At 36.7% G+C, this 111032-nt stretch overlaps 5 protein-coding genes and 1 non-coding gene across 10 annotated transcripts; 3 read left to right on the top strand and 3 right to left on the bottom strand.

Annotated features, from left to right (window-relative positions):
- Positions 1-6664: 6664 nt before the first annotated feature.
- Positions 6665-11447, bottom strand: LOC139942190 (translocon-associated protein subunit beta-like). Its single transcript, XM_071938957.1, has 5 exons — positions 11311-11447; positions 10163-10323; positions 9552-9759; positions 8874-8951; positions 6665-7263 (listed from the first exon to the last, which is right to left on the bottom strand). The coding sequence occupies exons 1-5, from the start codon at positions 11311-11313 to the stop codon at positions 7141-7143; spliced, it is 573 nt and encodes a 190-aa protein (XP_071795058.1). The 5' UTR covers positions 11314-11447; the 3' UTR covers positions 6665-7140.
- Positions 11448-11705: 258 nt separating this feature from the next.
- LOC139941358 (uncharacterized) lies at positions 11706-25281 on the top strand. Of its 2 annotated transcripts, none has more exons than XM_071937816.1 (11): positions 11706-11841; positions 12930-13611; positions 14441-14677; positions 15059-15187; positions 15674-15921; positions 17369-17529; positions 18016-18264; positions 18687-18953; positions 19779-19846; positions 20581-20842; positions 21365-25281. In XM_071937816.1, exons 2-11 carry the CDS (start codon positions 12975-12977, stop codon positions 21492-21494), a joined length of 2388 nt encoding a protein of 795 aa, XP_071793917.1. In that variant the 5' UTR covers positions 11706-11841; positions 12930-12974; the 3' UTR covers positions 21495-25281. The 2 variants fall into 2 exon arrangements, with proteins under 2 accessions (XP_071793917.1, XP_071793918.1); XM_071937817.1 differs by lacking the exon at positions 11706-11841 and adding an exon at positions 11913-12045.
- Positions 25282-28419: 3138 nt separating this feature from the next.
- On the bottom strand, positions 28420-34715 carry LOC139941359 (guanine nucleotide-binding protein subunit beta-5-like). Its single transcript, XM_071937818.1, has 8 exons — positions 34590-34715; positions 33551-33729; positions 33039-33115; positions 32259-32385; positions 31175-31318; positions 30430-30570; positions 29944-30040; positions 28420-29091 (listed from the first exon to the last, which is right to left on the bottom strand). The coding sequence occupies exons 1-8, from the start codon at positions 34702-34704 to the stop codon at positions 28913-28915; spliced, it is 1059 nt and encodes a 352-aa protein (XP_071793919.1). The 5' UTR covers positions 34705-34715; the 3' UTR covers positions 28420-28912.
- Positions 34716-36535: 1820 nt separating this feature from the next.
- Positions 36536-87533, top strand: LOC139941466 (uncharacterized). Of its 3 annotated transcripts, XM_071937981.1 has the most exons (6): positions 36536-36625; positions 43788-43927; positions 49493-49649; positions 79918-80195; positions 80892-81057; positions 81505-87533. In XM_071937981.1, exons 4-6 carry the CDS (start codon positions 80147-80149, stop codon positions 82256-82258), a joined length of 969 nt encoding a protein of 322 aa, XP_071794082.1. In that variant the 5' UTR covers positions 36536-36625; positions 43788-43927; positions 49493-49649; positions 79918-80146; the 3' UTR covers positions 82259-87533. The 3 variants fall into 3 exon arrangements, with proteins under 3 accessions (XP_071794082.1, XP_071794083.1, XP_071794084.1); XM_071937982.1 differs by lacking the exon at positions 49493-49649; XM_071937983.1 differs by lacking the exons at positions 36536-36625; positions 43788-43927; positions 49493-49649 and adding an exon at positions 59196-59424.
- On the bottom strand, positions 79026-79098 carry Trnan-guu (transfer RNA asparagine (anticodon GUU)). The gene has a single exon. It is a non-coding gene; the product is annotated as a tRNA-Asn (tRNA).
- A 3153-nt stretch (positions 87534-90686) lies between the features above and the next one.
- On the top strand, positions 90687-110028 carry LOC139941505 (basigin-like). 2 transcript variants are annotated; one of them, XM_071938039.1, is made up of 8 exons: positions 90687-90955; positions 97667-97684; positions 99589-99864; positions 100456-100610; positions 101518-101626; positions 102541-102852; positions 104114-104255; positions 104710-110028. In XM_071938039.1, exons 1-8 carry the CDS (start codon positions 90877-90879, stop codon positions 104777-104779), a joined length of 1161 nt encoding a protein of 386 aa, XP_071794140.1. In that variant the 5' UTR covers positions 90687-90876; the 3' UTR covers positions 104780-110028. The 2 variants fall into 2 exon arrangements, with proteins under 2 accessions (XP_071794140.1, XP_071794141.1); XM_071938040.1 differs by lacking the exon at positions 97667-97684.
- The last annotated feature ends 1004 nt before the right edge of the window (positions 110029-111032 follow it).

Below are 111032 nucleotides of genomic sequence, written 5' to 3'. Positions count from 1 at the left end.
CTTTAAAGTTGATTTGTATGATTATGCTTATTTGTCATACTCGTTGATGGGCATTGTTCTAAACAGATTGTAGTCTTAAAGGAAGTTAACAGTAGTAAATACTCTTGAGGGAAAATGTTTGTTAAAAAATGTTTGTTTTCTTTTTTGACTATTGCTCTTAACCCTGCGCTGCACCATGCCAGTCAAAAGCATCTATCCCCCCATCGTACAGTCAGCTGCAGTACGGTGTGAAATTGCGTGTAAAACTAATTTGGCTGCTCACAAACTCTTCTAACATGGTACCATTAGACTCAAAAACGTTCACTGAATCCACAGAACAGAAAAAAAAATTGCAAACAAAATGTTCATGGGGGGTAAGCACACTCAGAAAAAAAACAACAACTAATTTTTGCAAAAATCCAACTTTTGTGCTCCATTACACTATTGCACTGTTTGCTGCAGTACCGTGTAAAATAAGTGTTCATTTCGGTTTACACTTGCATGTCTTAAGTCACACAAGTTTGGCAGGTAAACTAGCTGGAACAAAAGCGGTTGTATCTTTGTTGGCATTTATGAACAAAATAATTGTGGTTGATTTATTCCAACAGTTTTACTGAATTTATTGGATTGTGCACTGTAGACTTAATCACACAGTTAAAGAGGGTCTTTAATGTCAAATTCAATTTTGTGATATACTTATTTTCCAAAAAATGCCTCCTTGGATGGAAAAGACTCATTAGTTGTTGATAATCCAATGACGTCATGTTTCAAATTGAAGTCACGAATGAACCAAAACAACCCGTACAAAAATGAACCCATTTTTCTCTTGAATGATGTCATGTAGGATGTTTTGAACGTTGACAAATTTTGCACTGGAGGGTATCGAATAGAATGGCAATTACACCACTTTAACATGAGGTTAGAGACTTGTAATTTTTTCACCACTCACATGAGGACTATATCTATTGGAAAATGAGTACATCACATTAAAGCCGCTCTTTAAGTGCAGTTGAACTGCAGTTGTTTCCACTTGGCCAAAATGAAGAATAATACAAGTGCTTCAAAATAATTACCTTTGCATGAACTCAGGAGTAGCTGCAATATTAGGTGGGTATTGTAGATTGAAAACATAAAACAACACGAACCACATCTGAAGACCCTTGCGAAGATCACTGCAATGGAGTAGTGGATTCCTTTCGATGCAGACTGCACATTTTGCGCTCAGGAAGGGGTTGTCACCTGCAGCAGAAACAAGCATTTAAACAAACATCAATTTATTTGCAAATGCAAATAACAAAAGGACCAGTTTAGGTTATAAAATGAGGTATTTTTTTTTACCAAATCTTTATTTACATCTACCCACAGTTAATATTTTTAAGACACACAGGGTAACATTACATACCACTTCCAGGTGACTTTAAACATAAACAATTAGTTATGTATGGTATTGCTGTTTCGCATTTATTTCACAATACCATTGAAGACAAGATGCATGTGGAGTTTTGACCATTAATGATGGTAAGGATGACGGAGCTTCGCTTCTCAAGAAAACCATCTCTGTGTTCAAACAAAAATGCCGGGCAGGTAAGGAACTTCATTTTATTGTCTAACCAAACATGTCAATAACTTAAACCAACAAAACATTCTGCGGTGGGGTAATTCTTTTGTTCACAAAACATTTCAATAAACACAGGTAAGGAGCTTCTTTTATTGTTATTTTTGCAGTCATTGCTATAGTAAAGAGAAAGGGGCGACTAAACACTTTACAGAAATAAATAAACAAATCAACACAAACATATCACATTTTGTTGGTTTTATAATAGCTTTGTTTATCATGGAGCGCAAACAAATTGGAAAAATGCATACAGGTTGTCGAACATTGTTTAAAAATAAGGGACACGTTTGGTAATTGTCAAAGACCAGCTTTCTCACTTGGTGTATCTCAATAATAATGCATAATAACAAACCTGTAAAAATTTGAGCTCAATTGGTCATCGAAAACACCCTTGTCACACAAGGTACGTGCTTTCAGATGCTTGATTTCGGGACGTCAAAACCTAATTCTGAGGTCTCGAAATCAAATTCAAATATTTTCGTTGAAAATTCCTTTTTGCTCGGAAACTACGTTACTTCAGAGGGAGCCGTTTCTCACAATGATCAACAGCTCTCCATTGCTTGTTAACCAAGTAATGTTTTATGCTAAAAATTATTTTGAGTAATTACCAATAGTGTCCACTGCCTTTAAAGGCATAGTATAACTTTGGTGTTTGGAATCTTGCGAATGTTTCAATCATATAAATTTAGATAATACAATTAAAATATAGGTTTTCTCGGTCAAACTCGACAAATGAGCAGCCAATTTCATTTTCATGCGTCCGAATTAAAGCTGTTTTGCCTCTCCAGTTGTTACTGTATTTCAAATTCAGAATTCGGCAATTCAATTTCGTTTTGAGTCGAGTGAAATTCCTTTAGCACTCTGTTCAATTTAGCGTACCGTCATTCTTTTTCGTGACACACACGCCCCAAGAAGCCTCTGCGAATTTGAATGCTGCTTTGATGAATTGTTAATTTGAATCATTATCTTTGTTAAATCGAATGACGCAACATTACATTTGACTAATCATAAAACGAAATCGAATGACCCTTTTTTAATAGCATTCGATTTCGCGCGAAATAGAAGAGCTTGTTGGTTAAATTGGCTGCTCATTTGCCGAAATTGACCAAGAAAACCTATAAACCATGCAAATTTCATTGTCGCGTGTTTGAGATATAGACGAAAATCAGGAGCGAAATATCCACACAGGAAGATTAATAAACAGGAATACACCGTCTTAGAAGCACTCGCGCTAATGCTACTTTTTATGCTAATTGTTGGGGATAAAAAGAGTGATATATTTTTACAAATACCGCAGTACTTCGAAGTGAAATATTTCTCAAAATATAATACAGGCCTACTAGCATAGCTGCTGCTATGTACTCCTTATCAACACAGTTGACTTGTAACTTTCATTATACCAAACGTAAACAGACCCTTCAACCATTAAAAGGGTATAACAAACAAGGTTATATTGGTACGAGTAAATGACGTGTTGTTCATCAGTGGCCTCTAAGAGCTTTATTGGTAGAATGGTCAATCAGAAATACCATTAATTTTAGAAAAAAAAATCACACAAAAATGAAACGTTTACTCAAAATAATTATCAAAAAATTACTTATTTTAAAGCCGCACGAAAAATAAAATCAGGTTTTTTTTTACTACTTTTTTTATTTTTATGGGGATACCTCTCCTATCTTTTTTTTGGCTTTCAAAAATTAGACATTTACTCTTGAAACAATTATCAACTTTTTACAGGGTGTGTAGACTCGGCAAACAACACCCGCACTTTGTGTGAGACATGGGTGGAGGAGGAGAGTTGTGATGAGTGCATTTGTCCGACCGATGGTCCATCGTGTGCTGCTATCAAGTGCGAGATAGATGTTCCATCCAATTGTATGGCTGAGTACGGTGAATACAAGTGCTGTCCCATTGGCATCGGTCCCTGTCGGTACTACTAGTAAGTTAAGGTCACTATAGTCTATTTACCTTCCTATATTGCCAGTTCTTTAAAGGAATGATCACGTATCGACAGAATTTGGAATCTTATCAATTATAATTAAGCATTTACACTAAAACTAGAACCTGGAAGCGTTTCACCAATGCATTCATGTGCGTTACGCACCGATTGTCAGACTGCGCACCGACTGTCAGACTGTACCATACTTTTTGCCGGCGATGTTTGTATTGATTTATTTATCTATTTTTTTCTCTTTCTTTTATTATTGGTAGGGGTGTACTCCTGAAGTGATGTCGACGTTTTACACAAACCACAACAAACTAGGCCAAATACAGTTGCACCGAATGGAGTAATGTGTACCTGGACAGTTCGTTGTTTATTTGGACATGTATTTAACTAGTTATTTGTTTTTATTCTTTCGCATTTAGTTCCCATTTAAAGATAAGATGGTGTTAACATTTTATTCAGAAAGCAATGTATTCTACCTTGAAATTGTTGCCCTCGGCTGTCATGTTATTCTGCTTTAGTCTGATTTCCGATGTTGTTGCCCTTGGGAAAAATCTTGGTTAAACTGCATAAAAAGTCAAAACAACTAGTTTCTGAGGAAAAATCCGTTATTTAACCAAAATGAAACAACATGGAGTTACGCGAGAACAAGTCGGGGCCAGAAAGAGTTTGTGACGTAGGTTCGTCTCTTGAAAAAAAATGTTCTCAAGAATATAACTTTATTGTATTTAATTTTAATAGTATTATACATCAAACGTGGTGTGATCGAATTGCAATAGATCTTGACCACGCTGTCGCCATCTTGGTCATGTTCACTGTTTCCAAAATGAATGCTAACATTACTTGCACATGGCACCAGACTATTATTTCGTCCAGCCTCAGTTTGGTTACATTGAGTTGGAATGGAGTAAAACCAAGATGACCACATCTGCTTTTACAACATCTTTCCAACAATATGCATTATAAAAAACAATTACAAACGCTTGTTATAGACCAACTCGTCCGATCCAAGGCAACGTGTTAAACCAATACAATTTCGAGGCATACCTTTTTGAACATGTTTCCAACCATGTTCATTTTTAGAGCCCATGGCAAAGCGCTCATATTTGTTTTCTTCTTCTGTAAGGGGCCATTCGATCATAATAGTCAAAGTTTAAAAATTTCGATTTCTTTTCGAAATTGTGGATGGGTGGGTCGAAAGAAATATAAATATAAATTTTTTTACAGGATAAAAATAATATACCACGCTGGTCTAGATTGTCGTCTGGCGCATAGCAGGTCTGTTCGCCGTCACTGAACACCTTTTAATTGTCGATAAGCAAAACAATCAATCGTGTTTAAAATTGTGACAAAATTCAATATTTTCTGTAAAGAGTCATGAGCTGAAATATCTCTTATGATTAGTTGATTTGTTTCCAAATAATTCAACATACTTTTGAGTTTCTGTGTAATAATTCTACAAACTATGACATATCCTTTTGAGTTTTTGTGTAATAATTCTACAAACTATGGCTTATCTGTTTTTGATTTGTGGCTTTCCATAGTTTTCAAACTTCGGTTGGCAAAAACTTGGGCTGTTTACGTTTCAATATAAAGGTCAAAGCCATAAATTATAAAGGAAAAAGACTGTTGCTCACGTCAAAAACATAATTTTATGAATTTGGTTGGTCAAGGAACTTTAAATTACCCTCGAGACTCGCAGAATCTATTGAGCCTTTAATTAATGGATCACGCGCAAGTAGCTACATGTGCTAAAAAGAGTGTTGTGCATAATGGCAGCAGTGCTATAAGTATTCTCATTGCCTAAGTAGAATGTGCCAAAATAACGGTTAACCGCGGCGCAATTCAACTACGCGCTTGAATAGTCATGCAACGCTTAAGCACTTTGAATCAAGGTTATGAAATTAAACATTGATTGGCAATGCACAAGCGTTGCATGGGTAGAAAAAATAGGTGATAAAAATAATATACCACGCTGGTCTAGATTGTCGTCTGGCGCATAGCAGGTCTGTTCGCCGTCACTGAACACCTTTTAATTGTCGATAAGCAAAACAAACAATCAATCGTGTTTAAAATAATTGTGACAAAATTCAATATATTCTGTAAAGTCATGAGCTGAAATATCTCTTATGATTAGTTGATTTGTTTCCAAATAATTCAACTTACTTTTGAGTTTTTGTGTAATAACTCTACAAACTGACATATCCTTGTGAGTTTTTGTGTAATAATTCTACAAACTATGGCATATCTGTTTTTGATTTGTGCCTTTCCAGTTTTCAAACCTCGGTTGGCAAAAACTCGGGCTGTTACGTTTCAATATAAAGGTCATAGCCATAAATTATGAAGGAAACAGACTGTTGCGCACGTCAAAAACCTAATTTTATGAATTTTGGTTGGTCAAGGAACTTTAAATTACCCTCGAGACTCGCAGAGTCTATTGAGCCTTTAATTAATGGATCACGCGCAAGTAGCTACATGTGCTAAAAAGAGTGTTGTGCATAATGGTAGCAGTACTATAAATATTCTCATTGCTTTAGTAGAATGTGCCAAAATAACGGTTACCCGCGGCGCAATTCAATTACGCGCTCGAATAGTCATGCAACGCTTAAAGGGACACATTGCCTTGGATCGGTCGAGTTGGTCTTTGAAAAGCGTTTGTAATCGTTTTTTATAAAATGCATATGGGTAGAAAGATGTTGTAAAAGTAGAATACAATGATCCACACAAACATGCCTCGAAATTGCGTGCTTTTCCTTTTACCTCGTCGACTAACACGTCGGCCATTTATGGGGGTCAAAATTTTGACTCCCATAAATGGCTGACCGTGTTAGTTCGCACAGTAGAAGAAAAACCACGCAATTTCGAGGCAAACTTGTGTGGATCATTGTATTCTACTTTTAAAACATCTTTCCAACCATATGCATTATATAAAAAACGGTTACAAACGCTTTTGTTTTGACCAACTCGTCCGCTCCAAGGCAACGTGTTCCTTTAAGCACTTCGAATCAAGGTTATGAAATTAAACATCGATTCGCAATGAACAAGCGTTGCATGGGGTAGGAGCAAATGTAATGGTTTTATTTGGCTTAAATATTGATTAAAAAAATAAAACTCACAACACTGTATTATATTAAAATTCTAATCCTTTTAATATATCCTTCCAATTTGGACACCAAAACAAAAGAGAAATGTTAATCACAAAAAGAGAGCATCACATGGTTCATCAAAAGGAATTTAGTTTGAAATAAAAGAAATCTGACTCTGATGGGAGAACAAATCAAGTAAGCTTACAAAGTTGAAAAATTTAAGATTTTTTTTATTATATTGGATTACATTGTGATCTTACTTTGTCTCATAAATTAGAAATAAAATTTACCTGGAATGGGAATTTTTGAGAATTTTTTTTGCATGACGGCAAGTAATGAAAGAGTTAATTCGCAATGAGGGAGTTTGTCTATTATACAATTTGCTTCAACCACAAGGAAAAGGGTAAGATTCGGGTGAACAAAATAATAAAATAAAAAACAATTGAAGAAATTCCTCTTGATGAGTCACGATCTTACAGAGTACCTCTGCTGCCACAAGAGAGTTGCATAGATGGCTAATGTTTCTTGGCTTTTGACGCTGCCGCTGCATTCTCATACTTTGATTTGCTGCGATACCATAAGAGATAAGGGATACCAATAGAGGGCAGTATCATCACGGCGAAGGCTCCCCAGTCAACCTGAATAAAAGCAGAATAGTTTAAAAATTACAAAATGATTGGGGAGTCATGCAAAAGTCTGAAAGGGATAAGAAATACTATACTATTATTATTTAAAAAAAAACAAATATCACGTGTTTGGCAAGAAATGAGTGAAAGTTAGTTTATTTCATTTTAATGTTTAATTGTTACATTTAAGGCATTGAAATAAATTGGATTATATATTTTTTTTACAAGCTGAAATATGCGGCAAAATCTATTCTTGGAATGTTTAGTAATACAACAAAGCCCGGCAACTCAAGAGCACACAGTCAAAACACTGAGAACAAACCAATCAGTTCTTCTCATAGATTATGCTTCCTCCCAGAAGACATTATAAATGCAAGAACTCCACAAAATACAACAATAGCCAGTCATTAAAGTTCAGGCCTGAATGCTTCGTTTTTTAAGAGGCAAGGGCACCAAGGCATTTTCTCCTTGGTAAAGGGCACCCTATGAGGAAACTGTAAATTTCTACTGGAGCATTTCAAGGGCACCAAGGCAATGACCAGGGGCAACAGAGGCAATCGGCTTCATTGTCTCTGCGAAGTGTCAGGCCTGATTAAGTTTCCAAAGAAATAATAATAACTAATAATAGAACACATTTATAATACAGCACCAAATTCATTGTAAAAATGCTCCACTAGGCACTTTGCAATAAAAAAAAACATATCAAAAACAAACTCAATAAGTAAAATAAAGAAGGTCAAAAATAAGATCCAAAAATGTGATTATAAAAACAATGAAGGTACAAGTATACAGATATAAGCAATCAATCACAACAGTAAAAAACACATCAATTCAAAGATCCCGAAAAAACTACCCTAAGATCCACAACAGAAATGTATTTAAAACTAAACCCGTATAAAAAGATGAAAGGATACAATGTTGGTTAATTACCTACAAATAGTGTCCAGTGCCTTTATGTTTCAAATGAAATGTAGGTTCGATTTGATTTGAGCTTACTCAGATATTAGTTTTGGTTTTGCCCTTGCACTGATTCGTGTTAGCACTGTACATGTATATTCAGTACTCTTCCGAGTTCTGTGAACAAAATCACAGGCAATTACTTGAGTTGGATTCGAACCCATGACCCTTGCAAGTCTAGAGCAGTGTCTTACCAACTAGACTATCGAGATTGCCCGGTAGCTAAAGGCAGTTTGAATCCTTTGTTTTGGCAGCGGGAACCACAACATTTTAATGGATGTTAAATTTGCACCGAGGATGAAGAACAGAACTCGGGAAAGTGTTAACACACATCGACGTAAGGGTAAAATTAATATTTGTTATCTCTGATGCAAATTTATCATCTATTTACTCAGATAGATTACAGTGAGAAAACATGGCACAATACAAATACAATAGAAGATAATAAGAAATAACAAGAACCAAATGAACAACTTTTTTGCAAAGTTAATCCTATGGCTTAATTCCACTGTGGCCCTAATGTTGCATAGACACATTGAAGTTGATTACTCTGTAAATTTTCTCCCAGATTAGTGCAGTGTCTGAGATGGGGTTAACGTTAGATGCGTTAAAAACTACATATTCATGAAGTAACGGTTATAATTTCAAAGAAGAAAGTTACTTACATAATGGGGTGAGAATTTTCTGTCAAAATCCTTGAACGGTACAATTCCTTCTTCACCAGGTGAACTAGTGTAACCAACCTGATATCAAATAAAAAATCATGACAATAAGTAGTTTGATAAATAAACATCAGTAACATAACACAAACACAGGCCTGTGTGCTTCATTTTTGAAAGGTCAAGGGCACCAAGGTATTTTCTCCTCGGTAAAGGGCACCCTATGAGGAAACTGACATTGCTACTGGAGCATTTCAAGGGCACCAATGCAATGACCAGGGGGCATGGAGGAAATCCCTTGTGAAATATGAGGCCTGCCAACAACTTCTTTTCCCAGGCCTTGAACTTCGCTCATAAAGAAGCACCACAATTTTCCTCTGGCATGGGGCACTCTATTAGGAAATTTTGAATTTTCATACATGTATATGCATATTTTGTTGGTGCTGTGGGTTTATTTTGAGGTATGTTTCCCCGATGATGAATTATAACAGTTACACGAAAGCTTTTAAGCACTTTAAAGTGTTTTTCTTCATTTTGATTCTAGTCTTGTACAAATTATCTGGTCCAGTAAAATATCAAAAAATGTTGAGCCCTGCAGCATTATGTATATTTCCCCCTAAAATACAAGCCCTATTACACGTGTGTATTCTACTAAAAAGGCACTCCATCAAAATGCCATCTTACCATGGGTTCAGCATCTTCAGTTGGCAGGTATGCTACAGTGGCTGAGGAAAAGTTGAAGTATCCGGACTTGAGAGGTTGCAGTATAATGGTGTGCGTGACGTTGGTTGCGGGTGCAATCCTATCCCACTGGACTCTGACTTTTCCACTCACAACTCGGAAGTCGGAATCGTGGAAAGTCTCATCACTCAGGGCTACGTTGAGGGCAGCACTAGGATGAGAAAGAAAATGGCAACGTCAAAGCTTTGAAAAGAAAATCGACCAAAACATTATAAGATTTGTAATTTGGTTTTATGTATGACTATAAATAGACCGAACCAAATAGGGCAAGGGTATTGGAATTTGAATATTCAGTACCAACCACAAAATCCATCAATTTTTCCCGCAACAATTTCAAAAGTTACTGTAGTTGAAAGTTCCAACAGGTACCACTAGGCCTGCATGCTTCCTTTTTGAAAGGGCAAGGGCACAAAGGCATTTTCTCCATGGCAAAGGGCACTCTATGAGGAAATTGTGAATTTCTACTAGAGCATTTTAAGGGGCACCAAGGCAATCGCCATTGATGCCTTCGTGTAGTATCCGGCCTGAGGCACACAGAAAGACACAAACATTACCTGCTTCCAACGTTGTAGATGTTGTAGCGTATGGTGAGGTCACGACCCTCTACCAGCCATTCATTCAGGATGTTCTTAGATGCCAGGAGCTTGGCACCAGCATCTTGTGAGCTGCCGATCCCCACACAGAGCAACAAACCAAGGACCAAGATTATCCTCATCTGTAGAAAAGTTCAACAAAAAACAATTATATTATATTACACTCACTTGCGAGGTTTTAGCCAGGATTTGTTATTTATAAGCAGGTGGTTATTAATATTAGGCAATTTAGGGTGTCCAAATTTTCTTAAAAACCTGGGTGTTCAAACGGTTCACTAACATTAGAAGAAGAAAACAAAGGGGGAAAAAAAAAGATGTTTGGCTTTATTTACCTTTTTATATTAGATTACCTTCTATTCTACATTAAAAAGAACACCAACTTAATTTGTTGTTTTTGTTGGCCTTAAACAAAACAAAAACTAACCACAGCCCGGAGTGAAACGGTCACACATTTCCCAAGTTGAGATTTTGTTGCCTGGCTACACAAAAGCGCTGCACGCGGTGCTTTGCTTTGAGTATATGATATTTGGGCTACACAGCTTCATAATCTCAACTTGGGAAATGTTTGACCATTTCACTCCGGGCTCTCTGCTGTGAGTGCTGGTAATATAATATTTAATTTAATAACAAGTTTTTGGTAATATATTTTTTATAATAATTTAATAAGTTTTTGGGAAAAGTTTCCGTATGGCGCCACCACCATGACCACTTTTTCATTCGATATGAAATAATATAGTATCTAATTTACCTCAATGATATATCCCTTTTTGTAAAAAAGGGTGAAAAAGAGGTGGCGCCATACGGAAAGTTATCCGATCCGGCATTTTGGGGGGCCCATAATGATTTCAATTACCAATCAGTTCCTTTTTTGTGTAATGTCCGTAAACTGGGCATTATTTTGTCATTGGGATTCACTCGGTTTCAGCAGGGAGAACAGCAATTTAAACTCGTTTAATTAAACAAAACAAAACATATGAAGATATTTCTAAATAGCCAGATTCCAGAACTATATTGACTTAAATCAACCTATTCATTAGATAAACGATTAAAGGTCTGCATTTCATAAAAAATAAAGAAATAATGTCCCGTAAGGTTGGACAGATATTTACCATGTTGTGTTTTCAGACGAAAAAGAATTGCCTGGATGTCGGATTGTGATTGGTCAGTTTCTTGATTATGTCAAAGGTCACATCGTTGCATACACGCATTCACTCATCCCATTAGCGCAGTGTAAATTTCGAGAGGCTGTACACAGACGTATTGCGCGATACCAGTCTAAGGTTTCCCATTAATTTGTGCACGGCCAATCAATTAAAACTACTCTCTATGAAACAACAGTTAAAAGCAAACAAATATATTAATCCATTTAAATAAATATATTTTGATAATCTGTGTATTATTTTATTCATTTATTTGAAGTAATTATTATTTTTTATTTTGAAGACAAACACTCAAATTTAATGATTTCGAACAAGACTGTTACTGGGCAAAATGTTTACCATATCATTCAATCCACTTTGTGGCTATGGAATAACAGGTGCATGTAAATTGACTTTACGTTGTTGATCATTAACTTAAGAAATCCATTAAAAATTGAACCATGATTGATTATGCTGCAGAGATAAAACGTCATATAATTGGTAAGAATAATAATTATGTGCTGCTCTACGGTCTAGTGATTTTCCACTGTAGTGTGAGTAATGAAAAAGAAACCACAAAACAAATTGTTGATATGTTTATTATTGTGATGAATTGAAATAAGTTAGTAACTCAACTAGTCTTCTAAGTTCTAGTGTCATGCATGGTTCGGCTGTCATACTTGGATTTCTGTGTCACTGCATCGGGTAATAAGCATGCATCGTCACTCAGTTACCACTGAGTGATTTATCATGTTCTGTTTGCTCTTTCAATACGGAACTTGAGTAATCGTTGGTTGGGTATGTTTTTGGGGAATGGTTTAATAACATTTTTGTGTGTACGTGTGACATTTGTTGGTACATATGGGCAGTGGGAGAGAGGTGCTACATTCATAATCACCGAGTGATAATAATAACTGATATGTTGTGGATTAATTGAAGATTAACTTAAGATCAGACTCTGAGATAGACTTAATCAACAAAGGTTCTGTGAACAACATGCATATTTTTATAATAACACTGGACGTGCTGGGAGTCGGGACTTAGCCACATAATTAAAAGTTTGACAAATTTATGGGGCTAGCTCAGCTGAGACTGATCTTGAGTGTTGTACCACTGGACGAACTCAATCTAAAAAAGACTGGCATGGATAAATTATGAAAACTAGGCTGATTTGTTTTCCTTGCACTTTAAAGAAAGTTAATCACCTGGAAAAGCAAGAATGCTGCGCTTAATTGACTAATCTTTCCTTAAAAATAAACACTGTTTGCTCACATTGTCAAATGGTTAATGGTTCCACAACTACATTTGTATCATCTTCTGCAGTGCGTTTTTAAAGTTTTTCCTTTGATGTGAAATAGCGGTGTTTAAATCAAAGGATATTTTTGTATAATACTCTCTTTGTCACCTGCAGAGAAACTTGTGTTAGGATTATTGTAGACTTATTGTAGACTTAAGTTGTGAAATGTTTGTTGATTCTCACGTCATGGACAAATTTTTTTTGGCCCAATTAATTTTGTATTTGTATCAAATAACCAACATCCTAGATGTTTACATGCAAACATTTAATTTTCTGTTTCTTTTGTAAACAGCAATCAAATTTGCCTCGTGACAGTTGCTTCTCGGAGAAACCAACCATGCTGTCTTCACAGGAAATTGACGACGTCGAGGCCCTAATCAAAGAGGGTAGCAGCCAGATCTCCAAACAAAACATCAAAAAGGCAATCAAGAAGTATCAAGAAGCGTACGACATTGCTGAAAAGTCAGGAAAACCTGATGTTCTTGTATCCTGTGCTTGTAATCTGGGTGCAGCGTTGATATCGCAGGGTGACTCCGACAAAGCTATCAAATGTTTAACAAGGGCTCTTAAGGATACGGTTTCGGATAAAAATCAAACTGACAATCTCTTTGGAGATGTGCATTTCAATCTCGGACTCGCTTATTCGATGAAGGATGACCACAGCAGTGCAGTTAGACACTTCAAAATTGCCGCAGATGTGTTTCATGGTTGTTCTGATTTTAAGGGACTGGCTGACTCGTGGCAACAACTCGGAGAGCAGCATGTGAAGCTCGCTCAACCTCTGAAGGCTTCAGAGTGCTATAAGAAAGCTTCCGACGGCTATCTTGATGCCCACTATGTTTTCTTGGCGGCTAAGATGAGGGTTCGTGAGGCCCTGAGTCTTTACAACGGAGGAAACATGGAGGGGAGTCTCAGTGTTCTTCTAAACTTTAGAAAGCTCTATTCACAGATTCCAGACAGGAATACTGAAACAGGTAGAATTAAAAAGAAATTCTCATTCCTCCCCACCAGAGAGGAATTAAAAACAATTTGACAAAGTCTAGAAACCTTATTAACTTTAGGGCTGTCAGGTTGGCATAATGGTATCTTTGCTTGCCTTCCACATCTTCCTACATTTGTAGGACCCCGGTTCAAATCCCCCCAGGGGCACTGTGTGGATTGGGTCCCTACTTGATTGCAGGTGGCACGGTTGGCTTGTGCTTAAAGCGCTCGCCTCTCACCAAGGTGACCCCGGTTCGATTCCCGGTCGGGGCCATATGTGAGTTGAGTTGTGCGTTGGTTCTCTGCTGTGCCACGAGGGTTTTCCAGACTATCCGGTTTTTCCTCCCTCAGGAAAAAATCAAACACTTTCGATCTTGGCTGTGCTCCGTGGTCATAATGGGTTGATGTGGCTGGCAGCTGAATGCGCCCTTGCATGCCTGCTTCTCGAACACGTTGTAGCCGCGTCCTTCGCAATTCAGCTCTAGCTGCGAGTAAGGACGATTAGCCCCCCAAATTATTTCAGTTATTTTTTTTATTTTTTATTATTGCAAGTTTTTCCTCTGGAATACTTCTCTGGAGTTTTCTTCCCAGAGTTAAAAAACTGAAACTTCCTTCCTTATCTTTTCTCGATGGGGTTCCTAGCTAGAACTGTTTAGTGATTAATTTTGTTTTTTTGAGAGTCCTTGGATACACAACCAGAATTAATAAATGAAATGAAATAAACATAAAGAAAGTACAAGACAAGTGAGTAAAAACATTTAGAATAAAATACAATATCACCACATTTTTATGACTTTACTTGCATAATTTCTTTTTCTTCAGGAAAATTAGTGAAACTACTTTATGATGTCGGGTCCCTACTGAACCAGCTTCGATCACCGGAGCATGCTGCCTCATGGTTAGAACAGGCCCTCGTCATCGTCAGGACGCTACGAAGCAGTGGCAGTGGAAATGACAAAGTAGAAGCCAGGATTCTACTCGCCTTAGGGGAAGTCTGCATTGCTCTGAGTGATTATACAAATGCTGTGACGATCAATAAAGAAGCCTCGGCCATTTTTGGTAACTATTTCTGACCGCTTTTGTCCCCTATAATGTTGAGCAACACCACATACTAATTAGAAGGAGGGTATAGGCCTACCTTTGGTAATTACTACAAAAATTAAACAACCGTAGAAACTTACTTGAGGAGAAGCACTGCAGCTGTTGTTAATGTGTAACATTTTGACGAAAAATTCCCTAAAAAGGACGGTTTCAAAATAATTTCAAACACAGAACTGTTTCTGCATGAAGTGTTTCTCAGATTTTGTTTATTACAATTACGAATTATTCTTCCTGCATGGACTTCACCAGAGAGCTAAAACCTATTCTTTATAGAGATTTGTTTGTACGATGTACTCAAAGAATCATACATCTCACGTATATTATTCTTCCCCTACGCAGGGAGACTGGACAATAAGAAAGCTAGAGGGCAGTGTTTCTACCAGCTTGCCGAGGCATACAGGCATCTTGGGGATCATCAAAATGCAGAGAAATACTATCACATTGCTTATCAGACATTGGAGGATGCAGGTATGTAGAGCGGGGTTGCTCTTGAAAAAGTTGGTTTTTAACAAACCAACCTCACTCACAGGGCTTTTTTTAAAGGCAGACCTCGATTTAGAACTTGAGGTCTCGAAATCAACCATCTAAGCGCACACAACTTTGTGTGACAAGGGTGTTTTTTCTTTCATTATTATCTCGCAACTTTGATGACCGATTGAGCTCAAATTTTCACAGGTTAGTTATTTTATGCATATATGTTGAGATACACCAACTGTGAAGGCTAGTCTTTGACAATTACCAATAGTGTCCACTGCCTTTAATTGGGAAGCTTCCTACCATCATTATCTTTTTACTGTGTAAGTTTAATGTACATTGTTAACCTGTGGACAATTCAGTTTTGTGATACAAAAAGTACCCAAACCCTTTATTGTGGTAAAAGTTTCCCATATTCAGTACATTTTAAGTGAATAAACAACTCTTAATTCAGTCAACTGTGAATCATTTTTCCTGAAGGTCTACAGAGTTCCCTGTGGCAGGTGTTTGAGGGATTAGCGGATCTGAATTACCAACGTCGTCAGCTGGATACGTCCATCTCGTACTACAAGGAGAGCTTGAGTCAGCTCAAACAGAGGGGTGCACACCACACTGTGCACAAACAAATTGTCTCCAAGCTTGCCACTGCACTTGAGATACAACGAGCCGGCGTGGTCAAGGCAGTGTCGTACAAGAACCGTGAGCCTGTGTTAATTCACCAAAACCAGGTAGGCCCCTCAGACTCAATGAAAGCTTCTATCCTATTAAACTTTCTTAAAGACACTGGACACTATTGGTAGTTGTCAAAGACCAGTCTTCTCACTTGGTGCAGACATGCCAACCTCTGGGATCACAAAACTGTATTCTGAAACCCCAAAACCTGTATTTTGCATCAAAAACCTGTATTTTTTTTAAACACGCGTAAACGTAGTTTTAAGCCCCGAGACAGGCAAAATAGAGAAGGTGTGAAGGCCATTAAGTTATCAAACAGCCTAATTAAACCAGTAAATTAAAACTTGAAAAAAAAAATAATAAAAAAAAAATAAAAAAAATAAAATAAATAAAAAAAATAAATACAAAAAAAAAAAAAAAAAAAAAAAAAAAATTGGGCAGAGGTTTCCCTACGGGTGGTTAACCCAATGGAACAGGTTTTGTATGAAAAAAAGATATTGATAAATCATAATCTTAAAGACATTGATTAATCATATCCTATTCATATAAAAACCCTTGTCAATTAATTAAATATCATTTTCTTTGTCAAAAGAAGACAAGTACAAAACAAAACTAATTTAATTTCAATGAAGAAGACAAAAAGAAATAACAAATCATCCCAAAAAGTTTCGTTTGTTGCATTTGGGGGCATAGTTCTTAAATTTATCTTATAAAAATCTCGCTTCAGGCGCTCTTTATCTTTTGCGTCTTTATTTTGGCAAAAAATTCTTTTGCAAACTCGATTCGTCCGTTCACAAAACGACCGATACCATATAAGGGCATTTGACAACAGCGCCCTCTGTTGTTCAATGAATTGTGTTAGACTGGTTCCCTGTGAAATCGGGACGTCAGATAAACTGGCGTGTAGTATGCAATGCAGGTTTGTGCTACTAGCGTGCGTGCAATGATGGATGCGAGGGAATCTCCGTTGCGCTCGGTGTGTGGTGAAAGTTGAATAAGGAATACCCCCATGGAATAGAGTTCACTGGATAATCATTATCGGCCGTAAGTAGTCGGCCGAAAACTTATTTGTGTCAATAAAAAAATATTGAACTTGAGTTAAAAAAGGGCACGACGGCCAACTGGGATAAAATTGTATTTTTGCGGTGGCGATGCTCAAAACCGTATTTTTTTTGCAAAACCCGTACACCCGTATTTTTTACAAAAACCCGTACGAAATACGGGAAAAACGTACTAGTTGGCATGTCTGTTGGTGTATCCCAACATATGCATAAAATAACAACCCTGTGAAAATTGGACACGTTTGGTAATTGTCAAATACCAGTATTCTTGGTACCCTAAACATATACATACAAAAACATACCTGTGAAAATTTGGTCATCAAATTTGCAAGAGAATAATGAAAGAGAGCACCATTGTTGCATTTGTTTGAACTGTTCTTACTTGCAAGTCTTTCTATCTATCAATTGTTAATGTGTTTTTCTTTTCTTTTTTTGCAATCAGGATGAGCAACAAGAACAATCTATGTCCTTCCAGAGTGGTCTACCTGACATCTCACTAGTCCACTCCCCAACCTACGCACCCCTGACCTCTACCAGACTGAGTCTGTACGCGGCAAACGTCGAGCAACAATTTAATCTAGATGTACCCGGAAAAAAGAAGAAGTGAGTGTGTATTGTAAAAAGTATTTTTATAAAAAGTCACAAAATATATTCAGTGATAGAATAGAAATTATACTGAAAGGTTTGCGGTAACACCATGTAGTGATAATCTGAGTTGGGGTGGTTCTGAAAAGAACCGTTGGGTTCAACTCGTCGCTTCAACCATTATGCTCTGATTGTCTTCTTAAGAAAAGGATAGACATTGACAGAATGGGGAGACTGCCACCAAAGGACTAGAGAGCTAATTTTTTTTTAATGTGTATGCAAGTTGCCCAACATACAAGGCCTGAAGGCCATTGCAAGATGTGGGCTACAAACCAACTATTTTTCCAGGGGTCGTTGCCATCTACTCCTTGGGCTGAAACAGGGTTACCCCCTTTACAGTACATGCGGATGTAGGCTTGGGTATCTTGCATCAGAAGCCTGGTTGGTTATTATCATTATTAGTCTGTTATTCATTTATGAACACTGACCATCCTGTAATCCTAGGAAACATCATGGTCGTCATGGTCGTAGGCGCAGTGGTTCATTTGACAAGCCCGTGTCTAAGGGAGTTGGTGAATACGACACAGAGACGGACATTTCCATCGTCAACGGCAAAAGGGCAAAGATGTCCAGAAGAGTGAAGACTCCAAGGCCAAAGTCCATTCAAAGAAGGAGTGGAACGGGTCGACAGAACTCCAAAGTACTCCAAGGTTTGGATGTGGAGGAGGAAGGAGCTGCTCCCTCGACATCAAGGTACAAGAGGGTTTTTCAGAAAGCTGGGGAAACTTTTCTTTTCAAAGGCACTGGACACCTTGGTAGTTATCAAAAACCAGTGTTCTCACGCGGTGTATCTCAATATGTGCATCAAATAACAAACCTGTGAGCATTGTTACTCAATTGGTCATCGAAGTTGCAAGAAAAAAATGAAAGAAAAAACACCCTTGTTCAGATCAGGCCTGTAGTTTTTTTTATACTTGAGTGAGAAATTACCTCTTTCTCAAAATCTTTGTTACTTCAGAGGGAACCGTTTCTTTCACCAAAGTTGACCTGTAGTATTGAAATACATCCACAGAAAGTTTTTCTAAGAATATTGATATCCTTGATATCCATACACTATTACTGTAAATTTATCATTTTTCATCTATTTGATCTCCGCTCGACTGTTCTCTCTACAGTGTTGATGATTCCACACAGATGGACCAGTCCTCACCAGGTTCCTACAAGGGACTCAATATGTCCACCTTTTCCGATGACGACCTCACCCCCCAAAGAGGGCGCTCTGCAAGTCAGACATGTGCGCCATCAGTGGTTTCATCCAGTGAAGAAAGTGACTCCCTAACTCAGATCTCCAGTGAAGACGATTTGTCGGGAAGTTCTGGTTCTGAGGATTATAGTATGGAAGATTCTCATCAGGAGTTAAGGTTCTTGGACCAAAATCCAGGGTAAACAATTTTCTTTTGGTCTTTCCTAATTATTTTGAACAAAATCTGTGAAGGAACAAAGACTGTTTTTTTAAGCGGTAAACCAGGGCTTAAGGGTTTTGGACCAAAATCCATGGTAAAAATAATTTTTTTTTTTTTATTTTTTTTTTATTTTGTGGTCTTTTCTTATATTTTGAACAAAGTCTGTGAAAACAAAAAGTTTGTTTTTGAAACAGTTAACAAGGAGTTAAGGTTCTATTTCTAGGGCTAAGGAAACTTTTCCCATCCCTGAAGCTCCTTAAAGGCAGTGGACACTATTGGTAATTACTCAAAATAATTATCAGCATAAAAGCTTACTTGGTAACGAGTAATGGGGACAGGTTGATAGTATAAAACATTGTGAGAAACTGCTCTCTCTGAATGGCATAGTTTTAAGAAAGAGGTTATTATCCAGCAATTTGATTTCAAGATCTCAAGTTAAGAATTTGAGGTCTTGAAATCAAGCATCTGACAGCACACAACTTCGTGTAACATTGGTGTTTTTCTCTTTCATTAGTATCTCGCAACTTGGACGACCAATTGAGCTCAAATTTTCACAGGTTTGTTATTTTATGCATATGTTGGGATACACCAAGTGAGGAGACTGGTCTTTGACAATTACCAATAGTGTCCACTGTCTTTAACATTTTTACAATTTCAGAAGTTCGTAAAATGCAGAAATGTCCTCAGTTTGATCAATGTTGATTTTCTTATTTTATTTCAGACCTTTTTGTCGTGAAAAGTTTCTCATGCCAGTAATTTTGATGTTTTTCAGATTTTTTTTCAAATATTTCTCTATCTTTGCAGCTCCAGGATGGGAAACACTTATGAGCACCCATCAGCAGATCAGCCCCTATATGCTTCAATCAAATCAAGTGAGTATCGTATTTTATCTTTCACTGTCATCATTGTTCACGTTTTCCTTTTGATTGCCTGGAGTAGGTCACTCACACAACAGCCGTCGATTTCACCAAACTCTTCCTAACTTAGGACTTACGACGAGTTCAGTTCCGCATCCCAAGACGTTAGGACGCATTGAACCCATCCTGAGTTAGGACGGGTTAGTCGACCTAGCTCAAGATAGGATTAAGTCTAGCCTTTTGTGAAACTTGCGCAGTAAAAGCACTAAATCAGCCATAAAGCGTTTTATGGATTCGGGCTCTGATTATGACTGCAGCACCTTCATGCTAGTGTTCCTTTGTCATGCTAGTCTTCTTGATTGTCCCTATAGATAGGGCAGAAAACCACAGAAGACATCAAACACAGAACTTGCACTCTACAAGGCTTTAAACGTAGAGCCTAGGTGTAACTGACATTTTACTCCAACAAGAAGCAGTTATGTGCCTTCAGTCTTGTTGTTGTTTATATAAAAACAAAAGGTTAGTGGCAACACGGATGCAAAGATTATTCTTGATGTTGTTTGTGTGAGAATGGTGGTAATCGGTGACCCATCAGTACCTCTGCCGATTCTTCCATAATGTTAAACAAACAATTTGGACAATTGTGTAAAATAGATAGGAAAAAACTGGCATACATAACAAGATTTTAAGTTGTTTTAACTTGGGAAAACTCATCCCTAGTACCATCCTCTCCACATTTTGTTTCTTAGAGCAATCATCAGTGGGTCAGAATGAAGAGAAACTTTATGAGACACTCAACAGTACTGCATCCACAGCAGTCCTTACCTCATCAATGCCTCACAGGACAGCACCCTTACCTCCTAGCCCACCAGAGCCCCCTAGGGCACCCAGACCCTCACAGAAAGTCACCCTTCCACCCGATGAGGAGGAGCCTCGTCCGGGCGTGTCCTCATGGACTGGCACCCACTACCCAGAGTCCACGGTCCTGAAAGGGATGAGTAGAGGTCAAAGGTAAGGCTCAAGGAATACGGAGAGCGTCAAAGTTGGCAGATACCAACATTATATTTATTTCAATTTTTATTAAAGGCAGGATACACTTTTGGTAATTGTTAGTCAAAGAAAAATATCCTCACTTGGTGTATCTCAATATATGCATAAGAAAAAACATTTGGAAAATATTGACTAGACTCGTCATCGCAGTTAATAATGAAAGAAAAAGTACCCTTGCTGCGAGAATGATGTGCTTTCAAATGCCTGATGAAGCCTTTCTGCAATTCAAAGATTCAGGTGGAAATAGCCTCTTTCTCTCAAACTTTAACTATTTCAAAGGGAGCATTTCTCGCAATGGTCCATACTACATGTATCAATAGCTCTTTAGTGGTCATTACCAAGTAAGTTTTTTGATTGTCATTAACGTGTTGAGTAATTAAACTAAAAGTATACACTACCTTCAATATTTGTGAGCTTTGGTTGATACTGCTATTTATTATTCCATTAGATGTCATTGTGTTTTTGTTTTAACAAATTTTCCAGAGAAATGGGCCTGTACCGAGTGGCTCAATTAGCGCAAGAGAGAGAAGTGAACCAGTCATGTAGAAGCAGTATGTCATCGGTTACCAGTGACGCCAAGGTCCCAAAATCCAAAGCCTGCATTGTCATGTAAACGCTTACCCTTCAAGCAGTTTATCAAGCTGCATCATGTACTGCTAACGTAACTTTATTTATGTTCCACTGTGATGTCTCACTGCAGTCAATCTAGTCTTGGTCCAAGACGTTCTTGTTTGAGTTGGTTAACCTCTATGGTAATACCATAGGCCACATACGCCCAATGCTACACATGTCGCAACTATTCCACCGATGGAAGGTGTTTCTGTAAGCTGCGATCATGCCAGCTTGTTTTGTTTGGACGTGGTTTTGGACGTGGTATGGTGGGGTGGTCTGGACGTTTTCCAACAGCGCCTGTTATCGCTCGATAGTAATGTGCACGGCGAGGAGAAATGGAGCAGGGGATTTCACGATAGTTGAGTGAATAACAACGTCTTGCACCAAGACTACAGTCAATCCTGTAAAGAGGAAGAAACAGTTATATATACAGCTGTGTGATATTCTATGTGTTCATGTAAATTATTAGTTAATATTACACAAGCATGAGTGGAATATAGAAAAATAAAGGGCTTCCACGTTCCATATCACCATATACCTTTTTCGCAAATACCCATTGCGCAAGTGCTAACTGTTGAAGGAGGTGCATGCTGGTCTAGCTAGCAATCAAACTTGATCGCTAGCTAGACCAGCATGCACCTCATTCCAGGTCTAATGTACACGTACCTTGGGATAAGGTCTATGTGATGATGCTGATGAGCGAGTGGGATATATCTGAAGTAGACGCACTGTTTTTCCCCTATAACATGGACATGCAAGTTTTTGCATGTGATTTTTCAACAAACTTGACACAAAGCTTAAGGTTTTTCAGTTATTTTCAGACTGTTGTTAGTAGTCAGGACACCCAAAAAATGGTTCTTGATCATTGTGGCTGTGCACATGTGTAAAAATTATGCAATAAAAAATGTTCTTTGGCAAAGGAATCGTTACGTATTGAGCTTAACTGCAACATTCCAGCAATCGAATAGGGATACATGTACATGTTCCGCAACCAGTCCCACCAGCTGTATTGTTCTTTTTACAACTGAAATTTCTTATTTTCTTTATGTGTTGAAATGTTTTTCTTACTGTGATCTATATGCAATGTTTGAGGCTTTAACTTTTATAAACAAATTGGCTGCCTGTAGCTTTTTATATGCTTGTTCTGTTGTTATATATTTGTAGTGTTGTTTTTTATTCAACCTATTTGCCTTCTAGAAATACTTTGCTAGGGTCTAATCATCAGGCCATATTAATACTAAGAACTTTGTTTTGTTTTATAATTCTTGAATAGATTTGAATACATCTTTCAAATATGCCGTTTTTCCAGCCATTAATGTACATGCATGTAATATAGCCATTTTAACATTGTGTCACATTCCAACATTTCTTCTACTTGAGTTGAAAACATGTGTAATATTGTTCATTGTTCCTGAAACTTTGTCTAAATAATTGTACAGCAAATGATATTTTCAAACGATTTGTGTTTTCTTTTCCTTTTCAAATAAAATAATAATTATACAATCCTTCTATATCCAATGGACCCTTCCCATGAAATATGCTAATCACATTCACGCATGCGTACAGACCCTGTTGGTTGGCAAACGCCATAGAGTTGTGCACTAAGCAGACGCGCAATCGCGTCTGCGTCACGCACCCATTAGCCATGTACAAAACAGCGCGATGTTCCCTAATTTTGCCAACCAAAACGTTAGTGCGCACGCGCTAGGTGCAATTTACATATTTCATGGGAAGGGTCTATTGCCAAAGTGAAGTATTCATTAGGACTTGGGTCAGTAGACCTAAATTTTAAGTGCTAATCACTATCAAGATTCTCCCTTAACAGTGGTCCGCTGGCCAAAAGTTAAAACACCCGATGACCAGTCAAAATTCACTCCAAGTGGTGCAACGGGCTAGTTTGAATCATGGGCAGTTTTAATTTCCCCAGTGTGGGATAATGAAGTTATTATCTTATCTTATCTTAGTTCAAGCACCTTTTTTTTTAATTTGAAATAATTATGAACTGGTGAAACAGAAAACAAACTTCTCAGTATGTAACAAACAAAAACATACCTTTGATTTTTTATAAAAAGTATTTGTAGCTGTGTTTTTAGCTGTTAATTTCCATGATTCCTTGTTAATATTTTGTACAGAAATCAAATTAATTTTATTACAGAGAACATTATGTACTTTGTAAAAAACGGGCTGTGCCGAAGTAGTTCATCATGTTTATGTAAAACCAGAGGATCTTCAGTGAATATGACTTGGCTTGCCAATTTCAGTCATTGTACTTAAAATAAAAGCTTTGTTTATTTCTTGTTTCAATAGTTAAATATTACTTTCAACATTTTTGACTCTGAAAATTTATAATGTTATATCGAAACTATTTACTTCGTTTCCATGTTTGTCTGCTTAGTGGTTAGTTTACCAGGTTAAGTGTGGAGCAAGCTGCGATCAATTTAGTATGCCTTTCTTTACTTGAATCCTGTTTGGTTAACAAAATGGTAAATTGACTAACTTCAACCAAGAACCAGCTTTTTAATATACCATTGCAAGGAATTGTTGGACTTACCACAGTGTGATGGATTTACCATGGTTTAACTAGAGTTAACTAAAGTTTAACTATTAGTGACAGGCATAAAGTGCCATGGTAGCTGAAATAATCCATAGGTTAACCAAAGCAGTTGAACTTGCTTGTAGCTTACACGAGTTGAAGAAAGAAATGTTTACCTGTAAACAATTGTATTCGTTAACTGTTTGTTAAAGCTTTGTCTAAATAATTATTTCATCAAATGATATCTTTAAATGGTTTGTGTTTCCTTTTCAAAAGAATTTATTAATAGTATTAAATTACAACAAGATAAATGGGTGAAGTATTAAGAATAAGTCACAAGACAATCAATGTAATTTTTGAACATATGAGAAGAAAAAAAGTTCTCTCTAAAATATCTGAACAAGTAATAACCCTCAAGGTAAACTGACTGGGTGAATTTTTTTATAATTTGGGTTAAAGGATTTGGATACTTTTTCAAAATGTCCACAGATTTACATTAAACTTACAGGGTTTGAAGATAATGATAGTGGAAAGCTTCCCTTCAAATATTACTAACTAAGGTTGTGTAGTTTTGAGAAATGAGTAAAACAAGTCACAAAATAGTTTTGGTCCCATGAGACCAAAACTATTTTAGCATGTAAAATCCCCTTAACCAGTTATGATATTTTAGCAAAACCATAGCATAACTGGTTAATACATTTTTACATGCTAAAACTGAGACGAAAATTATTACTTTTACTCATTTCTCAAAAACTACAGCACCTCAGTAAGTAAAATTTCAAGGGAAGCTTTCTACTATCATAATCTTCAAACTGTGTAAGTTTAATGTAAATCTGTTGACATTGTGTTTTTTGTTAGGAAACCATTAACCAGATTGAGATTTGAATCTGCATCCTCTAGATTAACATGCCGACGCCATACCAATAGACATACCTAGCATTAGTATTTGCAGTCTACCTATTTTGTCACTATCATCGTCTGAAGAGAGTCGGTTACTGCCATTAACATGTATTGCATAACCAGGGATCACACCCAAGTTTACAAAATACTACTTGGGACGTGGCAGGAGAGGGATCACCTTCCTAACATGGAAACAAAGATGGTCACTTTATTTAAGCTTCTCTGACCATCCCTTCAGAGACAACAATCATTTACAAGAATCAACAGTACAATTGGGATTGTTTTGTGTATTTTATTAGACTTTTCTTTATCTGGTGGCAATAAAATATCAATAAAATATCAATTTGGTGACATATTTAAGTGTATTCCTGGTCTAATTTGTAAATATCTATTGCACATGTGTAATTAAAAACATTAACTCCTATATATCCACTCACCATACTAGCATACTAGGATTCACCCTCTCATTATTCACAACTCTATTTAGTTCTAGTTGGTCAGAGGCATGTTACATTTTTACATGGATTTCTGAAGTGACACATAATAACACAATGATGTAATGGTAATACACTGTAAGTACATTGTTACTCATTTTGCATAGGAAGAGGGTCCAATTTCATGTCACTGCTTAGCAGTGTTGTAGGTCTTTAGCCGGTCTTGGTCTTGGACCTTTAGGTCTCGGACTATCGGATCTTGACTACTGCTGCTTAGCACTAAATTTGGCATTTACGGTGATCTGCGATGCGCATGATTCTATGGGCTGTAAGATCAGAGTTCGACAAAAGGCTGCACCATAAGTTTGGGCCCAGATCTTGGGAAAGCTGTGCGGTTTACCTACAAGTAGTTGTGTCAATGCGACTGTAGACTGGCTTGCACAAAGGGAACAAAATCACACCTAAACCTGGCCTTTTGTCAAGGCCTTCGCGGCTTAAACAGAGGAGCGACTGCAACAGGAGACCAAGCGAGCGAGTTGAATGGCGAGTGCATGGTCTCCCGTTACAGATGTTTGCGACCGCAGCTATCCAAGCCACGTAGGCCTTGACAAAAGTCTAACCTAAACTCAACATGGTTTACTAGGAGCCTACCCACTACCCAGATTCAGTTACAATTCAGAAGGTTTACAGAATCTGTGCATCACCCGAAAGACAAAACTACAGGTTCGGTCACAACGTGGACAATTTCTCTCTCACTTTGGTGATTGCTTTACTCCTTTCAAGAAAATGTTAATGCTCAAAGGAGATTTTGAGAAAAACCTGAAATCAGGAATTTTTTTGAGAAATCATGCTAAAAAATACATTTCTTTATATTACCCCCGATTAACATCAATTAAATCTACACGTAGTGTTATTTAAGGTTGACATTCAACCAATACCTACAGAGCTCAATATACCAACTTGTATCACCACACTGCTGTCTCTCAAACTAAATATATATACAGTATCTCAAATCCGACAAATCATCAGCTAACTGTAAAATGATTCTCCACTCTTTACGAACTGTATACTGTACATGATTTATCTTAAGAAGCGAATAAAAAGACAAAAAGTCTATAATTTGTTGTTACCCTTATACCGATGTGCTCGGTACTTTCCAGAGTTCTGTGAAAGAAAAAAAAATACACAGCGATTCGAACCCATGACCTTTGCACTCCTAGAGCAGATGTCCTACCAATCGACCACAGAGCTAGCCTGGTGGCTAGAGGCAGGTCAAATCCTATGTGTCGGGTAAAAACAATTTATATTCTTTATCCCGATGCAAATAGAACATATTTAAAAAGTGTTCAACAAAAGGGCCTGCCTAGTATGTACAAACTAAAGTAAAATAAATACTACTTACAATGTGGAATCTCAACTAAAATTTACAAATACATCAACAAAATTCATAAAAGTCCAAGATACATACTTAACTGGACTTGCCGGTGCGTTTGTTTACAGTATACTATACATCTGATGTATTTACTTAATTTAAAACATGTTGCTTTGTTGAAGTATCTACAATTGCCTTATTACGTAAATGAAAAATGCACCTCCAACTGTTTATTTTGTTCCACAGAAAATAATTTTTGCATCTGTATGCAACTCTTGCACATGTAAATGATCCATAGAAATTTATAACGACCATTCATGATACTCAAAGTTTTTAAATTTCATTCCCCAGCCCTTTCAAAAAAATTATTTGCCATCAAAAGAAAACAGTTGAAAAAAAAATATAAAAAGTTCACTTCAATTTTGTAGAGGGTGGGAAAACACAGCGAAACAAAATTCTGAAAAGTAATTTCTTTCGAAGTTAAATTTATAAACTATACTGAATCCAGTTAAAAAAAAAAAAAAACATTGTGAGTTTTAAGATCAAAAATGGCAAGAGTATCATGACAAATCACCCCCAAAACGAACTTAGTTATGCCTAGACGCTAATTAGTTATTTTTCTTTGGTGATTTACATACGCTGATACAACATAAGCCCACGCTTTGGTCGGAGGGTAAGAACCAATGTTATTTGTGACTGACAACAGACTGTGCAAGTCTTGCGCATATTTGAGCTTCCAAGACCAAGTCAGTCTCATCCTTATTGAGTTTTACATATGAGCAATTCTGTTTCTTAAAATACTTTAGTTTATGGCTATAAAAATTATTTCATATTGTTGGGAAAGTTAGATTTTAGCCATGAAATATATGAAGGTAAAATAGGCTAGGACGCTCCACAAGGAATATGTGGAGGTTCTTAACTACAGAGACAAAGGAAAGAAAATATTGACAAATCATGAGGAACTTTCCCACTTGGGGTTCTATGCATTGAATTGTAAAAAAAAAAGAAATTGAGTTGGCTGCTGTAATATGTTATTTCAAGGCAAGGCAAGATATAATCACTTAATGTTCTGTCAACTTCTAGAATTTGTTCATAATACTTTTTCTTATTAAAACTTCAATCCTTCATTGAGTTTTTTTAAACATCATAAGGGTTGTACGTTGATCAGCAACTGTGCAAATTACTCACTAAGCGAGTTCTCATAAATAACTCAATGTGAGCTCTCGAATTCTTATCGGATAATGTTGAAATCAAGTTTTTAGTTTTCCTCATACACCTTTCTGACAGAAATGTGTGTAGCCCGGGTGAATGCAACGCCATCTATCATGTCGCGTTGTTAACAACTGTTTTTTTCCAGAACCAACACTACTCAAAAGTGATTTACACATTGTGCTACCGCTAACTTACCATAATCCCACCATGCAAAGTTTCAAATCCTACTTGACATCATCTATCACCTTGAACAAAAACTTGTTATCATCGGCGAGCGACAACTTGCAACAATGTTTAATTGCTGCATTTCATTGCACCAGGATTGAAAACAGCTATCTCAAGTCGCACCTTTGTGTAACTACTTCATCTTTGAAGTCTGTGGTCCTTAAATATATTCTCAAAATATAGCTTTTTCAGGTCAATTTCGGCCTTGAAAATTATTTCAATTCAACTAAAACACACTAAATTTATGCATTTTCTCCTTTTTTTTTTTTTTTTGGTGTGCACTTGATATCATTCCCATTCAGGTTCGTTTCGATAGTCATTCTATTTCATTTATATGTACAGTCATTCAAGACTACAATTCCAGGAGTTTAGAGTTGAAATCTACTACATTTGATTAAACAAAATGGTTAACCAGTATTTGCTGTTGGTTTTTGTGAAATTGGATGCTCTTTTGCAACATAACAAATTGAAATTGTCTTCTTTGACCGGTGAAACATTAAGCTGTAGATATTGAACTACTAATTTTGACTGTTGAAAGCTGATGCAACCTACATTTTCAAACAAAATAGAATGAGCCGGATGTTAAACGGTATAAGTCTCTTTTGAAATTGGCCGAGAAAAACCTATAGACTACACCAACACAGTATCCATCACTTCCAAACCTCTAGTACCTGCATACTCCAATATACTTCACAGTACCCTTTACTTCCAAACCCTTCAGTACCTTCATACTTCAATACACTTCAAGCCCATATACGCAGTGTGTAGTCCCAACTCCCTGTACACAGTGCTGTACCATCCGGTGATGTACGCAGGCAGCTTATACGATTCTCATGTCCATACAGCATGGTCAGACGTACACCTTTCAGTGTGTCCCATATGTTGACAGAGTAATCGTTGTAGCCAACGAAGAGTAATCGCCCTGCAAGAGAGATTTAAATACGCCATCAATAAGCCATTTGTGAGTTAGATTTGAATGTTTGTTAATTTTTTTGTATGCATGTCGCCAGACCACTTCAAGGTGTGGGCTACAATTATTTTATTCCAGAGGCCGTTGCCACCTACTTCTAGGGCTGAAACAGGGTTACCCCCTTTACAGTCCATATGGATGTAGGCTTGGGTATCATCAGTCCGAAGCCTGGCTGGTAGAGCAGAAAGCACTACCTCCCCAATTTAACGTAGCAAGTGTCACGACCGGGACTCAAACCCACACTCTGCTGATCAAACACCAGAGATTGAATCCGGTGCTCTTAACTGGCCATGACACGCCACAAATGTCTGGTAGAATGACTTGCTTAGTCACAACGTACTGCTTACATTTGAATTCCTCAGAATATAGAGAGAGTTACTATGTCAAATGGTTCAGAGCAAGCTTTTGTAACGCAACCTCCAGATGAGCAAACCCTGGTACCATTGTGCCATACACATCCATTCAGAATTGTGGATGAGTGTTCTCTTAAGTAACTACGCATTTGATAAGAATCTAGAACAAACTCATTATGTCAAAGTCAACACTTTATTTCTATGTTTTCTGGTAGGTCTAAGTTTTACTCATTTTTTTGTATGTGAATAATAAGTATAACATTTTTTTTTTAAACTGCAGCAGGAAACCAGGAGTGCGTTTTGGAGGTCGTAACCCCAAACTGTTTCGGTCAATGGCCAGTGATTTACCGTTGGCAAACTCAAACGAAACAGTTATTGGTTACGACCGCCAAAACGCACCCCTAGTACAACATCAACTTGTGATTTACAGAACTTCAAAGACGGTACATACCACTGAGGGAGAAATCCAACGACGTTGCACCGAAAATGATACACTCCTTGGCATAGCAATTGATTTCTCGATCAGCCCGTAGGTCATACAGACGACACTGTTAACAAAATATTCAATACCAAACCAATATAACCACAAGGGAAACTGACTGGGTAAATTTTAAATAATTTGGGGTTGAACAAAGACAACTTTACTAGAGCGGGACTCAAACAAAGACATTGACCACATAAGGCTAGTAGATAGCTCAGTTGGTTGAGTGGTGGCACGTTTGTCCTTGGTTCGAGTCCCACTCTAATCAATATTTCTTTATTCAACCCCAAATCAAAGTAAAATCAAGTCAAAATACACAAAACTTCTAATCTTCTTAATTTATAAACATGACCGTGTCATATTGCATGCTAGCATAGTTTATCTATCCTTCAAAACCACAGTGGGTGAGAATGAATGACCAGGTCAACGTATCAACCCAAAGATGAGGGTACTCACCCCAGCGTCATCAGATGCGGATGCAAACGCATCCCCGCTAGGAAAGAATCTAACAGCATTGATGTCTGACTCATGACCATCAAATGACTGGACACACTGTCCGGTACGCATGTCCCACACGAGGGCCTGCTTGTCACATCCCTGTTCATAGTAACAAAAAAGAAACAATTTTATAATAAAAAAATCGTTTTAGTTATTAAAAATTTACACGGGGGCCTGCTTGTTCATCATCAAAACAAAAAGATTTAAAAAAAATTTTTTTTTTTTACATTTTAGTTATTAAAAATGTACCTAGTCAATTTCACTTGTGGTTTATCACTTGCAATTTAAAATAAAGAGTCGCATCAGAACCAAAACAAAACATGCAGTTGGATTTTGAAGGGTTGGGGGTTGGTTAGGGATAATGCAAAGACACTCAAGCACTGAATCTTCAATAGTAATTGAAGGAATATAATCTGTTTTTACCTTTATACACCAATGTGTGTTTCGAACTATATGAAGACGAGCAGAGTATACTGTTGGAAACGTTGAGACCAAACTGGCTCTTTTCAGAGCCCACACTCCCTCAAAAGAGAACTATTACATGGTTGTACCCGCAGGTTTACTATTATTTATAGTTTATTTTTAAGCACTCGTACTCACTCGGGGTGAATTTGAAAATCAACCTTTGCATTGCTAAAGCAGATGTCTTACCGCTAAACCACCTAGCTAGCCCGGTCACTAGAGGCACTTTGAAGGAACTTACCCCTGAAACAAAGGTATTACAAGCCTCCGAGGGCGACAGATCGAGTCCCATGACGTCAGCGTTGTGACCATGAAAACTTTGCAGTAACTGACCACTCTCAACGTCCCATAGGGCGCATGTACTGTCACCACTCCCAGTTAAAATCTAAACAAATAGTGGGGAGGGGATTGAAGGAAACAGTCATGACCAGTTTTCAAAATATCCTAAAACACATAAAGTTTCAAGATTCTCAAAAGCAAATTTAATTACATATCCATATTATATGTATTTAAATTCTAGTATTTCGTGTATAAAAGAAAAGCACATCAGAACAAGAACATATTATTTTGAGTAGGATTTGAAACTTTGCATGGTGGAGATAAGATATAGAAGAGTTTGCGGTAACACCATGTATTAACAATCTCTAAATGAGTTGGGGTGGTTCTGAAAAGAACCGTTGGGTTAACTCGACGTTTCGATCAGTATGCTCTGATCGTCTTCTGGAGAATGCTGGACTCTGATGCTGCATGCTGCTTAAGTACTAGGCGGTGGATCAGCGGTGATGCACGAAGGCGGGAAATGTAGGCGGGAAGTGAACTCGATGAAGCGTGGTGAAACCTGTTGTGGAGCCTTGGGGGTTGTGTGAGCACACACCCCCCACACAACCCCCAAGGCTCTACAACAGGTTTCACCACGCTTCATCGAGTTCACTTCCCGCCTACATTTCCCGCCTTCGTGCATCACCGCTGATCCACCGCCTAGTACTTAAGCAGCATGCAGCATCAGAGTCCAGCATTCTCCAGAAGACGATCAGAGCATACTGATCGAAACGTCGAGTTAACCCAACGGTTCTTTTCAGAACCACCCCAACTCATTTAGAGATTGTTAATACATGGTGTTACCGCAAACTCTTCTATATATTATTTTGATTTACCAATAGCGTCCAGTGCCTTGAACTTGTTTAGGATCAGTCTAGTCAGCCTTTTCACTAGTCCGTGTTTTAAATGAAATAGGGTCGCTTTTCCAAGACCACTTGGAGTGAATTGTGAGGTGTTTTAACTGGCATTTGGCCAGCGGGCCACCGCTAAAGAAGAATGCTGCTTACCTGCTGATCGGAGTTCATAAATGTACAGCAAGACACGTAGCTGGTATGCATGGCTACAGCTCTCTTCTTGCATGATAAGTCTTCCTCTTGGCTTAGCTGGTACACAGAACACTTATTATCTAGGCCACTGTGAATAAAAGTAACACAAACTTCCATCATCTATAATCCTCAAAATGTTCAACTGTCTGACAGTACGAAACAGGCATGAGATTTGATGTATGTGAAAATTCCCCTTTATTCTATACCCAGAACCTCTAATGTTGTTACAATTCAGGAGGTTTACAGACTTTTTGCAACACCATCAAGACAAACAACAGGTTTGGACACAATGTGGACTATCTCTTTCTCCCTTTGGTAATTCCTTTCCTTCTTTCAAGAAAATTTGAAAGCTAACAGAGGTTTTGAGAAAGTCCTAAAATAAAGAGAGAAAAGGAGTGACTTTTCGTCGAAAGATCAATGATTGCATTCGTTCGGAACAACGCTAGATCACCTTGGTTTCAGACATCGACCATGTCATGAGCCTAGCCAATGTAAATTTTATGTTAAGTTCGCCTGTCTGAAAACATAATTTATTCGAATCAACCTAGAGTCGCCCCTTATCTACTTGATAGGCGCGACTCTGGCTCTCCTGTCTGAACGGGTGTAAATCTAATACAGTTGATAAAAAACCTCCTTAAACACAACTGACAACAACATACATGCATCTCGAAATGTCACAGCTTGCCCAAGGCCCAGGTTTCCATCAAGTGTATTCATTTGTGTTTTATAAGCGGTACTTACCCGCAAGCCACTATGGTACCAGATGGGGCATATGAGCATGCCATGACCCAGGTCGTCGGCATAGTGATGCCATGTTCCTGTGGAATGGAAAAAAAAGAAGTCTTCTAATTGAATTTGTTTTCATCCTCTGATTGCCTCAGGAAATGTCGGCAGGTAAAGCTTTAACCCTAACTGTGACCCCTTGTGTCTTGGGCTAGAATCAGCACTAAAATCCCACAGAGGCAGTCTATGGTCATTTTAAAACCATGTAACTCAACACCTTAATGTATGGGCTCAGATTTCATCCAACTGGTACGACCTGTTGGCTGGGTCTAGGATGCTGTAAACCCAGGATGGCTCTCGCACAGTGTAAATAATGCACAACCTTTTTCTATTAATTTGCTCTTTGCACCTTTTCAACATCAACCAATGACGTCACCAACGCAACATCCCAGTTCAGCTTTCTACATTGAGCATATAGGGATTATTATATACTCAAGACTTATGGAGTAAAAAGAAGCTCCTGACTGTACCTTATTTGTAGTGAACGCATCCCACACAATGATCTTTCCATCTTGTGATGACGTGACCATATGCCGATGATCTCGTGCCCAATCCAAGCATAAAACCTTTCCTTGGTGACCTTTTAGAATCCTGCGAGGTTTTAAATTGAGTTGTGGCAGCGTGTCCAACTTCTCCGCGACTACCATCACTACCACAAATAAAACAATTTTATAACAGAGTAAATAAGATATTCCAGTTGCCATAAATTTATATTGTTGTTCAGCAGTAAAGCTGCTTTCTTTTGCTAGTTGCTACCCAACAAAGTGAAGAATTACAGGTTATAATTTGTGTTTACAAGACCAATGACCATTAATTGAGTAAGTAATCTAAACATTATGATACTACTAATACTATTACTAATTATCATTTCATTTTACCTAGACTTGAAAAGTATAGTGTGTTGTGGCGGCATCAAGTTTAATTAAAGTGGTCTGATTTGGAGCTGTCTTAATAATATTAAAATGCACAACAATCAAATGTTACAACCTTTTTTTCTAAATATTGATAACAATAAAACTAACAACGTGAATTTAATTTTTTTATATTTTTTTTTACTGATTTGCACATTGTGCAAAATATATATTTAATAGTTCAAATTACCAGGCTATTTTCTAACTACGCGTACGCCCCCCCCCCCCCAATTTAATTTTAATTTTAGTATGTTTTTATTCTCATTTCTTCGCTAATTATTTAATCTAACTAAAAAATAATCCTGCACAGTTAGTACAAAAAAAAGACAGGAAATGCCCTTCCTGAATTCAAGAGACCACGTTTGTTTTAATTGTCTTACTTCATTGACTAATCTGAATATTTATACACAAACACGACTCGAGTCGAGACATCTATGAAAAACACCCCAAAACACACAGCGCAAACAACACACGCACTATCTACATGAGTAATACAGAAAATAAAACGAATCTGGTGGAGAGATATGGCCGCCACTTTGCATGCCCAAAAACACATTTGAAGCACTGACAACAAAAATCCAAAGCACAGAATACTTACAGTCAACATCGTTGAGCTTTCTCCGCTCTTCTTCTAGCTTGATTTTAAGGGATTCGGCTTCCCGAGTCAATGCATTTATCTCCTCTTCTTTCACAGCGGGTCCGTCGACGGCCATCTTGGAATTTTCATTGGTATGAACCTTGACCTTGACACATACTCTGGGATTTGCATGTTTACCACTTATCATGTGGGCGCGCAGTGTGGGTGCCCGCAGCGCGAGTGCGTTCTCAAAGATAGGGACTCGCTCGGTAGGGCTACCACAGTCATTATTTAATTTTGTATGGAGTAAAAACTGAATGTTTTGAAAAGTTAACTGATGTGAAAACTCGCAATATTTCACAATTTTTTAGGTTGAGCCACGAGGACGAATTAATTTCTCCCTAGGTCACAGGCCTACCTATATTTTTTAAGGGAAGAAGTCTCTTATTAAAAAACACCGTCAAAACGGGCTAAAAGATTGGCTAGACTCATTCAGGTAAGATGTTCAAGGCGGAAAGTATGGCGAAAAAAATTAATACTCGGGCTAGCTGGGAAATAAATTCTGCCTTCGCAGTTCCCGTTTTTTCTTTTATGTGTTTTCGTTTTTTTTACGGTGTTCCGGTGTCGCATGCAATTATGTCCTCTATGCAATATTGTCCATTTGCATATGCAGTTGTGTCAGCCCCCGTGCAAAACCGTCCTTGCAGTAAATTAAACGCCCTTGGTCGACGGAACACGTTTGCCATTTTTTTACAAGCTAAAAAAAGTGATTGTCATGAATGACATGGGAAATGTTCGCTGCAATAATAAAATACGTGAATATTCATGCTGCCTGTTAATTATTATACGTAGGTTCAGTACATGCACGCTCGCTTACGCGCACACATGTACAGTTATGTACATGTCCATCGGACGGTTTTTGCATAGCACCAGACACGATTGCATATGCAAAAGTGTCCGGAGCGGACAGTATTGCATGGCGGACACAATTGCTTCTGACACCGGCAAAGCCTTTGTATGGAAGTATTGGGATGGATATTAGAAACTTTAAAACAGAAATTGTACAGGCATGGTGACGTTTTCTTTTTTAAATTAGTGTTTGAGTATAAACCATAGAGCTAGCTCTATGGTATAAACACAAAGGCTTATTTTATGTTTTGTAATAAAAGTTATAGTGCATGCAAGCATCAATAATTCTGGAGGAATATGTGCTGGTAAGAAACAAAATTACTCACAACACTTTCCGCCTACACAGACCAATGATACCCTAAGAGAAGATCGGGGACATGTACACGTGGTAAAATAAAACTTTCAAATTCAAACTTTCAAACTAATGCGGTTGGCTTCGCACGGGTAACGGGTTCGTGTGTGTGTGTCCCGGATGCATGCAATTTTGTTTTGTACATTAAAAATGCTGAAATGTCGTGATGTTTTTTCAATTGGGGGGGGGGGGGGGAGGGGGGGGGGAGGGAATCCTTAAAAAAAAAGATAAGATCATTATTATAAGATGGCAATTCTATAGGGCCTACAGAAAAAAGAGAGACGCGGTTAGCGTTGAAAAAATCCTAAGTTGGTCACGGTTTGTGGAATGTTAAATGTCCCTTGAGGGGCTCCGTACCGTAGAAAGGTGTACATAACTTTTTCAAGATTGTTATGCTCAGGGACGTTTGTGTTTTTGCTTTTGGCGGGAGAATAATTCGACGGGCCACACTAAATTGACCAGATGCTTAAATTAAAGAGTCAATGAATATTTTTCTCTTACTGTACAAAGCTGTGAGACTTTTAAGTATTTGTTGTGTATTTGTTTAACACAGTGTATTTAGCATTTTTGCACTTGTTGAGCCCTTCCTGGCATGACACGGCTGGGGGGGGGGGGGGGGGGGTGGGGGGGGGGTACATTGAACACATGAGGGCGCTCGACAATAACAAACTTCCACACACGTACTCCGAACAAGCACAAACTATATGCAGCGATTCAAAGGTGACGGCGAGTGTGGAGTTGTAGAAGACGTGTTGCAAAGACGAGCATTTCACGGGTTTTGATTGACAGGAATTGGGTAAGTGTGTTCATTTTATTTATTGGTACATCTGCCAAGTATCATTTGATGAATTTAGCTATCACTGAGTTGTGTTATTGTAATTCAAGTCAACAAACGTTGGCAACGAAATTGTGAATTGTGGAGGGTTAATCTATCTGAACGCATGTAATGATAGTTTTTCAGAGTAAAATTGCATAGTTAGAAGAGTTTGTAACATGATGAAATTGTGCAATAAATTTAATTCATGAATAAAGTCCAACTACTTAAAGGATTTGAAGAATTAAAAAAAACAGCTATGTTTTTCGCCTGTAATTCTTTAGCCACTGTAACAATACAACGCACCACCCGTATTTATAATAGTTTACATTTCATATCTGATTAATTTCAATAGAACAACCACATATTGCACATGAAGGCATCATCCTGAAAGCCTTGAGGGTTATGATGAATGTGCCTGTTACAACAATACAGTGTTCTTTAAAGGAACACGTTGCCTTGGATCGGTCGAGTTGGTCTTTGAAAAGCGTTTGTAACCGTTTTTTATAAAATGCATATGGGTAGAAAGATGTTGTAAAAGTAGAATACAATGATCCACACAAACATGCCTCGAAATTGCGTGGTTTTCCTTTTACCTTGTCGACTAACACGTCGGCCATTTATGGGGGTCAAAATTTTGACTCCCATAAATGGCCGACCATGTTAGTTCGCACAGTAGAAGGAAAACCACGCAATTTCGAGGCAAACTTGTGTGGATCATTGTATTCTACTTTTAAAACATCTTTCCAACCATATGCATTTTATAAAAAACGGTTACAAACGCTTTTGTTTTGACCAACTCGTCCGATCCAAGGCAACGTGTTCCTTTAAAAGCACTGGACACTATTGGTAATCACGGGTCGAAATTAAGTGTATTTTCATGGTAGTCAGCAGGGCTAGTAACCCAGAAATTTTAATAGCCCTGATGAGATTTTGGTAGCCCGAAAGACACACTAGATGTCTTGAGACATGGCACAATTTTTACAATACATCATAGCACAGTTCAGTATTGTTTGTGATGATGATTTTTGCATTTTTTTCCCACTAGCCCATCGGGCTATCAAACTGGAAAAATGAGTAGCCTGGCTGTAAATCTGGTAGTCCCGGGCTAGCGGGCTAGTGGCAATTTCGACCCCCTGGGGTAATTACTCAAAAAATAATTGCTAGCACAAAAACTTACTTGGTATTACAAACAATGAAGAGCTGTTGATAGTGTAAAACATTGTGAGAACTTGCTCCCTCTGTCTGAAGTATCGTAGTGTTTTGAGAAAGAACTAATTTTCCATTGAAATATTTGAATTTGATTTCGAGACCTCAACATTTTGAGGTCCCGAAATCACGCATCTGAAAGCACACAACTTCGTGCGACAAGGGCATTTTTTCTTCCATTATTATCTCGTTACCAATAGTGTTCAGTGTCTTTAAAATGGTACAAAACTGCATGGTAACCTATAGACAGTGTAAGAGAAGAAAAAACCCTAGAGCTGCTGTCAATAGTCCGTGGCAATTTACAATATTTATTCTGGTTCCCAAGTGTTTTTACAGCTTCCTCAATTCTCATGGTAACTTTCTAATCAAAAAAAAAAAAACAATCAGTAGATTTTCATTCCGTTCATTGCTATTATTGTTTTTTGCTTTAAAAACAGCCTGGAGTCACCTTGTTGAAGAGCTGTCATGAAAATTACGTTGCAATTATTCCCGGGTGTGATATTTGTACAGTGCATCGGGGAGACGTCACCTGGGTTAAAGTTACGTAGTCTCACACTTCGCTCTGCTTAACATTGTGGGCAGTTCTTCATGATTTTTTCAGCAAAATATTTACAGAATTGACTTAAAGGAAAGGTGTATGTTTGGTAGGCCCTCATATTACTCTTAAAATTAATGGCAATACAAAATTTTGGTAAGAAGCCTATAAACGGCAGCTTTCTATAGTATAAGGGTTTTTGAGAGAAATTTCAATTTGAAGTATTAAGGTTAGAATGTAAAAAGACATCAGTGGCACTGGACAAAATTATTGGTAATTACTCAACATAGTTAGGCATAACCAGTTGGGAGCAGGGGACTGATGAAGCTCCATTTTCACCCTACTTATTTTTTTAAGGAGGAATATTATAATCTCCAGTGACAGGTAATTGGAAAGTTGCATAAATTTTCTTAATGATTTGCACACATGAACATGAGCATGCCTAGCATAATAAACAGGGCATTCATGGATGGACAGACCAACAGTGAACGAAGGCCCAATTTCATAGAGCTGCTTAACATAATGGTTTACAAGCAAATTTTCGTTCTTACTGCAGCAGAAACATTTGCTAGCGTGTAATATTTCACAGGAAAACAAGAAAATTAGGCAGCCATGTTGTGCGCTCACAAGGGATTTGTATTTTTACATCATTAAATTTTAGCAAGTAAGCACTGGAAGGCTAGCATGCCTTTTTGTGTGCTAATCGGTAAGCAGCACTATGAAATGGAAATCACGTAGTAAGCACATAATCGGCTGTTTACTCAGCTGCATGAAATTTGGCCCAAAACTTGAACCAGTTGGTACGTTCTTACCTGTAGACTCCTTCCTCCCTGTGTCCTTTTAAAGCTATCGCCATGGTAACGCATCTTTGCACTGGCCTACCTGTGAATTGAAACACCTGCAGAGAAGATTGAATCTTGGTGAATTGCTCCGGAGAGGGAACTTTGTAAAAAGTTGATTGAAATGCATGAATGCCCCAAACCTTGATAGTCGTCAGAATGGACTTTTAAATTATTCAAGCACCGTCACATTTTGTCATCTATTTTTTATAGAGTGCATTCACCATCTCAGTCCTTGGGTTTTATTAGACTGTGTGGGTTTGGCCTCGGCTTGATGAGAGTCAAATCTGATGGGCCCAATTTTCATTGAGCCGCCTGAGCACAACATTTAGTTTAGCAATTTTCTGCTAAGCACAATTATGCTTGTTTTAAACGGTTACAAGTGGACTTAAAGAGTGCATTCACCATCATCAGTCATCTAGGGTATTAATACTGTAATGGTTTGGCCTTGGCGTGCTGAGAGGCGCATAAGGGCCCAATTTACATTGAGCATGCTGGAGCACAAAATATTGCTTAACAATGTTCTGCTAAGCAAAATTAAGCTTGTTAGCAGAACTTTACAAATGGAGTTGTAGAGTGCATTCAACATCAGTCCTCAAGGATGATTATTTTATAGACTGTATGGGCTTGTCTTCAGCTTACTGATAGTTGCATGCGTACACATTCAGTGAGCTGCTTACAGTACAATATTGTTTAAAACAATCGCTTTTAAAATATTAAGTACTGTAGACTGAAAACCATAACAGTTTATAAACTCTCATTTTAGACAATTTGCTCTTTGTTCAACACCAAATCACTTAAAATATGTACCCAGTCAGTTTCCCTTGCGGATTATTATTTTATATCAAACTCTTTTACATTTATCATTTGAAAACAAGGACATCATCTTTGAAGATGCCGTTTGTGGAGTCTGTCGTGATAAGAGTGGTTGAGGTAAAAGTACGCACACAATGACGCAATTATTATCTTGTTTTGACATCCTGACACAGCATGCAATGCACCTGTTTTGGTTGTTTAACATGTTTAATGACGTAGGACTGTCATCCGAGTATTGTTGTCAGTGATCCAGTCAGTTGCTCCTCCTGTGCTGTTTTCATAAAAATGAAAAATTGCCAATCAGCAGTTAATAGTCCACAGTCATTTATCATTCATACTGTCAGTGAAGCTTGGAACTATTGCCTATTTTGTCAACTTCAACTTTTCATCAAGACAAAAATTGGATTACAATAAGACTTTGAAGCGACAGACACATCATATTTCCTGTTCCTAGGGAAATGCTGTCATTTGATATTTATTTCACCAGCTTAAACATGGAATATTCAGCTCGCCCAGGGTATAGCAATCAATGACCCATGGTGTCTGGGCATATCTATGTCTGATAGTCTTTATTATTGGCCCAATCGAATTCACGCAGAATTGCACTATATCGAATACCAGAGACAGAATCTCTTAGACTTTGTGGCCATCAGGTTTTTTCCCAGCACATAAGGATGCATTGCAAGCAGTATTGCAACTTCCATTATTTTGTATCCTTTTTTGTCCTAGATGTTCTTTTGGAATCTAACCATAAACTTAAGCCCTGCAATAAATCAATGAACCAACCCTTGGAAAAACACAGAGTCAACTGTTGAAGGGTCACAACATTTTGTGTTTGTATCCATTCAAAATTCCGTAAAGGAACCCTTGTTAAAAATGGCAATTCAAATTTCAGATCTTGAATATCATACATAGATGTAATTGCCAGATCTCAAAAGATATCATGTGAAAGGCTATGAAAATTAATTGACTGTAACTGGACACTTTGATTTGACCCCAGCTGAGGTAGAGTCAGAATCTACAAGTACGGACATCTTCATGAAGCAGCTAATTGGAAATGTCTTATGGCTTGTTTTATAATTGATTCAATTTGGCTCACAGGCAACGGACACTTTTGGTTATTACTCAATATTATCATAAAAACTTACTTGGTAACGAGCAATGAAGAGATGTTGATAGTATAAAACATTGTGAGAAAGAGATAATTTTCACTCAAATATTAGAATATCACTCCAAATTTTAAGCCCAACAACAAATCTATGGAAAAAAAAACTTGCATTCAAAAACCTGGAACAATACCGAGTCAACTGTTGAATTTAATATCAGATGCATGAGGGAAAGCACACAAATTTGTGCAACAAGGGTGTTTTGTCTTTAATTCTTTTGCAACTCAATGACCAGTTGAGTCCAAATAATCACAAATTTGCTATTCTTGGGATACACCAAGATGCATCCAATGACAGGTGTTTTTTTCACATAGTAAAATCATAAAGTGGATTTAAATGTAATTTAATATGAATAACATTGTATCTTTAAAGTGTTGTCAAGATGCATCATGCATAGAATGTCTACCCTAAAAAATTCTTAAACATACCAGGCCATGCTGTTAAACCTAAGGTCATGCGAGCAATTAAAACGTAACTTCGGTATTGTATCTGCATGTTTTTACGCTATTAGTGCGCACATGTTTTACGCTAGTGGCATGACAAGTAGTTATTGATTTCAATCTCCGAGTCAATTTTCTGAAGCACCGTGTCGGGGTTCTCGCCAGGACATCTTCAAAACTGTGAAGGAATAATGGACTCAAATTTCTGAAGTTTCTGAAGCCTAAGCATGCTGCATTCAAATGAGGTGCCAGAATGTTTTAACACAGGCCCTGCATACTCAGAGTCACAAGAAAATTAGTGAAAACAAATCATGTGCATTTTTTTTCCACCTTTTCCCATAGGTTTACTCCCAAGATTTTTACTTTGTTTGTCCAAAACTGAAGCATTATCAAGCAAAAACATTTCAATGAAAGTTTTCCCACTATGACTACAAAATACTATGTGGAAATCATTTATAATTTATTAGTACCACATGTAGCACCCTTTAATGACAAAGAGAAATGCATTTTAAAATTAAATCAAAAATGGACTGTAAGGATTTTAATTTGATTAAAAAACGGAAGAAGGTATACTTTCCTCTAGAAAGGAAAACTTGAAGCTTTTGATTTCCAACCATTGAGGGGGCTTGCACAACATGAATGCGTCGTATCGATGACCCGTTAATTTTGATCAAAATGTCTGTACAAAAGTAGTAATAAAAAGTATTTTAATTTGATTAAAAACCCAGAGTAATTTCCTTCAAAAAAGCAAATTTTGAACCTTTTGATGTCTCCCCATTCAGCGCAGGCCTGTACAACATGAATGTCTCGTATCGATGAGCCTTTCAGTCAAAGAGAACAAACAAGTGCAGTAAAGAAAAGGGATTTTAATTTGATTGAAAACCGGATGGTCCTTTAAAAAAGCAACACAAACCTTTTTATTTTTCCCTATTCAGCAGGCCTGTACAGCATGAATGTGTCGTATCGATGACCCTTTTGATCAAAGAGTACGTCCGAGTGTAGTCGGTAAAACTGCATCATGATCCGCAAACAAACCCAAGAATGTCCATGATTAATTACTTCTATTTTGCGCATCGTAAAGTGAAAAAGTGTAAAGTGAATTTGGAAGCTTCACAGTGTACGCAAGTACATTGATCAAAGTCCTTTTGGATCTGAAGGGATCGGGAATGTTGTTTTCCTGCTTCAACAATGCAGTATTTTTGGTCATAGGTTTGATATTTTTGGCGGAGCAAATACATAATAGATTAAATTCCTGCTACATGAAGTATTGCATTATTGGATATTAGGAACACAGATTTAGAAATGGTAATTTTACATTGAATAACACACTTCCCTTTGATTTAAAAATACTTTTTTATTTGGTAACGTCAGCATCAAGAGTTGTTGTTTTCCATAAATGAGATCAACAATACTGATTTACTGGATACAAAAGAAATTATAAAAAAATTGAGACATCAAGACAAAACACATAGGGGATATTTTTCCGTATATATATTTCTCCCGAACTGGTGAAACTAGGCAAAATAATACAGACATTTTCCGACAGAAACATACAACTTCAAAATTTAAGTGTACCAAATTAAAATATTGAAAAACATTGTACACATATCAAAATACTAAATTTATATCCTTAAAATATAGTTTTTTTAATCTGACGTCTAGAATCTTTTCCGTCATTTTCTCAGCACTGCGTGTAGATGGCCCGCCAACCAGTACTATTTTGTCGTATTTCGTACGATTTTTCAATGAAAATACAAAAATTACGATTTTTCTCGATAAAGTACAGGTTTCTTAAAAGCTAATTAGCCAATTCTGATTTATGGTTATCATCATTTCTTTCCTTTGTCTCTCTTGCATGCGATCTCTCCTTATGCCTAATTCCATATAGTGTATGTGCGTTCCATGGAGATTAAGCCAGTAAAGAGTGGGGGATGTTCAGATGACATTTGCAGAAGTAATTCCTGCATTGAAAAGGGTCTTCACTATATCGTTCATGTCTTATGCAGTGACCATCAGAGCCCCCATCATGCAGGGAAGTCACGTACAAGACCGGACCATCTCACGGTTGGATGGTCAGTTGGCCACCGTCCAATCCCATGCATTAATCCGATAGTTTCTACTTGATATATTTTCTTATAGATGCCGCTGTAATTTCTCCCGTGTTCCGCTCCATTGGAGGCACACTGTCGACTGGGCAATAAACGATCGACTCGCAGCAATAAACGACATAATGTGATGTTAGTTGCAGCATGAGTCAAAACAGTCAGTCGATGATGTTGGTGAGTATAACTTCAAGGGTATTGCACAAAATTGTTTACTACATTAATTTTTTCAGCAAGGGTATTGCACAAAATTGTTTACTACATTAATTTTTTCAGTATGTATAGTTTAAGTTTTGTTTACATCATTGAACAAGAGACACAACTTCCATACTTTTAAAAAGCTGACTGATGATAAATGAATTTAGGGTCTTCACGGTATTTTCATAGTGTACAATATACATCATAGTCCATGAGTTCTTTCATCATGTACTTTTAAATGTTTTGCTCAAATCCGATGGTCCCATTTTCAAGAAAAAATTGCAAATTGGGTAAAAAATTCTTATATTTTCTGTACTTTCCTAAGTTTTGTTTGAAAAATTCACAGGCTAATGACTCAGGTGGGATTCGAACTCTTGCCTTTGGGGTTTATTTTCACACGGATATTGTGCTTATTTTGATGTTGAAAAAAAAAAAATAAATAAATAAAATGAGAGTTGCATCCCAATGATTCCCCCACATAAATTTTGGATCTAAATAATTAATTTGACTTTGGTTTCCCATGGGAGACAAATGGAGTGCTTACATGCAGGGTTGTTTTGTCTTGACAGTTGACACATAAGTGTGAATCCGTTAATTATTCCATTTGAATGGGAACATCAACTCTTTGAATGTGCCGTTTTATCGGCAACAAAGAGCCGCAACGGAATTGCATTCATGTGAAGATTGGAGTGTCATGATAAAGTGTGATAATAAACCCCAACAAGTGGAAGTGATGTTATCCGATGGAGCATTCAGAATCAGCCGTCAAAACTGAAGAGTAATTTAGGATTGCCTCAGCTGATAACAACTGTACCGTGTTTGCCTTAAAACTGCAAATAATGATGTGCATTAGTTTGGTTGTATGCATCAGTACGTAGGCAGGATATTCTTCAAACTTTAGTCTGATTTCCCCACTTTTTTTGTTTTGCCTGTGGAAAAATGTTAACAATTTTGATAAGCCTAAAAAGTTTGAGAGCCTAAGATGTAGGTCAGCTAGTCCTTGTAACCAATCAAATAGTCCTACTTTTTTTCTGAGGACCAACTACGTATCAAGCCTGACAGGAAGAGTTTGTACACAAAAAGACAATGCAGTGTTATTTTTCCGTAGTACTTTCATTATTAAATTTGCTTAATTTTAAACCTTAAGGAAATTTTTCTCTTTTTGTTGTGACAGGCGATCGAAATTAAACATGGTTTCTGGGCAAGAGGAGTTAACATTGAAACCACCTCCTCTTTTTCATATTAGTTTTCTTGTAAATAACATACATGTACCAATCCAAAGCCCATTACTTTGAAATGGTCCGATAGAAGTTGTTAAAAAAATGGCGCTATAAATCATCTATGGCATGGAGTAAACATTGAAAACACCTCCCTCTTTATGTTTCATATTAGTTTACTGATATATTTTATAAATAGTACCAATCCAAAGCCCATTTCTCTGAAATTGTCTCTTAGAAATGGTTGACAAAATGCCGCTATAAATCATCTACATGTACATGTGTTAAAAGTGCCGTGTTAAGTGTTTAGTTTCCACCGTTCAGTTTTAGTTTCCACGGATTTATACTCCGCTGATTCTTATCAGATGACTGCTTGTAATTAGTACCAATCCTCTGAAATAGTCTTTTAGAAGTGGTTGACAAAATGGCCCTATAAATCATGTATGTGTTAAAAGCCATTCAGCTTTAGTTTCTGCGGATTTAAGTGTATCCGACTCTTATCGGATGACTGCTTGTAAATAGTACCAATCCAAAGCCCATTATTCTGAAATAGTCTTGAGAAGTAAGTAGATGACAAAATGGCCCTATAAATCATCTATAAGTGCCGTTCAGTTTTAGTGTCCGTGGATTTAAGTGTATCATCGGACGATTGCAAAATAAAAGGTCCTTTTGCATTCCCAGAGCGGAAACTCTAGATGAGAGATCCGTATCCACCGTCCAGCCAGTGTATTGACCAATCATCAACCTACAAATGTCAGTGGTGATTTGACACCTCAAAAAGCGGTGTCCTCAATCCTATTCTGAGAGCTTTTTTTTTTCTCAGCTAAACTACAAAGTCCACACACAGCCGTCGCTGAATAATTTGTCAACATTGTGGCTCAATGATAAAACTCCGCTCCCACCGTCTTCTAAGACATCCTCTGTCTTCTGAGTAGAATAAGAAAGAGACCCTGATTGTCCTGCCCTTTTCTTTCTCACTCTCAGTCCTTTGCACACTGGACTGGCAAATTTACACAGGTGTACAGTTACACTTCAGCAGTTCTTTTTCTGCTATTGACTGATTGGTAGATTTGGTTGTTGGACATACGACTCCCATTTGGAACAGTGAACGTTTGGGTTCTGTGTTAAGGATGAGATCAGATAGTATCGCAATGCAAAGTCCTGTTACTTGTTCTAGTTAAATGCACTCATATTCAAAGACCAGTATTCTCACTTGCCGTAACCCAACATGCATCAAATAACAAACCTGTGAAATTTTTGGCTCAATTGGTCATCGTCGAAGTTGCAAGAGAATAATGAAAGAAAAAAAAACAACCTTTTTTGCCATGTGTGCTTTTAGATGCATATAAACAAAGACTGAAGCCTTTGATATTTGAGTAAGAAATTACAACAGGTCTCAAAAACTATGTTACTTCAGAGGGAGCTGCTTCTCACAATGTTATCAACAGCTCTCTATTGCTTGATAAGTTGTTATGCTGACAACAGTTATTTTGAGTAATCACCCATAGTGTCCAGTTCCTGTAAGGTCTATAACTACTAGCATATTTTGAGTGTCCATAGTGTCCAGTGCCTTTAAGATCTACTAGCATATTTTGAGAAAAAATGTTTGAATGGTTGGAGAGGCCAAGTGGAATTTCTCAGGAATGCACATTTACAACCTCAACAGTCTGTGGACTTAGCGTTGGATATCAGTGGCCTCTCCTCTAGTCATGAATCATGTAACTGTGCCAAAGAACTCCAGGGTTGTGAGCAGGAACCAGGACTATTGCACTATTACTGTATTTAAGTATGTCATTTGAGCCAAGCATTTGTAGTTTAGGCCTGTGATTGATGCAATGCATAGATGGATAGTACTTTTTTCACCTTTCGTTTTTTTCAGTTATATAAAGCTTCCCCCTGTGTTGAGTAAGAATCAAGTATCAAAAGGCAAGCTTTAAAAAACGTTTGATGCATTTATAAACAGTTTTTATAGAAATAGAAAGGGGAGGTGAAAAACTAAAGCAAAACTAAAGCCCTAATAAAGGGTGTGAGAAAAAAGGAGACTGCGTGCCTAGGCACTGTTCTGTCCAATTAGTCAGTGAGTGACAAAGAGGAAGATGTGACCCAGTAGCGCCTTTGACCATCATACCACAAGAAATTTGTCAACAAATAACCTGCTCCTCAAAAAAAAAAGAGTTGCATTTTTAAAAGGCAGACAGGACATCGCATTCAATATAAGGGGCAATCAATGGCAGTACGACACCCAGGCACATACATGTACATGTACATCATCAGCTGAGAAGCCAGACCAGAGGAAATTTTGTCTTTATAAACGTGAAACAGATGAGTCTTAAAAGTGAAGATAAAGAAACTTGAAAACCTGCTATCAGAGGAAGTTTGTGCCACTTTCACCACCTCTCTATTTGCCTAGACATTCACCAGCAATAACGACGGTGATGAGATGCTTATCTCTCCTAGGACCAACTCATTTATCTTCCCCTAATACCACACCAACTATTGCAATAAACAGCACCAAGTGATTTGACAAAGTGCCTCGCAGCACAAAACAAACAACATTTGCAACTCGCCTTCTCTATAGTACTGCAGCAATGCTTTGAGGAGAGACGCCCATCCAAGATCCATTATTTACCCACTTATTCACATTCCACATTTTCTCTCTATGTCATTTCCATAATCCATTACCAATTCGTATTCATCAAATAAAATGTCAAGATTTGTTTTCTTTAAAACATCTCAGAATTAAAAAGCATTTAAAAGGAAACAAGCTGGAACCTTGTATTGAATTTTTTTCGATATATACATGTATGTGGCTGCCTCTGAGTAAAAGCTTGCCCCAAATCACTGAGGCAGGGTCCAAGCCGACCAACAACTACACACAGAATAACAGTTTTGAGGATTCTTTTCTGCCTATAGTGCAATTAAGCTTTTAAAAATAGTACATGTAGATGGTCGAGATAACTTGGTTTACTTCTACATTTTGCACTTTTTACACGCTCGAAATCATTTATGTTTGTATATTTCTGTAAATTGTAATTGTTATTCTTGTTGGCTATTGTTGATATTCCTCTCTTGTATGTATTCTCCTTTACACGAGGAAGACAAATTTCATGTTTTTTATGACAATATCATGACAATAATAAGTTTTTGTAGTCTTTAATCTTTTGAAAATCTGATGTCTTTGAGCATTGTGTTGCAAAAGAAGTAGGCCCATTTTTATGTTGCTGCTTACCTTGGCATTATGCGCTTATAACGCCCCATCAAGCATGTAATTCTGTTGGCTTCAAAGCGGATTTCCATGTTATAAGCACAGCTCTGAAATTTCCTCTTTCAGTGGGCAAGTTCATTTTCATTTTCATTTTGGCATTGTGTTCAAAAGAAGTAGTACCATTTTTATGGCGCTGCTTTTTGCGCTATAACACCCTATCAAGCATGTAATTCTATATACCATAAAAGGGGTTTCCATGTTAAGCACAGCTCTGAAATTCCCTCTTGCAGCAGAGAGCAAGGTCATTTTCATGTTCATTTTGCAAAGGGCACTTCCGATTGAAAATCTATGGGAAGCTTTTTAAGGAGTTAAGACCAAAACCAGGGGCAAAATAGGCCACGCCCTTCGTCTAATCCAAGGCCTGCTAAAAGCACCAGCCGTTAAAGGCACTGAACCATTATTGGTAATTACTAAAATAATTCAAAGCATAAAAACTCACTTGGTAAAGAGTAATAGAGAGCTGTTTGATATACACAACTATGAGAAATGGCTCCCTCTGAAGTAATGTAGTTTATGAAAAAGAGGTAACTTCTCACTCAAATATTAAAAGACTTCAGGCCTGAAGCCTTTTATTAGGCATCTGAAAGCACACAAATTTGTGCAAAAAGGGTGTTTTTTCTTTCATTATTTTCTTGCAACTTCAATGACCAATTGAGTCCATTTTCATAGGTTTGTTTTGTTTTGTTTTATGCTTGGGATACACAAAGTGAGAATACTGGTCTTTGACAATTACCAAAGGTGTCCAAGGGTCAATTTCTCTAAGAACTTAGGACGAGTCCTACAATGTAGGAGATATTACAAACTTAAGGCTAGTCCGAGTTACTCGTCCTTAACTCCAGGTAAAAAATAGTCTTAACTCTTTGTGAAATCCACCAGTGCCTTTAAAACAGGCCCTGGGACGAGAGTCATCACTCAATATCCCAATTGTCTTGATATCTTGCCATACATCAAACACCAATGTGCATTAGCAAAATCAAAGCATCATTTATTACATTAAGGAGCATGCAGAGAGGCCAAGTTGCTTTTTCATCTAATTTTGTAACATGTTAACCATCTCCCCAGACAATATTGCTCGCCCCTGTGTCTGACTGTCTGTCTATGGTCTGACTGTCTGTCTATGACTGACACACCTACTCTTCCAAGTACGAAGTAAATTGGTCATCATGTGGTGTATTAATGGAGTTTAACAACAGAAAACACTCAAGCCAGGAACATGAAGGTCAGTCCTAATGCATCTTTTGTAATATCACATCCCACTTAGAGATATTGCTACGCTATAATGGCCTGTTGATATCTTCATTATTAACTCATAAACATCACGTTATAAAACTTGAAAATTGTTTTTCAGTATGCATCTTACGATTAAAAACACAAGATAAACTTGTAAAATAGAAAGGAAGAACAATAAGATGAACAGTACAAAATGCACAGTGATATTTACAACCATCCAAGAAATATTAGGGAGACGACCAAATAACTAAAAACCACCAAAAAGCTAAAAACCAGAAAAAGTAAAGGAAATTACTTGTAAAAAAAGCCATCATAAAATAAAATGTAGCCGTTCTGCTGAGAAGAAAAGGACCCTATGAATAATTTAGTGCATCATAATCATACCGATTCCTTTAAAAAAATTAATTTATGATTAAATCCCTGTTCAAACTGACGTCACAAATTCACAACAAACAATCTGCAACAGTGTTAAACTCCTATGAAACATTTGCTGCGAGAACAGCCATGGGACGTCAAACTTCGCATTTGAATTCGCAGGAAGTACGAATCAGGCTTTAGATTAGAGATCTGGGGATAGTATTTAATATTCAATTAAAAAAGTCTAATTAGGGACATAGAAATGCTCTGCTTATGTTTAAATCATTGAGATTAGCTTTTCGGCCTTCCTATACATAATCTGATTTAATACAGCCTGATTGCTCATCAAGTTAAAAGTAATTACTTCAGATGATCCATACCTGCATAAGCCTACAGGACTGCAGTGAGTGGTTTGACTAGTTTATGATAAAAGCAAATTAAAATGTGTCCTTGAAAGGTTATTTCCTGCTGTTTTTTTCTAAGAAAGCTTAAACAAATCCACTTTAAGTTCTAAAGACTACTTTTTTCACTGTCCCTTAGACAAGGTCAAGGAGATTGGAGGAGTGCAATACGCACCTGCCCTTCTTCAAAAATGATGGTCTGAGTATTCTGTATATATTATAGAGAGATTTCTACAGAACTGTTGTTATTTAAAACATTTTGTACCTATAAATAATAACATTTTGATCTTGTGGATTTCCCCCAAAATCAAGCCTTTAAGTGCATGGGATTGTAAGGAAATTGCTGTTAGTCTGTGTTTTCCTTTTCAATTGGATGGATGTCATGGTGATGGGATAGATTTGTGTACGCAGTTTGCGCGATTGTATACTTGTATTGTACTTGAAAAACTCGCATAGAGCGAGTTTGTCATTTTCACAACACGATGTAATTTGAATTACACCGGAGAGTAATTTTCGCTGGGGACAAATAAACGGACTATGGGGAATATAAAAGACCTGGCAACGGATGACTTGACGCATTCATAGGTGTTGTGTTTCCATGACAACAGCGGGGAGGTGTTGTATTTCGCTAGTCAACAAATTGCTTAGAATGCGTGAATATGTTTTCATGTATCCTGGATGGGGACCGGTACAAGGTAGCAGTGGTATTATACTGTCACTAAATGGACACCGGGGAAGAAGGAAGCTAAATGAAGAGGAGAAGATGGAGCGAGGAAGGAGGCTAAATGACGATTGAGTGAATCGAATAATTAATGGCAAAAAAAGAACAAGATGGATTGAGTATTACACAGTTCACTCAGACATTGTTAAAATAATTTTTTTAATAATTGAAATAAAATCAGCAATATTTACCCTGTCTGGGCATACGATGATGATTATTACAAAACAGTTGTTTTCAAAGGGATTAAAAGATGAATGATGTGGCCAAAATCTAATTAAATTGAATATTTTATTTTAAACAAGTAGCAAAATTGTTCTTTTAAGCGTCCTTTTGTTGTCATCTCCACAGATTAAGCACACATTAGCGCTAAATAAACTGATCATAAAACTGCATTTTTTTGTTCTTTCATTTAACGAGCAAATACAATGCCTAGGATTGGTTGCCATGGCTGTGGCCATTTAGTGTAAATGTCAGACGTCTTCCATGGGAATAAGAAAAGAAATGGCAAACGTCATTGTCTGCTTGAGTTGCCATTTTGTAGACTGGACAGTCAGATGGACCTGACTCTTTGGGGAGCCTTTTCCCATACCTATACATACTTTACATAATTGCAGTAAACCGGCTTAGGAATTTTGTTTCATCTCACAGACAATTCAACAAAGGCCTTTTTAAATGTCTGTGTGTGCAGTTATGTAAGAATTTTGCAGAAACAGGTCTGCAAAAAATGTATTGGTTGGTTTAAGTTGGTTGGTTTTCTTACTCATAGGTGAGATTATCGTTACATAATGATTGATGGAAGAACAGTTGCTGTCCTTTTCAATTTAATACTTTATTTGTTTATTAGTAATATTGAAAGTCATCTGAAAGTACACAAACTTGTGCTATGCAAGGGTGATTGTGTCTTTTTAATTAAACTTTTTCACAGATTTGTGGTTATGCATAATGCAGGAATACACAAAGTACTGCAAAGGTGTCCAGTGCCTTTATGGTTGTTATGAGCAACCTAACTCCAGCCACATCTACAATTCTCATACAGAGAGCATATAGGGGTGGATTCAAAGCTTAAGTTATAGCGCGACGGAACAATGCATTACAAGGTTTTTTTTACCCAAGAGGTTGTACTGTCATGACACTGCAGTAAGTCCTCGGGTTTTGCGTTTTACGCCATGTTAAGCTTCAGATCTTGAGATGCTTTGAAAAAGAAAATTACTTTACTTATTCGTGTATCAGTCAAAGGTCTGATACATAAGTGGTTTTTGGAGTGAGCAAAGTTTGTTGAAAACCCAAGAGATTTTTTAAGAACTGGAATTTTCATTGAAAAAAAATATTTTTAAAGAAAGATCTGAACAACTCTGGAGAACTTTTGTTATGTGTTCTACTGCCTCATTTGTTTGTAGTCATCACTAATCACACCATGTACCTTTACACTGTACTTGTGTAAAGTAAGTAATTCCAATACCTCGCTGGATTTTAAAGATGCTTTAGGTAATTGGGTTCATATTGGATTTGAAGCTGAGATCCCTTGTAGGGTTCTCAAGATATTCCTTGTGGGGTCTCAAAGTTCATGTCTGAAGATACTCATCAGTCTTTTGCTCATTTATGCCGGTGTCTTAGGAAAATCTGGCAACCAGGGATTCTGTCCCCCATATGGGAAATTAACATGGGCTGGAGGAGGACGATTCAAAAGAGGGCGCTATCAGAAGAAGTTTGTACACAGTTTGCCATATGGGGGAACAGAATCTTCGGGGGGACAGAATCTCCTGCTTCATCGGCTTAAGAAAGCTTAATCAGCACAGCCAGGGATGCTAGCCACACTAATCTGTTGCTACTAATGCCAGCTTGTTGCCGATAGGGCAGGGGTATTTTGTTTGGCTTAATCGTTGGCGCAGGTGCGTGCCTAGGATGATGTGCACTGAAGGGAGGTTGGGGGGGGGGGGGGTTGGGGGGATGAGCCTGTGTAAACCCTCCTGGGTGAGGAAAGAGGGAGGTGCTTAGTTTCCATGTTGTTTTAACTACTTATGTGATGGGTTTATTAGGTTTAAAGCAGCGAAGCAGTTTAGTAATCCCAAAATGCTGTAAACCATGTATAGGGCCTAGGAATACTCATGATTTAAAAAGAAATCCAGTCAGATTTGTTTTCTTTAAAACTTTTGTTGTAAAAACAACTAATTATAAGTGGATGCACTAATCTTCATGACTAATGGGTAGGGTGACGGGCTATCAATTATACCATTTTTAATGTGGTTATAAAAAACAAAAAATAATAGTCCTAGGAGTTATCAAAAACTTAGCGCTAGTCCGAGTTACGAGTCCTAGGAGTTATCAAAACTTTAACGCTAGTCCGAATTAGGGTGAGTAACTCATCCAAACTCGAGATAAGACTAGTCTTAACTCTTTGTGAAATCGATGGCAGTGCCTCTAAATCAGATGGTGAGTTTGACACAACCTACATAATATTCAAAAAGATTTTTATGTATATATGTGTATTGAATGATTCCCAGAGGTGCTGATGGGGAGGGGTAGCCATAAATGCATTTGGCTTTCTATGGGCTGACCAAAGATTAAGGGCCAGGCGAAGAAATACTGTTGAGCTTGCCTGATTAAGACATCGTCCGTTCCCGGAAGCCTACAACCCCAAGTGACTTTTAAGACACACAGAATTATCTTATCATCAATACGCAGTCCTTGGTGTCACTCACAATGAGCAGGCCGGCTACGTCATTGCTCAGGATGGATGTTCTTGTGAAAGAGATATCAGTGTGCGGTAGTGTGAACGTGTGTACAACAAACGGACTGCTCTGATTTATAATTGTCATCAAATAATAATTATTCGGTTGCTACTTATGTAGAGAAACTTGGTGTAGTTTTTTGTTGTGATGTGTGGATAGGAAACTGCATATCAACCTCTGGGGTTTTATGGTTTTGTTTTGTACGTAAGGGGAAAAAAATTGAATGGGGGATGACTGTCGTGATGAAGGACACGATGTTTTTCACAAAATGCACTCATAGAATTCACCTTGGGACAAGGTTTTCTATAGCACAGCCATGCAGAAAAGTAATCAAAATTCCATACTGTTATGAAAAATTTCTGATTTCCTCACTGAGGAGGGGGAAGTATGGATTCTGGTTACCTCTAGATTTACATTATTATTTTCTCTTGGGTAACATTATGCCCAATTTAATGTAATAAATGACCCAAATTCTCCTGATGCCTGAGGTCATCACCCATGATAAATCCTGAGCCACAATTTGCTTAGCAGAAATGAGCATAATTCTTTTAAGCAGAACTTTTTCAGCAGCTATTTGAAATTGGACACAGGGCTATAGCACAATAAATAAAAAAACACAGCAAAATTATGCCTACCAGAAAAAATAACTGGCAATTGCACTTACAATAATAATATTTAAAATTTATATACATACAGCATCTGTGACTGGTAGCCTGCTTATTTGTGCTTAGCAGAATTTGTTTGCAGCCAGATTCACTTTCTGCTAAGTTTGCATTTGAAGGCAACGTGTTCCTTTAAGTGGTGGTGATTTGTAGATGTAGATACGATCAATCATCTAATGGAATCACCAGTGTAATGATAACCCTAATATTGACACACACCAGGTATATTACGACCCTTGATCTTATCCAACGTCTCAATCATTCACATCTTATTGATCAGCCAAAGTCCAATCTTTTTGTCCAGTTTGTCGGGGGAATAAGAAAAAGAAAATGTACACGATGAGGAAATGAGGCGATTAATTACCTCTACCCACATGCATAACCCTGTGGCAACTGAAAAACAATATCATTAAAAAAACAATGATATTTCGATATGATTTGGTGTTGCATCATTTGGTTAATTTTCATTAGATATTAAATATTATTATTAATAATTCCTCTACCTTAACTTAACAGAGCTTTGGAATGTAGGAGCTGTGAGGAAGTGCCAGTTGAAATAACAAATGAACTTATGATATTATATCACCTGATTGTATATGTTGCAGCATTTTAGGCAAAATGTTAGACATAGATGTTTAAAGATTTTCACAAACAAAAACCATAGGAACTGCCCTACACAAATATTCTTAGCTGAAAGACTTCCTCTAAAAATAATGGTTATTAGTTGAGGCATGGAAGATGTGTTTAAAATATTGCTGTTGTTTGTTACAGTTCCTTTGTAGAAAACAAATCAAAGAAAGGTTTCAAAGTTTGTGTCCCAGAAAAAATTGTTATCTATCTGGCTGTTCAAGGTTTGTTTGTGTAATTTTCTCCTCGATTTTTTGTTCTTGTAAGTCTCAAATGGTTACATTTGTTTTTATTTTATTTTCCTCATCTTTAAAGCCATTGGAAACTATTGGTAATTGTCAAAGACCAGTCCTCTCACTTAGTGTATCTCAACATGTGCATAAAATAACAAACCTGTGAAAATTTGAGTGCGATCGGTCGTCGGAGTTGCGAGATAACTATGAAAGAAAAAACACCCTTGTCACACGAAGTTGTTTGCTTTCAGATGCTTGATTTCAAGACCTCAAGTTCTAAACTTGAGGTCTCGAAGTCAAATTCGAGGAAAATTACTTCTTTCTCGAAAACTATGTTACCAGAGGGAGCCGTTTCTCACAATGTTTTATACCATCAACCTCTCCCCATTACTTGTCACAAAGAAAGGTTTTATGCTGATTATTATTTTGAGTAATTACCAATAGTGTCCACTGCCTTTAATGAGGGTTAACTCTGATCAGCGCCCAGCACTGCATTCTATGGAGGACCTTAGTACAGTTTGCTCTCTTTAGGCTAATTAAACATGATCAATACATTGATGTTTATTTATACAGAATTGAGGGGAAAAAAAAGAATAACGTGATATGAAAGGTCATCCTGAATCATTGAAAACTGAAAGGAAAAACAAAATAAAGATAAAAACTGAAGAAAATAACAGCTGCACTCACTGTACTGTTCTACCTATTGATCCAAAGATATATCTTCCCCAAGGAAATGTTTTGTGTCATCTTCAAGGTATGGGGATGTCTTTAAGTGTAGTTGGAAGAGACCAACATCTTGTTGCAATTGTTGAGTCTTTGTAACAGGTGAATTGAGAAAGAAGGATCTGACAAAGTGATTCTCCTCTCAGAGCCCTCAAAACAGATCTTTAAAGGCACTGGACACATTTGTTAATTGTCAAAGACCAGCATTCTCACTTGGTTGTTATATCCAACAAATATGCACACAGTACAAAATCTGTGAAAATTTGGACTCAATTGGTCATCAAAGTTGCAACTGAATAATGAATAATTTCTCCTTATGTGTACACACTTAACCTCTACTGTATAATGTTTTGAACCAATAAGCTTTAAAATTTCATTAAACCATCAAACTTAAATCTAAATTAAGAACGAGTGATCATGGGTACCGGTACATAGGTGTAAACGAGAGCTTGTACTTTTCCATACCCAACATGTTCTAGAGTATTGAATACAAAATTGCCAAAACACTGAAGCTGCCAAGCTCCTTTACCTTTAACAGACCACATCAACCAGTGTGAACATCACTGGCTTAGAACTATAGCGACAACAACATTGAAGTGGATTTTTGTCCCCAGTAGAGTCAAGCCTTGAGTGGTTTGATGTATAAGGTAGCATGTATTGACGCTCTGTGGATTGTCTTAAGTACCTAAGCATCTTAAGTTCTTAAATGGCAATTTGCTGCAGAGCAATTGAAGATTTGACATAATGTAATTGAAGAGTTGTAACAAAGTAGATTCTTGCTGAGGTGTTTTTTGCTGCTTACAACTTAAAGCTGTGTTGCTCAGTCTTAATTTTGCCAAATGTTCACACCCAAAGGTTTTTCTCTATATAACATTCCAGAAGATGGGTGTGTTTAAATAGTGCAATATGAAGCCCTTTTCAAAAGAATTTGAACAACCAAATTGAACCTTTAAAGGGAAGGTACACTATTGGTAATTGTCAAAGACCAGTCTTCTTACTAGGTGTGTCCCAACACAAGCCTGTGAAAATTTGAGCTCAATTGTTCATCGAAGTTGCGAGAAAATGATGAGAGAAAAACACCCTTGTTGGACGGATTTGTGTGCTTTCAGATAGGAATAAAAGACTTCTAGATAGAAGTCTTTTATTATTTTAGTGATAAATTACCTCTTTCTCAAAAACTATGTTGTTTTTTTAGAGGGAGCCGTTTCTCACAATGTTTTATACTATCAATAGCTCTCCAATGCTCGTTACCAAGTCAGTTTTCAAGTTAATATTTGTTTTGAGTAATTACCAAACGTGTACCTTCCCTTTAACTTGGTTTTTGTTCACCCTAAAACACCTATGTATGTATTAAGCACCGTACACTCTGTACTTTCTCAAGTTCTGTGAAAATAATCCTAAGGCAAATCACTTTGGTTGGAATTGAACCCACAACCTTTGCATTGCTAGAGCAGATGAACTTATATGAAACATAGAGCAAGGAGCCTGCTCTATGGATGAACCTACTTACAAATAACTGTAGTAGGTAAGGGTTGCTAAGAACTAGAATGGTTCTAATAACCCTGTAAGCTTAATAACTTGCCATATATTATATTATCTGCTTTTCTCCTACCAGCGCGTTCAAACTCCTTATTCAGGTTTCAAGCAATTGCAAATTCTCCCTGGTGGTTTTTAATTAAAGGCGTCTTCAAAAGTTGCCTTAGGTGCATGTAATATTGATTATCACGGCTTCATCTGATTGCTTCTTGGAAACTTTAATATTTATAGAGCGTCCATCCAAACAAACACAGAATCAAGACCCAGGTGTTACTTCATGGTTAATTTCAAATGTTCCGAGTCGGTTTGGGAATGGAGAATGGTGCACAGTGTATGCTTGCTGCTGGGATTGATACACGAGTCGGTTGTGTGCCGTCAACAATAGTCTACAACATGTGATCATTTAAAGGGGGTACATTTGCTGATTGCATTGGTCTGATCAAAGATTGAAAGACCATGGCACGACTTTCAAAAAGCACTTGGATTCATCTTCAGATGAGTTGTCAATGTTGTACCTGAAGTAGAACTCTATACACCTTTATCACAGTGTGGCCATCTTGATTTTACTCCATTCCAACTCATTGTAACCAATATGAGGCTAGACGAAATAATAGTCTGCTGCCATGCGCAATGAATGTTAGCATTCATCACTGTTATTGGAAACGGGGGAAACCAAGATGGTGACAGCGTTATAATTATAATAGGTCTATTTGTCCATATTATCATTGGGGTTTGTATCGTGACATCACACATTTTTTTTACAGCCCACATCAACTTAAAAATGTATACTAATGAGTCAGTGTTACTAGCAATGTTCAACATAAGATTGTGAAAGCTGTTTTCAAATAACAGTTACACTAGAACATATAGTTTATAATAATATAAGGTAACATCCCATTTAAAGTTCATGTTTTTATCTAATATCAGATTTAATAGATGTTAAATTTGCGATGGGGATAAAGAATAATATTCATTTTGGTTTATCCCATATATACTGATGTATGTTACCACTGTATACTTTCCCGAGTTCTAGCTAATATGTCACTGCTCTAGAAGTGCAAAGGTCGAGAGGTTCGAATTCCACCCGAGTATTGTGCCTGTGATTTTGTTTCACCCAACTTTGGAAAGTGCTGAGAATACAGTGCTAACATACATCATTGTATATAGGTAAAACCAAAATGAACACTAATTTCAGTTTTTTTACCAAAAGTTTCTTTCCTGTTTAACAGTAAGTCTATCATTTTCTATCATCAGCTTTTGGATTTGTTTTTTCAGTTGACTAGAACGAGGTTTAAGTCTTTGTCTCCAGATTAACGTGCGGGAGCTCTACCAACTGAGCTTTCTAGCCATAATACTGACGGTCTCCCTCTTGAATATAAACTGTATCATGAAATTACTTGGGCAGTGAGGCTAACGTCCTGAAGTCAGTTGCTCCGTGTGTCATTACCGCATGGCCTTGCTGTAGGTATTGGTTTCGTTGAATCTCTGTGATGTCACTGTATTGTGTCGGTATAGCATCTCTCACTCGAAAGCAAGAGGTGTTTCTGGCAACAGTCCCCTATGCATTGTGTGAGTCATCTGCTTGGTATATCAACACTGCTATATTGAGCGTGTCCAGCTGTAATGCGTGCTAGCAGTATAACAGTGTGAGGAAACGAGAGATTGCATGAGGAGCAAGCTGGTTGTGTCTCCGGGCTGGAGTATCACTTGAACGGAGATGACATGCAGAGTTATATTGCTTCGATAAAGGGCTTTGCTTTCATTTCAAAGTAGCAGTAAGTACAAATCTGTGAGTGTTGTTTTTTTGTGTTTGGTATAGATTTGATCCCAAATTGATGGAATTACCTTTAGAAATATAATTGTTTTGCTTTATCATAACATTGGTTGTCGGATAGATACATCTGAATGCCAAGTTGAAGACAAAAATCATGAAAAGGCTGTATCATATGAAAAGTTGAAAAAAAGTACACAGGTTTAGGGGGAAAGTGAACAGTTTTATGGTTTTGCCACTGTCAGCAATATATTGAGTAGTTGATCAAATGCATTACATCGTCACAGAATCTAAACCTATTCAATGTATGAGAATAACTAAGTTAGATGAAGATGCATCAATATGGGTTTTTATCTGACAAAAGCAGCCACCATGCAACGTCTTTTGCTTATGACGTGTGTCGTTTTCTCTCAGTTTATCGAGGGTGTTAATGCGCTTACAATGTGTTTTTCCCTGAGTGAGTCATTGTGTCTGTGTGAATCTCTGCGAGGAACACTTCACACTTGTGGCCGGTGCTTGTGATACGATGAGGATGGTTTTACATAAAAGTGGTTGTCTATGTGTACAGAATTTCGTCAGCGTTTTCACGAAGTAGCACTCTACGTGCTTAAGGATTTTTTTACACATTTTTATTTTTTTACATTTCTGTTGATAATGCACGAAGACCTACAATTCCATAATGTTTCGAAGCTCAGACAGCTTTACTTTTTTAATTAAGCAAATTAGTGTTTTCAATTTTGGCATAAACGTGGCATTTTTTGTTTTCACAAAGTAGCACCCGAACATCTGTTTACCGTTGTATGCATGGCACGCACTCGAGTCAAAGTGTTGTAAAAACGTTTTCACGAAGTAACACGCAAGTTGTGTGAGCACGCGCGCGCTGACCTAGTTTCATAAAGTAACACAAAATGCTGTGTTGTAGCATAGGCGAGTGCTACTTCGCGAAAACGCAGTAAGACATAGTTCGCACTTTTTTGGTTTCATGAAGTAGCACGGATCTTCTGTTGTGTCTAGTTTCATAATTTATTATGCAAATGAGTCAAAATTAGATTAATTGTTAAGTTCAAGTCATCAAGTATCTACATTGAGAAATTTAAATGGAAATACTTTAAAGTTTTGAAGGGAGGCGGGTTTCTAAAAAGTGTTCAACTTCAGAGGCCGTTTTCTTTGATTGTTGTTTTTTGCTGGTATAGCAGTGAGTGCTACTTCGTGAAACCGCTGACGATTTATAGAGTATGTTACTTTTGAAAACTACTCTCATAACTGGTGTAGTATGAGCATCAAGAGAATTTAAAGGAACATTACAGAATTGGTAAGAATCACTAAGATCACAGATTTACAACAAACTTTAATACACGGTTTCGAAGATGACATGCACAACATTTAATCGTTTTTTCTTTATTTCTCCTGACTCTGATGGTTAAATGATCTCAAACTTCTACAGGTCATTGCTTACACTGTTTTGTTAGCAAAAAAACAATTCTGTAACGAGATATTTTAATTACATGAATGCTTCATCGGAGAGGTTTTCAATTTTCTGTGTTGATTGAAAGATAGTTTTGCAATATGCTTGCGTATCCCACATCACAGCCTTGACCTTTTGCCAGCTCAGTTTTATTGATGAAATTGAGAATATAAAATGACTTTCAGAGAAACGCAGATTTGCGTGCATTGTTATGCTCAAGGGTTTGAAGGCTGTATGGGTGCTTCATTGTATAGATCGAAGATGTAACCTTATTTACAAAAACATCGCTTATCCATTCCAGGGCATTTTCTGGCAGACAAGGTATTACACTGGTCATACATGTATTTATGACATAAGCGTTACATCTTCAGGGCTCGATTTTGGGAGCAAGACTGCAGTCAGCTAAGTAACTCAACATTTAATCTGGACCATAATTTATTATACAAGACCAGATTCAAATTGAACAAGCATTTAGAGAACACATTTAAAGGAACACGTTGCCTTGGATCGGTCGAGTTGGTCTTTGAAAAGCGTTTGTAACCGTTTTTTATAAAATGCATATGGGTAGAAAGATGTTGTAAAAGTAGAATACAATGATCCACACAAACATGCCTCGAAATTGCATGGTTTTCCTTTTACCTCGTCGACTAATACGTCGGCCATTTATGGGGGTCAAAATTTTGACTCCCATAAATGGCCGACCATGATAGTTCGCACAGTAGAAGGAAAACCATGCAATTTGGAGGCAAACTTGTGTGGATCATTGTATTCTACTTTTAAAACATCTTTCCAACCATATGCATTTTATCAAAAACGGTTACAAACGCTTTTGTTTTGACCAACTCGTCCGATCCAAGGCAACGTGTTCCTTTAATCTCACAGGACTCGGGGAAAGTACTGTGGATACAGTGCTAACACACATCGGTGTATGGGTAAAAACCAAAATTAATATTCTTTATCCCCGATGCAAATTTAACATCTATTACACTTAATCTCCGTTGCCATGCTACTTTGATTCTCAACAGAACTGAAAGACATTATCAGATTAGTTGCCGCCATTTTTCACAAAGATACTACACAATGAGGTCATACTGTCGATAGTTAATTGCAAAGTTCAAGACCCCTGGGCTTGTCTGGTCAAGATTTTACTGGCCCAACACTTACTGGCGTCGGGCCTGACGCGGTCCAGTGTTTATTTCGAGCCTGGATGTTATAACCATAACTGCCATAAAAAATCAAGCTATATGAAATTAGTGTATTATTAATGATAAATATGCGTGCAATTGCACAATCACAGATACCAACTCTCCCTGAATCTGCACAAAGTTTCCTGAAAATAAACCAATCTTTCCATGATCTGATGAACATTATAAAAATCTCCCTGATTATGGAAAAAATTGTAGATTTTTTCTCACAAAATTCAGGTCCCGGTAATCTATCTGGTGGGACAACCCAACCTTTTCAACTAGAACCCACATAGGAATATTTAATATTTGATAACCATTATCTAAGGACTGCATTGCATTTGAGGCCCTTTTTTAAGCTTCTATGATATTAAATTTAATTATGTTTTTTTAAAACCTCATTCAATCTATTTTTGAAGCTGGTCATTATGTTTTTTCCAGATGATAAGTTATATGAAATGATAGGATTTTCCCAGACAAAGAACATATTTTTTAATTTGCTGATGGATCTAGAATCCATTATTGCCTATTTATTCATGCATGATTGGCCCGGGAATAAGTCTTGTCCACATGCATCTAGTGTATAATTTAAAATGACCAACAACACAATTTCATTCCTTGCATTAGAAAATAAATGAATAACAAAATTAATCTTTTTCATTTAAATAAAGGTAAGGGTCTAGATTGGTACAAATTAATGACCATAACAAATTACTTTTTAGTAAGAGCCTCTGCAGCTGTTGATAGGATAAATTGAGAAAGGATTCCCTTTGAAGTAAGTTATTGTTTGGATATTTTTTTACCCCCAAATTTGCGAATGCTATGACCAAATGCAGTTGTTACTCGCTGTCATCTCACTATCACTAGAAGAAATTTGATGTTGTTGTGAAAATATCGTTCTTAGAATAGAGCTCTGTGCTGTTTGCTAAGCAGGTATACACTGTATTTCAGCTGAAAGTTTCTCCGGTAATTTTTATTGTACATTTCTTTATAACTTTGCCTTCAAATCAGTCGACAAAAAACTCCTTTTAAGTCATCATTAAAAACAATTGACATTTGAAACTGTGAGAGTCCTAAGTTGGCAATGCTTCAAAAAAGTTACTGTTCATACGTAGTACAGGTCTATAATTGGTTTTGAGGCTTTGGCTTATTTACATGTTTCATTTCAAAACAGGGTTGTTAATTTGGTACTGTTTTCCTAATGATCTTGGGTCGTCAGTTGGAGATGCTTGAAATATGTTAGTGTACATGTAGTGCAGATCTCTAGTAATTGGTTCAATGTAGCCTTAAGCTGTTTTGCACAGCCCATAGCGGAAGGGTGCTTAACTTTTTTGTTAAAGATTCATGTGGGTGTAAGTTGGCCATGCTTGAACCAATCATGTTGTAAATCTCGAGTCTCAATTACTTGGTTCTGTATAGGCTTTGGCTGATTTAACCATTTCTTAACGAAATGGTGCTTAACTTCTTTTAAAGATTCACGTGGGTGTAAGTTGGCTATGCTTGAACCAATCATGTTTTACATCACAGGGTCTCAATTAATTGGTTCTGTAGGCTTTGGATGATTTACACGTCTCTTAGCAAAAGGTTGCTTAATTAATTTTTTTGGAGATTTATGTGGGTGTAAGTTGGCCATGCTTGAAACAATCACGTTCAACAGGGGTCCCTTAGAATCAATAGAGCTGTACTGGGCCCAATTTTCATAGAGCTGCTAAGCACACACATTTGCTTAGCATGAAATTTCTTCACTGATAGAAACGGGATTACCAAGGACAACAAATGCAACAAATGGAAATTTGGTTGGTAATCCTGTTTTTATCAAGGAAGAAATTTCATGCTAAGCAAATATTTGTGCTGAGCAGCTCTATGAAATTGGGCCCTGGTCAGGGACTTGTCATTGGAAGGCAGCCTTAAAGTATAATCTTCAGGCATTAAGTCTCGACTTAATGAGGTTACCCTTTAATCAGGTCTGCATTTCCAACTCTGATGGCCTCTGGGTAGATATGGACATGTTTCGAGAAGTTTCAGGAGCTTCAATTAGGCAAAATATGCAAGTAAATAACGCTGCTTCGAGACTGTAACATTAATTACTTTACTGTTATTATTAACATACACATTTTTTGAGTTAAGGATAATAAAAGGTTGCTCTACCTCTGAGTCTTGTCAAGCTTTGATTTCAGTCAGCATAAAAAAGGCTTAGTGAAAAGGAAATGGTGATGAAGAATTTGAATTGTGTTCATATTCTTTGTGTAGCTGTCTTTTCGTTGCAGACAACTTTTTTGTTGGGTGGTGTGCAAACAGTTTCAACAATATTTATCTTGAGAAAAAAGTGTAAACATTTATAAATTTATGTCTGTGTTGAAGCGAACTAACAAATCCTAAAAAAGTGACTGACATTGCATCCCTAAAGAAAAAGTGTGAAGAGAAATTGTGGAGAAATCCCAGTGAAAAGTTCCAGTCAGTGTTTTGATGGAAGGAAATGGTTAGGATGACTGCAGACATGTACCGTTTTAGAAAAGGGTATTGAGGATGTGACCTCTGTCGCACTCGAAAACCATAACATGATTCGCGCGCAGACCGCCGGGCAAAATCTTTGTATTTTGGGGCAGCCGGTTATCATACCACGACTATGCGTCTTTTTGTCTGGCGAAACATGGCGTATACAGTGTTTTTTCAACAGAGGGCGGTTTGAATGTAAACATAGGTCACATCGTCTATATTGTGTCTGTTTTTGTTTTCTAAAGCTACACACAAAGTGTGGACCTGAGATGAAAAGAGGTTCACATAACGAGGGACTTAAAATACTATGTGGACTTACACACAGTCCACACAGTGTTTTTTTTTTTTTCAGTGTTGAAGAATATGGTTTTCATAACGAGTACAGAACCAAAGAATGTCCACACACAGTGACAGCAATAATAGCTTTAGGCTCCTATTTGTATTTTTGTGCTTTTTACTTGATACATCACTGTGTACTTAATGTGCCGTTATGTCGGCAGGTCAGTACAGTAAGCATCGGCTTTTATTAAGGGCGATGTTGATCGATTAAATTGTACCAAAGTATAATTCAATATAAGCCATCCTCTGGACACAGCAATTTGCATGCACCTGTCTACTTTTCCTTTTAAATCTTATTGGGGGTTTAGAGTCTCGTATAATCATGGCCGATCTTTAAAAGCAATTTAGGCACACCTGAATGACTAGATTGGCTTCGTACAAGGTGTCAGAAGCAAGTATTTCTTTTTGATTATTAAATCCAACTCAGGATGTGAAGGTAAATGGCGATCAGTTGCCAGGAGCAAACCGTCACGACATCAACCATATTTCCCATGATGTACGTGGGTAGAATACCAACACTATGCATAAGGCAGAACTCAACGACAGTGTGTACATAAATTGTGCAATGCATGAACATTTTAAGTGGGGGCACTTCTCCCATAATATAATGCAACTACCACATATTGAGACATATGTGGTTTTCCTCCCTCAAAATTGTTGGGTTTTTTTTTTTAGTTTTTTTTTTTAACATAGATCTACATTGATTGCTAAATACCTGCAGAATATTTTTGCAGGTATTTAGTTTTAAAATGTTTGTTGACTTCTGTCAGTCCTCTTCTTGATTGATTGATTGAATTTAGTCTGATAAAAATACAGACAAAACATGCCATAAATACATAGGAGAAAAGACAATGAAATAGAATACAAGAAAGAAAAAAATACAAAAGCCAAGCATAACCCCAAAAGCCAACAACTTAGGCTTATTTCCATAGGGGTCCTATGAGAAATGGTATTATAAGATTACCTGAAATGTTGATGCTCTTTTTAAGGAATGACTATTACACATTAAGAACGTGATAGGACCGTATGCCTGGCAATGCAGTTATCTGATGTACATTGTGTAGACAGACACATATTTTTTGACAAAAATTGTTTGCGAGAGACCACACATGTAATTTACATTAAATGGATAAACTAGCATTCATGACAATTTAATGTCAGAACAAAAACAGGACAAATATGGTTTCTTTGGTAGAGTGAACTAAAATTCAACATCTTAATTTCATAGAGCTGCTTAAGCAGAGAATATTGCTAAACAGTTTTCAGCTAAGCAGAAATGAGCAGAATACCAGTCACAAATTGTACTTTGAGACATGGTAGTTTGGCTGGGAACCTCATTCTGGTAAGTGTATTTTGGTTATGCTTAGCTACTTGTTGTGTTTTAAAAAGCAGCTCTATGAAGTTGGGCTCCTAGGTCGCTTCTCAGGGATGGATTTCTTCCGGTAAATTCACCTTAGACATCAAATACACGGCGATCGATAGTTGGCTGCCGTCTCGGACCAAATTTGAGACATCTTAACAGCCTTTGGGTCTTGTCCATCTGCCATCACTATACATTTCCAAGTTATAGGACCCAGGGTTCCACAGCCAGAGTTTAATATGGGACATAAATTTGGTTATGTGGCAGATGCATGGAGGACTGATGTGCAGTAGACTATTGAAAGGTTCATATAAATTGCAGTTGAAAGACATTCAACTGTAGTGCTATGATATCAATTTATTATATGAAACTATAAAGCACACATCAAACATCAACTCAAGATTGTTACTCAAATGTAAATAAATAACTTTTGATTGGCTATAATTTTCCCGCTTTTTCTGGATACCTTCCCACAAACGTTTTTGCTCCTCTTTTTGCTATAAATGGATATACTTTTGTTTGTACTTTTTAATGCCTCTGACAAAGTCTGGTTTAGATTGAAAGCTAAGGTCATCTCCCCTACTAATTTTACTTCACAATATATGTACTTAATCAAGTTGGCACAGAAATTTTGTAATAATGAACAAATATAAAATATAAATTATACAGAATACAGCACTGACAGTGCTTGCAGAAACTTTTTTTAATCTCTTAATCGGAGACCCTGTTTTATAGCATCAGATGTTACCAAAGCACATCCCGGACATTTTGATCCTTTGTAAAGTAAATTCATATTAATGGTTGGAAGTTTTTTAGAAGCTTATAAAGCCATTATAAATTGATGAGCATTTGTTTCAAGCTGTGCATCAAGATGCACAAGTGTGTGTTTTTTAGACTAAATGTACCAGGGGAACCTTTCTGGCACCAGAGCAATTAAATTATTGAGGGGACCTTGTGAGATGCTAATAGGACACAGGTGTCTTATAGTCATTCACCTCTTGATCGGCCCGAGAGTTCTAGGAAGCGGGCGACTACAATTGCTTGCGACTTTTTTTTTATTGCTTGACAAAGGTCGAATAATTTTAATGTGAACTGCATTGCAAACCAAGCCAAAGAAAGAAAATCCTCTTTTTGAAGCTGCTTAATTATTGGTAATCAGCTTTGGTCTCTTTATGCGCTTCAAGTTTTTTTTTTGGCGGCACTCTACAAATGTCTTTATTATTATTATAATTGGATATCTGGTCAAACTTAAGAAGTGGGGCAATAAATTTGAGCGTTACAAATTAGTATTCAAGAGGTTAGTATTCATAAAAAAATCTGATTTGTATTCGTGTTGTACAGTCCTCTAAAAGCAACAAAAGGTTTTTTCTTCCTTGAACAACCTAGAATGGTGATTTTGTGTGAGGGCCAATACGTGCCAATCTGATTCAGGAATGCATGAGTTTCAGCAAAGACTGCCTTGGACTGCCTTGGCAACCCGCAGCCACTTCAACCTTTCTTTCATTCCGTCCACAAACGACTTGGAATCGAACAATTGCATTATCCTGTTTTTCTTTCCCTCGGTTTCTATGGCAACGAGATACTCCTCCAACTCATAGTCCCTCGTAGTGGCCGTGAGGTGTCCATCAAATTTTTTCTTATGGTGTGTTTTGTTTGTTGGCAGTGACGTTGTGGTTGTGGGGAATATAAAAGAAATCAAATTGAGGTTTACGATTGAGAATTTCATTTCGTGATAATTTGGGGTTGTCCAAAATGAAGGATTATACATGTAGTAACATCCTGTATGCCATGGTTCTGCCAGTGTGTAGCACAATGGAGCTACCGGTTTAATTCAATGGACTTCAGTTTGTAAATGTCAAGATTCAGGATCTATGTCTTAACTTGGTACAGTATTGAAGCTTTAGTTCTAGTTATCAGAAAACAAAAGGGCTTTTATTCTCAAATGAGCTATTCATGTGTCAGAGGAATTTAGCAAAATGTCAAAAAAACACGCTATTTTTACCAAGTCTATTTATACAAAACACAAAGAAAAGATGATCTCCTCATTGAAAGCAAAAAATCATTCAAGCCATGAGAAAATTTTCAAGACCTACATATGTTACGTGTGTGTTTTCAGCCTTTACCTTAAAAAACAAAGATTAAAAACTGCCCACATTTTTTATATTGTTTTATTGGGGTTTTTTAGTAGTTGTTCCTGTCAACATAGATTTGATGGCATAGATCGTTCTTGTATAGCTTTCAGATGGTAAGCGGCAGCCCCAGCCTCTCCTATGGTTTAAATGGGCGCCCGCTTGACCCTCCCTACTGACGGTAATTACTGTTACACGTGTACATGTTTATAGTATTTCCTCAGAGTACTCATTCTCATTGATATTAAATATTAAATTTCACATCAATGACTGACATCTCGGGGAAATTGAGAGCGAACACATCTGTAATCGTTGTGGATGTTCCTGATGAATCCTCAATTCAGACCAAATTTGTACATAGGTACAAAGTAACTTGATGTGTGTTTAAAGGTGGTCAAGTGGTAAGACTGCAGGACTTGCAGTCTCAAAGTTGTGGGTTCAATTCCCCAGCTAACCGCTGATTTCACAATGACTAGAATAAATATTGTCGTCTAGCCACTGAATAACAGTTTCTTGATTTTTGCAGTTATAATCATAGACGTTAAACCAATGTTTGTATCAGAGAGATTGATAATGTTGCCAGCTTGGTGTTTATATCCCCTTGTGGGAGTTTGCCAAGTTCCCTTGATGGGAAGATCATCTAAATAAATAAACAAACAAGCACTGGATGCCTTTGGTAATTGTCAAAGACCATTATCCTCACTTGGTGCCATGGCAATATTTCCAGTATTATCGCCTGTGACTGCTGCTTATTATACTTGAAACTTTTTTTTTACAGTCCTTGGTTTTAAGGTGTTTATTTTAAGGCATCACTATTGGTAATTGTCAAAGACCAGTCTTCTCACTTGGTGTATCTCAACATGTGCATGAAATAACAAACCTGTGAAAATTTGAGCCCAATTGGTTGAGACCTCAAAATCTAATTCTGAGGCCTCAACCGAAATCAAATTTGTGGAAAATTACTTCTTTCTCAAAAACTGCATTACTTCAAAGGGAGCTGTATAATGTTTTATACTATCAACATCTCTCCATTGCTTGTTACCAAGTAAGTTGAAATGCTAAAACTTATTTTGAGTTAAGACCAAGTGTCCATTGCCTTTTAAATGTAATAAGAAAAAAATAAAAACAGTACAGTTTGTTTCTGTTTTGTTCATGTTGAAACGGCTGACTGGTTAGTGATTGCAAAGCTCCTAAAATATTGCTTTCTGGTCATTTTCTTATTGCATTTTGTTCAAAATGCCAAATGCTTTCTGCTCAAGGTAGTGTTCCAAGCAAAACGTGGCATCCCATTATTTCCGGCATATTTCAACAACAACCACAACAACTTGTCTATAGCGCAGATTTCTTATTTAGTTAGGTCGCTTTCCCTTTGTAAAGCTCCTTTTAAAAATGCAAGGTTAATTTAATGAAGGAAATCATGCTTATTCCTTATTTGATTATGAAAGCATATTTTAGGTCGTTCTTTTTTTTAAGGTCATGCTCTCCACTTACTGGGTAGAATGTCAGGGGAAAAACAACTGTGGTGAGAAATATTGGAATGGTGATGTTCTACAATTATAGGTTCAAATGTGTATAACCTGCATGAACAGGTTCTTGCCATTTGAATGTGGGAATAAAACACCAAACCACATATCACAATACGTATTCCTTTTTGTAAAATGATTGAAAAGTGGATCATATTTTGTCCACAAAAAACCCCTATATGTACTTTAATGTTAATTGTAAATAAGACCATCCTCCTTAATTATGTATTGGAGCAATTTAGCTTAAAAGTCCTATTGAGTTCAAGAAACATTACAGAATTGGTAAGAAAAAAACTTGTCTAAGATCACAGATTTACCTAAAACTAACACAGGCTATGATGATGATAGTAGAAAACATCCCTTAAAATATTTCTGTCTGAAATGTCATATTTTATGGGAAATTGATAAAACTAATTTCCCGTTCAGAGTTTATCGCTTTATTCATTTTTTTTTTAATTGATGTATTGCAAAATGTGTAATCAGTTTTTCACAATGTTCTCCTGACCCAGATGGTCGTGTCGATCGATCTAAAACTTCTACAGGTTTGACAGTTTATGTAGATTCAATAAAGTCCTTACACTGCCAGCCACTTTTTTGTTAGCAAAAACTAATTCTGTTATGTTCCTTTAAAAAAAGTACAACATATTGTAATATGCGATCATGTCTGGTTGCCATGTGAGTGTTATGGGACTTTCTTAATGATATAATTCACACGTAATGTTCATTTGAGGGATACCATTCAGTAAACAATCAGTCTTACATGGAGATAGAGAAGGCACTGCTGCTAGTTTATGTGGTTAAAAATTCATGCAAACCAAGCGTGATCATCAATAGACAGTCATAGTTTTTTTTACTGACGTATGGATGATGCATTGTTTCCCCTGATGGGTTGTCCCTATACACACAAGAAGGCTAATGGTGAAGCTAGACAACAAACAAGCATGCCCGGGTTATAATTCAACTCATTTTTCATTCAGAACATCATGTCCTCATGACTCAGACACTAAACATATCTGTTGTGTGTGTGTGTGAATATTTGCTGATTGAATTTTGCACCACTTAGAAGACCAAAAGCTTGACAGGTTCCTTGTGATTAAAATCCCTGTGGGATACAACGGGCTGTTTTGTGTGTGTTTGTTTGAAGTGGCAGAAGCTAAAACTCATTAGAGATTATGCGAGTGAATTTGTCTTAGTGGAGAAATGGTTGCATTGAGGGGTCAAGAGCCCGTTCCCTGATGTCTCCTGAGATGTTTTAGTGAAGTTGTCTTGAGCTTACTTCTTGTTAGGTGGTCTAGTTGGTAAGACATCTGCTCTAGAATGGCAAATGCACTTGTAGGTTTCGAATCCCACTGGAGTAATTGGTTTTTTTGTTCACAGGACACTTTAAAATCATGTTTTAATTTCACTTTTGAGAACTTATGTGTGAAGTTTCGTTTTCATGAAAGCAAAGAGTCCAACAGGAGAGCAGCCTATACATAGCTCTCCTATTGTATCTCTTAAAATAAAAGACTGTCTTTAATAAGAAATTTCCGCTTTTAAGTATCGCAGAAAATACAATTTTCCCAGCTGCTTTGGATGAAAGTAAACCCATTGTAAGTAACCTGACAACAGGATACATCTTGAAAGACTCGGAAAAACAAAAGTGAAACTGAAGCATAACAGAAATCCTTTAAGCAGTATTCACGCAGGGTTGAGAGCATATCAACTACTAAGTGCCAAAACAGGTATGCTCAAAAGGTTACTTTTTTATACAACTTGGAATTGGATAAGTAATACTTTCTTCCATGTAACTGTATCTTCTGGTAAAACTCTTGTTAGCATCCGTAACTCATTGGGTTAATGGCATCCTTGGTGATGCTACGGAAACTTTACTCTGAATGAAATTTTGTGAAGGAGTGGGGTGTTTTCATCATGGATTACACTGAGAGAAAAAAAGTAGAACATGAACATTCTGGTAACTGGGTCATGTATGTATTTTGTTATTCTTGATCAACTTGGAAGGGCGAGATCAAATTCATATAGGCCTATAGGCCATCTTGGGTCAGATAAATGATGTTGTATAGCAACCTCATTCCCAGGGGCGATCAATCTCGTCACACCATAAAAAATATGCTTATCCATGCATGTATTGCTTGCTATAACCCCTGGCATTTAGTTAATTTAAATGTGCTAATTTATGGCAAACTTTAATTAGTTATGTGCTCAATCACAAGAGGCATCAAGTCTAAGAGCAACTGAGCCCAATTTCATAAAGCCTGTAAGCACAAAAACTTGCTAAGCACAGAAAAACATTGCATAGTAGAAATGCGTTACCAGCCAAATTACATTTAAGTTTACATTGTTGTGACTGATGTCCCACTAACTCTTTGCTTAGCACAGAAATTTGTCAAGCAGTAGTTTCTGCTCAACAGCTTTATGAAATTGGGCCCTGGTCTCCTCTTTTGCATTTTGACCCTGTGCATCCTTATATCATAAAGTAAGAACAGAGTCTTTGCACTCTGAACACACTTGTCACTGTTGGAAGCCAATTAGCATCATTAGTCGTTCATCCCTACCAGGGGTTAGTGATGAGAGGTATCAATGCGCGTACTGCCAACGGTAGTGTGGCTGTGTTTTTTGTAGGTTAATGAGAAATCAATGTCATCTGGGATCATCTGGGCCCAATTTCATGAAGCCTGGGGATAGCACAGAAGTGTGCTAAGCAGAGAATACTATTGCCTAGCAGAAACGGTTAGCAGTCAAAATTACATTAAGTTTGCATTGTTGTGGATTTATGAAAATTTAGGAAGGATGTCAGAGAAAAGATGTTATTTTTATTTTATTTTTTATACTTACTCTATTTAACAAAGGTTTCTTTTTTTTAGCAAGATGGTTTTATGTATGAAAAGGTTTTTTAGTTTGCTCCAGTTAGATACTGTTGCTAAACCATAACATTATAAATCATGCCTCGATGAAATACAAAGTAAGTACAACAAGGGAAGGTATTTTTTCAGCATAGTTAATGAGAACTATTTAGAATGTCTTTGTCTCCAAAAGAGACAATTACAAAATGGTGAGGTAGCGTACCACCTAGCAAGATGCTGTTTAAAAGGGTCTTTCATTATGAATATAAAAATAGAAATCTTTGCATTATTCAGGGTAAAATTCATGATAAACACATTCTTTTTAAAAAGAAAGGCCACTGCTCTTTGGGAAGTAATTGTTTTCATTTCCTGTTTTTCTTTTTTATTCAATTTTGGGAGCAGAAGTTGAGTTTTTTGTTTTTTTTTTCCAATAATTGGAAGCGATGAGGCAAGGAAGTATAGGCATGCAGTCGTAATTGTCAAATGTAGTCTGAGGCATTATATGATCACCATGACTGTGCACTTCATTTAGTTTATCACGCTCCAACGGAAAGCAATTTCTTCTTGCACCTCATAGCCATCTTTATTGAGTTTCTGCCACAATCTCTTTGGCACGGAAAACACACCCATCCGTTACATTATTGCATTGGGAAGTGGCTATAAGCTTGGAGGTAGAAATAAGCTTGAACTTGGTAATGTGTAATGTGTGACTACCTGGCACTTACATGTTCGGTACAAAGAATGCAGTTGACAAGTTTAATAAATCATTCTTTATTTTGAGTTTATACATCTTCGGGGAGGTGTTTTACCTCAAGTGTTTTATTTGTTATTAATGCTGAATGTTGATTATTCTTGATGCCATTTTGGTAATGGCAAATGTTTTTTTAAATTCCAATCAAGATAAATAAATCTGGAGTCTTATCACTCTGCATCAGCGCCAGCACGGGATGATTCTGAAGTTGACAAACGTATATTTGTATTTTGCAATTGACTTATAGTTTGTTGCAAGTTCGCATTCCCCAGACCTTTGGCTCTTGATGTCTAATAATTAGGACCAAGCTCTGCGCGTGTGTCTCCAATTTAATTCCATTTGCCTTTTAATAGAGTGGCATTAGTACAGCTAGCATGACACTGAATAGCCGAGCCCGTTATCCAATCTAAATTAAATCAAACAGAAATAGCAAACTGACTGAATACCAACACAGCATCTTCCAGTCGTCATCTCAAGACCCTGGACATTGTCGAGACCCACCGTCTCCCCAAGATTGACATTACGAGCAGATTTCCAACTCAAATTTCAAAACGTTGTCATCCTATCTCGCCAGGTCCGTGAACGTCCTAATAAAAACGACTTGACATGCAGTTCAATTCATCAAGCCCAATGGAAAAAAAAATTGCCCGTGTGACCCACAGGCTTTCCGATAACAAAAATAACCATCAAAGCCCCTTGGAGAGGGAGTCGGTAGTTCGTGCTTTTATTATTAAATATTTTGTGTGTATTATCCAATGTTAAAGACTGATGTACGTTGAGTATCTTTAGCCTGAGGTGTGTTTTCACAGATGCTTTCATATGTAACGTGATTGCCATTTGATTTGTTCAATTTATCAGTTCTTCTTGTGAGTGCCATTAGAAAGTAGCCAAGGAACCAAGTGTGACAGGTTTAATTGTTATCAGGAGATAATTGCTTGAAAGGAGATACACGCTTTGTTGTAGTGCAACAAAGGAACAACCCACAATATTTTGTGGCAATTTCTTTGGAACTTTTAGTATTCACTTCACAGCCTCTTGGGCAGTATGGCCATTTTACAACTTCCTACAAATCCAGAAGAAATAGAATAACAATTTCTGTTTAAACAGCTTGATATTGTGGAGTGAGTGGAAGAAGCAACTGAAACATCTTGTTAATTTTGCTTTGTCTGAAATTGTTTCTTTATAAACAAAAATTAGTGTGTGAAAAGGGTATACCTTAACCACGATAAGCTTATTTTCTGTACAAAACAACAAAACTATCTCGATTAAAAAAGTCTTAATAATATGTCAACCTCCCACTATCAAGTAACTTTTGATTTGAAGAACGGGGGAACACCTCAAAACCAAGTTCACATAAAATATATGTGGAGATTGTGACACAAAATGTAAAATTTCCCATATGACTTGTGTAGTGTTATGCCTGCCAGGAAATGCCCTGGAGCGTACAAGTCACTCTTGTTGTAACCAAAGGTTACATGGTCAATTGTATTGTAGTAGCTATTGCAGAACTCTGATCAAATTTCCCACTGGGCCTTTTTTGTAATGTAAAACATATGCAAGAAACAAACTCACAAGTATGATGATTTTTTCTGATGTATTTCCACCTTAAGATTGAAGTAGCGCTAAGTTTGGACGATTGTGTATCGAATTTAACCTTTCAGTAGGTCAAGATTTTGACTTTGTTTCTCTTATTTCTGGGTTTTGTTACTTTATGTCTGTATCTGACAATGTGGAGAGCTAGCTGATTTAGCTCAGATTTCAAGCCTGTAGCAAAGCCTTTTTGTTTGTTCAATTTTGACGTTACTGAACATTAAAGAAATCATATACTTTGGGTTTTTGGTTCTGTTCCGTTGTTTTTTAAATCCTATCCATGGAGCGGCCATATCAACACTGCTAAAAAGCAAAGCCAGGGCAGCTGGATGGCTTGCTGGTAATTCTTATAAGCAGATACAGATGAGAAATGCATCAATACAAATTAATTTATTTTGAATGCAAACAGACAAGTCCTGTCAAATCTTCTCTTGTGGAAGATGCTCATGCTTACATGTTCTTGCTGGTATAGACAGCTTTATAAAATTGTGTTGTGCTTTCTGTATAAAATGCTTTTTTTTGAACAGTTTATGTCGCAGGTTATGTACATAGTTGATATTATGAATAAATGATTGGACAGTTTAGGAGGGTACCAAAATAGATCTTATCAATTTATATTTCATAAATATGCAACGCTGACAAACATTCTCGCTACATGATGATTTTAAAAAATAAATACAGTTGGGGATTAAATTGTCTGTAGTTAAATATCTTGAAGTACATGTAGATGCATCATGTTTATTTTTAACACTGGACTATTTATGTGTATATTATTATCTCTGCGTTGACATGAGGATTGAATGGTTACTTTTTTTAGTTGTGACTTTGTTTTGTCTTAACCTTGTTTGAAAATGGACATTATAATGCAGTTCAATTTACCCCTAATGTTGAGGTTGGCAAATTTGGAATTGGACTTTTTTAAAGTATGTAGATGTATTTTCTGAGGAGGCGTTGTAAACTTAGACTATTAAGGAACCTTTTTATAAAGACAACAATTGAAATCTGAAATGAACATCCCACGCTGATTTCAAAGTCAAACATAATATATTTTTTTAAGTCGCAGGCTTATAAAAATGATTCTGCCTCAGAGCGACCCAACTTGGCTTGTGCTTTTAATTGCCATCCACTTTCATTCTGGCCGGTAATGTAAGGTATACAGCGTGTATCTCTTAAAGGCAGTGGACACTATTGGTAATTACTCAAAATAATTATTAGCATAAAACCTTTCTTGGTGATGAGTAATGGGGAGAGGTTGGTGGTATAAAACATTGTGAGAAACAGCTCCCTCTGAAGTGCCATAGTTTTGGAGAAAGAAGGAATTTTCCACGAATTTGATTTCGAGACCTCAAGTTTAGAACTTGAGGTCTCGAAATCAACCATCTAAACACACACACCTTCATGTGACAAGGGTGTTTTCTTCTTTCATTATTATCTCGCAACTTTGATGACAGATTGAGCTCAAATTTTCACAGGTTTGTTATTTTATGCATATGTTGAGATACACCAACTGTGAAGGCTAGTCTTTGACAAAAACCAATAGTGTCCACTGCCTTTAAGCAAATCTTGAAAGAAATACGGAGAGGGGAATATTACTCAATTTCAATAGATTCCCAAGATGCCGTCAAGATTGAGAAAGACTTGGTGCAATTACTTTTTTATTTCTAAGGATCTTCTCTTTGGTATAATAATATTGTCATCGAGCACTGGGATTTCTATGTTTTGATTTGCCTTTGATATAGGAGCATGCACTTTGCCTCCGATTCCTCGGATTGAATTGATGTTCACTGACGTATGAGTGACATTTAATCAATCGTGCTTTTGGTCTGTCCCCACCTTCAATTGCACTTTTTAAAAGTTTTTATTTAAAGGTGGGGTATAAATGTAGATGTACTTTTTTGGAGAGGCACTGTGAACTTTGTCATCATTTGTTATAGACTTTGCTAATTTGGTGAGCAAGTTAGTGTGATGTATATAATGCATACACCAACCAACTGTGTATGGCTGCAACTTGGTGAACTGGTTTGTCTTATTTGACACCTTGGGTTACAGTTGAGGATTCATCTGCAATTTGACATGGTTATTTTGGCAAGATAAATGGAAAGGTCTTTTTGGAATGAGGACCTTTTTGACCAAGTTCCTAGTAGGATTTGGTAGCCTATAATTCATTTTAAGCTGATGTTTTGTCTTGTGTCATCAGTGATGAGATGGGTAGTTATATTGTCTGTTTACTCAACTTGCTGAAGTAAATCTCTAATGACATTCATTAGTTTGTTTGTTTGCATGATCACACATTAGTCCATTGTTGTTATGGGGAGTCTAATTACATCTCTCAGACAAATCAAATGATGATTTTTTATGACTCAGTGCTTATACACACTCATAAATTATCAGGCTTTCACAATTGTCAATTGTTCGTACAATGACCTGCAATGACGTCATTGGCCTTACATGTATGGCTCTGTTTTGATTACCATAGCAACCCAACACTTTTTCCCTTGTTTTTGATGTTGATGCTGTTAAAGACGAGAATCTTAGGCATATGCCACCTGCTTCCCTTGTGGTCTTTGAAGTGTCACTCTAATGTCTCAACGTTATACCACCCAGATTTGGACAGCACTCAGCATATTTTCATGTACATCAGCCTGGGCAGTACCTTTAAACACATTGTGTTCAGTTGAAACGTCGATTGCCCATGGTGGCACAATGCATTGTACGCACATCCCCCAATCATACTTAAAGATATCTTGTTATTAACGGTCCCCTCTCAGATGTTTTGCATTATCAATTAATGTTTTCCACACCTAGAAATGTGTTCTTCATTATTATACAATTTCCTCCCACCCTCAAAATAAGAAACCATTTGATATTTTGTCTGCACCGTAGTGTTCAGATGCAAAAAATCCACCTACGCACCGGGGGGGGGGGGGGGGGGGGGCATTTTGTATGTTTGTATGGAATTGTTCAAATTCTTACATTCTGTTTGTTTCCTAGCCTTGATATCATCATTAATTATCAGCTGGAAAAAAATCTGAAAAAGTCTCAGAATAAGGAAAATCAGAGCATACCTTAATCATGCCTAAATCTATCCTAAGACTTTACTGACCACATCTGGCCAATTAAACCAGGAGAATCTAATGAACAATACCAGGTGTATCCTAACAATGGAGGTAGACATAAATCTGAAGGAGCAGACGTTGAGACTTCAGTCAATCGATTATCAGTGGCAAGCGAAACACCTGTTAATGATATTATAAATACTTTCTAATTTTACCATTTCCTGGAGGAAATAATTTAGTTTGAGAGAATAATAACAGGAGCTTTTAATAATTCTTTGTCTTCTTTCGAACACCATTTTATCATGGGGTTAGAGATTTAAAGGCAGTAGACACTATTGGTAATTACTCAAAATAATTATCATCATAAAACCTCATTTGGTAACGAGTAATGGGGAGAGGTTGATAGTATAAAACATTGTGAGAAACGGCTCCCTCTGAAGTACAGGTTTTCGAGAAAGAAGTAATTTTCCACGAATTTGATTTCGAGACCTCGAAATCAAGCATCTGAAAGCACACAACTTCGTGTGACAAGGGTGTTTTTTTCTTCCATAGTTATCTTGCAATTCCGACGACCAATCGAGCTCAAATTTTCACAAGTTTGTTATTTTATGCATATGTTTGGAACACCAAGTGAGAAGACTGGTCTTTGACAATTACCAATAGTGTCCATTGTCTTAAATTTTTTTTATCAATCTCATAAGGACCTATCAATTGGAAAATGAGTGTATCCAAAAACAATTTGACCCAAGGTGCTCTTTCATTAAAATATAATAATCCTTTAATTTACATTAAGATGAGACTCAAATATCTCGAAGAACATTTTGTACCGCCGAAATTTTACTTTGATTTTGGGGGGTTGAACAAAGAATTGACTAGAGTGGGATTCGAACCAACGACCTCCGGATTAACATGCCGGTGCTCTACCAACTGAGCTATCTAGCCCTATATCGGCGGTGTCCCTATTTTGTCAATATCTTTGTTCGGGGGTGCCAGTCAGAAGCCATACAACCGTTAACTGCCGTGTAGCCAGGGATCACACCCAAATTACGATACAACCTGGGAAGCGGCAGCCAGGGGATGAAATTTTACTTTCCTATAATCGCTCATAATAGGCAGAAAAAATAATCAATTTTTTTTCACTGAGCAGTTTTCTTTACACAATTTTGTGTTACTGCTAACCACAGGTTGAAATAAGTAACCATTTTTGTCTGAAGGTTCTAACCAAGAGGAGTTATGCACTCTGATAAGCTTCCCAAATACTGAGATGAAGTTATGCCGACATGGATGTTTTTTTTAATATTGACGTTTTGCTGACAATGTTATCCCCTCACAATGAACCAACTTCAAAGCTGTGAATTCTTGATGTGCATACAGATTGATAATTTTAGACCACTTTAGGAAAACTAAAACTCCTCTGTATTGAGGAAACAGCCAGACTTGATTTCTGTGTGGCTATTATTTTCCTATTTATTTATGTATTTGATAACCAACAATGGATAAACGCCACTTACAGGTATCATTTAAAAATAAGAAAAAAATAACAGATAAAACTATGGAAAACTATTTTATATAAGTTGAAAATTGTTACACAATAATGGAAAAATGTCATACATTCTGTTGAATAACCATCCAGTCTGCTACCTTGCCATAGCTTGCAGTAGTGTGCATACGTCCTCAGCATGAGTTTGCCGACTGCATCTTAAACAGCAGTTTACTTTACTCTTTACTTATCTTCATCTTTTTGTCTCTCTCATCCTACAGCTCTGACAAATCTGATACTTCAACTTCAACGAGTTTGCAATTAACTATCCACACCGACACTCCAAGCAAACTCCAGCTGAGGAAAGAGTGTACACTCCGCTGAAATGCGTTTCCATGAAACGCGTCAAGAGCAGACCATTGCTTCTTAATCAGTTGTCGTGGCAACCATCCTGTGGACTTGTATGAGTGGCACATTGAATTCATCAGCAGTTTGTTGTTTCGGTTTATCATGATGGACTTGAAGGATAACATAACAACGGCAGTGCCACCTCCCGAAGGTAAACACGAGTTACATGTCTGTCGCTCTCTGAGACCTTTTTTGAACCAAAAGTTTGTCTCGACTGATTTTATTCATTCTTTTTCTCTTAAGATTGCTTGCTAGCTAGAGGCAGTTCAAATTCTATAATTTAGCAGTGGGTAGGCCTACTGCAACAATATAATAGACAATGCTCCTGAGATATAAGTTGATTGAACCAGTGCATCTTCCATTACCTTGTAGTAAAGAACTGAATATTGAAGTTTCTCGAGCGTCACTTAGTGACGGGTATGAGCACTATATAAGAAGCCACTATTATTATTAATTACACTATTAGGCTACACAAGTCACAACTGAGTAAGCATGATCAGATGTGTAAACCGATTGTTGACTTCATAAATACGTGGGGATACATTTATAAGCTATCCAAGTGCACACCCTTTATCTTTCCAGGTTCGTCGCTCGTCAAATCTGAATTTGTACTTTTTTTGACTGTTAACTATTGAAACAAAACATAAAGTCTGTAGGGAAACCCAAGCCATGATCCCTGTGGTTTAGTGGATTTTCCTATCAAGCATCGCCCATAGTACAGTCTGATTAGATTTCCATCTGTTGCTTGTAGGCTGCAGTGGAAAAATGAGCAAAGCAGCAGCCATGGTTTAGTCTTCATGTTTGTTAAAATTTCAACGTTCCCTATCCTCTTTAACTTCTCCCCTAGGAGGCGGAGTTTTACCAACAGGAGGGGGAGACGGTGGGAGTAGTGGGGAGGAGAATGGGCAGCCAACATCTGGAGACCAGACTTCCATTCCAGTCGCAGCGTCAGCCGCCAGCCTCATCCTGGTCTTAGTCGCACTTGTCTTGTGGTACTTCTTAGTGAGAGGGCAGTAAGTGTGAATTCATGACTTATCTTTGGAGATCTGTTTCTCACTATCGCAATCTCATCTTTTTGCCTTCAAGTGGTTACCTTCAGAGGGAGTGATGGCAATGGTTTAAAACTTTCACTTCATAGACGCAGGCATGCAACTCCTTAGCTGATTAGCTGAGTTCCTCTTTTTCATTTCAAAATAGTGCCATAAAAATCTGAAAAACACTGCACAAAAGTTAAGTGTGATCGGCCAGATTTTCTTTTTTTTTGCAATTAGAAAACTTGAGGTCTGCAATAGACCATTGCCGATTATAAGAGAACATTAAAGTGGTTTATTTTTTGAAAATGGTTGCTGCAGAAAGTTAGTTCATCATTTGTTAATTAATTGAGGTAATTTTATTTTAATTGAGGTAATTTTATACTGTTAAATTGTTTTTTTTCCCTTGTTTTTTTTGTTTTTCTGTAGACTCCGTAAAAAGTCCTTTGATCATCAGCGCAGTAACAGCCACCAAAGCCACCATAGTCATCAAGGAAGTATGAGAGATTCAAACAGCAGACATGGTAGCCTTGGTTCATCTCATGGCACACGTTCCCATGGCAACTCGCCCCGTAGCCATCGCAAAAACGGTAATGGGTCTCCCCGGTCGAAACGAAACTCAAGGTGCACTTGTCAATTTGAGGCCTGCTCGTGTTCAGTGAGGTCGTCGGACTCGCCACTTCTTAAAAATTCCCCGAAGAGTTCCCGCAACTCTGGATCTGAATGTACTGGAACTTCACCATTCTGCCCCCACTCCAGTAAGTTTAGACTGCATAAGTTAGACATTCATATGCGAGATTCTATGGACTCGGATTTTCATCCCGATGAGGAGAACACTGCCGGCCCATCATGTTCATCTCAAAACAGTCAAGCATGCACGTGCAATGCAGTCCAAGACAATGATGTCGTTGTAAATATTGATGCAGTGGTTCTTTCTGATGGATCACAGTCAAATGGGGATATCGGGGAAGCCTGTGCTCCTCAAGTGAACTGTAACAACGCCGCAGATTGCTCCTGCACATGTCGGCCAGTCGTTAGCCATGCACATTGTACGTGTCGAGTTATCCATAACCCACTTGATAACAACCGTGTGCGGAATCCAAAACTTGGCCTGAACTACAGTGCACCAACTCTTATAGGTAGCAGCAGTGATAGTGACTTTCCTGGTGCTGAAGCATTGTGAGCATTGAAGACTACAACTCCTACCTTATAAAGCTGTCTTTAGGAAGAAGTTTATTATACATCCTAGCAATTCCAGACAGTGTTTCACAAAGAAAAAATGGCATAAGGACAGGGTGGATATAATCCAGTAATGATGTATCCGTTTGAAGATCAACAAAGTCCAGGAAAGGGTTCTATGACATGTTATTTATGGCTGCTTGTTTTGATAACTTCTCGTAGTTATTATTGTAAGAAATCGATGAGTGTAATTTGCCATGGCTTCAGCTTGTTAAAACATGTCATGATGACGTCACGTTAACTTTGATGTGCTGTCACTTGACATGGTTTTATTAAGAATAAGACTTGTCATGACATTGATTTGGTTGTGGCTTTGATTGTGACATTGAAGTATCAATGACATTAAAGTATCTTTGGATACCATGGCTTCGGCCTGCTATGACATGTCATGAAGATGTCATGATGTCGTTAACCTTGGTGTGTCTAGGCCATAATTTTGTCATCGTGTCACTGATGATTGTCACTTGTCAGGGCTTTATTTAGAATGTGACTTGTCACGACATTGATTTGGTTTTGGCTTTTGATTGTGACATTGAAATGTCAAAGACATCATATTGTCTTTGGGTTCATTTTATTTTTGCTTTGATTAATCCTGATAACCAGGACTCAGCGATATATAAAATTTTCAAAAGACTGGGTCGGACGCTAAGGTCCCCCACCATCTTTCACTCCGTCTTGATTGTTTTAATCTGGTAATTTAAGCCTGCTGTAATCTTTATGATGTTTTTCATTGTAAGTTAGTTTCTTAAACACACTCAGTCTTTCGATGTGAACTGCACTTTAGACATGCTCTCACAGTTTTTTCTTGTAAAACTACTCAAGTGTCCCACTTTGTTGAATACAGTACAGTGTTCCATCAGGGTTTTCCCTTCATGAGGCCATAATTTTATATTACAATTTATGGAAAGATAATGCCTAACATTCTTTGCAATGAAGTACACAAACTTTACATTCTGAAAGTAAGAAAATGAAAAAAATTGTTTATTATTTTTATTGTGGGCTTGTGGATACCAATGATTTTATATGCAATGCTTATAAATTGCTTCTCAGCCTAATCATTTTCACATTAATGTGATTACTTTTTGATGCCTTGTCTTTAAAACCCTTGTATGGGAAAACTTGGTGATGATGTAGAATGTGAATTTTCTGAGCTGAATAGGCCTTTTTTCTGATGCTTTTTTGTTTGTGTTGATCAATGCTATGAACTTGGGGCAAAGTTACCCTTTTTGCAATCTGCACTGCACTGCACAAATTTCTCTTTTTTTGTATTCAACTGATAGAAAAGAAACTTTGTTATGATGTTTGTATGCCTACTTATGTACAGATTTGAATGCATGCTGAAATTCTTTCAGAGTATAAACATTTTTGTCTTTTGCAGAGTTTTTGGAGAATTCATCACACGAGCCAGTCTTTCACATTTTCAGCCAACAAAAGCTGTGGGAGACTTGTGGCGGTATTAAAAAAACAATGAGTTTAATCTGAATAAAGTGAGCTTTCTAATTGTTTGTATGAAGCTACAGTAATTTTGGAGGAGTTATATTTTAACTATAAGGGATTTTAATAAAATCACAGGCTTTTGTTAGTGTTGAAAATGTTTTCTCTTGCCTGTGACACTATGATTGTATCACAATGGGAATGAGTTCCAAGAATATATACAAAGTTTACCTGCAAAGTTTATTCACATTTTTACGCTGATGATGATTTCCCTTTTTTTTCTTTTTTCTTGCCATACAAAACTGAAAAACCGCTGTGTTGTGCTCAACTTTTTCCTATCTTATTTTATATATTTATTTACCAAGTTCCGTACTATTCAATTCAATTCAATTCAATAAATGTTTATTCCATACTCTTGCTAGAAGAAAAGGGGCAAGTTTTGAGTCACTGATTGACTGCATGAGGAGATGTGTTGAGATTTTCATTTTATATATCAATAGCTAATTTGAACATTTCAAGTCAAAACAATCATTCACACCCGAAGGAATAAACATCAACTGCCTCTGGCTAAAGGTGAACTATTTTTTTATAGACACACTATCCATCTTGAATCATAACATCGTTGCCATTTTACTGTGGTCATTACAGTACAAAACATAAAAACGGAGCATTTATAAAGCACATTTTAAAGAGATCAAAGCCCTGTAAAGTGAGCAAACGTTTTTTAATTGTCCACTACACAAAATGAGTGAATGTTGCTGACTACAGAGTCGATGAAATCCATGGAATGGCATAATATGAACAAACTGTGAAATGTTTTGGGTGTTTTTCTTGGAGGGGTAGGCTTATAATAAGAAGTATTTCCTTTAATATTCAAATTAATATATTAAAATTAACCTATGGACTTCTTCACAGTATATTCTCACTCAAGTTTATGAATATAAGGAGTGACATTTTGATGTTCTTAAATTACCTGCCACAAATTTGTATGTTAACGGTTTGCTTTTTTTAAATAGAAAAACGATTTTCAAATTAAGTGGTACTTCTATTTTCTGAACTAAGTTTTTCTTACCAATTAAGCTATTGAGAAGGTGTTCCCCCTATAGTGGGGAGAAATGTGCCCTTATTTTGCCACTCTGTTTATACCAGATTATGATTTACTTTTATAAAAAAAAATCGACTGGGCTATATACATTATGTACTAGTATAATCAGGGGCACAATGAGTATTCAATTCATTTGATTATTGGCTGCAGATTTATAAGATTTTAAACCTGCCTGCAGAAATGTGGTACCATGTGTCAGGTTTCACATGAAAAAAGACCTTTCAGTGTATGTAGACATGTTGAACACCATGTGCAAAAGAGAATAAAACAAACATGTCTTGCCAAATATTTTAATATTTTGAAGCATTATCCCCAGACATTGGATCTATCGAATGCAAATTGTAAAGAACATTGCCTTTAGGTGGATGGGAAACTCTTTGTGCAAAGGTTATGAACCATAAGTTGTACTTATAACAACGTTTTCTGTTAGGTTCTAAAAATTGCGTGGTTTTATTTTTGTAGGCGGCGTTTTGTCTTTCGAATCGGGATTTCAATCATTTATAATAACGGGGGAAGTTCGTTGTTACTTAAGTTATTAAAGTTCAGGGATGATTAATTTCAGGCTTTATCTCGAATCAGATCTTTCTATGTCCTGCTTTGATAAACGTCTAGGGCTGAGGACACTTTCCCAAAACCTCATTGAAATATTTAACTCCAGTGATTGTCATAGGTGGAAGTTGATGTTTCATAAAGTTTGGGGATGGTAAACTTCAGAAATTTATCTTGCAAACCTTTTTTGTCTGACATGCTTTGATCTACTTTTTTAGAACTGAGGACACTTTCCCCAAACTTCACGGAAGTTGATGTTTCATAAAGTTTGGTGATGGTAAACTTCAGAAATTTATCTTGCAGACCTTTTTTGTCTGACATGCTTTGATCTACTTTTCTAGAACTGAGGACACTTTCCCCAAACTTCACCGAAATCTTTAACTCCAGTGACCAAAAGGGGAAATGCCATCGTTTCAATATAGGCTTTTTATACCACCTAAAATGTTGATGGCCTTTTAGACCTTTTTGTCGGAGGTTATAACTTTATATTTATAAACTGCCTTTAACTATACTTGAAACTAATTGTATGAGTTGGGAATAACGATCAAAGGTTTGTCAACCAAAGCTCTTTTGAATAGTTCTTTCCATTGAAAATATAGGATTGTATACAAGCTTTGTCGTTTTTACGGTACTTATATAACAACTCAGTTGAATTACAGTTTAAACTGAAATGGAAGATATATTGTAAATAATTGCAAGTAACATTTGCCACGCCAACTTTCTTATGGCACTAAAGTCATCAGTTTCGTGATTGTGTGGTGGTTTTTGATTATCTTAGGGTCCCGACAATCCTATTTTGAATCTTACATTAATTATGACCTTATCTCATTGAATATAGCAAATTTATGAATGGTTAAACAAACATTGACTAATGGTCTAAGTGCCGATATATTTAAAACTGTTGTGCTTTTTGTGTAAGGTGTACACTGCCCAACGGTTATGTTGTAAAAGAAAAACTGCTTTTGTTAAAAAAAAAATTCACATTATTACAAGTTGTTATGAATTATGATTACCACAAGTGCTGCACAACATTTGCACCTCATGATGTTTTGTATGTTACTTTGTAAATTGGCCACTATTTAGGATAGATTTCTTAAAATAATAATGAGGATTTGTAGGTTCGCTTAAACCAACAAATGGTTTTATATGGAGCCTCTTTATAAAATGGTCAACCAAAAAGAGTTCGGTTGGTGTTGTTTTTATTTATTTATCCCAAAACATGCGGGCCTTTGTCTTTCACTTCTGCATGCATTTTTTTCTGTAATTTGTTCTTGCTACGTTTGAAGACGGGTATTATTATACTTTGCACCTCACATCACAGTAAGAACTCCCGGATCACTTCTGAGACAAGCTGGCCTGGAAACTGGATAACAAATAGGTTTTTAACTCAGATTATGTGTCAGTTTGACAAATTTCTCTGTAATTTTGACATAGATTCTGGTTCATCCTGACCCAGAAGTCTGGGTCATTTCTGACCCGGCATGTTTAGACTGTGATGGCGAAGTTATAAAACACCCTGCCCCTGGAGGCTTCAACTGCGATGTGAACAACCTCGAGTTAAAGATGCTATGTCAAATTTTTGGCCGATTTTACCCAACAATTTTGATTTAAAATTCAATAGGTATTTTGATGGGGGTCGAGAAAGTTACAAGCTTTCATTTGAGCCATTGCTCGAAAAAGTCCGCCAATAGTAGCAGTGAAATAAAATGCTCAAAATTAGTTTTGGTTGGGATCCCGACAATATTTCACGTGACCAATTATTATGTGTTTTATAAGAAACATTTACAATTTTTGTCAAGGTTCCTGACCATTAAAAGTAAAAGTTAAACTTGTTTTCGTTAGAGCGGGTGATACTCTGTGAAATACCATTCACTCAAAAAAGTTTATTTTGTAATGTTTGGGGCCAAAAATCTGACATAGCATCTTTAAGTTCGCACATTTTTTGCAGTGGAATGAAACTTAATCATGTACCGGTGTTTTATAATTATGTCGACCGGTGTAAATGCAATAACAAAAGTTAAACATCATCCAATGCATCTATTGCATTATTTGAATTGTATATAGGCCTATACTTGTAGAATTTTATTTGTATCAACATTCGTGAGAAAGATACATCGAATAAAGAAAACTATTAAGAGCCTCTCTGACATCTGTTACTGCATAACTTCTAGTAATTTATATCACATAAATTGTATTCTTTGTTATGTTAGCGCCGGGTGTTAATTTTTTAGCAAAGCACTATAATGCTCTATAGTGCATACTCTTAAATTCTGCAAAGTCTAAGGAAAATGATGAGCCGAATCAAATTTAACTTGGGTTTCAAACTTCGTCCCGGGCATCGGCAAAGGTGATTTCATTAAAGGCAGTGGAGTGACTATTGGTAATTACTCAAAATAATTATTAGCATAAAACCTTTCTTGGTGACGAGTAATGGGGAGAGGTTAATACTAAATAGAATAAAACATTGTGAGAAACGGCACCCTCTGAAGTAATGTAGTTTTCGGGAAAGAAGTAATTTTCCACGAATTTGATTTCGAGACCTCAGATTTGGAATTTTGAGGTCTCGAAATCAAGCATCTGAAAGCACACAACTTCGTGCGACAAAGGTGTTTTTTCTTTCATTATTATCTCGCAACTTCGACGAGCGATTGAACTCTAATTTTCATAGGTTTTTTATGTTATGCATATATTAAAATACCCCAAATGTGAAGACTATAGTCTTTGACATTTACCAAGACACCACAAAAAATATATTGATTGTTTTGCGTTGCTATGATGACCCTAACTTGCTTATAACTCGATTTCACGTCCATCTAAAAATCTTTCCAACAGTTTGAATCTTTAAGAAAGAAAAGTAAATCAACTGAAACACACACAGGAAGCGAACATCGTGGCGTCGTCCAAAAAATAATAGTACAAAAAGTCATCAGCTTGTTATCAGTCGAGTTTTCTGAAAAGAAAAACGACTAATATCAGGATTAGACGAAATGTTTTATACTGGCTGTATGGTTTTCCGCTAACATGAGTGAAATAAGTAATTATAATTGACTAATGAGCAAGTTAATAATAGAAGCCCAGACGGCTTTATGACATGTTAATTGAATTCAATTAGTTGATTGGCATTTCTCAATGTAATCAACCGATATGATAAGGGTGCATAATCATTTGCGACCAACTCATGACGTACCTTCGCATGCGTCTATCAACAGAACTATGGAAAACAAAGAACAGTTGTTCTCAACTTTGATGCAAAAAATCCAGGCGGTTTTCAAAAGTATATGTGTTTATCTTAAATCACAACTTGCACATCGGAGGAATACCGTTTACCGTTTCAGACGGGGCTGAAGGGTCAAATTTCGTATTATAACTTTCTAAGATCCCTCACGAAAGTGGAACTAAACTAACACTTTTCTAATCTCACATTAAAATGGTGTAAATTGAAAGATCACAGATTGACATAAAATGTTCACGGTCTAATACTGGTAATAGTAGAAAACATCCCTTGAAATATTTATGTCTGAATTTTCATATTAATTTTTGATGAGAAATAAATAATATAATTTCGCGTTTGGAGTTTATCGCTCGGTGAGCATTTTATTCGTTTGTGTTTTGACATCGATGCAATGCAACAAATTTAATCGGCTTTTCACTATTCTCTCATGACCCATGCAGATGGCCGATCGACCTCGAACTTCTACAGGTTTGTACATAAAGTCCTTTCACTGCCAGCAACTTTTTTGCTAACAAAACCAATTCTGTAGTGTTCCTTTAAAGCAAAATTGAAACATGAAGTCAAAGGATGTCGGAAAAAAAAGTATTTTACTTTGAACATCCTAAAGAGGAATTTTGCGTATTTTAGTTGAATGTATTAAAATGCAGGAGAATGAATTGCATATTATCGATGCCTTTGATGTTCCTGTACAAAATAATGTACAATATTTTTAAATGTTACATGTTACATAGGAGGTCATTGTGAGATATGTTTTAGGATGGTTTCGGCCAAAAATCGCACTAGAGGGTAAATAACTTAATTTTACGATCACTTTATTATAATCTAGAGACTTCCACTTGTACGTCAGGACCTTATCTATAAATTGGAAAATGAGTGAATCGCAAAACTGTTTCTCTTATAATGGACAACGCTCGACAGCGACGAACAGAAAGACCTTATTGTACATCGCATCCATGTATTGCCGGGGTGGCGCTCTTCACTGATAATGGACAACGTCCCGATTTTTTGTCAAAATGATTTTTTTTAAAGTAGGGGCTTAGGCCTTTAATTTTGTTTTCCACATGAAAATTCTGTTCTGTGTAACTTAAACGAAATCATTTAGGCCTAATGTTGTTGAACTTGACAACAGCCATTTAAAATTTATTTCTAAAAATGTCAGATCAGCAAAAACACTTGGACCTAGCTTGTGTATGCAGGCTATATTGTGTAAAAAAGTAATATGTTTGTTATTAAACTAGCCATACAAAACTAATTCCATTGTCCGTAAACAGTGTATGTGGGAGTTCTAAGGATAAGGGCGATTTATCAAAATTCTTACATGCAGACTCATTTTTTATTCTGGCAGAAAAACATATAAAGTAAGAGCTGGACCCCCATGTGGCCTTCAGCCTGTTTCCAGCAATCCATCTGATGACATTGAGTACAAATTTCCAAAACCCGATCACGTGGAAATTAAATGACGATTGCACTTTTAGGATAATAAAATATCAGCAGTGGGTCATTAGGCCTACATGACAGATGATTTTACGAATAATATAAGGCTATCGACATGTACATTTAACGATCTCGGTCAAAAGATTTAAACCCTGAAAAATAACCCCATACAGCGGTTGTCTTTAAAAATGTGTCGGGCGGCCATTTTGGGGGGAAAACGTATAAAAAGGCCCGCCTTTCTTTTTTTTCAAATTAGGGCGCATGTTTTTTTATTTTATTTATAATTTGGCCTTTACACACTAATTAGTGACTTTACTGAGACAGCCACAGAGCACGTGGTTTCCCAGAGAAATAAATCATCCTTTAAAAATCAGTTTGGAAAATTTTGTTTATTTGGGAGCGCACGCAGTGGAAAATCTCCTTCGCGAACCCCCACTTTCCAGACCCCGCCCCCGCATTCAATATAGCCAGTTCTCCAACATTCCAAAATAGACATACCTTTAATTGAACACTAGGTACCTGACTAGCCATAAAAAGTCTAGCCCCGGCCTCAGTAACGCAATAGCTTTACAAAGAGCGTTGGCCAGACTATATATTGACCCTATGTTTTATGTTTGCTCGGTCATGAGCCGGTTGCACCCAGTTTTCTAAACTAACGAAGGAGATCATCGACGTAGTCTCTATCTATTTTTCGTCAAATATTCCTTGCAAAAGTGCTGCTAAAAGAACCCAAACAACATATAGTATTTGTGTACGACGATCAGACGTCGTTTGGGCTTCTTTTAGGTGAAAGACAAGCGGGGGAAAGATGAGGTTGCTAATTGTTTTCGCGAGTGTGCTCGCGATAGAACTGCTGCAAATGTACAGTGTAGATGCCCAAGCTGATCGTAAGTAAATTATTTATTTTCACAGGGCAGCCATGTACGTGGTCAGAAGCACTGTTTTTACTTTGTGGACCACTCTCACTAAGCTGTCAAGCCCAATTAGTTGTGTGTGTAATACTAAAATCTGAATTATAATCGGTAAAGCATTTGGTATAAACTTCAGAAAAGATCACACCAAATTATTTGTAAACAACAAGACAATACAATTACAAAAGAATTAAAATTTACATAACTTATTTCATATTTCTTAATCAATTATGATTGAAAGAATTTCAATGTTATGATTGTAATAGTCTTGCACAATGTAAATGTGTAACTGTAATAACTGTAATTGTAAATGCTTTTTCACACAGCAGACTGGTGAATTATTTAGAAAGTTTTACAATTATTGAATAAATGAAACCATTTCATCTTCTTTTGGGTTGGGGTAAAAGCTATAAAAATAAAATGGTTGCAACGATTAATATAAACCCCCTCCCTGATTATCTGTTCAGATGGTTTTAGAACACTTAATTCTCAAAGTTTTAAAACAAGTATGTTTTGGGGCTGGAGCTCTTTTAATAATAAAAATAATAATAACAAAACCAGCTCTTCTGTTGCGCAGTTAAAAAAAAATGTTCAATGCGCAGACAAAAACAAAATACACTAGAATAAATAAGTTTTGAGGTTGCGTTTGAAAGCTAAAACTGTTGGAGAGGATCTTATGGTATGTGGTAATAAGTTCCAGAGAGTTGGCCAGAAAACACTGAACGATCCATTGCCTATCCGTGGGATGGAAAGATGAGTAAAGTCCTGGCTCCATTGCAAGCCATTTATCCCCGGCTAACTGTTTTTTTTTTTGCGATTTGTTAATTGAAGGATTAATAAGGATTTGGGCCAGCACTCCATTGCTTTAAAAGGGTCAGGATTTCCAATCAAGTTGTTTGGGGAGAAGATGACATTGTTAGTGTTTGGGTCTCATTCTAGAAAACTGTCTCTGCTAGGGTTTTACCGGAAACAAACTTAAACAAAAAATCTGTTTTATAACATAACAGTCTGAGTACAAAGTAAATATTTACATTTTTTGCAAAATGTTTACGAGTCTCTCTGCATTTATACAGTTCTTAAAAGGACTAGTGTACACCAGGTCTATGTTTTAGCATCTATTTAGATTATTTACCTTTACCTGGCTCAATGTACAGTACAACCACTGATAACATTGTCACTTCGTCCTTGTTTGTACTATAAATATATGCCTACAACTGTACGTCGAGCAGCCACATCATTGTGACCTTGTAATGGGTATAATTATTGGTGGCTCACTCAATCTTGCCATCTCCGGGAAAGGTCAGCTACACGTAGCTGATGCAATCTCAGTCTGAGACTGGAACTTACGGTATTTTTCAGTGGTTAAACAATCCCTACATGTAGGCACCACCCTTTGCTTTGATATCCTTGATTATTTTCATAATTTTTCAGTGTAACATTATTTTCTAAATGCTCGACATACATGTACTCCATGAACTATAATGAACTGATTGATTTCAGCATGTAAATGGAGTACAACTGGCTACGATTTACGGCTGCTTTAGCAAGCAGAAAATATTGCTTAAAAATTTCCTGCAGTGCAGAAATGAGCGAGATACAGCCACAGATAGCACTGTGACATAGTATTTTTGCAAGCATAGTTTTGTTGTGCTTAGCTTATTGTAAAATTCTGGCCCAGTTTTAAATAAATTGTCTGTGAGACATACTATAAACTCATAACATTTCAATGTATACTATGTACTAAGAATAATGAACAAAAGTTATAATCTTCCTCCGTTACAATATTGGAATTAGCAACTTCTTCAACTTATTCTTCAAACGGTAAGTTGACATGGTTGAGGGTGAGATGTTTAAATCTCAACCATGCACTGGAACATGTGGTGTAGAATAGACAAAATTATGAGCACTTTTGGTGATGTGGTGTTTTTGTGCTATGGGTAATTTTAATGGGCCTATTCACAAATTCAACAATATTTTAAAAGGTTAATAAATTGTGCATTATGTGTCATTTTTTATTTACATGAAATTTTCATGGGAACTGGTTGTAGTGTATCAATCAGAATCAGCTGATTGCCTTTTTTGATGTTTTCGAATAAATCTTTGTCAAATATGACTTCTTTTCAGAGGGAAATATTTCACAGAAGAACGTCAAACACCATTCAACCTGCTTTCAGACTAACATTTGTAGACGAGGATGAACAATAATGTTTTTTAAATTTTCATTGATAATTAAGCACCCTTTATTTCGGGAGGGAAGGAGGGAAGAGAAGTTTTGTTATTATTTCCCCCTCCGGACAAATACTGTTTCTTATGAGTGCTGATACAGAGAACATTTCAAGGCATGTTATAAATAATACATGTACCCATTATGATAATGGGTACATGTATTATTTATAACATTTTTTATTATTATTGATATTTATGATAATCACCTTTTAGTTAAGGAGTGTAACAAAATCCTAATTGCGAAATATCCCTCCACTGGTTATTTCCAATGATTTTTTATTTTTAATTTAAAAAAATTGTATTGTTGGAGAATGGAGTTGTAAAAGAAAATCGGTTTTAATCGTTGTAGTGTTTAAATGCAGGTACGTGGCCAAGATTTCCAATTAAGTAATTCACAGTGCAAACCCACCTCCCCCTCTTTTTTTGGCCATACAATTTATCAACAATTTTTGTTTTTACATAAATTAAAGGTTCCTACATGTAGAAAGATACAGTCAGCTTCATACATTAAAAGGTTTTTGTCAATTCCCTAGTCCCAAATTTACAACAATTGTTTATCATCTGAGCTCAGGTGTTTAGTCTCCACTCCCTATAATACAGTGTAGGATATGGTATATGGTTGGATAACCTTAAAAGGACTTGCGATTCTACATTGTTCCTTTTGGGGCAGTAGGTCTTGAAAGCCATCATGGTCCAGCTTTCACAGTGAATTTATTGTCTACATGTACCATGGTGGAATTAGGCCCTATCAAAACACCAAACTTTAATGGAGTGAATGGTGTCAGGGATTGAAACACCTACAGTTTGTGTACTGCTGGCGATGATTTCACAACAAGTCCTAACCAATAACTAGTCTTGGGAGTAATTTGGTTTGCGGTAACACCATGTGTGTATCTACTTGCCATTAAGTTTGTTCTTAGAGAACTGTCTTGCATTTATTCTACTGCGGCGGAGTAGATGATCAGTTTCGGGAGACTTCTCAGTTCTGAAAAAAACTGTCCTGCTTTTAGCTACATTACCAGGGCGGATGGTATAGAAAATAGACTTGGACTACTACTTAAGCTCGTAATTAGGATCGTAATTAACTGTACTGCCGCAGAGTCAGTTCTGAATTGTCTCGACATTTCGACTATCTTGCTATAGTCATTGTCAGGAGACTGTCTTAGGAGATATTAAAAACTTTTGGCTACTCTTAGTCTTAAGTCAGTTTTTAAGTAACTCGTCCTAACTCGAGATAAGACAAGTCTTAACTCATTGTTAAAACTGGTCCAGTTGAAGTGAAGTTATTAACTGCAGTTGAATTGGAGTTATTAATGCATGACCTGTTGCAAGGCTACTGTACCAACTGTTGACTACCCATGGTGTGCCTCCAAACTGTTGCGTGCTTTGCCTCAGATCATAGAGTAAGGACAGACTTACTCTATGCTCAGATGCACTCTGCACAGAATACAATGCAAGATCAATTTGACTCTAACAATAGATATAGCTACCATCACCAACATACAGAGTGATGACGTCAATTGTCAATAATTAGGTCCGTTAAATGGAGATTTTCTTTCCATTTGAGCCCTGCGTAATGTGGGAGGATTCTGGGTAGAGTCTGTAGAGATTCAATCTTCCTGATCCATCCCAAACTTTGCTGAAATTTTCATAATTTTCTATTTTGGTTGCACAATTTTCTAGTTTGGTTAGAAAGACAGCTTGATTTTGAACCTGCTCTACCAACTGAGCTACGATAGCCTAATGTTGGCCATCTCTAAATTCTGTCTTCATATTTTTTTTCCAGCGGGTATCATAATGTCACTAGCAAAATTAGTACCCGTATGTACATGGTTGACAAATCTAAAAACTCGCAAAGATGTGTTTTATGGACTCGCTACAGAGACCAAATATCCTGAGAAATGTTACAAATGTTTTGAGAAAATTTGTGACCCCTTCTGTGAAAATGTGTCAGATGTCGCCCAATGCTATGAACAGTTTAATGTGGAAAATATTAAAAAAACATAATATATATATTTTTATTTTTTTTTACTTTTTAAGATCTACATTTGCATGGTAAACCTTTAGAGCACTTACTTTTAGGCAATAAAGCTATGAATACAACAATTGTGTGACCATACTTGTGTCTAATTTGTATCCTTTTGTGCGAAATGGTAGTTGAAAACATCACTTTACTTTTAATTCATTTTTCACAAAAAAGGTGTATTGGCTAATTTCAAACGGGAGTAACTCAGCAAATTACTGCTGCTGGTGTGTTCTTTCCAGCCATGCATTTAACTCAATTTTTGAAACAGTCAACATCTGATTCTGACTCATTTTAGCGTAGCGGGTTACATTTGTCTCCGCAATCAGTCTAATTTGTTTTTGTTTTTGTTTGCACACGGTCCAGTCCAGAGCAAAACACACAAAATATGACTTTACTTTAATGGAGGTTTCTCAGGTTGTTTTTGAGGACAGGAAGTTTGCCAAAAATGCAGGCCAACCATGATACATTTAATGTGCATTTGACATCAATGAATACAAATTTTGTTGGCCTAACTAATTGCTATTTTCCTGTATACTGTACACTGTACAAGTATTCTGACGTCAACAAGTTATTTAGTATACTCACTATATATAGGCCTACAATACATGTAACCTGCAACTGCAATTAATTCAATACGAGAATAATTGCTATAACTAATGAGGTCTACATGTACATGTACACATCATGTAGCTATTCTGTTGTACATAACGCTACATTTGTGGTTGGTTTTATCCTGGAGCATCTAATTTTTGTCTACAGAGTTTCTTATTGTATGCATCATGGCGGATGGCCACACCTTTATCCATACAATCATTTCTTCTGTGGAGAGGGGATAGCAAGTGCATTGATCAGTTGATAATATTCCCGTGTATACAATGTACAGATCTTAGTGACCCCTTGACACCAATGTCACACCTACAATATTACATTCTACTTCAATGGTCACACACAGATAGTGTCTGCTGCACTCGCCATGTCATTTAACATAAAATAATTATTAAGAAATGTGTTGAAAGGATAGATGGGTATACCCAAAATACATGATATCAAGCAATGTGTACTATGTACAGTACAGTACATGTAGTACAAAATGGTGTATTACAAATTATTGTACGTACGATGAACACACGCACTAGTATAGTACTGTATAATGCATGCAGTATTGTACAAATGTACATGATGCACGAATGAAGCCTGCATGTTGAATGCAAAGTACCATTATTCCCTAAATAGGATCTTCAGCACTGACATCTGCATCCTGTGTACATGCAATTAACATGATCAGAGTTGGATCATGGTTGAATCTACATGTACATTGTATCACATACAGTGTATTGTACACTACATGGTAGAACCATAGACTAGAAGGACCCTAGCTCTATGGTAGAACACATGTACAGCCAAAGGTAATTCTCAACGTCTCATGCCATAGAGTTACATGTTATAGAGCAAGGAAACACAGCCACATAATCAAATTTAGATCCAGTATTTATTCCAGTTAATGCACATTACCACCAAGGCTTTAATGGTTGCCATGTGTCCTTTGTATGGTTATAAATTGTGTTTTCTTTGACCATAAATTAATTACCAGAATATGGTTTGAACGGCTTCAAACTGTTTGAATCAGTAACAATAGCAGAAGGCGATTTTCTACCTGTTCATTTAAATATGTTGATGACTTACCAGGTAGAAGGTTTAGTTGAATTTTTTTTAGCTGCACAAATCTATCAATCATGCAAGGGACCTCCAAAGCATACATCTAAGTTTATGGGGAAGGGTACAAAAAATTACATACTGAATTTATCTGTCTTGTAAGTCCATTTGTAACATTAAGAAACAGGAGATTGTTACCGGGCAACCTCGGTAGTCTAGTTGGTAAGACACTGCTCTATAATTGCAAGGGTCGTGGGTTCGAATCCTACCCGAGTAACATGCCTGTGATATTTTTTTCACAGGACTCGGGGAAAGTACTGAGTATACAGTGCTAACACACATTGGTGTATGGGTAAAAACCAAAATTAATAAACAGGACATTGTTTGTTAGGAAACAATTACAGTATAGGTTTTTGAAAGTGGAAAAGGCACTTGTCTAAAGAAGTATCTAAACTAATATTTAAATAAACCTAAATAAATAAATAAATAAATAAATAAATAAATAAATAAATAAATAAATAAGTAAATAAATAAAATTCTTTCATTTCTAGTTTTGCACCCCCTATTCAATTTGCAACTACATGATGGGTTTATCGATACAAGCCCTATGGGTTTCTGGATGACCCTCCGCTCATTATGTATTATTTTCTTCAAAGCTAATGTTCTATGAGTGAACATTAATAAACAAACCAATACACAAACTTCAAGATGAGGTTCTCTGTTGATAATTTCTTACTCTGCACAATCTTCCTTTTTTGTTGGCTTTCTTTTTATTCCTTTAGAGGCATCAGGGAATGATGGTAAGATAGATTGTCATGTATAATCCCTCCCTCCACATTCCTATGGTGGATGCATGCAATAGTTTCAAACTATTAACAGTTTGACTTAACCACAATTTAGAGTTTTTTACACTCTGGGGAATGCACAATTTATGTTATTTTGAGTGTGTTGATTAATTTTGTTGTATCGGTGCTGACCTTTCTTCAAAGATGGACAAAATTTGCCGGTGTTAGAAGTTAATTTTGAATTAAATTTTCATATATTGTGTGCTGTTGTAAAGTTTTAAAAAGGCAATCAACAAATAACGAAGTAATTATGAATTCAATTTTTTACTTTTGCTTGAAAAGAAAAAAATAACAAAATAAGATTTTGTTTAGCTCCCAATTTAGGGTCACAGGTTGAACATCTTAAAAGGTACATTTTTCAAGATAAAAATGTTTAAAATTTTAGCTTGATTGTTTTTTCTCTCATAATCTAATTTCCAGTTAGAGGTCAAGATATAATTTCACTCCATTTTTTACCTCGACATTGTAGCACATGTATAGATGAGTAGCCTTTTATTATTGGGCGTATGTTTATATTCTCATCTTGCCCACAAATTTGGTTAATTTTGATAACTTATTTGCATCAAGTTCTGGTAATTTTATTTTGTCTTTTGCATGTCTTTTATATTATCTTTAAACTTCAGTGCATCTGATAAGTTAACTGTTTATTCATTTTGAACACCTGTTTGTGGGTACTTGCCATTGTTGTTCTATAATTCCCTTTTCAAAAGAATTCCTATAATTTGGGGACCCAGTTGAACAAAGAAAGACATGGTGGATCACGGACACTTGTTTTATCATCAGGTAAACGTTCCAAAACCATTGTGTGTGCCTACCTACCCTCATTTTTTACTGCCATTTGGACAATTTGCACTTAAAATGGAGGGTTTAACTTTTATTGAGTTTGAGTGGTGAAGCCAATTAATATAATATTTATCTGTTTCTGGTCCACCAATCAGGTAAATTCTTTCTAGGCAGACAGAGGTTGGAAACAATCTCATGTTACAGTTTTGATCACATGCATGGTCGTGTAAAACAAAATTGATCATTTAACTTACAGAGTTTGTTTCTAAAAGGGATGGTTCTTCACATTTGTAACATGTTTACATGTGTAATGGTGTTGTAACATGTTTACTTGAAAACTGTTTCACATACAAAATAACCAAAAAGCACGCCTTCTTAAAATTTCACTGGGCATGCTGGGGAATAAAAACATGATGTGGTTGGTTCACTGTCCCTTGTTTATTTCACCACATCTGTTGCTCTTCCTTATTTAATATCAAACTGATGATATTAGAAACTTCATTTGTTCTCTTCTACCTTTTTGTTTCTACTGTGTAAACCCTACAATTCTACTGATTTTTGTTGTAGTTGTGTACAGCCATAAAAACACTGACACATTTGCGTAGAACTTGCATGGGATATCAGTGACATGTTAGAGGAAGGAAACCAACATCATGTTGATATTGATAACGCACGTATACACTGCTTGTTCATCAGAGTTTGGATTTTAACACTTGTAAGACAAAAGTGTAAGCTATTCAAATAAATCTCTCAATGGTCCTTAACTCTCAACTGCTAGTGGCAAATAAATTTAAGATTTTTTCACATTAATGAATACAAAATAAGAGTGCTCTTACTAATATGACATGTATTTTAAAAGTAAGTTATACATTATACCTAAAAACAAAACACTAATACTTGCGGACATGCCTGAAGGCTGACATAGTTCAGATCATTTAGTTATTCAATACTTTTAATGCTTGCATTACACTACAGTTGACCCTAAATGTCTTCTGGAATGGCACTGTATAGCCAATCACCACAACAATATTAAGAAGGGGAAATTGCAAATAGTTTTTTTGTTTTTTTCCCAACAGTCGCTACGGTTGAACCTGAAAGCAAGTCGATTACAGTTGGAGATTCTGTCAACTTCACCTGTATGACCAGCAAAAACCAACAACAAAATCCCTCCTGGACTCAAGAAAACAAGGAGACTGGGGACGTGGTTAAAACCTTTAACACTACTACTTACTACAGTGGCGAATCAAAGTATAGTATACTACAAATCCAAGATGCACAATTTAGTGACAACGGCATGTACGTCTGCACAGTAGGCAATACCAGAGCCTATGGTGATCTTACAGTCACATATGGTGAGTGCTTTTTTGTTATGTATGATTGGGTAAGGTCAAGTACAAAGGACATCCTTCTCAACTTCTCTTATACTTGTGTTCAAAAGAAATGATAAGAATAGCTGTACGTGACTTGGTTACTATGCTGTCATATTTCCTCACTTCACTCATTAAAGACACTGGACACTTAGTAATTGTCAAAGACCATTGTTCTCACTTGGTGAATCTCAACGTATGCATAAAATAACAAACCTGTGAAAATTTGGGTTAAATCGGTCTTTAAAGTTGCGAGATAATAATGAAAGAAAAAACACTCTTGTCACACGAAGTTGTGTGCTTTCAGATGCATGATTTCGAGACCTCAAATTCTAAATATGAGGCCCTGAAAACTATGTTACTTCGGAGGAAGCCGTTTCTCATAATGTTTTATACTACCAACAGCTCTCCATTACTCATTACCAAGTGAGGTTCTATGCTAATAATTATTTTTAGTAATTACCAATAGTGGGTTGAGGATAGTTAGGGTTTATCTGAAGGGTTTGAAATCCCCTCTGCTGGTTTACAAAAAAGGACAAATTAAATTGTCAACATTTTATTTTCTCATGGTTGAAGATGGAATCGTCGAAATTAAAGGCAGTCGAGTCATTGAAATGGAGCAAGATATGAACTTCACATGCTTTATTGATGGCGACTCATCTGTTGAGGTCACATGGAAAAAGGAAAATACAGTGCTACCATCTCCTGAGCTGCCTAACATTGAAGTAAAGGTAAGGACCGTAATTTCCTGCGGATTAGGCGCTCGCGGCAGATAGGACGCAAAACTGCCAAATCAAAAAACAAATGTGATGAGGCGCACTACAAATTGCTTTCCCACACTGGAAATGGTCACTTGGAGTTTTTTATTTCAAAGTGATATAAAAAAAGAGAAGATATTTAGGACATGATGTAAAGCTCCCTTGAAATCTGAGACCATTGGATTGAAGTGACTTTTCCTTTAGACCTTGTACCTGTGATATCGGTTTACAGAAAAGCCACGCAACCTTGTCTTCCTGCTATGCCTTTTGGCACAATTTATGAAGAGCCCAATGAATGAAATCTTACATTTTGTGCAAATTGCACCAGGGCCCAATTTCATAGAGCTGCTAAGCACGAACATTTGCTTAGCATGAAATTTCTTCCTTGATCAAAACAGAATTACCAACCAAATTCCCATTTGTTGCATATTGCTTGTTACTGGTATTCAGCTGTTGTTTGCTTATCAGCTTATCCTGAAAATCTCGTGGAAATGAGGTCGGTAATCCATTTTTTTCAAGGCAAACCTTTCATGCCGAGGTCTTGTTTTCACAACTTTAAATATGCAGAAAGGGGGAACAACTGTACATTTGTGAAGCTGTTATTTTTATAGTGCTTGAATTTACGCAAAAAAATTCAAAAATTAATACGTAATGTAAAAGAAACCTGATAAACAGGATCTTTTACAATGACACCTCGAATGGCGCAACCAAGATATTGATGGTTAATGACGAGCGCTAAGTGAATTGGGTAAAAGTAGTATCTTAAATTGTAGATGAACTTTAGCCATGCAAAAAATAGTTAAAGTCTTGCTGTTCCTACCCTAGCAGATCTAATTTTTGGAGGTAATTGTTAAATTTATTTTTATTTTCTATATTTCAGGGAAGCTCTCTGCTTATAAAGAAGGCATCGACTGCCAATGGTGGTAAATACACCTGCAGTGGATTGTATAACAAAACAATTCCAGTTGAACATACTATTTATGTAGGAGGTAAGGAATTCAATTAATTATGAAAACTGAGAATAATGATCGCAGCCAAGCGTGGTTTGAGGCTTTGTATGGTTATGTTGCTTTATGACAATGGTTGTGGGCAATTTACATATAATACATCATTTACCAATGATTTCCATAGTTACTGGAATGTATTAAGCATTGTGTTGGCATTGTGCGCAGGCTTTTACTCTCGTCAGACTGGTGTGCAGGCTTGTAGAGGATGCCAAAGATGCCTGTGATAAGAAAATGCACGATTTGTAACTCCACATGTGCTTTTCACGCTCTCGTGTTGAGTGTGATTTTCAAGGTGCACATGGTACAGAGTTCGAAGTGGATAGATTCTAGATGAGTAGGATTTGAAACTTTGCATGGTGGAAATAAGATATAGAAGAGTTTGCGGTAACACCATGTAATGAATCTCTAAATGAGTTGGGGTGGTTCTGAAGAGAACCGTTGGATTAACTCGACGTTTCGATCAGTATGCTCTGATTGTCTTCTGGAGAATGCTGGACTCTGATGCTGCATGCTGCTTAAGTACTGGGCGGCGGATAAGCTTGGTGATGCACGAAGGCGGGAAATACAGGCAGGAAGTTGAACTCGATTGGCATTCTAATGAGGGGGTTTGCACTTGCACTCGAAAAGCTTATCTTTTTGTTAACTCCTCCCCCCTCCACATCTTTGCTGATCTTCTGTTGTAATTAATTGATTGATTGATTTATTGAATAATTGAAGGCTTGGTATATTCGTGTCCCAGTTATGACAAAACAACACATTCATGTATACAGGACATCCATACCCGTTAGTGAATTAGCTTTGAAAAATAAATATCTGATAATAAAAACTATAAAAATATCAAGTTTGAGGTGTTACTCTCTTTTACACATCTCCTTTTTTCATCTTTTTATTTCAAGGGGAAATGCGAATCAAGTCCCCCAATTCAGTGAAGTTTACAGAAGGAGAGCGTGCTCGCTTTGAGTGTACCATTCTGCAGCCAGAAAACGACCCCAAACCTACTTTCCAATGGATAGTGAGCACTGCAAACTACACCTTTGAGCTGACTGAGACGATTGAGGGAAGTCGCTACTCCATTGAGCCGCCCAAGCGCGGGACTGGATCCATCTTGCACATGCTGGATGTAGTCAAGGAAGACAGAGGAAATTATACTTGCATTGCAACCAGTAACGTGACTGAGGTGACCCACACAATATTTCTGCGAGTTAGAGGTATGTTGAATGACTTGAACGATTACCCCTTGAAACGGCTGGGTTAACAAACTGCAACTCTCGTGCGTACATTCAATAATTAGGAACCCAGTAATAAGCATGATTTTGTTTCCTTCACCTGTTCACACATTAAAAACTGACATGCTTACATGTGCATTGTACCAAACATGTTTGAGCACTGTTTATTATTTTTTTACAGGAGTCACCCTTATTCTAACAAAATTGTCTCCACCAAACTGTCAACTCTGATGTTGGTAAAATATCTGGCCCCTTTGTTAAAAGCTTTTTTTTATAATGTTTGTATCCATGGATGTCCAAACATTTTTATCGGGAAAGTACTGAGTAAACAGTGCTTTTAAGCACATCAATGTAAGGAATTGTAAAACCAAGTAATATTCTTTATCCGCAAAGTAAAGTTAACATCTACATGTAGTACTTTATATCCACTTCTTAGTGTGGCTATGATGAACTACATGTTATGTACACAAGCAACCAGTCATGCAACTATTTAAAAAAAAAACATTAAAAAAAACAACATTGCAGTCTCCATAAAACATAACATTTGAAGTCGTTTCTGGTGTCTGAGCACAAAATTGTCTGCAGCCTGCATGAGCGCTTATGTGGGACGACCATGCTCTTTGGCTCTTTTGTGTGATGTCACAGGTTACACGGTCTTTACAAAAATTCAACAATACAAATTGTGGTGACTCTATCATGCCTATAAAAGTCATAAATTTAAATCATACTGGAATCACAGTGTTTTTTTTTTTTTTTTCAAGTGTTGAAAGTGTTGATAGATATTTTGTATTTTTGAATTTCTGGCTTGTACACGGCAACAACATGTACATTGTGTGACTGAGTGAACAAAGGTAAGGTTGCTTACATTTTGCAAAGGGCACTTCACTGGGAAATCTTTAAAGTCATGGGATAACTTTGAAGGGGCAAAATTCCAATAATTTGTAATGCCTGTTTCGGACAGATCATCTAGCTGCTCTACGGCCATTGATTTTAATTTTATTTAACAATCCCCACAGAGTTCTATAAATTATAACAAGCGTACAAAAACAAAAAGGAAAATGCAAACAAGAATTTAAAAATAAAAAGTTTAACTCAGGAATTGTCGAGGATATTACACAAACAAAACCTAAAAATGCTTATTTCCATTGTGGTCCTCAACGTCGAAAAATACATTCAAAACACACTCAAGAGGACAAAACATTAAGACAAACCATAATAATATGTAATGCTCGTTTTTGAACAGATCGTCTAGCTGCTCTGTGGCCGTTCATTGGAATAATGAGTGAAGTCATCTTGCTTATCATCATTATCTTCATTCATGAGAAATGTACCCAAGGAGACGACTTCGGTGAAGAGGACGAGGAAGATGAGGAAGGAGCTGAACCGTAAGTTTTTATCCTTAAAATATATTTCCTTTCATTTCTTTTATTAATGCGGGGCCAAATTTTATGGCTCTGCTTACCGCCAATTCTGCGCTTACGATTACCATTCTCAGCTTGCACGACAAGTGCCAAATTTTGCGCAAAGCCTTGTAAGCGTAGAATGCCTATTAGTGTGGAGTACGCACGCGCACAAGCCAAAATTCCCTTCTAAACTGTGAAATACACTTGACTTAAAAGTACAAAATTCCCTGCTTCCGTTAGCGCCGATTGTTTGCTTACGACAAACACAAAATTGGGCCCTGGTCATTGCCTTGGTGCCCTTGAAATGCTAGTTTAAATTTACAGTTTCCTCATAGGTTGCCTTTACCAATGAGAAAATGCCTTGGTGCCCTTGCCCTTTCAAAAAGGAAGCCTGATTATGTAAAAGTTGCAAACTTCTTTTCCTTCATTCTTGCAGTATCAAAGAGAAAGAGAAGATCAGTTTGGACGGTGAAGGAGATATGCGGATGAGAAGCAGCAACCAGTGACTAACCAAAAGGACATGGCAAAATAGACCACAGACTCGAGTCCACCCTGAATAAAGAAAGAGATGGACAAAATATGACTCAATCTTCACTCGACCGTCAAAATTCCCTTCCCTATCTCAGGCAAGTTTATGGTTCAGTATGACTCAATTCAGTGTTGATCATCCATAGTTCCGTCACTGTCAAAAGCAAAATAATGACAGCATATGACTTTCCTTTAGTAAACACAACCTTTTCCTTCTCGAGAAAGAGTTTTCTTCAGAATTACTCCTATCTAGGAAGATACTCCCTTATATAAAGTAAAACAAATTAAAATTGCAACCCTTATTTACAAAAGAAAATTGGAGCTTGTGGTTCAACACAAATTAATAACTTGGAACTGTACTTTCCAGTCACATTAAAAACTTACAATTTTCCTTCAAATAAAAGTAAACCATTACTGATTTCCATACACTAGATGACATAGAGTAATTACAGTGTAGCCCATAATTATTTGGGTATAATGCTGATTATAGATGTCAGGTATATGGAATGAACATACTTTGCATTGCTTAAAAAGTATAAATTTCACATCAAACAAGTAGTTTGTATTTTATCAAAAGAGGACTGACAAAGTTGGGGTTAATAAAAGAAAAATACACGCTGGACAAGAAATGTGAGAAATAAATTACCCCTTTCTGAAATACTGATCAACAAATATAGCTTTGAAAGAAAGTTTAATAAGTTAATAATAAAAAAATTGAATTGGGGAGCAATAAATACTTTCAACTGTTGTTTTTTATTGAATCAGTTTTTATGAACTTTTTTTTAATGTATCCATCATGGGTTGTGTTTTGGTAATTGTTTTTTTTCACCATTTTGTCGGGGGCATTTTACAAATCTTTCTTTGTGTGTTAATTCATTTGTATATTTTGGGGTTGGGGTAATTTTGTTGTTCCTCAATTAAGGAGAGGTGGGGTGGGGATGCTTGATATAGCGCCTTCTACAACGATGGATACATACAATTTGTGATTTTAGTGCTTGACCCTAAGGGATGGATACATGTATGTAAGTGATGACCATGATGGTTGCGCTTTTGGCGGTTAATCAATAATATTTTAGTCGTTGGCCAGTGATTAATCAATGGCCAATTCAACCGAAACAATTATTGGTTATGACTGCCAAAGTTCACCTCAAGTTATGATACGTCTCTAAACTATGTTTGCATTATTTCCTACCAGCATTGGAGGAAAAGAATGCACAGTGTATGATAAATATGCACATTGTTTGTTTTCTATTCAGTCATCCATTCACTCTTTTTCAATATACTCTTGATGTGTCCAATAGGTAGTAATTGTGAATTAAATTACCTCTAATCCAACTAATTGAAATAACTGCTGCTTGTTCATTGTTGTGGCTGTGTGATCATTTCCTTTTAGAAGCTAAAATGGGCTCTGTCGTAATGATAAATGCAGGCATGTGGTTAGTCTTATACAGGACTCTTCCTCTGTGGTGGACACAAATTCTAAATAATTTACAGTTTAAAGGGACTGTGTAGTCATCATCAATGCATGCCTGTGTTGGCTGTACATGGATAACTCTAACCCAGTTACTGCACAGGCGCATGCAACATCTGTATCATATCTATACATTGTTCGTGCGCACATGCAACAACTAGGTGAGAGTTAAATATTGCATGTACATGTACAGCCACAGATGACTCAGTCCTTCGGATTACTAAACGTTAATTTAATCATGACAATTATCAATTTAATGTACTGTATGATAATTAATTTTATGCAAAACAGGTGCATGGTAGTAAGGTTAAATTCACAACTCAAAATATCACACAGCTATTCAATGAAATGAAGCAGTTTTTGTTTTGGGAATTTTTTATCAGTGGTTAATAGTGCTAAACCAAATGTAAAATTTGTAACCAGTGAAATGATATCAAATTCAAGTAGTTGTACATGTATTTATAAAAGTGTGTAAGAGATCTTTTTGCATTGATCTTTTTCTAATAATGCATTTAATAAGTATTGTAACTTGTAGAAAAATGAAGGGAAATTCATGGATTATTGATTTATGACAAAGTTTTTTTATTATATTGTCCCTTTCAAATAACAACAGCTAAATTTGTAGTTGCTTGCTCCAGGAAAGTTGTAAGGCTGAAAATATTGATTTTTCAATTTTACAAAAGTGATTTATTTCTCTTGTGGAGAGAGATGTTTTACACAAAACTTGACAAAAGTGTTCATTGTCCGCTAAAACATTGAAACAAAAACCTCAGATTGGGTGAAATCATGCTCGTAATGCCTAGACCATAAATGGTTTGAAATCTATACTTTCTTGAACAAAAAAATGTTCTATAAAATATAGGAAGGATTTTTACTTGTGGTGTCATCGTGAGACCATTTGCAGCTTGATTGTTCCTATAGTGGTTGTTCAATAATGCTGATAAGAAAACTAGACAGTGAGATTATCCTCAAATATTATTTAAGACGTATGGTATAGCGATGTGACCTCTGACGTCACTCAAAAACCATAACATGATTTGCGTGCATACCGCCAGGCAAAACCTTTGTGTTTTGGCAGCCAGCTAGAAAGTGTATGCAAATCTTACCATGACTACGCGTCTTTTTGCCCGGCGAAACATGAAGTATACAGTGTTTTTTCAACAGAGGGCGGTTTGAATGTAAACATAGGTCACATCGTCTATACATATCATGATCGGTGTTGAGAACCAATGTGAAAATGGGCTTGGGAAATTTCTTTGAGGGTATCTGGTGCAGTAACCTGGGCCCAATTTAAAAATGTGCATGTTGGTAAAAGTGTATTTCATTAAACATAACATTCAAAGAAGATTGTATGGCAGTCACAATGGTTAAGCACTCTTAACCTCACTTATCTGCTTTATGAGCACTGACAATCAAGCATGCCCTTTGCTTTGCAACACTTATGTTATAGAAGCTGTGCTAAGCAGAAGACATCTGCTGACAGACTTTTTGAAATTGGGCCCCAGATGAAAACTAACCCATATTTTAAGCAGCACAACCCGACTGTTAAAACATTTGCCTCTGTGGTATATGCCATGCCCTGTGGAAGTTATAGTTGTATCATGCATTGTAGCTCATTAGATATGGAGGTCGCCATACATGTAGGCGGTGTTTAAATAACATCAAATATGTGTAAATATAGAAACCAATTTGATCAGGTTATGATAATTAATATGACTAGGTTTAGTGGTTACTGCTTGCGATGTCCAGTACACTTTCAAACCGAGTGTAAACGAGATTTGTCCTAAGCATGTCACATTCACAAAATGTGTACCAAAATAGGAACCCACCCAATGATATCTGAGATTTGTGCAAATTGAAACATTTTAGCTAAGTCCTAGTTATTAGTTTGTAATTCTTGACCTCCATCGTTGACCTCATTAGTGGTTGCACACCATAGCCCTAGGAACCTCTAGCCAAGACAAGAGAACTTCGGAGCTTGAAGCGAGTCCAAAGACGGAGCCGTGGATTTGAAAAGGGCCCTAGTCGTGGTTTGGTCGTTAATGGCTGTATGGGATTATGTTTCTATACAGGCTGTAGGTCGATACCAAGCACTTGCACTCATTGCACCTTGTTTATACTCATCTGACAACTAGGTCAATATCACCTTATCAATTTCCACATTGCACTTCATATACCTCCCAAAGTTTTTGTTTATTTACCTGCACTATTTTCAACATTTTTCTGCCCTCAATTTGTAATCCATCTTCAGTATTTCTAATAATTAATATATATATGTGAATATTTCAAAACTTGTATAAGTTCTGTAGAGGATGTAGACTTTTTCAATAATATGTGATTTTGGTAGTAGAGTGGAAATCGTGTGGAGTGGTGGTGTCATTGCAGTTTGTTGTTATTTTGTGACAATCTAAACCATGTATGTTGTGACAGTATTATTATGCAACAATTAAGAGGTACATGTATCAATCAGTCTCGCAACTCATCACTTTTAATTAGACTACAAACTAAGTGTTACTCAAATTGCAGACTGTGTGTATTTTTACTTGATAAGTTTCATTCTGACATTCACTTGTTGTTAATTGATTGACCTCCACTTAGTCATGGAGTTTGTTGTCTCTAATTAACCAACTTAGGCCATACATGTATTACAAATACATAACTGACGAGCATTGAAATCATTTTAAGGTTGGACTCTTGAAATAGTTGATCAAGTTAGTAATATAATACTTGATCAAGTTATGTTACTCCAAGCTTAATGGGTTGTACACACTTCGTTATAAATATAACTATGGTTGAGTGTAACTAGAAAACATACAGATTTTCTTTATGCACGAACTTTAACCACTGACAAAATTATCTTTTTAGTTATTATTATTTTATTTTATTGTGTTAATACATGGAAGTTCTTCTCTAGTAGTTTTTGAAAACAAATCGGATACATATCTGGTCAAAAAGCTACCTTAAACTTCACATTTTAACAGGAACGAGTCCACACTTTAATTTGTAATTTTTATGTGTGGGCATTAATGTTGTAATTTGTTCTGGTCGCTTTATATCAATTGCATACATCGGTTGTAAATTATGATTAAAAGCATGTAAGTATTTGCGTTATTTTTTAATTATCATTCATATTATTATTCTTAAAGAAAAACATCACAGAACCAGAACCAAGTTGTGCACTGTACATCACATATTTTGTGAAAGTGCCATGTACATTTTGCTTCTAATATCATTTAATAGAAGGCTCTAAAATGGGTCTACATTTTCTATTTACAAGGGTCACACTTTATGTTGTTAGGCTGGAAAATAATATAACTTTAAAAGATTTAAATTATCTGATAGAAAATTCAAACATTAAGTTGACAATAAAATGCCAGCCGCGGCGCTAAAAGTAACAGTGCAAAGTTTTATGCAATAAAGCAATAAATTTAATAACCCAAATCATAACAAACAAACATAATGAAACGACAATAACATGATTTCATGTATCCAGAAAAAATACATTATTTGTTTTAAACCTTGTATATTATGCAATGAGTTTTTTTAATTTAAAATTATTGAACGTCTCAAATTGTGGTGATGGTTAACTAGTAATTGTTCCTCGTGAACCAGCTAGCAGGAAGCTCATGTCTTTTACTGTGTTAGCATATTTTGGTGCGCAACATTTTATTGTTGTAGTAGATTTTTCTGTTTTATTATTATTACAAAAAAAAGAGGTTCTAATGGTGAGTTGATTAAACAAGTATGTAAACTAAATTTGCTCTGTCGTTAAATTGTTGTCCTTTCTCTTTTAACGATAATACGAATAGAAGCTAATATCGCGGACAATTTCAACATTTGATTATAGGTACCCTCAACAAACCTGAAAGTTAAACAAGACATTTTCATTCCTAAACCAAGAACGAGATGGGGCTGTTTCTTTTTATTTATGAATCAAAAGCATTGTCCTTTGAAAGCCACGTTTCAACATATTTAAATAGACAATGATATTTGGGATACCATTTGAGCATGTGCATATTATAAATACGTGAACAGATTACCCCCCCCCCCAAAAAAAAAAAAAAAAAAAAAAAAAGAATATGATAGTCGTGAAACAAAACGCGATAAAACTGACAGTAATGTTCTCCTATATATGTTTCAACAGATATATACAAAAATATTTGGGATACCAGTTGAGCAGTTGAGCATGTGCTTATAAACACCAAACGGTGAAGGGAACACTATAAGATGGCAAGCGAAGAAGTCGAACACATGAACAGATTACCCCCGCCCACCCCCCCCCCAAAAAAAAAAATATATATATATAAATATAGACAAACATTTGAACACCCATTCTCGAATTAGACGTGTAGAAATATACACGGACCTATTCTTTGTTGTATATTTATATACGGACAAAAAAGTTTTTTTAAACAAAAGGCGCATAAACTTAAAGAGGGAAACGTACATTTCTACTGGAACGTTTCAAAGGGCACCACGGAAATTGCCATGGTGTTTGCATTGAGGTAAATGCATATAAGTATCAGTGCTTAACAGAAAGCCGGCCACCCTTGTTGTTAACACATTAAATGCCACTTTGACTGGGTCATTATTATTTCAGAATAGCTGTTGTTTGTTCACGTGCTTACCTTGGCTGATGCAGGTATGACACTTGATTCACCTTGCAATAACGTTTCTTTGCCTTTCTTGCATTTGCATTATAAACGCCTGCGAAGCATGCACCAACTCCGTAACAACAAACACCGTTCCTGTAATTCCTT

The sequence above is a fragment of the Asterias amurensis genome, chromosome 9 (genome assembly GCF_032118995.1).
Source record: "Asterias amurensis chromosome 9, ASM3211899v1".
Lineage (NCBI taxonomy): Eukaryota > Metazoa > Echinodermata > Asteroidea > Forcipulatida > Asteriidae > Asterias > Asterias amurensis.
This window is presented reverse-complemented; position numbering and strand designations above follow the sequence as displayed.

What these genes read in the sequence shown, in the direction of transcription:
- LOC139941505 (XM_071938039.1), top strand. Translation starts at nt 90,877, where the DNA reads ATGAGGTTGCTAATTGTTTTCGCGAGTGTGCTCGCGATAGAACTGCTG. An exon ending in TGCCTAACATTGAAGTAAAG is followed by an intron (nt 100,611 to 101,517) that starts GTAAGGACCGTA and finishes TCTATATTTCAG; the next exon opens with GGAAGCTCTCTGCTTATAAA. An exon ending in AATATTTCTGCGAGTTAGAG is followed by an intron (nt 102,853 to 104,113) that starts GTATGTTGAATG and finishes GTTTTTGAACAG; the next exon opens with ATCGTCTAGCTGCTCTGTGG.
- LOC139941358 (XM_071937816.1), top strand. Translation starts at nt 12,975, where the DNA reads ATGCTGTCTTCACAGGAAATTGACGACGTCGAGGCCCTAATCAAAGAG. An exon ending in AGAAGCCTCGGCCATTTTTG is followed by an intron (nt 14,678 to 15,058) that starts GTAACTATTTCT and finishes TCCCCTACGCAG; the next exon opens with GGAGACTGGACAATAAGAAA. An exon ending in TGTTAATTCACCAAAACCAG is followed by an intron (nt 15,922 to 17,368) that starts GTAGGCCCCTCA and finishes TTTTGCAATCAG; the next exon opens with GATGAGCAACAAGAACAATC.
- LOC139942190 (XM_071938957.1), bottom strand. An exon ending in ATCTACAACGTTGGAAGCAG is followed by an intron (nt 9,760 to 10,162) that starts GTAATGTTTGTG and finishes TTCTCATCCTAG; the next exon opens with TGCTGCCCTCAACGTAGCCC. An exon ending in CTGAAGATGCTGAACCCATG is followed by an intron (nt 8,952 to 9,551) that starts GTAAGATGGCAT and finishes ATTTGATATCAG; the next exon opens with GTTGGTTACACTAGTTCACC.
- LOC139941466 (XM_071937982.1), top strand. Translation starts at nt 80,147, where the DNA reads ATGATGGACTTGAAGGATAACATAACAACGGCAGTGCCACCTCCCGAA. An exon ending in GGCAGTGCCACCTCCCGAAG is followed by an intron (nt 80,196 to 80,891) that starts GTAAACACGAGT and finishes CTTCTCCCCTAG; the next exon opens with GAGGCGGAGTTTTACCAACA. An exon ending in TACTTCTTAGTGAGAGGGCA is followed by an intron (nt 81,058 to 81,504) that starts GTAAGTGTGAAT and finishes GTTTTTCTGTAG; the next exon opens with ACTCCGTAAAAAGTCCTTTG.
- LOC139941359 (XM_071937818.1), bottom strand. Translation starts at nt 34,704, where the DNA reads ATGGCCGTCGACGGACCCGCTGTGAAAGAAGAGGAGATAAATGCATTG. An exon ending in TTATGAACTCCGATCAGCAG is followed by an intron (nt 31,319 to 32,258) that starts GTAAGCAGCATT and finishes CTATTTGTTTAG; the next exon opens with ATTTTAACTGGGAGTGGTGA. An exon ending in GTTGGATTTCTCCCTCAGTG is followed by an intron (nt 29,092 to 29,943) that starts GTATGTACCGTC and finishes TCTCTCTTGCAG; the next exon opens with GGCGATTACTCTTCGTTGGC.